This window comes from Melozone crissalis, unplaced genomic scaffold (assembly GCF_028551555.1).
Source record: "Melozone crissalis strain CALT ecotype California unplaced genomic scaffold, PUWL_Pcris_2 ptg000006l_1, whole genome shotgun sequence".
NCBI lineage: Eukaryota > Metazoa > Chordata > Aves > Passeriformes > Passerellidae > Melozone > Melozone crissalis.
Window position 1 is genome coordinate 54,521,013 of NW_026535784.1, and position 140,609 is coordinate 54,661,621.

General features: G+C 45.8%; 8 protein-coding genes and 1 long non-coding RNA gene across 11 annotated transcripts in view; 4 read left to right on the forward strand and 5 right to left on the reverse strand.

The window, feature by feature from the left end:
* Positions 1 to 3,970, reverse strand: part of MEPE (matrix extracellular phosphoglycoprotein) — a 3,989-nt gene extending 19 nt beyond the window's left edge. Inside the window, exons 1-4 of the mRNA XM_054295885.1 lie at positions 3,903 to 3,970; positions 2,362 to 2,415; positions 2,129 to 2,221; positions 1 to 2,028 (exon numbers count right to left, since the gene is read on the reverse strand). The exon at positions 1 to 2,028 is cut by the window's left edge and continues 19 nt beyond it. Of these exons, the coding sequence (XP_054151860.1) occupies positions 58 to 2,028; positions 2,129 to 2,221; positions 2,362 to 2,415; positions 3,903 to 3,962 (2,178 nt within the window). The 5' untranslated portion in view covers positions 3,963 to 3,970 and the 3' untranslated portion in view covers positions 1 to 57. The remainder of the gene's footprint in view (positions 2,029 to 2,128; positions 2,222 to 2,361; positions 2,416 to 3,902) is intronic.
* Positions 3,971 to 7,063: 3,093 nt separating this feature from the next.
* IBSP (integrin binding sialoprotein) lies at positions 7,064 to 10,599 on the reverse strand. The gene is made up of 6 exons (XM_054295972.1): positions 10,546 to 10,599; positions 10,417 to 10,467; positions 10,226 to 10,297; positions 9,988 to 10,041; positions 7,926 to 8,027; positions 7,064 to 7,630 (listed from the first exon to the last, which is right to left on the reverse strand). Exons 1-6 carry the CDS (start codon positions 10,597 to 10,599, stop codon positions 7,064 to 7,066), a joined length of 900 nt encoding a protein of 299 aa, XP_054151947.1.
* Positions 10,600 to 20,812: 10,213 nt separating this feature from the next.
* On the reverse strand, positions 20,813 to 23,112 carry LOC128950867 (dentin matrix acidic phosphoprotein 1-like). Its single transcript, XM_054295867.1, has 4 exons — positions 23,038 to 23,112; positions 22,897 to 22,938; positions 22,187 to 22,441; positions 20,813 to 22,060 (listed from the first exon to the last, which is right to left on the reverse strand). The coding sequence occupies exons 1-4, from the start codon at positions 23,089 to 23,091 to the stop codon at positions 20,813 to 20,815; spliced, it is 1,599 nt and encodes a 532-aa protein (XP_054151842.1). The 5' UTR covers positions 23,092 to 23,112.
* A 14,951-nt stretch (positions 23,113 to 38,063) lies between these two features.
* SPARCL1 (SPARC like 1) lies at positions 38,064 to 50,317 on the forward strand. The gene is made up of 10 exons (XM_054291825.1): positions 38,064 to 38,437; positions 41,535 to 41,652; positions 41,753 to 41,806; positions 44,283 to 45,425; positions 46,109 to 46,178; positions 46,845 to 46,972; positions 47,541 to 47,661; positions 48,422 to 48,558; positions 49,011 to 49,159; positions 50,083 to 50,317. The coding sequence occupies exons 2-10, from the start codon at positions 41,599 to 41,601 to the stop codon at positions 50,261 to 50,263; spliced, it is 2,037 nt and encodes a 678-aa protein (XP_054147800.1). The 5' UTR covers positions 38,064 to 38,437; positions 41,535 to 41,598; the 3' UTR covers positions 50,264 to 50,317.
* Positions 50,318 to 53,560: 3,243 nt separating this feature from the next.
* Positions 53,561 to 59,701, reverse strand: NUDT9 (nudix hydrolase 9). Of its 2 annotated transcripts, none has more exons than XM_054291846.1 (8): positions 59,648 to 59,701; positions 58,116 to 58,352; positions 57,012 to 57,107; positions 56,446 to 56,532; positions 55,428 to 55,539; positions 55,111 to 55,257; positions 54,779 to 54,863; positions 53,561 to 53,835 (listed from the first exon to the last, which is right to left on the reverse strand). In XM_054291846.1, exons 1-8 carry the CDS (start codon positions 59,677 to 59,679, stop codon positions 53,660 to 53,662), a joined length of 972 nt encoding a protein of 323 aa, XP_054147821.1. In that variant the 5' UTR covers positions 59,680 to 59,701; the 3' UTR covers positions 53,561 to 53,659. The 2 variants fall into 2 exon arrangements, with proteins under 2 accessions (XP_054147821.1, XP_054147813.1); XM_054291838.1 differs by lacking the exon at positions 59,648 to 59,701 and adding an exon at positions 58,970 to 59,108.
* Positions 59,702 to 59,835: 134 nt separating this feature from the next.
* On the forward strand, positions 59,836 to 71,271 carry LOC128947552 (17-beta-hydroxysteroid dehydrogenase 13-like). Its single transcript, XM_054291857.1, has 7 exons — positions 59,836 to 60,131; positions 61,957 to 62,064; positions 63,893 to 64,024; positions 64,660 to 64,766; positions 69,063 to 69,200; positions 69,463 to 69,579; positions 70,532 to 71,271. The coding sequence occupies exons 1-7, from the start codon at positions 59,922 to 59,924 to the stop codon at positions 70,617 to 70,619; spliced, it is 900 nt and encodes a 299-aa protein (XP_054147832.1). The 5' UTR covers positions 59,836 to 59,921; the 3' UTR covers positions 70,620 to 71,271.
* Positions 71,272 to 72,998: 1,727 nt separating this feature from the next.
* Positions 72,999 to 81,573, forward strand: LOC128950610 (estradiol 17-beta-dehydrogenase 11-like). Its single transcript, XM_054295476.1, is given in 8 exon segments — positions 72,999 to 73,025; positions 74,423 to 74,911; positions 77,112 to 77,219; positions 78,294 to 78,425; positions 79,061 to 79,167; positions 79,863 to 80,000; positions 80,263 to 80,379; positions 81,085 to 81,573. Coding segments are annotated over 8 exon segments (1,206 nt in total). The 3' UTR covers positions 81,173 to 81,573.
* Positions 81,574 to 98,199: 16,626 nt separating this feature from the next.
* KLHL8 (kelch like family member 8) lies at positions 98,200 to 119,133 on the forward strand. 2 transcript variants are annotated; one of them, XR_008484299.1, is made up of 10 exons: positions 98,200 to 98,498; positions 101,425 to 101,973; positions 104,129 to 104,315; positions 105,020 to 105,163; positions 106,297 to 106,408; positions 108,036 to 108,204; positions 108,711 to 108,870; positions 109,848 to 110,049; positions 110,440 to 110,639; positions 118,935 to 119,133. XR_008484299.1 is itself a non-coding variant. In XM_054294903.1 (9 exons), the coding sequence occupies exons 1-9, from the start codon at positions 98,298 to 98,300 to the stop codon at positions 110,561 to 110,563; spliced, it is 1,848 nt and encodes a 615-aa protein (XP_054150878.1). In that variant the 5' UTR covers positions 98,200 to 98,297; the 3' UTR covers positions 110,564 to 110,704. The 2 variants fall into 2 exon arrangements, 1 of the variants encoding a protein (XP_054150878.1); XM_054294903.1 differs by lacking the exon at positions 118,935 to 119,133 and having other exon boundaries at positions 110,440 to 110,704.
* A 7,429-nt stretch (positions 119,134 to 126,562) lies between these two features.
* LOC128950945 (uncharacterized) lies at positions 126,563 to 128,827 on the reverse strand. The gene is made up of 3 exons (XR_008484407.1): positions 128,729 to 128,827; positions 128,394 to 128,483; positions 126,563 to 126,805 (listed from the first exon to the last, which is right to left on the reverse strand). It is a non-coding gene; the product is annotated as an uncharacterized LOC128950945 (long non-coding RNA).
* Between the last annotated feature and the right edge of the window lie 11,782 nt (positions 128,828 to 140,609).

Here is a 140,609-nt window from a genome sequence, read left to right on the forward strand (position 1 = left end):
GCGAGTTACCCCCCAGCTCCACCGCTGGAGCCTACCGGGGTGGATACCGGCCACGCCTCAGAGGGGCCCCTGGATCCAGCGGCCTTGGGGGTACCCTGGGGATCCCCACCCTGAGGGCTGCAGTCCCGTCTGTGCACTCTCGCTGTGGCTGCCCCGGTCCCCCTCGGAGGACTGGCTGCTGTCGGCACTCCCGAGGCCGGGATAGGGGCCGTGGGGGCCGCCGCCCGCCCCGCCAAGGCTGTAAAAGGCCCGCTCACGGACGTGCAGCTCGTCAGCACGTTTCACCTGGTCCAGCTGCCGGCTGCGGCCTAGCGTCGCAATGGTGCCCGGCGCTCCAGCCCCCAGCCTCCTGCCATGGTGCCCAGGCAGGCGGCCGCCCCCGGCCCCCAGCCCTGCTGTCCCACTCTCTGCACCTCGCCCCTGCTCCCGGCCCCTGCCTGCTGCCATGCTGCCCGTGGCTTGCCCTGCCTGTGGAGCGGGGCTGGCTCCTGCTTTGGCAGCTTGAGATCTGCCCCCAGCATCGCCATCATAGCCGCCAACACTTTTCTGGCCCCCACTCGACACCCCGCCGCTGGGTTTCCCACTTGGGAATGGTGCTTTGTCCGTCCTGGGTGTCTTGTCCAGCCCTGCTCCCCCTGGACGGACCCTCATCCCTGCCCCGGGCCGTGCCTCCACACGGGCAGGAGTGGAGGTGGCTGTCCCCACTTCCCCACTACCAGTGCCCATGCCTGCCCTGTGACTGCCGGCTGTCACTGACCGGGTGGTGCGGAACCCCTCAGTAGGGGCTGGGCGGATGCTGGCCCCCTTGGCTGGGACTGTGATAGTGGCCTCCACGTCACCCCTGTGGTGGGGGGTCGTGGTAGCCACATGGTCTGGCTTCCCCTGGGACTTCTGCCCCTCTCCTCTCACCTCATCATCATCTTTCCCATGGATGCTAGCCACTGTGGGGCTGGTAATGTCACCACTAGTGACTCTCCAGGGAACAGGGGTTGTCAGTCCTCTATCAACACCGATGGTGGTGGCACCTTCCTCATCCTCTCCAGTGAGACGGCTGTCCCTGAGGCTGCTGGTAACGCTGTCCCCATGGGTTAGGGTGGCTGTGGTGGCCAGTCTTTCAGGCTGCTGGCGGGCAGGCATGCTGTCATCTTCACCTCCACTGGGTGCCACGGTGACGTCCAGCCTGAGGGGGGGCCTGCTGCTTCCCACAGAGGGGATGCCATCATTCTCCCTACTTGCTGTGACACCAGCCTGGGTGGTTACCTGCTCCCCCATATGGATGTTGGCCCTCCCAATGAATATGTTTACCTCATCATCCTGGCCTGGAGAGACCTGGGTGAAACCCTTGGCCCTGTCTGTGCTGCCCAGGCTCCCGTGGGTGATGGTTACACTGCCTGAATCGGGGATGTAAGCATATTCATCCACACCTGCAGCATCCACTTGGACATCCTCCATCTTCTCAGTGACAGAGGACAAAGCCGTGCCTCCTGTCCCTGTACCCTGCTTAACAATCTCCTGCCCTTGGCCAGAGACAGTGGCCTCTCCGCTGCCCTCATCCCCTGTCCCTCTGGTAGTAGGGGCCCTCCCCCTCCCTGCGGTCACGGCTCCGCCCTCCGGAACCACCCTCGGGGCACCATCATCCTTATTCTCACTCCTGACCCTGGACCTGTTCCCCACCACAACCTCACTGGGGCGTTCACCCTGAGGGAGAACGGGAACACCGCCATCACCTTCCACCACCAAATCCAGATCGCCACTGCCCTCTGAGCTGGATGGGGTGGGACCCATGCCACCCCCACTGCCACGTGCACGCATGCCAGTGCCAGGCTGAGGACTGGGACCATCCCTGCTGATGCCTGGTGTGCTGCGGTTTTCGGGACTGAAGACAATCCCATACTCAATTACTTCACTGCTGCTGTTGTCACTGTGCTCTGGGGCTGTCCCTGCTGACCCAGCTGGTGGCTCCCTCCTGGCATTGCCGTCATCCAGCCGGTGGCTGGGGATGATCCTCTGGTGGTCAGCCTCTTCTTTCTGTGTAGTACACACAAGGGAGAGGTCAGGGGGATGGATTGCTGCTGGGGGTACCCCAGGCAGGCCAGGGTCCCACAGTGTCCCCTGGCTACCTCCTTACCTTTATGTGCGTCTGGTTCCTCCGCGTTGAGAATGAGTAGACATATTTGAAAATGTAGAAGCCATGCTTGGCATTGCAGCTTTTCAGAAATATCTGGTAGGGAAGAAAATAACCAAAACCCACAATTTTCTTATTAATTGCATTGGCAGGAGTTTCCCTTTCTGCATCTGGCACTGCAGTAGAGTCCCACCAGTACCCACTGAGGCCCCAGGAGGTGGCAGAAGGATACATACCCGGTGTTGTCCCACACAGTTCCCAGCAGCTCTCTCAGGCAGCGGCAGTGGCACCTGTGGGCAGCAAAACACAGGGAAGAGCTGAGGCATCAAACACTGCCTCAGCACGCAGGCAGTGCCAACTGCTGACCACCCACCCTTTCCACCTTCAGGGAAGGGTGGGAAAACTGCATTGATTAGCCACCAAATTCCCAGGCACCAGCTGGGGTGCTGGCTTAGAGACAGCAGTAGTAGGAAAGTTCAAAATCCCATTTCCAGGATCAGAAAATTATTGTGAATTTTGCTCCAGCATGATTGTATTGCACGCTAGCTTTCATATGGTGTTGTTGATAAATAACAAATAACCTTTTCCTGGAGACTGCTGCAGAGGATTTTACCACAGAGCATTTTTAATACACAGCATCATTACTCACAAAAGAATGCTCCAGCTTACTGCTTGGATCTGCCTGTGATGAGTCTGGAGCTGGTTAACTGGTGGAGTTTCCAGTGTTTACTAAGCTACTGAGCAGCAACCTGTGTGTCCTCACAGCTGAGTTTCTCTATATGCTTGCAGGTTTCCAGCTCTCCCTGATTATCCTGGCATCTTTTGGTGGGTATTGGCTAGTGCATCCCTCAGAGTTGGGGAACTTACTAGTGGAAGCACCCTGTGAGCCCCACAAAGCCATTTCAGGCATCCCTTACATGCCAGAGTGAGAGACAGCCCCATGGAAGAGAGTCCTCTTTGATTTCAGAAAAATTAGTCCCTGAAACATCCCAAGCCCAACTGAAGGGGCAGAAACACACCCCAAAGTATTGAATATCCCCAGATTGTTTCATTGTTTGTGAACAGTGTGAAAGGACAGATTACAGCTCTGGTCACACAGAGCATTAACTCCCATTTTTCCTCTATCTGAAAAGCAAATCTGTGCTGATTTATTGCCTTCCCCTGGGCTGCTCTGCTACGGACTAGGGTTTAAGAGCTTGCTCTATGGGGTAAGAGACACATGGGAGGGGCCATCTCAGGGAAGATGGGATTTCCCTCCTCCTTACCCTGACAAAAAAGCAAGCCTTTTCTAGGAGCGGACTTTCACTCTAGCTGTGGATTTAGTAAGCTGAACAGCAGTTATGCAAGACAGAAATGGCTCCTATTATATTAATCTTAACTTGCCCTGGTTTTAGTTAAATCTCTCAATATTTCAAATTAGGAGAGCTGGAAAATAATTGCGGGTGCCCCTCTGACCACTGTTCCCCACACAGGTAAGATGAGCATCCTTCCCACACCTCCCTGCCTGTGACTTCATTCAGGCTGTTTGCAGGCCAGAAGCACCAGGCAGATCCCAGACCTACAGAAATCCAGGAGGTACAGCCACCCAGATGGACACTTGTGCAGTGCCCTGATTGCTAAGCTGAAGGAACATGCTATGCCACCCCAGTGCTAATATATATTTTGAGGTGGTGTACACAACTACAACCTATGTTTTCCCACTGCTGAAAGCAAGCCAGGATGCACTGGATAGCACATCTCACGCTTCCAGCAGGAACCCAGGAAAAGCCATACTCACAGGTGTGGCGAGGGCTGTGCTGAGCAGGCACAGGCACAGACAGGCAAGGGAAGTTTGCATCTTGGGCTGCTCCTGGAGGTACGAAGTGAAGCATAGCTGCAGTTAGTATTCCTGGGACTTGTGGTCCTCAATAATCCTGGTTAGCAGCAACCTAAAAGCTCCTGCTATCCCAAAGCTCCCATGGCAGCAGGGTTTTGCAGCGACCCTGGTTTTTCCCAGGCTTTGTGGTGGCCCTTGGCATTGTCCTGCCTCTTTGCATCCCTCACAACAAGGGCAATGCTCTCACCATGTGCTTAGGGCACAGCCAGCAGCTCCAAGTGGGAGCTCTGACACTGGCTATTAAAACTGCCTAACTTCCTCTGTCAAGACAGCTTGGGTGGATATTTGTAATAAATGATCCCCTAAAGTTGCTGCAAGTTAAGCTGTTCATAAATCCCAATTAAGAAAGCAGCAGGCTTTAGGCTTTCACAGCACTGATAAATGGCAGCAGGCAATATCTCCATTGGCCAATTCTCATTTCACCCAACCACCCTTGCCTGGGCTTGCAGGTCCATCCCAGAGACTGAAGCCATACCAGTATTGCTACAGGAAACACCAGAAGGAAATACATGCACAAAGATCAGCAGTACAAAAGCAATGTAAGCTCAAGAGATGTGCACAGCCAAGGATCAGGGTGTCCCCATCCCCACTGTGGCTTGCCCAGAGTGAAAGCAGAAGAGTCCCTGCTCAGGGACAGCAGAGCTGAAGGGCTAGGGAGAGACAGGGCAGGAAGCTAGGTGAGAAGATTACCTTTTCCTGTCGGAGGCAGGTCCCACAGGCAGACTGTGGAGCCTGTGCCCACTTTGCTGAAATTTAAAGTTGGCCCCGGGTGCACAGAGCCAATCAGCTCCTGCTCAGGGACATTTGTCAGCTCTGGCAGCACTCACAGATAACCAGGGGGAGTAATTTCCAGCTAAAAATGTGTTTGTGGTAAAAGACAGCTATCAAATGTTCCACCTGGCTGGATAAACAGAAAGCACAGTTTATAAATATCTGTTCTGAAGGCAAAATTGCTCAATGATTAGTGCAGATCTTAGTGTGGCACACATCCAGCTTGGTTATTGATAAGAGGGTGTGCAGTGGGTCTTGGCTTGCTCACTGTGACCAACATGGGAAAGCTGGCAGGGCTGCAGGAATGGAAGGGCAAGATCCAGAGCCAGGCCTGGTCCTGGCCCTTTGGCACAGAAGGGCAGTGTTGGCCAAACTGAGAGCCTCACCATGCTGTGTCTTCTGACACTTGCTTTTTGGGTTTCAGCCTCAACCGCTCTGAGTTAAACCTGTGCAAGCGCAAAAGAGAAGAAATATGTATGGCAAAAAAGAAAAAAATATGTATGTTTTTCCCTGCACTGCTTGCACAGGCCCCTTTGAGCCCTACTTCATTACAAAGAAGTGCTACAAGGGTGTGGACCATGTACAAACCCTCCTTCTCTCCATCTATACTTTGGGTGGCATTCCTGGTCACCTACATCCTTGCCAAGAAAGGCTCCCACTGCTGCAGCCAGCCTGGCTCAGACAGTCACTGTGGAGGTGGTGGCAGCAGCTCCCATCCCACTCTCCATTCTGCCCCAACCCAAACCCTGGGAGCTGGCATAACGCCCACGTTATCACCAGAAATGCTTAAACCATCAGCATCCAGCCTCAAGCAGGAACAAATCCTGGAGCCAGCGGGAAACTGGCCCTAGGCACTGGCCAGGGAGTGGCAGTCGGATGCCACCCCACAGGGCAGCCAGCCCACGTGCTTTGGCTCCTGGAGGAGAGCCTTTGCCAGGTGCCTGGGGGGCTGACGCACACAGGGCTGGGCTAAGCGCCCTGTAGGAGCAGGACCTGGCCCCTGGCAGTGCCAGGGCTCTTTGTCTGTGCCAGTTTCCTGACGCAGCGGAGCACCCCCCGGGGATGTGGATGATGGAGCTCTCGTGTCCCCGCACCAGCCATGAGTGCACGCAGGGCTCCTCAGTGCCACCATAGGGATTTGTCCCCAGGGGTGCCCATGCTGCAGGCAGCACCTACTGCCTCCCCAGAAGCTGCAGCCTGGCTTTGGCATACAGAAGCAGTTTTGTACAATGGCCAGTGACTTGCTGCTGCAGGAACAGACTAGTTCTGCAGTTGGACCTGCATCAGAAGCTGAACTCAGCTTTCCTTCCTAGGAGTGCAAGAGAAGCACGGTACCTGCCATAAACTGTGAATGAGGGCCATCACTATTCCCAGATGGTGGCATCTGCCTGGAACCCAGTGGGATTTGTTCTATCCCTATCCATAGTGCAGATCACCAGTTGGCCAGGGACATACTCCTGTTGGGAAGGGACCCTGAGCTGAGGACTCCCAGCTAGGTATCGCCATCGCTGATGAAGGAGGGGAGTGGATGCACCACTGTCACTGTGACAGCCCTGGGAATGAGGCTGTGTGACAGGGACATTTTGGGCTGCAGTACTGGTGTTCAAGACACACATCCAAGTTGCCCAGCCTCATACCCATATGCCTGATGCAGGGACAAAGCAAAGCCCTCATTACAGGGGTGTGCGTCTACAGCTAATGATGGACAGAAAGAGAAATTAGTGGTTTTGCCCTTATTAAAATTGCCTGATGTGTGGTCAGGCCATGGGAGGCACATTACCAAGGAATAGAAGACGTGATAAAGTTATCACTGCTCACGTATTGGAAATTCACATCAACTTTACGTAAAACAAGGCTGTAATCCCACCCTAGTGTCCCTAAGAGCACCCTTTCATTTTTCAGAGGGCACTCTACAGCAGCTTTCCAAGTTATCCTTGCTATTCCTCCCTCCTTTCATGTGCATCTGAGCTGGAATAACAAGATTCAGCCCTAAGCATCATGCAGCCCCTCAGCCCCTCCCCAAGCGCTGCGCTCTTCCACTGATCACAGAAAATTTGGCAGCAAACCTTTTGTCACCAACAAGCTCAGTTCAGTTGCTTTATTTCATTTCATTTCATTTCATTTCATTTCACTTTGCAAGATACAAAAAAAAAGCCTGGGATGGAGCCAGGGATGCAGCCTGTGCATGACAAGCTGCCTGGCATCCCCTCTGGCATGTGGTGGCTCCAGGGAGCCTTGGAATGCACCTTCCTGAGTGGCTGGGGCTGACAGGGACAGCACCAGGGCTGTGTTCACTGGCTGTAGTAGTAATCCTGGCCGTACACGTCGTACCCGTGCCCTTTGTAGTAGCCGTACTCATCCTCATAGGCGCGGTAGCTGTCCCCACGTGCGTACTCATCCTGTTCCTCGTACCCACCCTCAGTGGTGCCCTCGTCCCCCCGGCCGTGGTCCCTGGCTGTCACATCATACTCCCACAGCTCCCCAGCTGTGGTGGCATCTGTGGTGACATCTGTGGGTCCCACATCATCCATAGTGGTCGCCTGTATCAGACCCTCTTCGTTGGTGGTGCTTGCAATGGTGGTAGCTTCAGCTTCTTCCTCCTCCTCTTCTTCCTCTTCTTCTTCCTCCTCCTCTTCCTCCTCTTCCTCAGCTTCACCAGTGCCCTCCTCAGCCACCGCAGTGCCATTGCCATGAGGTCCAATACTCTCTGTGGTATTGGTGCTTGTGCCATTGACACCGTTCTCATTCTCATCTACTTCTTCTTCCTCCTCTTCCTCCTCATTCTCATCACTGTCTTCATTTTCAGAGTCTTCCCCCTTGCTGGCAGTTCTCTGCCTGATCCTTTGGCAGTCCTTGCCCTGGCAGAGGGAAGACAGCACAGCATAACTTGGATGTCAGGAGCTTGCACCTCCATGTGGAAAGGGGAAGGTATGGGCGCAGCTGAGCATTCCCCCACACCTTTCATGGCAGGGCTGTCTTTTTGGGGTACCCTTTCCAACCCCAAGTTAATGTCCAGAGCTTTGTCCAGTTATAGGTATTTCCACAGCAACCCCCCAAGCAGAAACAGGGTGCAGGGTATCCCATGGGTACAAGCAAACATGCAATGAACATCCCCCTCCCCGTGGGTGCTCCCTCTATCTCCCCAAACCGCACCTGCTGGGGGGATGGGATGTCTCCTCCCAGTGCAGCTTGACAGTCCTCAGGGGCTGCTCCAGCAGGGTGTCCAGCTGCCTTGGTTCCAGCATAAAATGGCCCCTGCAAGGACAGGGACAGGACAGGGCAGGGGTTCAGCAGCTGGAGTGGAGCGCAGGCCCCTCCGCAGCGAGGAGGATACAGTGCATCCACACAGAGCGTTTGGGCATCGCTCCGAGTTCCCTGCTTTCTCATGGCTCTTGTTCCAGGCTGAAATGTAGAGGCTGCAGCAGGGCAGATGGAGCTGTGCAATTACGCGGTGGTGGCTGGAGTCTGATGTTCCCATTCTGGCTCCAAGTTTTGCTTTGCAAAGCATCTAAAGGTTTTCTTCTGAAGTTACCTCCTCAGTTTCCAGTAAACAAAGAAAGCCACAGGCACACTACACGCGAACACACTGCATGCCATGTGTGGATGGTCAGTGAGAGTGTGATGGCTCAAAGCCAGGTGTGAGCCCAAACCCACCAGCAATCAGCCACCAGCAACACTCGGCCCCAGAGATCAGCAGCAGAGCGGGGCTCTCAGTGGGGTGCACGGCTGAAAAAAGGGTAAGGAATAACCCAAATGCAAACAGAGCCTAAGCAGACACTGAGGAACTGGTAGGGCAATTCACTCAGGGCCCAGCCTGGGAGGTGGAGCTGGTTGGCACCAGCACATGGGCCCAGCCATGGCAGGGAGACCTGAGGTCAGTGTCATCGCTGCCCTGGGCAATCTCTGCTGCTCACACGCCAAGACCAAGGACACCTACCCTGGCATTTTGGGCCATGTCAGACCTTGAAATACAGGTGCAGGTGCTGGCAGAGAAAATCCAGGCTGCTCTCCTCTCCAGCAGGAGAGCCATCAAATTGCACAGTGCAGCCAGCTGTGCCAGTGGAAGTGATGCTCCCTATATAGCAGCTTTTTGCAAACCGATATGCTTTATAATGCTTTTTACATAATTGACCTTGGGGCCTATCAGCATGATTCATCTTGCTGACCACCCTGCCAGTGAAGGCACATCCTTGCATGAGAGCAGCCACTGCTCTGGTGCCCTCAAAATGAAAAGGGCAGACCTAAAGAGCAGCCACATTCCTGCATACCAGTTACTTTCTTCCTGAGAAATGAAATTCCACCTTTTGCTGCCCATCCTACTGCTCAAATTTATCCTTAGAGATTGCAGTGGTAGGGGAGAGAAACAGCTAAAGTGGGGCAAATTGCAGGGAGGCGCCAGAGCTGGCACAGGGGCCACCCCATGCTATATCCCAAGCCCTGACAGGCCTCCAAGGCAGGGTTTAAAACCAGACTCCCTGCTTTCATTAAATAATTTTTTTAAAAAGGAAAAAATAAAAGACTTGATTAAGCATGACACACAGGATTCTAAGCATACCAGGTCCTTATTTCAAAGCACCTATGTGCCTGAGACCACTGAACTATTTTTGAGCATTTGCAACCCAATAAGGCACAAAAGATCTTTGTAATCCCTTACATTTAATTTTGGACCTGGGTTGCTCTCACAGCTCCAGAGGTGTCCAAGCTCACACTGATCCAGCAGACAGGAGCAGCTTTACCATCTGACTGATACAAATTTGACTTTCCCAATACAGCATCAGTTTGTGTCACTCCACAGACACACATGCAGAGCATAACTGGGTTTTCCATAGGGGTATTCTCAGTGTTACAGGGGTAACAGATCCTGAAGGACAAAGGTAAGAGGAGTTCCTAAGAGCACCCTCTTCCTTGTGTGAACCTCCCTGATTCTGTCCTTTGGCCTATCCTGCTCCTTTCTGATCCACTGGAAATGGAAACCCAGAGAATTTGTCTCAGGGTTGTTTGGTGCAACCCCTGCTCAGGAAGAAAAAGGAAAGCAAAAGGAAAATATCGACAAAAAAAGTAAAATAAGGTCCAGAGTAGAAAATCCAGTTGTATCCAGAGTGCAAGCCTGTGGGAAGTCAGTGACCACAAATGCTGATGAGCAGAGACTACAAAACCAAAGAAAGTTCCCAAATTCCCGTATTTGTTTTGCAGACTGCTGGTTTGCCATACTCACCCCCTCTTCCTCCTCCTCCGAGCCATCCCCCTCTTCCTCAGATGAGTCACTACCCTAAGAGGAAAAACCAAGTTGGAGGCCGGTGGGTGGGTTCCCAGTGGTGTCACAAGTACAATGTTCTGTGCCCAGGCCCGTAGACCATGCCAACAGGGCACAGACCATGCCCCCATCTCATTTGGGCCAAAATCTCTGCATTTGGAGGGCAGCAAAGCAGCAGCAACCCCTCGGAACCACCCACCTGGTACCGTCGCTGTGAGGGATACACGTAGATGTATCTGTACAGGTAATGCCGGTGCCGGCTCTTGAAAACCTACCAGGAGAAGGAGGGGCAAAATCCCATCAGTCTGGGGCCTTGGGTACAGGAGCCACCAAAATGTGCTCTTCCTCAAGATCAGCCCTGTGTGGGACTAGGCACAGGGGAGACCCTACCGCATTCTCTTCTGAGTCATCCAGCTTGGGTTGCCGCAGCCAGTTCTTGACCTGGGGGAAAGGGTGAGTTGGTACGTGCCCCACACCAGCCCTGGCAAGGCCAGGGGTCCCCTCTCAGCTGGCACTCACCGAGAAGGTGCACGCCATTCCCACCAGGCAGACAAACACCAGGACACTCCTCATGGCTGCTGTCTCTAGGAACACTGAAACACATTGAGGGCTTGCTTTTCAGCTAGAAAGCACCAACACCACTCCAAACCATCCACGTGTCTGTGTCCACATGGGTGACTTGGGAGAAAAAAGGCTGACCTCCAGCCTTCCTTGGTGAGGTCACCCAACCCCTCCATAGAGCCAATTCTTTCTTTTTCTTCTTTTTTTTTTTAAAGATCTGCCTCAACTTCCATTAATACATTTTGTTTTTTCTAGAAGCCACAATATACCAGAAAAGCAAGTTTCCCCATGTAGTGAACTCAAAGCTTTCCTGGAGAAGGATGACTTATTCCTGTTTGCCCATTGCCCTCAAGGGAGGGGAGAAAGCCAAGCCCCACTGGAGATGCAACAGGAGCAGCTGGGAGCACTGCCCACTGTGGCCGCCCTTCCACAGCTCCAAGACCTGCTTGGGCTTTGCCCAGGAAGCAGTTGCTCCTGGGAATTACACCACAGACAGTGTAACCTCACTGAGGAAAAACAAACAAGCAAACAAATAATGGAAGTAATTGGCTTCACAGGCTGCCATTGGTAAAAACAGCAGTGGCAAGGCACCAATGCAAAGAGCCCCCCACAGGCACAGCTGGAGGGGATTTAGCTCTAGGCAGGTCTGAGCTGCACACCCAAAGCACCAAAACACAGCCTGCCCTCGTGCATCAAGGAGAAAGGAGCACACCCAACCGTTTCCAGCATCACCCCAGCCTTCCCCCAGGGAACAATGCTTCCAGCATCCCCCTGAGCTCAGTCAGGCTTTCTCCTACCCTTCCTCTGCCTAAACCCAGTATCAGCTGTGCTTGTAGGGAATTGTTATTACATTTATCTGTGCTTGAAGTTTCCCTAGTTTTGCTTAATTCAGGCTATAAAACAGGTGTCCACAAGTTTCTCTGACCTTGCAGCAAGGCTCTGGATGCTCATCCCCTCTACCCAAGCACTTCATGAAGCCACAGATCCAGAAAAAGACTAAAAGCAGCACCCCAATCCTGCCAGCAAGCTGACCCTCCCATCTCCCTGCAAAAAGCAGACATCAATGCACAACCCAAGGGAGAAAAGCAGCAGCGAGCTTACCCTGCCCCAGCACTGAGAGCTAACCATGGAGTCAGCCGGCACAGATTTCCTCCCACTGCTGCCCTGCTGGGATATAAGGCCTGGCTTTGCCCCCCCCCAAGCCAGTCACCGCCCTGCCCAGAGTGACGCCAGCCCTCCAGCATGCACCAAAACCCCTCCAAAACTTCAACGCTGGCAGATTTGGTGCACAAACATAGCACCCCACGCCGCTGCCAAACCCAGAGAGGCTTGCACTGCGCCACTTAATTGAGGGTCTGGCCTCAGATGTGCGGCTGGGAGGCCGAGGGTATAATAACACTCTGGGTTTTAATTAAAATAAATATTGGGAAATATGTTGCTGGGGGGTGTCCACCTCCCTTTTTGAGAAATCCTGTCACTGTTTTTTCAAGTAGACAAAAAGACCAACCTCAAAAGCCCAGCCCCACAGCCACTTGTGCAGAGCTGTTAGACCAAAAAAAAGCTAAATAAAAAAAAAAAATCCCTCTCCAGGATGCCTGCAGAGGCCTTGGTAAGGGAAGGGAAAGAAAAGGGGACTCAGATACAGGTGTCACTCAGTGCCCCTTTGAGAGCCATTTCCACCACAGTGTGGCTACAAAATGCAGGTCTGCTTTGTTTCTAATGCCCTGCAAACTACGCAGACCCACACAGGGGCCAGCCAAGTCCCCTGCTCTCAAAAATCAGGCATTGCTCAGCTGAAATCTGTGTATGTCCCCAGCAAAGCAGAATAACTTCCTGGGAGTGGGGGGGAAATGAAAAAACCCCACCCACACGTGCCCTCAAATCACACTGTGGATCTTGGTGACAGGATACAGCAAGTGGATGCCACCCCCCACACCCACCTCTACAGGGATGTCTTCTCTCCTTTACCTATATTTATCATTTCCTGCTTGGATTTTATCCACCCAGCTCTCCAGTGCACCTCTGCTCCCTCTTTCCCAGATTTTTCTTGTACTCCTCAGCAAAGGCCCCTAAGCTCCTGCACATCTGGGCTGCAGCAGTTCAGGGATTGACTATTCACCAAGTGCAACTTTGCTTTCCACAGTGGCAAGGAGAGCTGCAACTCCCACTTGATGCTTTCAGACTGACAGCACCAGGAGAAGGAAGAGAGGTGCTGAAAAATAAATGCCTTCAGGCAGATCTGTAATGGTCAGCTTAGCCAGTGGTAAAACTATGGTTATTTAGGACAGAAAAATCCACTTTGCCATGAAATGCCTGAGTGTTTCTTCTCAAAACTAGGGGCAAAGCCAGCCTCAGCTACACGCAGGGGAGCCCATCATTGACAGGTTCATGGTGGGGAGTTGATAATTGCTGATGGAGCACTACACACATAAGTTGTTTCTGAGGAGGGAGAGGTCCCCCACAGCCCCCCAATGGTCCAACACCCCTGGCAGCAGACCATGCCACATGCCCACCATGCAACCCCCTGGGGCTGCAGGGCACAGCTGCCCCATGGGCTTCAAAGCCCCTTTTGTGACTGTGAAGAGTCCTAATTATAAGGCAGGCCTGTAGCTGGCTGTGGCTTTCAGCTGACGCCTTGTGCCAGGAAAAGCCACGCAAAAAAACCAACCCAAGAAGAACCTCAAACAAAACAAAATAAAACAACAAAACTAAACAAAACAAAACAAAAACCCATGAAAACACCTCAGCCATGTAGTTCTTCGGTGCCAATGCAGCAGCCTCTGACAAAAATAGAGATCAGCATTTGTGAGGATGAGGATTCCCATGTCCCCCCCAGCTCCATGGGGCTGCAGCAGCTGGAGGGGCTGCCCTGCTAGGCATTCAGGGCAGAGATAGATAGCCCTGCCTTCCATTGTCCCCTGCTGTCCTAAGCTGCCTGGCCTTGAGCTTAAAGGAAAGCAGTGAGCAAAGTGCCTGGCTTTGAGCTTAAAATTTCAGCAGGGCTTGGGAACAGGGAGTCCTGGTGGGAGGTGATTTTTAATGTAATTAAAGGGCTTCTACTCCAGGCTGCTTAAAAAAAATATGGAAAACTGACTATAAAAACACACGTTTCACCCAAGATCCCTAAAAAACACCAGGATAATTAACGTGTGCTGAAGTGCCTTGTGCAGCCAGCACCTATGTTTAGCTCCTGGAGCGAGTGCTGCCCAGGCAGGCTACCAGCAGCAGCAACCTCAATGGCACCATGGAGGAAAACCAGCCAGGAACTCAGCCAGCACATCCTAATGTTTCCATTTGAAATTTATTTTCTATTACTACTTTAAAATCACCACATGGCAGGTGTGGAGCATTGGTCTCAATGCTTTTGCAAGAACTCCGTCCCGCCAAGATGGCAGGGCTCGGAGTGATCACCCTTTTGTCTGAGAGGAATCTGTTATTAAAAGTGAATACAGGCTTTGAAAGCTTTATGAAATGATATCATCTTGCTGGAAACAAAACATAGAACAGCTTATCTGCCTCCAAAGGATGGGGTTTTAACCAAAGTGGTCCAGTGGAAGGCGGGATTTGCACCAGCCGCTGGCTGCAGCTTTGTGCTGCAGCTTGCACCCAGCAAGGGCACCCTGTACAGTTTGGGTGTACTTACTTGCCTGAGCCCCTGAGGATCTCAGGGTCAGAGTGTCCCTGTCTGGCTCAGGCTGACATGGCTCCTAAGTCCAAATTTAGTTATTATTTTTGCAGAGCGGTAAATGAGCAGAGCAGAGTGCTCCTGCCCTGCCCGGCACTGCAGGGCTGAGGCCACACCGTCCTATTTCCATGCCCTGAAGCTATTCTGAAAGGAAACCTCAGAGACAAAAATAAGTAAAGAAAACAAAACCAGAAGGACACTTTGAGCATGGTGGGAAGAGACAAAGGTGCTGCTGCTGCCAGGGTAAGGGGCACCCCTGTGTTGCCCTGATTTTTTAATATTTTCTAAGCCTTCTGATTTTTACATTCTTGTAGCAAACTTGCTCACACACTTTCTGTAAATAACTTATTGTTTTGCATTCTTTTATGGAAGAAGAGAAATTTGATAGACTGTTAGTTTGTCCAGTGTCATTGGGGGGGGGGGGGGGGGGGTGGCACTTTCACCCTCCAATCCACTGTCACTTTTAGAAACTGATAAATGCTAAAGTCAGAAAATAAACTTCCCTTTTGTTCACCTTGAGAGCAGCGGTGTGTGCGTTCATGTTGTTTCGTGTCCTACAGTGACACGCCTGCCCTGCAGCTCAGCGGCCAGGGCACCCCCAAAACCTGTATAGGAGGCACCTGAGAGCTTGCCCTGGCTTCCAGCTCTCCTCACATACTGTCAGGGACAGGAGTGTGTGTACCATGGTCACCAGCTGGGGAGAGAAGTGATGAGAAAGAAGAGGGAGCAACAGAATAAGAATAAAGAATGCCTCTCTTTCTCCTTACCTCTCAGAGCACAAACACAAATGCAAACCAGCATCAACTGCACACATAACTCATTATTCTTTTGCCAACAGCCAATTTTAGAATAAAAGCGTGAGGGAAGAATATCTAAAATGCGCCTTGTATCAGTCTCCATTATCAGTACGCAAACTTTATATATTGGCCTTCTGCAACTGAACATTTCACATGATTTTCCTTTTTCTCTGAGCAGAAAGCAGAAAAAGGAAATTAATTCTATTTTGTGGCAAAATGCAGGCCAGGAGTAGCTCTGTAATGTGAGCACTTTGAAGCACCCTGAGCTCTGGGAACCAACCCCAGCAAATCACTGAGGCTAGGTTGCAGCATTATCGCAAATCCCAGACTTGCCACCACCCAGGCCCTCACGTGTTTGAGCATTATCTGTGTATTGGATCTCCTCTCTTTGTTTGTTTTTCTTTTTTTCAGGAACAACAAACTCCTCATCAGCCAGAGCAAGTTACCAGGTCTGGTTCCCCCAGCTGTCTCTGCCTCCATCCATGTGAGAGCTCTCAAACACATTCTCAGGAGAAAAAGCCAAATAACCCTCCCAAAAACTCTTATTTTCAGAAGGCAAGCAGGAGGGTAGCCTCTGTTCATTGCAGAAGTAACAACCAACCCCCTGCACATTCAGCTCAGGAACTGAGCTCTCTAACAAAGTTAAATCAGCATCCCTGGACCTCCAGGCATCTGAAAGGCATGGAAGCACACTGCGTCTGTGCTGTGCTGGTGATGGCTCCTACCTCCCTGTCACTGCATACACTGCTCTAACTTGGTAAAACCCCTGAGTATGGCATTAAAAAGGCCCCACTTGCAGCAGAGGCAGTGTGCTGTGTGTATCAACAGGAACTGCTGCTCTTGAACTGGTTATTTGTTATTGTGTACACACATGAATTGCAGAAGAGTGATGTATGTCTCCACATATCACAGAATCACAGAATGCTCTGGATTGGAAGGGACCTTAAATCTCATCTAGTCCCAATCCCCTGCCATGGGCAGGGACATCTCCCACCAGACCAGGTTGCTTAAAACCCCATCCAAACTGGCCTAAATACATAGAGAAGTACATGCCTTCTGCAAAAAGTACCTTGACACTCAGGCACTCATTTCCCTTTTTTAAAAGCTGTCTTTACAAAGTTTTCACACTGTCATAAAACTGGTTTTTATTCTACAGGTGAAACAACATCAGGTCAAGGACAGAAAGGGCAGATCTTGCCTTGGCCCTCCAGGTGCAGTTGCAGCCCCTGTGTTCAGTAACCTGATGCCTTCTGCTAAAATACAACAGCTCTTTGCAGCTTTGCATTTCAGGAAGCAGGAAAAAACTGACCTGCAAACCACTTGCTCGCTCTGAAGGTTTCCATCGTGAATTTGAGGAGTGCAGTATGAGAGGATTTAAGGTTTCCATCATGAGCTGGGGGAATGCAATACAGGTGGATGCTAACACTTACGCTTTACTTGTACCATCCTGTGGTGCCTGGCTTCTTGGGGCAGTGCTGGGGGAACCACAAAATTCCCAAGACATGGCTAAGCCAGGGATGGGAAAGTTATTTGCCATCAAAGTGCATGGCAGTAAAGAGAGCTGGAAGAAAATTTTCCTTTGAGCATTCAAAAGGTTTGTAACATTTTGGGGTTTCACTGAGGTCAAAAGCTGTTTTCCCACGTCTGGCATATTTCTTTTGTTCAGATTGATGGCCTCAGTGATTCCGTCAGAGGTTTTTCCTCCCCATTGAAAAGGGCAGAGAAACGCAATCAAACTCTCCTGGCCGCACTGTGTGCTTGGAGAGGAGTGGTTCCCACAACAGAATTACATCCCAGGGGGCACGGACCAGACAACCCCATCAGACCTGAAGGGAGCCTACAAGGAAGAGGAAGAGAAGTTTCTTACAAGGGCATGTAGTGACAAGACAAGGAGAGGGTGACTTCAGACTGAGAAAGAGAAGGTTTAGATTCAATACTAGGAAGAAATTCTCTGCTGTGAGGGTGGGGAGGCCCTGGAACAGGTTTCTCAGAGAAGCAGTAGGTGCCCCGTCCCTGGAAGTGTTCAAGACCAGGTTGGATGGGGCTCTGAGAAACCTGGTCTAGTGTCCCTGCCCATGGCAGGGGGGTTGAATTGAGATGGTGTTTAAGGTCCCTTCCAACCAAGATCATTCTGTGATTCTATCAATATTTCTTTCACAGATATTCCCATTTTGCTAAACATAAACACAGGCCAAGAAAAAGCCTGCGGCCAGCTGTGGAACTCAGATCACCATGCGAAGCCCAGGAAATTTGTCTGCACTCTCAAAAAAGCCACTGCTGGATGGAGAGGTGGCCTGCAAGTGCATGGGTCTCTCTGTTTCTCCCATCAAATCCAGGAAAATAATGGGGTTGGATAAGTACAGCTTGTATGCCGTGGCTGCCCCAAGTTCAGCTGCCACAGCCAGGCTCAGCACTGCTGCCTCCCACCACTTCAGCCACCAGCTACTTATTTAAAATAGAATTTTTTCTTCTTAGAATTAAAAAAAAAAAAAAAAAACCAAAAAACTAAAAAAAACAAAAAAAAAAACAAGACAAGAAACCTTTATTTTAAGGTTATGCAAACTCATGTTTTCAAAAACCCAAATGGATCCAAAAATACCTGCTTTAACCCCCAATGCTGATTTCTGGGTAAATTGCTGCATTCAGCTCTGGAGGCCACCCCCACTGCACAAAGAACGTCATGTGGGTGGATAATAAAAGCATAGATTGACGTGGGCATTTTTTAGCCCTGCCTAACCCATCAGGAAAACTGAATCTGACAACTTCATCACATAATCATCCTGAAACTGGAGGCAGGAATATCTCCAGCGATGGCACAGCCTGTGGCTGACCTTCCCAGCTGCTTATCCTGGCAGCCCAGCAGCAAAGAGCAGGAGTTTCCCCCTGCAATGCTTACAGTGCACAGACACGCGGCACAAAAACCGAATACATAAACTCCTAAAAATCCCTTTAAATCCTCTCAAAGAGCATCTTTTGGTCACACTCCTTCCACCCATCCAAAACTTCACCCTGTGAAATCCTGCCCTTTCAGATGTCAAGCAGGGTGGTCCTGCTTATACACAGATGAACAGCATTTGATAGGGATAGTCCAATAACCCCAGTGTCCCCCAAAACCTTGCAGATGTCCTTGGCAGGTTCTGGGCAAATCCCTGCGTGAGCCCAACATGAGCCGCTCCTCCCTGAGGCCAAGTGGGAGGTTTTCCCAGAGAAGGGCAGTGCCCAGGAGGGATGGTCCCGTGGGAAGCTGTCCTGGCAGGACCAGCAGGCAGCAGTCAGCCCTGGCACCGGCTCCCTGGCTTTTGGGGAGCAGCCAGCCAGCGGGAGGCAAGTTTTGGGCGCTGCTGGCCAGGACACGGCTGTAGTGGCAGCATGTCCCCAGGAGCACACAGCCGGATACCCTGGGCCCTGTTGGCAAGGCACTCGTGCCTCCCGCCCACACTAAACCCAAATCAATCCAGTTTTTCTCTCCATGCATGAAGTGAGGAGGACAGGGACACGCAGTCCCCTGCCCCGCTGTGCCAGGCTGCTGTGCACCCCAGCACCACTCCCACAAGGATGAAGATGGACACAGGGTCATCGACAAATTTGCAAGAAGCGGTTTCACCCCTCTCCTGACACGTTTCCACTGTGCTTCTCGCAGGCTGAGCTCACTGCAGAGCTGCACGCCTCTTCCTGGAGGGATCCCAAAAAACCTGCTCCATCCCCACCGCCACCAGCTGTCGCTATGTGACCATCACCTCCGACGGCCCCGGGGTGTGACCCAGCCGTGTGACACAGGGGGCACCAGAGCGTGGCCCTGCCTGGACAGCAGCACCGCTTGCTGGCCGCGGGAGGGCTCCCAGCCCTGCCTGCCCCGCAGCAGCTGCAAACACTCATTGCTACAACTCTAAACTGCAGCGACAGGGATGTGACCCGCACCGAACACAAGATAGCCATTGCTGTCATTCACCCCAGTGGTGGAGCTGCACTCCGGAATTTTGGTGCTCATGACCCTGACAGGCATCACTGCCATCACAGTATCCCCAGCTATTCACACAACTGATGTGAGAGGTCCAAAAAATAAGGGCCAGGTCACAGCTGAGGTATTCACAGTGAAGTGGGGACTAGTGGGATGAAGGGTCAGGAAAGAGGCTCCTTCCCAAGACAGCAGCATGGGGAAGCCACAAGTTTCAGAGCTGATCTCATATAGAAGCAGAAAAAGGTTTTCACAGGGTGAATATTAAAACACAATTTCCATAAAAACCACTAGTTGTTCAGCTCCCAGCCTTCAAGTGGTGGAAACAGCCTACAAATTAAGTGTGGTTGTGCTATAAGTAGCAGAAAAAGATTTCAGTTTTTTACTGGTTCTTGAATTTGGTTCTGCAATGCTCAGACATGAGACCTGAGAGCTGAAGGGAATGTACCCACTCACCCTGGCCCCTTGGGGACTGTCCCCTGCAGAGCCACAACTCCATGCTGTAAAACTGCACAGTGACACAACGGCCGAGGCTTCAGTTTCAGCATCGAAACCCACATTGTACTGCTTGTCTTGCACATGTGAACAAGGAAGAAGAGCCTGGGTGGCATTTATAATAATGTGAGTTTAAATAACATGTTGTTTATTTGCTGATAGGAGGGAAAAACCAACCAAAGGTCACACAGGGTAAAACAGGCCTTACTCATGGTAACACCTTTACCTTGCTCACCTGCATCTCTGCTGCAGGGAACTGGTACCAGGCGCCACCATGGGCACACAAAGCCAGTGGACCAGAAGAGTCCTCACGGCCTGGGACCTTTCCAGCACCTCAGGAAGAGCAGCACAACCCTTGCTCACATTGCAGGAGGTGATGGCCCTAATACAGCAAAGCCTCAGGCCCAGCTCACTGGGGTCATCAGCCAGATTTTCCACTGCACTGCAGGTCCACCAAGGGGCAGGGGTGGCCTTTGGGGCACCTGGAAATAGAGGGAGTGGGAACACCCTCAGCTTTTGCTTTCCCCCTCCTCCCGGCATGCTGTGGCTCTCCACACAAATATCCTGCCCTTTGCTTCCCGCTCCTTCTGGTCCAGACCCAAACTGCAGACTCTGGCACACCCAGGAGAAAAAAAACAGCAACACCTCAAACCACACTACAGTGGAGTTTGGTGGTTTTAATAATGATTAAAGAAATCAACAGGGTATATTTCAGCTTTGAAATACAAGTGCAAAAAGGATACAGTATAATGTTTTCTGTACATTTCTTACAAAATAATAAAAATATTACATACATCCCATCCTGAAGTAGTACTTCACACCCTGCTGTGCCCATGCACCCCACGTGCACACCAGCTGTAGCTTTTCCTTTTTATGTGCTGGACATAGAGTTAATGGAAAGCGCCAACTGGAGTCTGGGTAGGTAAACACAAGGAGTGAACACAGGGACCTGCCCAGCATGCCCAGAAGTGCCAAGCCACCACTGTGCCCCTGGGGCAATTGGGCAGCATCACCCTGCTGACCCTCACAGCTCTCAGCTGCTCTCCAGTTTGATACAGAAAATACCCTTTCTTGCTGTGGTTCGGTGTTCTCCCTGTGCCTGGCAAGCCTTTCATTCATTCCCTGTGTAGCATGCCCAGGCCTAGCCCTGGCAAACCTGGCTCCATTTTAACCACAGCATTAACCAGTCCACTTTAACCACTTCTTGAGAAGAAGTCAACCAGGCTATATGGCAAATAAATTAACCCCTCCTCCCCCCACACCCCTGATGCCGCTGAGGTCCCGGGGCACAGGTCAGTACCCATCCTGGCAGTCATTGTCATCATAGTCAGCAGCAGGTCTGCGCCGGAGGGCGCCCAGCTGCTGCTTGTGGGCCCCGCTCTCCAGGCTCTGCAGGGAGCTGTCGTCCCCGTGGCTGCTGGACTCATGAGTGGCATCCTCCTGGGAGTGGCTCTCTCCCTCATCCTCATCTTCCTGGGACTCGCTGTTGTCGCTCTCTGCGGACCTGCTGTCCTCACCTGTGTTGTCCTCTGGGCTGCTGTTATCCTCTGGCACCTCTGGGCTCTCAGCTGATGTGCTTGGCACAGAGTCATTCTCATCCTCCTCCGACTCCTCCACAGTTTCCTCTGTGGAATGGCTCTGGTCATCATCATCTTCCCTGGACTTGCTCAGTTCAGTCTCTTCTTCCCTGGACTCACTGTCAGGTGTGGACAGCACACTCCTGTCCTCAGCAGAATCCCAGTCCTCCTCACCTTCCCAGGTTTGACTGTTGCTGTGCTCATTCAAGGTTCTCACCACCTCTGGGGTCTGCCCTGGCACTTCATCTGACTGCTCCGCCGTGGTCTCCCTGGACTCACTGTCCTCATCTTCCCTGGAGGGGCTGTCCTCCCCATCCCCATCCCCATCCTCCCTGGAGTGGCTGGAGCTTTTTTCCTCTGACTGGCTGTCAACAGGCTCTTCTGACTGACTGTTGTTCTCCACAGATGGGCTGTCTTCTTCAGAGTCCCCATCCTCCACCTCGGGGGATCTGCTGTCACCCTCCTCCCAGCGGTGGGAGCCAGCCCCCTGGGCACTCTCCCCACTGTTCCCCAGAGCGTGGGGGCCAGTGTGGCGCATCCTGTAGCTGCTGCCTGGGCTGTCAAAGACAGAGGGATCATCTCCCTGCATGGCTTCGTCCTGGAAGTCATAGCTCTCCTCCTGGCTGCTGCTGCTGGCCCCTCTGTGCCTGTAGGTGTGCCCATAGTTCCTGTAGCGTCGGTGGTCTGCCCCAGTGCTCTCGCTGCTGCTGCTGCTGCTGCTGTGCCCCACTCCAGCCCCGGCATCCCCACGGCCAGCATCGTGCTCGTGTTCCCCTGCCCCATCAGCGCCAGCCCCATAGGTAGGGCCTTCACCCCTCTCTTCTTGCCCATTGGCATCGAAGGTGTCGTCCCCACTGTCATCCTCCTCGTCCAGGAACCCGCCACCATGGGAGGGAAACGCGTTGGCTCTGGCACCGTAGTGGTCTCCGTTGTCAGCATCTTCAGTGTCACGGGCATCCACCTCCTATGGAGGTGACAAACAGATGAATGCAAAGCCAGGCACAGCCTTGACCGATGCCAGCTTTGGGGCCAAGGGAGCATTTCTGGCAGAACAAAACATTCCTCTCCACTCACTCACTCACTCACTCACCAGGAAACCAAGGTCATTCCCATTGTGGGCACTCATGTCTTCATGGTCCACCTGGTTCATGTGCTGAGCCTGCCCAACTTGGCCTCCCACATCTTGGCCACTGAGCTCATCCAGCTCCTCACGCACGGCATTCCCACCTGCCAGGTCCCTGGCAAGTGCATTTTCCCCTGTCTCTGGATTGGCAGGATGATGTCTGCCATCCCCACCATCTAGGCGGTTGCCCAGCTTGTCAATGTAATCTTCATTTGCGGTATCCTGGAGGCAAAACATGACATGGTGCTTTTGGTTTATTAAACACCAACCACAGTACTTTTACTGCTGCTGCTGCAGGGCCTCACTCCCAAGCCTTGCAAGAGCTCAAGTCTTTTCTATTACTTGCACCTCAGCCCTTTATTTATTTCTGCAGATACAAAATAAAATGCTAGCCACCAGCAAAAGGGCAGCCCAGAAAAGCCCAAGCTGGGCTATTTCAGGGCCAGCACAGCAAAAGGTGTCAGGTGAACTAGGAACTTTTACAGGGAGGCAAGTCAAAACAGGGTGAAACCAACCCAGCTTGAAAAGACTGAGCAGACAGACAAAGCTCAAAGACCCATAGAAGCAGCAGATCCCTCCTAGGTTCCTGGTGCCAGGACTGCCCAGAGCTGGCTCCCCATCCCAGACTTGCTCCCTGAGGGGCTGCTCCCTGTGGGACAGCAGCACCTGTGGCTTACCTCCTGCAGGGCGCTGGGGTGGGAGGGTTCATGGCCAGGCACCTAAACACATCCAGGAGACATTTGATCAGTGATCAGTGTGCCTTGGCCGGGCAAAACCAAGGGGTTTGGGGTGGGAGTGTCAGTCCAGGGTGTACTTACAGGGTAAGCACAGGCCACAGCCCATAGGAGCAGCACCAGGAATGCAGCCCTCATGTCAGTCGTGGTCCCTGCAGCTGCAACAAGGAATGAAATATTTGCAGGCTCGAGCAAAGCCTTTGCATGTGACTCTGGCTGGAATCTGGTCCCACAAAGCCCTCCCAAATCACAGTGCTCAGCCTGGCATGTCATCAAACAAGCCAGGGATTTGTTCTTGTGCCACCTCCTGGCACCTCCTGCGCAGAAAACTCCCTTTAGTTTGGGGTTTGAAATACCCAGCCATGTACTGGCAGATTTTTTGTCTGAGCATCATTAAGAAGCAGGAAAGCTCTCCTGAGTTTCCTGTTCCCATAGTAATGTCACCACCCAGCTGAGCTCAGTGGTTGTGACAGGAGCCTATGCCTCAGATGGGCAGCACTGTGAGACCATGGGCTGCAGACCTGCACCTCCCCCTGGAGTGGTCCCCACAGCCTCATAAAATCTCCTACTTCCAAAGTGGAGCATCCCAATGACATAATGCCACAGAGAGCTGCAGCCCCAGAGCCCTCTGGGTGGGCGCCCCAGCAGCACTGCTGCCTGGCAGGCAGATAAAGCAGTGGGGGCTTTCCTCCAGCTCTGCTCTCATTTTCCAAGCATTTTCTTTAAGCCCAGCCCAGCACCTCTTCCTTTGGGATACACTAACCACACTGAACATCACCCCGCACCCAAAACATGCTGGAAAGAGCACACTTCTGACTTCTTCCCTGACAAAGCAACACCTACATCCCAGATGATAATCCTCCTGCTTTCAACCAAAACTTGTGAGGAAATCTTCAACCCCCTTTTTCAAACATTGCCATTTTCCCTCCAGGCCATGCCAGATCAACCCAAAGAAACCAAGACCTTTACCTCAAGGTGTGATGCACGCGTCCGTCTGCTGTGGTGCTGGGGAAGGGATGAGCTGGCTGTCTGTGTTGGAATGCTCCAGGCTGTGTGTCCCAGTGTGCCAGGGCAGGCATTTAACTGCTGGTCAGTGCCAGCCCCGGGCCGGGGGCAGCCAATGGCACCAGCGGGCAGCGCTGCTGCGCCTGGAGGTGTCACCAGGAACTGGCCTCCCACACTTCCTCTGGCCTCTGCCATGACGCCGGCCCTAAAAAAGCTCCTTGTGGTTGCAGGATGATGGGATGGGAGGGCAGTTAATGACAGACTGTGCTGGCCCTGTGTTTTGACTGCTAAATTTATCCCATTCACACACTTCCCTCCATGACACACGCAAACAACTACAGCGTCACCCACGCCAAGCATTGGACCCCATCCCAGGGATGATGTCCTCCCAACCTGTGCAACCTAACCTTGGGAGCAGAGCTTGCCCTGTGCCATGGGCCAGGGTGCTGAAACACACAGGGACCATTTCCCTGCCAGGTCTCAGCCCTGTTCTGTACCTTGGGGCAGGAGCACAAAACCACCCTAGAAAGAGAGTACTCATCTTATTTTCATGCCCACACAGGTGCTTGTACCAGGGAGAAGGGAAATACTCAATAAGAAGAGTACAGGGAGCATCACTCACACTGCACTGAGTGTAGCATTCCAGGGCTCCTTCCAGCTGCTGGACAGGGAGGGGATGCTACCTCTGCTCTGGAAAACTCAGACCACAATATGTGCCATGGGGACATGGACAGGGTTGCAGCTTTGCTGACATTCACAGTAGATGCTGGCACTGTGAAATAAATGACTGAAGGAAACTTGGGCAGGGTTGGGATTAAGCCAGGGCTCTGTAAACTGCAGGTTATCTGAATTAGCTCAGGCTGTAGAAAACAGCATCCAGATGGCATGCCTCGTGCTGGACAGAGCATCTTGTGAAACCAGACATGTCAGTCTGCTGCTGGGTGTAATTTCATCCTCACAATCTCCTGCTGTTCTCCCCCTCATTAACAGCCCACAGTCCATGTGTGTCTGTCCTGTGAGGACTACAAGGTGCTGAATGTGATGAGTATAATTTTTCTTCTTCCTCCTGCGCCCCATGCAGGGAAGTGCCAGTGCCACTGTGGCCCCCCTGCTTTTCCCACAGTCCCTTGGCCTCAAGATGGTCACCATCAAGCCTCTCATTCCTGTGCCCATACCTTCAGCAGATGTTTTCCCTCTTCTTCCCCACCTGACCCCTGCTGCAGATACCATGGGATGTATTTTCCTTTTGACCTGTGTCAAAATTATACCCCTGTCCCCAGCCAGTTATGAGTTCATGTTACCAACCTTTTTTAAGCACGTCCAACAATTACCATGTTTTGTCTTTTTTTTTTTTTTTTATGCCAAACCTGCATTTAACTTAGCCCCCAAAGATCTGGTGGTGCCTCACATCCAGGTGCTGCAGTTTAAGAAAGAGATAAACACCAAGCTCTGCATGCCCGGATCTTTTATAGCACATGCCACCCATTGCCCCACCAGCCACTACCCCAAGGTCACTTCCCTCCTTTGCAAAGGCCCTGAAACACCAGCACACCCAACAATGCTCACTGACAGCACACTGACCCGACCCACACCCCTGTAATCTCCAATAGCCCTGGCTCCATCAATGAGGTGTGCACCCCAAATCCCTTCCAGAGATCATCCTACAGCATTAGCCAGATTGCCCAAGCAGACCTGCCTGTGTTTTTCAAGGAAAGGAAACCCCAGCCCACATATTGCAACCTTACCATTAACCTTATAAAGAAAAAATGATGTTAAGGATTATTATTGTTACATCAAAGGCGAGAGATGGATTGAGGAGGGGAGCAGCAGCTGTCTGTTGGGTGTTTTAAATGCCACTGGGCATTTCCACAAGCCCTACCCTACCAAGATGCTCAGGCCCTGGAAGGAAGATGGGGGAAGCCTGACCAGGCTACAGTTTGCACCCTCAGACTACCAGGGAGTATGTGGCCAAGTCAGAAACTAGAAAACTGGCAGGGCTGGTATGAAGATGCAGGAATATCACTCCTCTGTTTGAGAGTCTGGACTGTGTAGGGTTCATGAGAACAGAGGAAAGAAATGAGTGCAGACAGCAGGAGGAATAAGAGACACCAAAGCCAAAGGACTAGCTGGCACTACAGCCAGCCAGCTGGCAGAGGAAGAACAGAACAGCTGCTCTCCCCCACTGATCAGCTCAGCATCAAAACCTCAAGAACTAAATAGTGTTGAAAAAAACACTGTTTTCTCTTTTTTTTTTCCAGTCCAGGGTACTTTAATAATATTAATGTTGCTGGTGCACTTCTCTCCTGAGTAAACTTAAGGATTTTGACAGCAGCATCAAAAGGAAAAGGTTCAATGAATGAGGGGAGTAGGGAAGACTAGGATGAGAGCAGGACCCAAGACACATGTCCTCAGCACTCAACCAAACACTCAGCACCACCTCCTACCTTATGATCAGATCCAAATCCAAATCTCTTTCCCCCACACTTTCTGGTGACAGGTGTTATAACACAGTTTCATTTTGTTACCTGAGTAAACATTGTCTGCCATTCACAGCATTAGCATGACACAGAGCCCAGTAGCTAATGATGACATTTTAGGTGTTTGAAGAGCAACACTGATATTCCAACTCCTTCTGGGAGCAAGTCCCATAGCTGCAAATGCTGTGACTTGGAACTACCAGCATGTTTGTCACAACACAGAGCCATGCACAGGCTTGATTTCTTCTAAGCCTCTAAAATTTGCTACTTCTCCTTGCTGGAAAAGAACATCTCACAGGAGCCAGAGTCCAGGGGCCCTGAAATACAGACACACACAAGGCACCTGCTAATGCTAGACCTCTGCATAAAACCAACAGCCCTCTCCCCTGGTGTCCTATCAGCACAGGAGTAGGATCATTAACCCTATTCCATGTCCACCATGGAGTTTCCTCTACAGCCAGAGAAAAAAGGCACTTTAAAGGCACCAGTCATTTGCTCTATTTCAGGCACCTATTTCAGACATCATAGATTGTTTAAAGTCTCTGTGACACTGTCGAAGGGAGCTCCCAACCTTATCCTACTCACAAGATGCACCATGCCCTTTCCCAAAACCTATCCAACCTGTGCCAGCCTCACACTCTATATATGTCTATTTATAGCATTTTTCTACCATCCTGCTCTGAGCAATGACCTCCAGCAAAACCAGCCTATCGCCCCGATGGTCTGTTGGGACAAAGTCCCACAGGTGTTGTACCTGCTCTGTGCCACTTTTGCCAAAGCAAAACACGTGGAGCAATAACTGCTATCCACATCATGCCCACTGCAGCTGGAGCTCATGGCTGGACAAGTGCTTTGTGCCATCCCTCCCAGATGTGTGTGACTGGATTGTCAGGTTCTATAAATCTATATTCATCCATCAACTTGGCTGAATTCACTGATTTGAGGCTGTGACTTCATCAGGTGTGGATAAGGATGTCTCATTTCTGCCTGGCCACTTTCAGATCCAACACACCTTCCTGCACACAGGCACTGCTGCATCTTGCTGCCCTCAGTCAAAACAAGGGCAGGGACAGATGCTCAGCTCTGCCTCACAGCAGGGACCTGTTCTGACAGTGCTGGCACAGCCACCAGGTAGCTCCAGTGACACTGGGCTGTCAATAGCTCAGCACTGACAGCAGTAATCATAGAGACACTGGAAGGTAATTGCAACTCCTAACATCTCACTCAGAGTACAATATCTTTTACAATCACTTCCTGCTCACAATTCAACCCCTTGGGAGGTCGGAGCAGTAAGTGTTTGTCAATCACAAGCTGGAAGTGGAACAATAACGCAGCCTTAATATGAAAAGCTTTCTGCAGTTTTCACCCTGTGCTTGCTCCCATCCAACTGGAATTGCAAAGATCTGGAAAGCAGCATAGTGTCAGTGTTCTCAGGAAGGAAAACACAGCAGCAATCAGGGGCCAGCCTTGCCCCTGATCACATCAGGGTGACATAGGGGCAGTTGTGCTGTTTGTGCAGGTTGGGTATGTGTCTGCCTCCTGAGTCACAGCACCCTGATTCCTTGTTGGAGGGGAAAAAAACACCAGAAGGAAACGACCGGTGGAAATGACTGTACGACTGTAGGCACTGCAGGAGTGCAAACAGGTAATGTGGAGGCACAAGGTGCCCAGAGGGAGCAGAGAAGCCAGGACAGGGGGGCAGCTCGAGGGATGAAGATGTCTGTATGGAGAGCCAGACCCTCCTGGAGAGCAGTCAGGAGTCCTCTGATTCCTGTACTGTCATTATGGCTCACTCGGGCTAAATTTGTTGCTGCTCGGTGTAGCTGGACAGGCAGCGCTACCACAGTCCCCTGGGAGCCTGGAAAAACTGACACCATCAGTGCAGCTCTGAGCAGGAGATCATCAGCAATTTGGCTCATACCTTCAAGGACATTTGAATCCTCAAAATCCTAAAAACTTTAAAAAAATAATATAAGGAACCAAAAAAAAAAAAAAACCAAAGCCAACCAAACAAAAAAAGGCAAAAAAACCAAACACAAAAAAAAAAAACACCAAAACACCACCACCAAAAAATACCAAACCTGAAACACCTCACTACCGAAACCCAAGCAATGCCAAACAACTCACAGAGCCAGAGAAGTCTCAACTAATACAACCTCAGAAAATAAAAGCATAGCACATCACACATCTCGTGACTTTCATTTGGTTCACAATCTAACTTTTTATTAACTATTATTATGTGAGTGCTGTACTCACATCTTCCACAATATTCCATATTGCACAAAGGTCTATGCAACAAAAATCCCATAGAAGTTACTCTATACAGGAATCTACATGTTAATGATAAACTTCTTTTCAGCAAGGAACAAGTATTAAATCCAAGGAGATGTTTCTTGGTTTTCCGTGGTTCCTAAAAAGGTCATTAAATACTGTGGGGAGGGGCAGGCCAAGCTTAAGCAGTATAAGCATGTTCTGAATATGAGAGCAACAAAGAAAAATCTGGAATTGCTTACTGGATGTTGCTTTCCTGAAAACAGTATGTGGGATTGTTGGTGACAAACCTGTATCAGCATTCAGCCAGCAGCCAAAACGCTGGTGTGCATTTCCCAGTGAAGCTGGGCACAGCTGACTCCAGCACCTTAAAATACAGCAAAGGAACATCACCATGGCAACTGACAGCAGCCACCCCTGATCCTGAGGCAGGGATCTGCATTTCTGCTCCACTTTCACAGGGACTGCAGTAGGAATTGAAGCTGATTGCTTTTAACACCTACATTCATGAGATCTTCAACTTACTCTCTCAGTAGTCAATTCACCCAATTTAGATACCAGTCACAAAGGCTGGATCCAGCCTTCACTCTTCCATGATGACTTTAACACTCTTCATTGTTTGATTTACCAATAAATAAAACTTCCTAACCATTCCCCCAGCCCCCCAGGTTGTTCTTTGTAATTTCATACCAATCACCTTCAATGAGCAGCTGTAAATGACAGATGAATTCTTACACAACTCATTCACACTCTGTTAAACTTCCAGTAGAATTCAATGGTATACCTCAAAGCAGCTGCATATGTGTGATTGCACATGACAGTCAATACCTTTTGACTCAGTCTAGTTCCTCTTCACTATTTCTGCTGGAATACTCTCTCATTACTGGTAGTTTTTTTCTGAACACTGAATGCACAAAAGATTATTGCACAAGAGATTAGGAGCAGGAATCTTTAAAAAAAGCTTATAAGAAATGAATACTGGGTAAGCATTGACTCTCGTGCACAGAATTTGATTTTGCATAACCAGTCACAAACAAAAATATGTGAAAATATGTTTGATCTGCAAGCAGGGAAGACTGATGCAAACAAATGAGAGCAAGGTGCTGAATGGGGAAGCACGGTTGAGAACATGTGCTGCCTCTTCCCTACCTTCATGGTCCCACAGCAGGAGCAGGAACACAAAGCTCCCCTCCAACTTTTTTTAGTAACTTCAGGGCTTCAGTTATTGACAAAACCTTTCCTGAGGGTTTCTAGTATTTCTGACTCCTGACATATCTGCAAATTCCAGCACTGTCTGCTCCAGTCACGTACGTAACTCGTAACTGTGCTGTGGGGGCAGCCCTGCTCTGCCCAGATGTAATTACATGGTACACTTTGTGGCTTTCTACGAGGAAGTAGCATCACCACCTCTGTCTTCCACCAGGCTCCTCCCCAGAACCAACCCAAATGGGAATGCAAAGCCATGAAAGGACTTCCTTTGTCTGTCCAACCACACAGGACCGCTGGAAGTATCACCCCAGCTTATGTGCCAGGGCATCCTTTTACCTTCAGCAGGGTCCTGGCACTCCTTATTGAAGAAATCAGGCCAGAATCACAAAAGCTGATCCATCTCATCCATAATCCTCTCAACACTGTGGGCTTAAGCACTTCACTACCCAGCCCACACCCAAATCTTGCCCATGCCCACAGCCATCATCTCTTCACATGACTAATGTGCTCCAGCAGGTAAGCTCAAATCTTTCCGTTCCCTCCAACTGAAAAATAAATAGAATAAAGGGAGGTTTCAGTTTGATTCACTTCCCCCCTTTCTTTTTCCTTTCAACAAAACCAAAACCCAAAACAAAGCCGTGTGAGCTAGCTGAGCATTAGTGCACTCAAAGAGACATCATCAAACCCCACTCAGGTTGTGGTATTTTCCAGAAAAGCCACTTCCCATTAACAAACCCAGCCCTTGTTGTGCTGTACCAGGACAGACCCACCGCCAACACGGGGCTAATAGTCATGATTCCATCACAGTGGTGCAGCACAGGGAAATGCTCCATGGTGGAGGTGTGGGATGCAGCACAGGGGGGCTGACATGTGGGAGCAAGAGCTGGGCATGGGCTAGGCTCTGCAGACCCCAGAGTGATGCACAGCTCACCAGAACTTGGGTTGAAATTTCTGCCTTTAGGGGATAACAAAGAAACTGGAAAATATATAGTATTATGGAGAATTTTAAATGTAGAAATATTCCAAGTTATTATCCTTTCTTTCCTTTTCTGTAATGATTAGGTTCTGAAATGAAGTGGCCATGGAGATCTTGCTCTACATAATGTGGGGTGCTGCTGACAGGCTGTTCTTTAATGGCTGTGGACCTCAGGAGATGAATTTCTGGGGCAAAGCAGGCAACAGCCAGGGATCTCTATAAGGTGACACTTCCACACAAGTGCTTGGCCTGCTCCCAGTTTGGGTCCTGCTTCCTTCTGAGCACAGGGAGACAGGCACCCATGCCCACACATGGGGAGAAGGTACAGCATGCTTTTCCTTCCCACTACCTCATCCCATGGCAAAACTATAATTTGATTCCTCTCTCCTCAGCTATTTTTGGATTTCTCAGCACTGAAATTAGCATAACTCATACAGACAGGAAGTTGTTGCTACAGCACTAGAGAAGGGTGCTTGGAAATGAAAACCAGTCTTTGATCGCCCATCTCATTGCCCCTCTGCTCCCCTCTCCCCAGTACAAATCCCTGAGTGACCCCAAAAAGGCATTAGAACTGCAGTGAAAGCCACCAGCCACTCCACCACGGATATTTATCTCCCCTCAGTGTCCTGTTCCCTTCTTGTTTAGTAAATTTTGTTTTGATATAAACACCTCTTCAAATACCTTTCCCATCAGAAAACTGAAACGTGCTGGTTGTGGATTGCCTTCTAAAACTGCTCTCATCAGGTCATTCACAAGTGGTATTTTTAAACCCCTGGCTGGCTGAACAACAGACATTACAGACATTACAGACATTACACCCACTCACCCACAGCCCCGTTTCTGTCTTTCGAGAGGCTGTGAGACATCACACACGCAGATGGCAGGTTTGATAGCAGCCTGACCTTTGTGCTGGCATGAATAACACACTCTCCTCAGTATTTATTTCTATTTGAGGAACAGGCAGTTGCATGGAGTTGAGGATGCACGAAGCAAGGTGAAAAACCTGAGGGAAGAGGGGGGCAATCACCCAGAAACTGGGGACACAATGCCATGGGGAGGGTACCAAAAGTCTCCTGTGCCCTGAAAATCCTAAAAGCAGATTTCAGATTCAGGGAAATGCCTAGCTGCCTATAGCCAAGCCAAAATGCCCCAAGGGCTGCTGTCCCCAAGCTCCCAGGGGTGAGGGAAGCTCTCTGAAATGTTGACTTGGAAACAGGGTAAGAAAGGCCAAGGAGCAGGAAAGGCTCGTTTAGCTGTACAAAATCACACTTGGGTTTTTCTGATTCCTGAGGAAGACAGGCCCAGCATTAGAGCTGAAACAAGTCACACACTTTAAGGAATATCAGCAGAACCAGGACCATGACAGGAGAGGATGACACTCCACTAAGACCATGCTGTTCCTGAAATAACAAGGAACAGATTAATTGCAGTCTTTCACAATCCTTGTCTTCTTATGGCCCAAGGCTTTCTGCGTGTCACAGAATCACTAAGGTTGGAAAAGACCTCAGCAACCATCAAGTCCAACCCGTGACCAAATACCACCATGCCAACCAGACCATGGCACCAAGTGCCACACCCATTCCTTCCATAAACAGCTCCAGTGATGGTGACTCCACCATGTCCCTGGGCAGCCCACTCTAATGTCCAATCACCCTTTCTTGTGAATAAATTCTTCCTAATTTACAACCTAAACCTCCCCTGGCCCAGCTGGAGGCAGCTTCTTGTCCTGTCACTGGTTGCTGGGGAGAAGAGACTGCCCTCCACCTGGCTATACCCTCCTTTCAGGCAGTTGTTGAGACTGATAAGGTTTCCCTTGAGCCTCCTTTTGTCCAGGCTAAACACCCCCAGCTCCCTCAGCCATTCCTCAACAGACTTGTGCTCCAGACCCTTCACCAGATTCATTGCCTTTCTGTCACCACCAAAGATCACAGCACTCACTAAATAAACAACCTTGACAAACTCCTTTGTGCGTATTGACACTTTTTACATCAGATTCCCCATCACAAGTGGACTTGGCTTTTCCCCCCGCTTACATTTGCTTCATGGTGCTCCCAAACAGCTGCAGAATTGCTTCACAGGGCAGTCAGGTTGGAAATCCAATTAAATGGCACCCATGCATAATATAAAACTTGGTTTTTTCCCTATCCTAAGATCTAAACCCATCTACACGGGCAGTTTTAAGGAAAGGGCTCAGCAGAACATCAGAAACAAGGAAGATGAGCCACAATGAGCAGTCCTGGCTGTGTTACACTTCCCCAAAAGCTTCCAGCCATGCTGTGCATCTGAAATGATTGAGTGAAATAACCACCTGCTCATGAGACACATGTGGAGACTGCACAGCCTCCACAATGTGTTTTCAGCAGTATTGCTCTTAAAATCCTCACACTGAACTTAATCTGTTTGGCTCATTATTAAAGGAAATGCACACTACAACTATAAAAATAAAGCACATCTCTACAGCCCCAAAGAACAGAAGGGTATAGATAAGATCTTTTTAGGTTTGAGCCCTGTCTATCTCTTGCTGGCTTAAGGACTCTTCCTGCTCATTTTCATTCCTCTTTTTAAGAATTTGGTCAAGAAAATGGTTTGAACAATTTAGACCATTAGCTGAGTCTGTCTGGCTGAAGGGCAAAAATAGACATCTTTCAGTCTGAGCTTTAAAATAGCTCCTCCCCAACGGGACTCAAATGTTCCCCGGCTGGGCAAGATGTTTATTTCTCTCCCTCCTTTTTAAACATATAATTTCATCCTATGCAGGCACTGTGGTCAAGCATGACACAGTCCAGAGCAGCAGCTCTCAGGAGAGAGGGATGGGAGTCTCTAACACGCTGACTGCATCACAGACAGAGCCTGACATAGCAGCAGCACAGGGGCGGCCGTGCTGGAGCCTGGGCCCTGTTTGGAGCTGCTTTCAGCACACCAGGCAGCATGACTCATTCCATACATCCAGGGAACAGGAGCTCTGCCTGGCACTTCTTGTCTTCCCAGGCATCATGAAAATCACAGACAGAACTGCATCCCATACAGCATTTAACACAGGTAGAATAAGAAATAAAAAGCCGCCATGAGACTGCTGAAGGGTTGGAAAACTCAGTGCAATAAAGTAAAGAAATTGTAATGCGAAAGTAGGCAGAACTACTGCTGTATGGAATAAAACACTGGTGATGGAGGGCTCCTGGATTAGAGCAAAAGAGAAATTGCAACCACATCATCTGTATTCAAGAGAACCTGATTTTAGATGCAGAACTGACCAAGTAGCAGGCCACAAAAAGAACAAATAGGAAGACCTTTAACTTCACATCTCTGTGATTTTTTAAAAGCTTTTAATGATAAGCCACACTTTGTGAGATTTTCACTGTAAAGCTCTTAGGAGATAACTAAGTTTCAATACACTCATGAGCAGCTCATATGCAATTATTATTATGCTCCAGAGATGCTTGCTAATCTTAAAAGGACTCCAGGTATTGCCTTTGGAGACCAAAAAGGATGGTAGAGAAGGGAAGCCTTTAGAGTAAAAAAACCTGTGCCAATAATTCATTTCCCAGAATATAAAAAGCTTAATTCCAAATTCAGCACAAGAAGCCTCCAGAAGGAAGTCATTACTCCTTTTCTCTTTCCTCTCTTCTGAGGAAAGAGAAAAGGAGTAATGTACTAATATTACTTAGTCCAGGGGTTATAACTTATATTTGCCTCTGTGCACATCTATATATTATATTTACTATAATTATCAGTGATTTATTTTTGGTAGATAAGTTAATTTAGAAAGAAATGCATATACCTAAAGAGCCACAACTGATATTCTCCTGCCTCCCCAAAAATAAGGCACAGAAGGACCCCACCTCCAGTATTCCTTTGGTGTGGCACAACTGAACAGAACTGGTCAGAGGCATCAACTCCCTCCTACCCCCAGCACTGTCTCCAATCAATTTTTCTACCTTTCTCAAGAAAACTAAACTCCCCATGAAATGTCTCTATGGTCCACATGAACCCTATCAATTATTTCCAGTAGGAAAGGACAAGCAGTACCTGCCAACATTTCCAATGGGATCTGCTCCAGGCTGTGATCTTTTGAGAATCTAAATAATTCATACAGTTATCTAAATGAAGGCCATTTCATCAGCTCATGAAAGGCTTCAGATGCATCTTTTGTTAAGGAAGTTACACCGAGATTTCCTTAAGTTTCCTGATCACCTATTTAATGGCTAAGAGGCAACCAGGGATGTGCTCAGAGCCCTCTCAACACCACCTGGCAGACTGTGATCTTCGCCACCTGGAACTCCACAACACACATGCACCAGCACTGACTGCAATCAGACTCAACTGTTTCATGTCTGACTGTTGTATTGTGGCTCATTTTGCTGTTTTTTTCCTCTGTAGTAAAAAGAGAAAACACATAGACACACAGCTAGGTACTATATCGTTGATATAATAGCCAGTATATGTGCAGAATTTCTTTATCTACACTAAAACACTTGAGTTCCACCTTGCTTACACACCTTTTCATTTTGGGGTAAAGCATATTTGATGGAACAGCCAAACTTTATTTGTAGATCAGAATGAGCACTGATGTCGCAGACATCTTTTTATGAAAATCCTTTCTTAGGATTTTTTCTTCCTGAGAAGCTGAGAGGCTCCAGGAACAAAATGTAAACAATGGTTGTCTGCTGCTGTGGAATGCATCAGGTGCATCTGTGATTGACCCATCTTGGATGTTTACAATTAATGGCCAACCACAGCGCAGTTATCTTGGACTCTCTGTCCGAGACACAAACCTTTGTTTTTCATTCCTTTCTATTCTTAGCTTAGCCAGCCTTCTAAGATGAAACTTTTCCTTCTATTCTTTACTATAGTTATAATATATATTATAAAATAATACATCAAGCCTTCTGAAATATGGAGTCAGATCTACGTCTCTTCCCTCATCCTGAAAACCCCTGTGAACGCTGTCACACACTGATGTTAAAATTTACTTTTCTTTTTAAAAACCTGGAAGTTGAAGCCTGGTACGTGGTCTGGAAGTCAATAGCTCAACACCACTCTCTTGTGGGCAGAAATATGAACCCTCTGGCAGGAGTGAGCATACAAAAGGGCAGACAGCTCCAATAAAAACAAATGTCTTTTGAGCCTAATCCACAGTAAGTTTGTCCCACAGATCATTGCTGCCAGAGATAGGCACATTAATAAATATAACACAAAATCCTCTGAGGTTTTCCTCTTCTTCCTTTGTTTAAAGTGTCTGTCTAGCAGCTGCCACAGTGAGACAGATAAATCAAATTTTTTCACCTCCCTGTACTCCTCTGTTTTCTTTCTTCTATGTTTAATCTTTACTGTTTGCTGTATATCCTCCCTTTCACTTGGCTCAGCAACTGCTTGCCTCCCCTCTTCCCCCCATACTTCACCTCGATAGCACAGCACCTCTTTCTGGTTAGGGAATTACTAATCCACCACTGGAAAGGTTTCCAAAAAGCACACTGCCTGACACAGTGGGACTGGCTGAGGCCTGGAGCACTAGGACTGATGGCTCCAAGACAAGCCCAGACCTCTCAGCGACATCAGAAAACAACCAGAGATGTTCTCAACTGAAGCATTTTGTCATCAAAAGCAAAGATTGAAAATTTTGCCTAATGAAGTATTTCATAAATATGTAACAGCTCTGATAAGCAATAATTCCTCAATATCCTCAAAACCAAAATGTTTCCTCCCCACTGTCCTGCAAGTCCCAAGAAAGCTGTTTAAATGCAGAATCAGGCAAAGCCTACAAATCACATACAGTTTTCCAATAATAACCTTCAGACTCCTACAAATTCACACTTCAAGATTCTGCACAATTCTTCAGAGTCTGACACTTTTTTCTGTGAATTAAGAACTTCAAGGCAAGGTTAATAGCCATTATCAGAAAATCTTATGACAAAAAGAGTTAATATATTTAGTTACCATAAAATTAGCATTGCTGTACTTGTCCTAATTTCTGGGTTGCCACCTGAACAGTTTTCTTTTATCAGCTGAGAGTCCATCCATATCTCAAACACTGAAAAATCACAGCAAAGCCACTTATCTTTGATAACCCAGTAAAGCTAATCTGATGGTACAGCACGAAGAGTTTTGAATAGATAAAATCAATCATTTTTTCAGCATGCACAACAAAAGAAAAAACAAACGGGAAGTTCTGAAATAATGCCCACTCCTTTCAGGCACTGACTGGCTGACAGACAAGCAGAATTTCAACTCCAATAGGCATGGATTAGTTTCCAGGCAGAGTAGCAGAGATAAAAAGGAAAAGGATTTAAAGAATTTCTCATGGACTTTTGTCAAAGGGTTTTTTTTCTGCTTGGTGTACAGAGTGAGGGCTCAGCTCTGATTTCAGGCTCTTTTAGTTTTTTAAAAAAAAAATTTTATTAACTATAAACTTCACAGTTGGCCACATAAAACATAGTAAATTTTTGTACATTTCTCACTCTATTTTTTCTAATCAACACCCATTGTCTATTGCTATTTTGGATGAACAGAAGAGAAGCCAGTAAAACTGTAACTTTAAAAAGAACCAGTTAAAATATTATCTAAAGGGACTGAATTTTCAGCATTTGCATTACAGTTCTTACCATTCGCACACTTCATTCCATTTTGCTTCAACCTCTCTTCGAATCATGTCAACACAATATGTAAAGTGTCCTCCCTAGGAAGAGAGGACATTGGCAGAATGTGGAATTTGAGACTGGATTGCTGCCTTTATCACTGGAAGTGCTTTTGTCCAAAATAAGTGGTGCTTACCCTCCACTTATTTTGGACAACTTCCCAGAAAGCACTCCAGTTCAGGTGGAGCATTTTATGGAATAATAACCAGAAGCCTGCAGAGGCTCATGGAGGTCTCCACACTCCTCACCAGCTCGCTCTGCATTGTGGCTGTGGCAGACAGGCAGCACAGCCATAGCAACAGCTTCCAAACAGCAAACTCCTCAGAGTTATGCAAGAGCCTCCAACCAATTCTGGGTTTTACATACCTAATTTAGAATTTCTACCTTTTTGCAGGCTCACACGCACCATGTGCAGCATACTTAAACAGCACTGGGCAGTTCAGCAGGGGCTGGCATCCCCTATGTTCCACTTTTCCAGCCAACAGTGTGGCTGCCCCAGCAGATCCCTTGGTTCAGCGCTTCTGGGAGCAGCTGATGCAGCAGAAACTCTTGCACCCACTCCCTTTGGCTCCCCTCCCTGCAAATCACTAAATTTGTCCTTCCCACACAGCCGCTGAGCTCCCCTGGCCCAGAGCCCATGAGCACTGAATTGTCTTTCTGATTCAATAATCCACCAGAATTCCACCAGCCCACTGCCCCCACCTCGCCCCATGGAAGCCTAGGATTCCTTGTTCAACCAAGACCCACAGAGTACCATCCTCCTTCACTGACACTTGCAGCACAAGGCACATGGTGGGAAGGTCTGTTCCAGACACCAAAACACATCTCAGGAAAAGCAGCCACATTTTGCAAGGCTCAAGGATTTCTGGTACATCAGTGGCAGGCCAAGAAGGAGCACCTCTTCTACTGCTATGGTACTGTTTCTTCTTTATTCTTAATTAAAACTTTAGAATGCTTTATATCTAACCCTCTGCAATTTTTTTCCACTGACTACAAAAGAGTTGAAGCTTTCATAGAGTGTCATCTGTTTTAAGGATAACACACTTCAGATGTTTATGTCTAGAACAGAAAATTACCTTTGTAAGAGAAAATAATGTGTAGTTTCTGTGTTTAGGAATACAACCCTTATCTTACCACTGGAATAATTATTTTACCAGTGATCCTGCAAAGCAATAAAGCATTATGGCCAACAAGAGCCAAGAAAAGCACACTCCTCCTTTGGAACCGTACAGTGGTCCAGCTGAAAGCCACGGTGCGACCTAATTTCCCAACACTTCAACAGTCTCTTGAAATATCAGTTCAGGAACCTTAGTCCAATAGACAAGGCCAAAAAAACAGATTCATCTTCTTTTCTCATATTGGAAAGGAAAGAGAGAGAAATACTGGCTGGTCTTAGAGGAACCTTTCAAACACCTGTTGGTAGACCTAGTGAAAACATGTACCAAACAGGGAGACCTTGAAAGAAATGCAGGATCTGGGAGAAGACAAAACCTACCAACTAATATCAAAATAATTCTGCATAATAAGTAAGTCTTATTTTTGATCCTCCTCAAATTAAATCAAAGCAGCTCATTGTGACTTGATCTGGTCTTAAATTACAGACAGCTCTGGTTAAAAAATAAAAAATAAACAAAGAAAAAACCCAATTTAAAAAAAAAAAAAAAAAAACGAAAAACAAAAAACACCAAAACTCTAAAAACTAAAGATCTAACAAGATCTACACAAGCATTAAATAAAATGAAATGGTAGAAAGGAAACATAAGAGATTAAACAATTACAGTAAGTTAATGTGAATGGTTTGTTAAAAATTGTTTTAATTTGTCCTGAAATACTTTTGGTTTGGTTTTGATCTTATTGCAGCCAGCCATCAAGGACTTATGTCTGATGGCTTTTGCAGCTGTAAAACTGGCAGCATCAGAGGGATCAATTCTCACTATCAGCTATTTACTGGTACAGAATGAGTGAAATAGTTTTAATGCTTTAATTTTTTTTTACCTTTTTGTGATCTCTTCTTTTACTCAGATCAGAAATCTGCCTCAAAATCTGCCTATGAGTTTTATGTGTGTGCACACATGAACCAGCTTCTACATGTATAATGTGCTCATGCTCTCACAAGGGGCTTTTGAAACAGATCTGGAGACAGGAATGTGCTATATCAGTTGTAATTTAAAAATATCACACTTCTGCTTTTATTAAAAATTCATGTAATTGATTAGTATTTCAAGTGACTGCTGACTATTAGAATGGCAGCCTGTAGCCTCCATGCCATGCAAACCCAGCATCCCTTGTCAGCATTGCTTGCTCAATAACCCAAGATGAAGTATTGTTAAATTACTCATTTCTTGGTCAAAAACCCCATCGTACACAAGAAATTTTCCTATTCACCTTTTGGCTAGGTTTTGCTACAGATTCTCCTGCAGAGTATAATGATTTTACTTTCCCAGAGAGATGTCTCCCTGCTTATATTTTTTTTAAAAGTTTCTTGTGTAATTGTTCCTTTCTGACAGTTCTATTAAACTTATGTGTTACAAATGCTTGCTTTTAAAAATTCTTTCCTAGGACATATTTGGAAATTAAAGCAAGAATGAAGGGCCTTCCCACTTAGTGTAAAAAATATCATCTCACAATCCATCATAGGACACTCCAATCAGTGTGGTCAGGCTTCCCTAATAATTTAATACTTATTCAAGACCAAATACTTAATTCAAGCCTTATACTTCCTATGGGCTGCTGCAGGCTTGCTGTTAAAAAGAAAATACAGAAGCCCTGTCCTGCCACCTTAACTCAGATTTATTCCAACTAGTTTTTGATTATTTGAGCAAAGGTGGTAGAGGCAACATTTACAGATAGAGACAAGCCAAATTATAAAATTGCAATTATAAATAAAACACAACATGGAGAACTTTTCATTTATAACTCTCAAACTAGTTTACCAAAACAAATATGACAAATGAGAGTTTTATAAAAGGAAACTCAGTTAAGTGACATGCCCTGGTCTGTGTTCCTCACCAGCAACAGAAAGAAATGGAAATCAAGCCTACCTGACATTCAAATCCTTCTTTCCTCAGTAACTTGCAAGGCCTTCAAAAAGCACAGTATGCAGTTTTTAGGGCTTTACATGAAGCTGAATTATTGCCCTGAATTTCTGACAAGTTGCCTGCATAATCCTCAGTCTAACCACACTTGCCCTGATCTGAAGTGACTGCCCATATCCAGCCCAGTGAGGCATTTTGCATGTGCTCATTATTGGCTTTTGTTGTATTCTGCCTTCCCCTCTGAAAACATCTTAGACAACTAACTGTGAATGCCAAATAGATAATAGATAATTAGTCAAGAGGTAATTTGGAGACTAACTGCAAGGGAAAATGGACTGCATACAAGACATGCCCCACTAATGAGTATTTTGATCTTCATTAAGGAAAGATAATGACACTAAACACTGTTTAACAGAGGGATCTTCCAAAAGTGTACACTTTGGGTGACAATTTCCAAGAAAACACAGAAGCAGGACTGCACCCCTTCTTCCAGCAGCCTGGGCAGCACTTCTGAGCTTGGAGACCTGCGGAGCAGAATTTCACCACCTAATTCTTCCTACCAGACACAGAGGGGAGCAGCCAAGAGACACCTCAGCTGCAGAGGTGCCACAAGCAGGCACTGCCTCACTTTACTGCCTTCAATAAAAAGAGGCATTTTTCACAAAGTGGTATCTCAGGGGTGGATAAGTACTTACAACTATTTGTAAGTATTTAAATACTTAACCTATATCCGTTCACAGCTCTGCCTTTCAGGAACACCCACCTGGAATTTGTGAACACAGCCTGTAGCTTAATCACTGTCAAAGAACTGAGACTAAAGTGTCCTCTAGTTAATCTGAGTTTACAGGACACTGCACAACAATTTTGTGGGTCTCTAGCCTTAACAATTTACGGGAACAACTACATTGCTTCCATCAGACATTTCTGGGTGATTATACCCAAATCCTAACCTGTTTTGTTTTCATGTTTCTTGCAGAAAGGAAACCTCTAAGCTCTACCCCTGTACCATTAACTATTGTCCTCTACAAGATCTGGAAAACATGAAGACTGTAGCCCTCTTCATTTGCCTTGTAGGACCAGTTTTTGCTATTTTAGTAAGTCCTCACCATGCTATTATTAGCAGGCATAATTTCCTATTCTGAGAATATTCTATGCTTATGGATGTGCAGATATTCATATATTTGTCTTTTTTAGACCCATCCTGTAAACCACAAGCTCAGAACTCACAGACAGAAAACTCCAGAAAAGGTACTCTTCTTGTTCTTTAAACAATAGGAAGTAACTTACTTTATTAATCCTAAATATAAAAACACATTACCACATACATACTGCTTGGCAAATTGATTTATGTTAAAAAACTTTAGGCCTTCTCACCTCAAGAATTAGTGCCAAGTATCTCATGCCTTGCATATTAACAATTGCAAACAGGACAAAATCTAAAACTCAAAATGGAAGTTTTACTTATTGAGAATATTATCTTAAATGAATCCCCACATATCATCATTGCCCATATTTGCACAAATAATAAGCTCCAGTGACAAAATTGTTGTTATCACAGCTCCAGTATAGGAGGAGGATGAAATCCTCAATTTATCACACCAGGGGATCATATGCAGTCTCAAATATGTAAGAATTCTACCCACCATATGTTTCACTATTCATGGTGCAGAGCATTGGACACAGCTTGTCCTGGCAGAGTAATCTGTGGCTGACAGGCCAGATGCCCTGGTGGCAATGAGACAGAGGATTGCACCAGCCCTCCCTATGCCACATTTGTGTGCTAATGGTGAAGCCCATAGTTTTGCATTCATGGCTGACCCAAATAAAAATTCCTGTTTATTGCACAGCCTTTGTGACTCAGACACAATGGATCTTATCTCCAAGCCACTGAGTGTTCCAGAACTACTAAATTCATATTATGCTCTGTAGTAAGAGATTCAAAATCTCAACTCTTATGCTAACCATTTTAAAATTTTTTAATTATAAACTATATCCCACTCTATACAGCTTTCCAGATACATTTCATGTCAATCTGGATCATGTTCTACACTATGAAAACAAAAAAATTAACTTTTCCTAATGAAGCATCCAGCAGAGGAAATGGTACAAAGATTAGTTTGCAGCCTACAGCTCTCTACCAGAAATAATACACATAAGACACATCAAAGCAAAACCTTACAATAGCCAATGAATCATCAGTTCCAAGTGTGTGCATCATCTACCAAAAGCCAGCTCTCCCCCACAGTATCTAATCACAGATAGTGACTAAAATTTGCCCAAGTTCCTTCACGAGCACTTGAGTTCTAAGAGCTGATTTTACCCAGGGGACAAAGGTATAACAGAAAGCAGCACCTGGAAGCTGTATCCAGACACATCTCTGCAGAACTGGGGCAGGACAAGGCTCCCTGTCAAGACATGAGCCAAATCTTTCTCAAACTGCTACTTCAAGCACAGGTACCCACAACAGAAAATCTTATAAAGACTGTTTGGCCTTGTGTTTTCTGAACCTGTAGGACTTTGGAAAAGCTCCAGTGAATTTCTGTTATATTCTGTTAGACTCTGTTAGATTCTGTTAGACATACAGTCTTCCCCTGAAAAAGTTAGAGTTGGAATTGATACAGTGAATATGGTTCCCAGTACTATTTCCACATCAGCAAGGACACCAGGCAAAAGACAAAACAGTAAAACATTAAGATACCACTTTGACATTAGGAAATAGGATATAGCTGATCTACCAGAATCAAATTAATATTTTCAATCTTACCTTCAAAAATAAAATAAAGGCTTGTGAGTAGAGTGCTTTTTTCCAAGCAGTCAAACTAAAGGAAAAAAGCTATTCCAGCAACTTGGATGGACCAAGTGAGAAGGACCATTCTTCCCAAATTAAACCCCCCAAAAGCTTTAAGAAATATCAGCATCAGGTGCTACATTCTTGTAAGCAGTAGGCAACACTGAACATCCATAGGTGTTGTTCAGAAACACACACAGCAGCAGAAAGGCAATTGCTTCAGCAAGACCTGACAGTCATTTCAGTACCTGCTTTCTCCTCAGCATTTGAACCATTTCCACTGAAGATACCACTTCTGCTATTGTCTGGACAGAATAAGAAAAAAAAGGCACTCAAACATCTATTGTTGATTTTATATTTGTCACCACACACAATAGTTCTTGATGACTTCAGCCAGGAAGTAATGATAGATTGGACTCAAAGTAGATTTATGTGTGGATTATAAAATCATTGCATGGCACTTCTCAGGAATTACTACCATGACACCTTGTGAGAGGTATTCTCTCTTTGCCTGCTCCTCTTTTCCCAGGTCCCTTATTTTTCCCTTATCTGTGCAGGAAGTTATGTTTCACATCCCCCTTCTCTGAGCTAAGTGATAATTACTGCAGTCTACAAGTGCCTGTGGTTATGACTAAAATACTAATTAAGCATTCTGAGATTTCACAAGACACCCATATGCATCTCTCTCTGAAACAGAGTTGGATAGACCTCTCCAGAAACTCCATCAATAAAAGAAGGGACAGATAAACAGATTTTCTGAGAAAGAGAAGGCACATCAGCTGTGAATGTCGTGCCCTAGGCTAGTTTAAGAGGAGCACATACAAAGAAAACAAATAAAGCCAGTGCCATGCTTTGCAATACAAGGCAAAAATAACACTGCATCAGCTTCAAATAAATACTAAGGTTTATTAATCTGATATTTTAATTTTTTTTAAGAGTGAATATATTCATCCAGAAGCTTCAAAGGAAGAGAACACAGGGTATGTAGACGAGGGTGATTTGCTGCCCACTGCCAGAAACTTAAAACCAGGCTCTGAAGACAGGGATGGGCCCCAGACCATGAGGAAGCAAGAAAGAACTGGGAGCAAGCATCAAGTGAAAAACAGCCTGAAAAGCATCGATTTCCTTGCACTGCACAATAAACTAGGTTTGGCTTCAGATACCCAGGACAGTGACTCTGGGAGCAGCGGCAGAGAACAGTCCAGCTCTGAGCACGACCAGCTCAGGAACCATGAGAAACATGGGAACACAGCAAACCAACACCTTCCAGGCCACACAGAACACCCAGTGGGTGCTTTCAGCCTTGAGCATGAGCATAACATGTGGAAATATAACAAAAATGCTGTTGGCCTGTCTGAAAAACACAGTGAAAGCGATGATGAGGAAAGCATGGAAGAAGAGGACGAGAAATGGGGTGAAGAAACTGATTACAGAGACACAAAGCACAAAGACCATCAGACACATCAAGGTGACCAATACAAAAGGCAGGATCATGAGAACAGCATGCAATTAGATGATGAACTGAGAGATTCCAGACAACTAACCTGGAAAACCAAGAGACACAGCAAGAAATTTGACCTAGAGGAAGAAGAGAGGGAGAACAGGAAGAAGTCCTATAAAGAAGAAATCCCCGTCTCTCAAAAAACCCATAATGAATATCAGGATGGCAAACAGCAAGGTCAAGAGAGAAACTACCATATTCAAGTGAACTACCAGAGTGATCATGACACGGTGGGGAAAACACAAGATAGGGAAGACAGTAATGATGATGACAGTCATGACAGTGGTGGTGAGGAATATCTCAGCAATACCTGGAAAGAAACAGCCTATGAGGAAGAGGAGAGAATCCAGAGTAACGACCAGGAGAGCACCAGTACCGAGCCTGGAGGGGAAGGAACCACTGAAGATGACACTGCAGTTCACAGAGAGACTGAGGATTACCAAGTTGTCAAGATTAAAGACCTTGCTCACTCTGAACAAGATTACGATGCTCATGAGCCACCCAATTCTGACAACAAGCAGCAACTGAAAATTAGTAGCTCCATTCAGAACATGAATTCAATGGACAGTGAAGATAAGGTAAATTATCTTTAAAATAAAACTTGAGTACTACAAAAAAGGGGAGAGGGACCAGTTCTAAATTTAAATTCCTGATTATTGAAATGACCTGTTGGAGAAAAACAGGTGACTTATTAATATGCAGAAGTCTCATCTCCCCTTGTACTCCCTGTTCCTCTGGGTCATGCTGTGTCACTGCATCCAGAACACTTGGGTGAATTGGACTAGAAAGGAAGTGAACACCATTCACATAAGAGCTCCAGACCCAGTGGGGTGTGTAATGAAACACACAAATAAGTACAGATACACAGATGAAAAACCTGTAACCCAGTCTCCAGCTTACTGGACCAGCCTGTTCACTCATCTCTCACAAAGATTTTAAATGCTACTACACGAAAGTGAACAGCTTGAAAAGGCAGGACTAGAGTCAATAGAATAATTATAAGAAACTCAGGCCTTACTGAACTTCCATTTCTCTCTCTCTCTCTCTCTCTCCACCTCTTACTCTATTTTCCCCCAAATAACAAGAGCATGGTAATACTACCAGAGGCTTTATGCTCTTCTCACAGGTTTTGCATAGCAAAACAGAGAAAACTGTGCCTCAGTCAGCTCTGTATTTGGACCTGAAAAAAGATTAGGCCAAGTATTTTTTTTCTTCCCAAGATTTACCACAACTTTCTGCTTATGCCTCTGTGACTGTGCAGGTTAAGACTACAGACAGTTCCCATGGTGAGAGGGAAAGTGCCAGCAGCAGGAATGAGGAGGCTCTCCTTGGTAAGCCCCAAGCAAAGCTGTCATGTAACTCCCAACTCTCTGCCACTGGGGAACTTGCTGGTCTGTATTTCTTTCCTGCCTTTTGCATCACAGGATTTCACCTGACTGAACTGTGCTTGTGCCTAATCCTGTGTTCCCAGAGAATCCCTTCCACATTCCCTTGGATTCAGTAATTTGTTAGTGAAAAACATTTGTAGGCAGTGCACAAATTTTTGTGTCAGTGATACAGAAATGAGGCTTACCTTGTTCTGAGAGCTTTCAGTTTCAGAACAGTAGCTTGAATTCAAGTAGGAGTAGGACAAAGGCCAGTGCTTGATTCAGCAAAGACAGATGGGATATGTTTCACCAAAGGAAGCTGGTTGTCTGGAAGTGAATGTCTGAATGTCAGCCCCTACAGAACAAACAGCTTTTTCTAAAAAAAAATAATAATTTCCCCATCCAATTCAAATCTGGGACTGCTAGAAGTCTCACAAAAAATTCTCATTTGAAGTTTGGCTTGTTTTATTCAATACAAGATCCAGCTTCATAACAAACTTAAAAATGCAAAATTAAAAATGCATTTGAACTTCTTGGTGAATACTGGGCTGTTTTGCTTTGGCTCTCAGTAGTATCTGACAAACACTTGGCTTTATCCCATCACCTCTAATAGTCCCTCTTTCCTGCTAGGACTGCCAGACACATGTCGGAACTTCCACTGCAAAAGAGGCAAAGTCTGTCATGCAGACAAACAAGGGAAACCCCACTGCATTTGCCAAGATCCTGCTGCTTGCCCTCCCACCAAAGACTATGAGCATGTGAGTATTTCACCCAGTGCACAGGACTGGGAAAAGCCACCTAAAGGGTTCACAAGATAACATATTCCCCTGCTATTATTTAGCATGGTTCTACCCTAAAAAGCATGCAAGTGAGTTTGAGTGATTCTAGTAATTGAAAAATTAAGTATAGAGCACACAAACTCACTGGGTGTGGTTTGAGAGCAGTATGAACCCATGTAACTGCAGAGTGACTGACTTGCTTCACTCAGTCTCAGGGATTCTACCTTTTCCCTGTCACTAAAAATTCTATGTATCCATTTGGTATTTTAGAGCACATGCCTAGTTCACATCCAGTGAAATAATCCCACAGCATCTCAGAGGCTATGTTACAACCATAGAACTAAACCGAAGCGTTGCATAACTGGGCATGCAAGTACAGACAACTAGTCCTCATGAGGGCATCCAACTACTAATTCCAATACTACTGATCACATGCACTCCTGTTGGTATTCACCACATGTTAATGATGCTTTTATTACTGTAATGCCTCTGAGTGACAAGGATTTTTCTCAACACAGTGGTGGGGTGGTGGTTTTCCTTCCTCTAGGTTTGTGGTACGGATAACAAGACTTATGATGGCACATGTCAGCTCTTTGGCACCAAATGTCAACTGGAAGGGACAAAAATAGGACGCCAGCTGCACCTAGACTATATGGGCTCCTGCAAATGTAAGCGTCTTTTCCTTTGAAGAATTCAGCTCTGTACAGAGTGTCAGTAGCTTTAACACATCTGCCAGCCCTAAATTGCCCTTCTTCCTGTAATCTGCCATTTGTGCATCAATAATCTGCAAATTAAGGCCTTCAATGTTTAAAAATTATCTGAAACCTAGACATCTCTCCTGTGCTTACACCAATTTTTTGTTGACCTTACCTTCCCCCTGCACTGCCTTATATGTTCCTATTGCTATAGCCTTTGAAGTTTTTTTAAATCCTTGACCAGAAAAACAGTGTTTACAGAGAGTTAATAAATGAAAATTTATTAACTCTCAAACCCCCATGGAAAACAAAAAACTAAAAAACATCAACCAAACTTAGATGCGAAATGTAGAAGTCAGGATCTAAAAGCCAGAACTGATTTCCAACCTCTTTGACTGCTGCATATGGCAGGAGGAAAGTGCATTCCCAGCCAGAATATTCCTTTGCTGTCAAAAACTCTTCTTTCATGCAACTGACTGATTAGAGCTTCACTGCACAATTATGCTCAAAAGCTGCACAGATATATAAAGGTTGTGGTTTGCACAACTGGTTAAGCACGTGCACTAAAAAAATTGTAGATTTTTAATTGAACACATTAGGTACATTCAAAATTTTATGTATTAACAGCTCCATCAATTCTAATTTTTACTGGAAGTAGATCTCAAATCTCAGAAATGCTCGAATGGAGACTTAACAGATGACTTGTTAACAAAAGCTTTTCTCTTTGGCACAGACATCCCCCCCTGTACTGATTATGAAGTGGATCAGTTTCCCCTCCGGATGCGAGACTGGCTTAAGAACATCCTTATTCAATTTTATGAACGTGACCTGAACACTTCTGGGATTCTAACTGAAAAGCAAAGGAATAAGGTCAGCAATACTTGTCAAATAAGACCATGCAGTTATAGGGACTAGCCCAGAACATCTCATACAAAATGGCATGAATTAGATGACTTCTAAGATGGCTTATTTCCCCCAAAACATGTGTTGCTTGCCTCAGGCTAGAAGATGGGATAAAACTGGTTTAATCTCCTAACAAGCTGAGGCTACTACCCCCCTTAGCTGAGTTTGACAATTAAACCACAAGAATTTCACTTCCTTTCTAGTTACTGGCAAAGGTGACACAGACAGCAGCAAAAACGTCGTGGACTACTAAGGCAAGCTTTTCATGCTGCATATGGTCACCAACACTAAAACACATTTCCCTAGGGATATTTTATTATCAAGTTTCATTTCTCCAAAACACCTTCTTGCCAGATAGCTCTCTTCAAGACACATCTTCAACCTGAAACAAAAAATAACAATTTCTGTGTTGAGCTCAGGTAAAAAAGATCTATCAGAATGACAAGCGCCTTGGAGCCGGTGACCACCCGGTTGAGCTGCTCCTGCATGACTTTGAGAAAAATTACCAGATGTATGTGTATCCTGTGCACTGGCAGTTTCACCAGCTTGACCAGCATCCTGTTGACAGGTAAAAAAATATATGTGGTTCAGTTATGATCTGCTGATTAAACTCAGGCTAGTTTACTTTTCTACACACCTCAAGGGATTCTCTATACACAGAACCAGTCCCTTAGCTGTTAGAAGCCATTATCACCCCCCCTCTAACACAGAACTTTTTCTCTCATTGTTTTCTTGAGCATATCCTAGGTCAGAATCTGCTATCCTCTTGCCTTGCACAATCAAGTATTACACTCTAAGTTCTACAGTGTCTTAATACCTATTAATGCTCTCAGCCAGGAAGAAGTCTTGTCATACTGAAGCTAAGAGAAACAGGCTAAGTACAAAGGACAGAGCCCTGGCAGCAAAGATCCACTAGTGAGGTATCCATAATTTTCAGCTAACACTACAGAGATCTCTCAGTTTAAGGAGCAAATATAGTCACAGTCCAGAGGAAGCTTCTACCTTCTGAGAACATAACTCAGATTTCAAGGTTTTGGTCAAATCAACCAGTGATGGAATCTGTATTTCCAAGTTCAGACCTTCAATATCTCAGGACAACCACACTTACTGTTTTAGAACATTTAGAACACAGTTAAGCACTTTGCAAGCTTTATATACTGAGGATTAACAGCAAAACTCCACAAGCGATGAGTTGCGAGCAAGTTGCTCCTGTCAGTACCTGTAATTACTACAAAAGTAATACTTGTTGTAGGAAAAAACAAACTTGCTGTTGGCAAACAAACATTCAGTAAAAGCACTTAGCTCATCAGATATTAGACATCTTTATCATTACCTGGAATATAGTCACTACAGAAGCACTGCAACAAAATCCAGTGGGGCATCTCTGATAAAGCCATCATTGCTGTCTTGTAGCATCTTTGCAGATCAGCTCTGATAATCCTGCTGATTTATGAAGGAAATGCAGCTCTCCATACCTGCCCTTTCTTTCAGATTATTAACACACTCGGAGCTTGCACCCTTGAGAGCCTCCCTTGTTCCCATGGAACACTGCATAACCCGTTTCTTCCAAGAGTGCGATGGAGACAAGGACAAACTCATTGCTTTGAAGGAATGGTGCCACTGCTTTGGGATTAAGGAAGGTAAACCTAAAAGAATAGGCAGATGCACCTGACAGAATGTTCCTGCCAAGAACATTACTCTGACCTCAAAGTAAGGCAAAGAAATTGTGAGCAGAAGCCCATGGCTGCAGTGCCGAGAGGAATACAGAACACTAATAACAAGCCTGCAAAAGGTCAAGAGGGTTAACAACGCAGCACAGGTTAATCCCAGAAGAGTTATGGGACAGAGGGCATTTGGCCAAACAAGCACACTGAAGAAATGTGTTTAAAATCCTACTAGCAAGTCCCTAATTTAAGTGGAGGCTGATTCTGGTCAGAAGTCAGACACACGGAACCTTTACTTTTCCCAGAATTTTTCCAGCTCTTCTGATAACACTTTACCAGCCATGAAGGATGAAAGCTGCAAGGAGTTATCTTAGTACATGTATACTTGTGCCAGTGATTGCTCATTCATAGCATCAGTCACTTTATTGATAGTGATACAAGATAAAACTGTCCCTTCGGCATTAAATGTTAATAATGTTTTCTTCTTCTTTATTGCAGAAGACATAAGTGAAAATCTCCTTTTCTGAGCCCAGTGAGCAGACTCCCACTACTGTACTAAAATTGATGAATCCTGCTTACTTTTGTAATTAACAGTTTAACAGCCTTCAAGAAAATGGTGGAATGAGGTTCACTGAATTCTTATCAAACAACCCAAGTGCAGAAAATTCCTACACTCATTAACAGCAGAAAAATTTAACTACTTCATAGCTAAAAAAACAGTGTTGCCTCCCACATGTATCCATGATCTTTCTGAACCAATAAACAACTACTAACCTAATGACTAAGCTGTTCACAAAACTCTTCAGTAGAATTATAGAATGTAGATGTTATCACTCACTGAAATGGGATCTGTTTCCTTTATTTACTGTATTGTCAGCTTAACATGCTGCATAGAAGTCTCAAATAAAATAGAAGTCTATTGGAGATCTGGGTTTCCTCACAACTTTGTTGAAGAAAATTGTGTTTCTTTCATCTTTGCGCATCATTTGCTCTCCTCAAGAGAGGCACAATTTAAGCATAAAAAAACCCAGGATAGGATGAGATTATTCCTGAATCCCCATAAATTTGTGATTTTAAGGTAAGCACTTCACTGAAAACATTCCAGGCATATTCTGCTTTAAGGAAAAAGCCCCAAATGCTATTCCCACAAAGGATGATCAGCAAACATCTTTCACCTGAACCACGTCACCTCTCCAAAGAAAAGAAAATGGGAGTGAGAAATGCTATTTTGGTAGCTTAAATAGTGGAAGTCCCATCCCCCTCTGCTAACTTGCTCTTGAACCAGCAAAGGCTGATAATCATTGTCCAATGCCAGGCTGATGCCCTGGGATACAATGAATTAAGCTGTGATTATTTTCAACACAAGGACTTCTTACACAAACCAGAGATTACTTCCTAGCACTGCCACTTTTTTTCCATAATCCTGACTTGTTGCTCACTTCACATTCTGCAACATTACACAGCAGTGTAAATAACTCAGCCTGGATGGCATGTACAAAAGCACATTCTCTATGCTGGTTCCATTTGGAAAAGATCCTTTCTCTGGGACTTCAAATATCTTGGGAGAGAAAGTAATTTTGACAGCACTTTTCCAGCCTGGCTGCAGCCTATTGCTTATTTGCTCTGTCTTTTGCTTAACCCAGACAGAGTTGGGTGGCAGAAACACAGCTCTCAAACTGCAAGTACACTGCCAGTACACAGCTGGCCTCAAAAGGTAATGACTTTAACCCACAAATTCCCATTTCTTCAGGAAAAAGAATTTATGCTGTCTCTAGTTTGCAGCTTCAGTACTCTCAGTATTATCATCCGAGTACTCCTCCAGCATCGCTACAGTCAGAATATCTACAGTGAAAAAATAAACAACAAATACTCTTTTCATAACACATTTCCACTGCCAAGCCTGTCAATCCTCTAAGGATTAGTAGCGGTTGTTACAAAAAAAAAACCTGCAGTTTTTATCAGCTGAGAAGCAAACTAATAACCCAAAACATCTGAAGAAGTGATGATTCATAACATTTTGTGGTTTTCTGATGCAAGACAGAGTATTAAAAACTGTATATAGAGACTGCAGATCCACATCCCCTGACTGTCTAAGAAGGGTCTGCTCTTATGGATCATGCTTTCAAAATCCAGCTACACTGCTGGGAGTCTACTCTGCATAATGCAGCACATCACAGAAGAAAACAGATGGGCAGGAAGAGGTGAGCAAGGATTGAAAGAAAAATTAATACCTTTTGACACGACCTTTTCCTTTGAAAAGAACACTAATAACTCTGCAAGATTCCCAGGGTTTCCTGCATAAACACCCATAACTCCTCCAGGTTTCACTAGCTAATTGGGAGGCAGGGGTAGGGTTGAAAAGGAGAAAGTCCTAAACCCATTAATTAGTTAAGCAGGATGTGGATAAAGTCTCAACAGTGCATGACCGTGTCACAGTGCTGTTACACAAGGTAATTCCAGACCATGACATTTATCACCAACTCACTTCAACCCATGGATCAAAATTCCTGAAGTCCTCAGGTCTCAACATCAACTTTCAGCTGTCACTGTCACCAACTCCTGACACCAGTACACAATTAACAGCAATTGATTAAAAACACAGAGAGAAATGTCAGCAACTGCTGTGCAGCCCCTGTTAGCAGCACAAATGCTAAAGCCCCCATCAGCCTCCAGACTGCAAGTTATTCACATCACCCGTAGGGTAAGAAACCAGCACAATTTACAAGATTATATTTAAGGCTGCTCTTTCCAGTGATTCTGTTGATGATGCAGTCTCCACAACAGCTGTACTGTACCCCACAAGCCGTGGGAAGAGAAGGAACAACAAAATTCAGCTCCTCATATCAGTCGCAACTTCTTTGACACAGAGGCACAGTCACGCATTCAGATGTGAATCCCAGCCACACTGTAAACTAAAAAGTAATTGAATGTGAAAACTAATCACTCAAAGTACAAAATCCCTGCAAAGATATCTAAAGTGAAATGACTCAGAAAAGAAATTTCACTTTATTATGCAGCACTTAAGTCATTATTCAGGTTATCCTACAAGTCTCTCATTCCTTAGGGATCCATATTCCTGGAAAGGAATCAGTGCAAAAATAAAGAGCCTGTGAACTACTACCAGTCAGAATGCCAGTGCTGCCATGCAGATCTGCAGGCATTATGAAACAGCTGCAAATAATGAAGCCAAGAAAGCAAAACAAGAGCCCCACATTCTTCTCATTTCACACTAGCTAAGAAATCAAAAGAAGCAATCTGAAGTCTCTGAAAAAGCCTCTGTTTATCACTGTCCAGTGTTTCTCCCAGCTGAATTTCACAGAATTTTCACTGAGGATGACGAGGACATCTGTTTCAAGGCTGGAAAACATACTCTCCTTTCAGAGTCTGTCAGTTCCCAGTTCCCATCACTCGTGGCACTCAGAGCCAGGATCCTCACTCCAGTGGGCTCCCTGTTTCTCAGTCACCAGCTTGATGAAGTAGCTGTGACTCGCATACAGCTCAAGCTTCTCACTGATGTCGACCCACTTCACCACTCCAGCATCATCACCTGCTTCCAGAGGCAAGTTATCCATTGTCTCACCTGTTCACAAAACGAGAGTTAGAACACGCTATTGCACCTCTTCTTCCTGCTTTTTCCCCTCTCACATCCTATTAGTTCTGCCTTTCCACAATGCTCCTTCACAGGCTGCAACCCTCAAAGGCTTCTCAGAGAAAAAACAACTAAATCTCTCACTGAATCTCTGCCAGATTCTTTTTCAGACTTGCACTATTTTAAGGCAAATCTGAACAGCAGAAATGGTGTTAACACCCTGTCATCGTTGCTAGGATATCACCAGCAGCATGAAAAGTTACTGGAAACCATCATGACAACATGTACTTATCACCCCAAGTTTAGCCAATACATCTGCCTGGATTTTTGCTTGTTTGCTTAATATTTGACTGCTCCTTTTCTCACATACTATTCTACAGGACAAACTGAATTCTGAAACTTATATACGCTAATGAAAAAAAATTAAAATTTTACTGGAGGCCCCAAAATAAAAAATACTAGTTTTTAAGAGGGGATGCCTTTGCTTCTGAATTGCTTTTTTTCTCCAAGTTTTCACTCTGTTTTTAAAAAGGATCTCAGGACTTCATAAACAACAACCAAGGAAATGCTCTTCTCTTCTGTATTGGAAACAGAGGCCAAAGATACACTATCTCCACTATTTCGGGGGACAAATAAATCTGGGACCAGTGACATGTGAAACTTCACCACTGGCACCCACTATCCCAAATTCAGTGGAAATGTCATTGCATGAAGTCTCTGGCTTGAACACATCAGAAACATCTAGGTAGCTTGATTTATCTTACGGGTGAAAAATGGGAGTCCGAGGTAACAGGCCAATTTAAGAATCTAGTCCCATATTTTACACCTTTCATGCTCCCCTGATTTCACTGCCATTCTCAGCTCAACAGCAGCCCCAATTTCAAACCAACATATGGAGTAAAAGGCAACTAAGAGCGTGCCTGGAGATATTTACCTGTTTCATCATGATAGTTCACAGCCTCTGTCTCCATCCAGGCATTATCAGTGTTACGAGGGTCATCCACATATCCTCTGTACACCTATAAGGGCCCGAACAAACCAGAACCAGCTCAGTGTCAAAACAAACAAGGTGGAATCAGTCATACTTTTTTCTTTCCTTCTGAGACATTTGCCCTTACAGAGTTTTCAACAGTCCCTTCAATTTCCTACACCCCAAGAAGATGAGCATCACAACATATTTTCATTTCACTGCACTTCCTCAGGTTTTATACAGCTATGAGTTACATGCACAGCTCAAAAGGCTACCACAAGAGACACAGAGCTCACCACAAAGTGTTCCTGGCTGAACAGCTTCTGGAGCTGCTTCTCCAATTTTGCTTTCTCCTCAGGGGATTTCTGCAGGGAATTCAAGGCCTCCTCCTCAAATTCTCTCTTCAGAGTAGCAGTGATCTTTTCCCCTGGGTCCACCATTCCCTTGGAGGGGGGGGAAAAAAACAAACAAAAATATGCTATCCCTCAGATTCTACATATTTTAACTCCTAGCTCTTAGTATATTACATCCACTTGCATCACACATGTGCCATATCTGTCTCATGGCTTCACCAGCAGGGAAATGCCAGCTGCCTCTGAAGCTTTGTCCTTACCCCAGGAATGGCCCACTCCCCACAGTCTCTCCTCTTGATGGCTACAAACTGCAAGATGTTCTTGCCAGAAACTGGATGAGCAACTTTATTGCCACTTCCATCCCTTTTCCACCTGCAGAAAATGATAAACAAGAATATGTTTTGCTGCTTCCTGACACCTGGGCCTGAGAGAGGAAGAGCAAGGCACTGCAACCTGTGTGAGGACAAACAAAGCAGAGAATGAACAGCTGAGGCAACCAACAAATGCCATCCAGCAGGATCGCAACCAAGGACGGAACAATGAGGGTTTTCCTCAGTCAAAAGGGCAGAAAATGCCCATGAGGCATGTTTCTGCAGCCAGGCTGGTGGCAGCAGCTCCTCTGAAAGCTCTCCAAGCTGCACTTGTCATAATTCATACTAAGAGGATGAGAATGTTTCTACTGGAACAAAATGGTCACACAAACTGCAGCAGTACCAGGACAAAGCCACAAGCAGTCACCATCACCTTCAGCAAAGAACTAAGAACTACCAATAGGCAGAGCAAAAAGCTGTCTAAAAAAAAATTTAAATAAATAAATAAATAAATAAATAATAAAAAAATTCCAGCATTCACTTTCAAGGAAGCAATTCAGTAGCATTGGCATCCTTCAGGAAAGGGGAAGAAGTGAAATGCATCAGGATGATTTTCCACAATGTTTCTGTCTTCGGCATGGCACTTTCTAACTCACACTTCTGTTAACCACACAATCTTTTCTGAATGCTTTGTGTAAAATGCATGTACACACACATCCTGCTGGAACAGCACATCAAAACAAAGCATACAGTGACAAAAAGAGCATCCTAATCCTACCTCCTCCTGTCATAGACTAAGTCAAGTAAGTGTTTCTTACATTAACAAAAGCAAAATGGGCTTACAAACAGAAACCAAACAGAGAAAATGGCCATGAAAACTAATACCTTGCTCAGAGAAGCAGAAAAGAAGCAAAATGCATGGGTTTTTTCTCTAGTGCAGGGTACCTTGCAGTTACCTGCCCCTTACCTGGTTACAACAGGATCAGCAGCATGGTTTGGTCCCCAGCGCCCTAACAATCCTCGGCCAGTGAGGCCAGTCCTTCCCACTGGATTGCTGAAACAAATGCCACAGTACATCACTCATGTAGTCCTGAACTGGCTCCAACTGGAAATTAAGCCCAGCCACACCCAGCTCCTCTGATCTCTGAGGACCAGCTGAAACAAAAAGGAGTTTATTTTCTGCTAAATTTCCAATTAAATGTGTTTATTCCCCACATTCAAAACATTCTACAAAAAAAAGAAAAGCCAAACAAAAAACCCAACTAAAACGAACTCAAAAAACCACACATCAAGATTAAATAACAAAAAAGGGAAGGACAGCAACACATATTTTGTGTTAAAGCACATACATGCTTTAAAGGGTGAGAGACACAACACGTTCTTCTCATTCACCAACTCAGATTCTCAAACTAGATTCCATTTTTCTCTCTTGGCTTTGTCCTAGTAGGTACCATGTATTGGAACTGACAGACCTGTAAGAGCACTGAAACTACACCACTGAAATGAATACACAAACAAAAACCCCACACTCACCGGGGTCTCCCATTTTCGACCACATACAAGCCATTCAGACTCTTCCTCTCCACTTCTCCATCTCTCTCATTGAACTTGGGAGAAAAACCTTCATCGCTGCGTGGCAAATAAATATTTAACAGAGACAAATTACAAAACACAAAAGCTTGTATGCCATCCATCAGACCACCAGCACCCCTTTGTGTGTGGATGAGCAGTTTTTACTAGAACTGGAGTTGCAGGCCCTCCCTTTTCTAAAGGGGGCTATGAAGTCCTAAGCTTTTCTGATCACAGACCCTCTGTATTTGAACTAAAGTATTTAATATTGCATGTCTCTCAATCTTCACTTAGACAAAGTGTTTCAAAAGTATTTTTGTTAAGATTAGAGGTGTAGAATCACAGAATCCTTTTGGTTGGAAAAGACACCTAAAATCACCAAGTAAAATGCAGCACTGTCAAGCCCACTACTAAACCATGCCCCCATGTGCCACATCCAAATATCTTTTAAATGCCTCCAGGGAAAGTGATTCCACCAGTTCCCGAGGCAACCTGTTCCAGGGCCTGATAAACTTCTTGGTGAAGAAATTTTTCATAATATCCAATCTAAACCTCCCCTGGCACAACATGAGGCTACTTCCTCTTGTCTTATCCCTTGTTACACAAGACAGAAGAACTGACACCCACATTGTTACACAGTCACAACAAAAATCTGTGTGTCACAACCTTTCACATTTCCTGAGTCAGAGAGCTCCCTTCAAAAACTATAATTACACTTTCTCTTTTCATATTGCATCCCAACCATGAATAAACAAACAAGTGTATCACTAAAATGTTCTTTCTGAAGGAGAATTAGATTTTTATTTGGCTCACAACACAGAGAAACATATGCACAGCATCAACAGCTGCCCATTATTCCAATCACAATCATCAGCTCAGTAAAATCATGCATCAAAAACCTTCACAACAATCCAAAGTACTCAGTTCTCTAACTACTACTTTCCTAAATCTTAATTTTCACACATCACTGTAGAATTACACATCACTTAAGATGATCTTGTTAACTCAATTCTTTATTATTTCCTGCTTTCAGGTTCTCAGGGGAAAAGAGCCACCATTTCTACTCACTTGATTTGGGGATCTGCCCAATTGGGTCTGGCCAAAACAGACTTTGCAGTGTACTCCACAGGATTATAATCTTCCCACTCAGTCAGCCAGCCCACTTTATCTTCAGGAACTTGGCTACGCTCAATGTGTGATCCTGGATATGGGGAGGTGAGAGCTTTTGTGTGGTGGAACTTCACATTATAGCTGTTGAACATGCTTGCAGGATGAAGACGGGACCAACAGCTTGCAGATAAATTACTAAAAGAAAAAAATAAAAATAACATCTCATTCATTACATTTTAACATGCTCTTTAATCTTTAAAGTACAATACAGCAAGTGGAATAGACTCAGCTCCACAGAATCAATTAGGTTGGAAAAGGCCTTTGAGATCACTACAGCCAAACTATGAATAAATACCATCGTGTCACCTCGACCATGGTACAAGAACCACATCCAGTCTTTCCCTGAACACCTCTGGGGATGGTGATTCCACCACCTCCCTGCGCAGCCCACTCCAACGTCTAATGAAATTAGAAGAAATTCCTCCTAATATTCAACTCACGAAATGCCTGAATTTCACAACAAAAACCTTTAACAGAGACGTGGGAAAGGGCAAACCCGCTCTTGTACTTTCCAATAATGACATCACTTTAAGGGACAGTTCCGCTTGCCTTTCCCCCAAAGGGACACCCTGAGGGACACCGCACACTCCAGCCAAGCTGCCCCTCGGCGGGCAGGGGGTGTGCGGCAGCCCCGGGATCTCGGCCGAGCCATGAGCGGCGACTCCCGGCGGAACGGGCCGCCGACCGTGGGCAGGGACACCGGGACGCGATCCGGGCTCCCACGGCTCCGCCACCGCCACAGCCCGCCGTACCTGTGGGCGGGGCGGCGCTGGGCAGCGCCCCGGGCCCTCAGCAGGACGGAGAACGAGAGCACGACCACCACCCGAGGCAGAGCTCCGGCCGGCAGCGGCATCGGCCCCACCGCGCCCGCACCGCCAGCGATCCCGCCTCCGCCTCCGCCTCAGCGCCGGGGCCGGGGCCGGGGCGCTGGGCCTGCGAGGCGAGGCAGCCTGCTGCAGGATGCCGCCCCTTGATCCCGCCCCTTGGTCCCGCTTCGTGCCGCCCCGCGCTTGTACAAGCTGGCCCCGCATTGGCGGGAGCGGCATCAGGGGCAGCGCCCGGTGCCTGCTCTGGCTGGGGCGGAGCTCCGTGCCCAGGGCAGCCCCGCAGTGCCGGGACGGGCACTGGCACTCAGGAGAGGGTCGGTGACACAGCCGTGTTTGGCTGCCGCTGGCAGCGCTCCCACAGCATCACTGCTGTGTCCCCAGCATTCCCAGCCATACCAGTGAGCAAGATCCTGGACGGGAGCACAACCAGGCCAGCTGACCCAAACCTCAGACATAATAAAAGATAAGGAAGGAAATGGAGGGCATTCGTTATTTACAGTGCTTGCCTTCCGGAGCGACCGATGTGCGTGAGGAAGCCCTGCTTCCCGCGGGGAAGTAGAAAATAATCTTTTCTCTTTTATATCTTTTACTTTAATCAACTACCTTATGCCAAGGTACGAGTATCCATTTCCCATGTTATTGTCCCTCCCCTGTGGAACCCGGAAGAGGAACCGACAGCACGGTTCAGGTTGCGCCCAGTCCCGCGCGTCCGGGCCCCCACACGCCCACAGCCTTGCACCGCCCACAGACACGCCCCCGCGCTCAGCCACTCTCTGATTGGGCAGCGAACGCCGGGGCGTGGCCTCGGCAGGCTGTGGGGCGGGCGGCGCTGCCGGCTCCAGCGCAGTTCGGTCCTCGAAAGAGCCCCAGTAAAGCAATGAATCTGTTTCTGGAGCTTCTCCTGTTCCTGGCCACGCTCCTCTATTCCTACCTGGAGGCTTTTGTGAAGCTGTTCGTGCCTGTGAGGAGAAAGTCTCTCGCCGGGGAGCTGGTGCTCATCACGGGCGCTGGCCATGGCGTCGGGCGAGCGACCGCCTTGGAGTTCGCCAAGCGCCAGAGCAGGCTGGTCCTGTGGGACATCAACAAGGTAATGGACACACTCATGTCCTCGCTCCGTGTGACCTCCGAGTCCGCGGGGCATTTAGGGGCGTAAGAAGGGCAGCACCACATTGCGCCCTCGTCGCCCAGCCCCTTCCAGCCCGCTCCCATCGGCTCCCGCTCGGCTCCTCCGGCTGGGATGCCGAGCGCCAGGAGAGGATTTGGCCCCGCTTGCAGCAGAGCATGTGGGGCTCTGGTCCCACAGTCCCTCGGTGCCACTCGGGAGGGAGCAGGCAACAGCCGGCAGAGCCCCTGCGACAGGGAAAGCAGTGCTCGGGAAGCTGCTGGTGCAGCTGCTGCCTGGGCTGGCAGAGAAAGCCCGCTGATACCAGAAGGCTGTTTGCAAAGAGCAGCAGGTCTGCCTTCGTTTGCTCTCTCTGTAGCCTCGGGTGTTTTGTGTGCAATGCTGGGAGATGTGTTTTCCCTGCACTCTCAGCAGCAGCATCCCTGTGCCGGGCTGTATGTGGGCCCGGCTGCCCTCTGGGCAGCTACACGCGTAGGTGGCATCTCTCTAAATGTTTACACCGGCCCAAGCTCTTTATTTCAGATTATTTGAATGGAATGGAAAAACTGTGGCAGGTGGAAGATGGGCAGATACAAACATGCAGCCTGGCATTCTGAAGGACTCCAGGCCAAGTGCTGGCTGTAGGTGCAGCAGGGTGGGTGAGAGGCTGAGCTTTCTGTTTCTGACACGCTGGGTCAGCAAAGGAGTTCATCATGAAGCTGCAAAACAGAACCTATCCTTCCACAAACAAAAATAGATCAAACCTGAGACAAGCTGTGTGAGAGGATGGATAAACAGGGAAGATAGTGTTGAACATTTTCAGTGTCTGTTAATGGCACCCATTATGCCTGAGACCAGACTTTGGAGGGGTGGGAGGAGGCATGGCACCGCTGCAGTGCATGCAGGGCTGCAATGAAACAGAAAATTGTTTATGTTCACTGGATGGAATGGGGAGATCTAGGTATAAATTTAGTAGCGAGCGACACCTGGCTTTAGAGTTGGGAAGTAGATTGTAAGCGTGGGTGTCAGCACGAACTGAAACACAATATCAAGGGAGGCTGTGGATTCCAGAGGATTTAGGAGTATGCTCCTCCAACCCAAGTGCCTTGACAAGGGCTCCTTCTTGGGGGCTCTCAGCATTAAACAGCAGCTGGTGCTGAGGACAGCTGCCCAGTCACCCAACAGAGGCACTGCTGACCCAGGCTATTTATGACCTAGAGCTTTTCACTGCACGGGTTCCACTGGCATGGCCTTCTGGCACCTGGGAATAGGGATACAAAAAGTCACTTCTGCTTTGGCTTAACGAGTTGATGCAATGACTTTAGGGAGCTTCTGACCTGTGTGTATCAAAGGTCATTCAGAAATTAAAATTTTTGTACATTGTGAACTGTGGAGGGCACCTCTCTTCTCACACCCAGCATGTAAATACAGAAACACATAGAGCCAGTGTGTCAGGGTGCCAGCCAGGCCTGTATTTTACAAGCTGTTTACGTTCACAGTGCTGTCTGCTGTGCTGTGATAGGCAGCCTGTGCCCCCTTTCTGCAGCCTTGCTCTGTCTGCCTTACCAAGCCAAACTCACTCTTGTTGCCACCCTACCTTTCTGGCTGTCACTACATGCGGATCCTAAATTTCCAGCTGGAATGCCTGTCCTCTCAGCAAAACCATCTACAGCTCTTTCCCTGGGTAGCTAGGAACTGTTCAGGGGCTGGGCAGTGGTTGCTCAATCCAGGAACATCTTCAGCCTCTGCTGCTCAGCCGTGCTGAGGGGACAGCTGTGCACAGCTGTGTCTTTCTCTTTGCCTCTTCCAGCACGGCGTTGAGGAGACAGCAGCAGAATGCCAGAAGCTGGGAGCCACTGTTCAAACCTTTGTGGTGGACTGCAGCAAACGGGAGGAGATCTACAGCGCTGCAGACAAGGTGGGGCAGTCTCCTTGTGACAGGCCCCCAGCCGGGTAATAATTAGCATTGACTCCATGATTCACAGAAGGCTGATCAATCTCTTTATTATATTATTATAATTATTAAGAAACCCATTGCTTTTATAGACAGTTATGATTCAGTTAGACCTAATTTGTCCTCCAATGTGATGGTGTTCACAGGGGTTTTTGGATGAGGGAAGAGACAAGGATCTGACTTTGTTTCAGAAGGCTTGATTTATTATTTTATGATATATATTACATTAAAACTATACTAAAAGAGTAGAAGAAAGGATTTAATCAGAAGGCTAGCTAAGAATAGGGAAAGAATGATAACAAAGACTTCGTCTTGGACTCTCTTTCCGAGCCAGCTGGGCTGTGATTGGCCATTAATTAGAAACAACCACCATGGACCAATCAAAGATCCACCTGTTGCATTCCACAGAAGCAGATAATCAATGTTTGTATTTTGTTCCTGAGGCTTCTCAGCTTCTCAGGAGGAAAAATCATAAGGAAAGGATTTTTCATAAAAGACGTCTGCGACACTCCAATCCAAACACCATCACTATTAGCTAATTAAGGCACCACCCTTTGGTAAACAAATCTCAGTAACACATTCCACATGTTCACAATACCAGGTCCAGCAAGTGAAGATAAGAATTGTTTCTCATTCTTTTCTCGCATCTTCTCACAGTCTTCCCCAGAAAGGGATGGGAAAGTTATTTGTTGCTCTCTGTGGCCCGAGAACTGCTGCCACAGGGCAGCAGGGGCATGGCCAAAGGCTTTCCCAACCATGCTTGGTTTCCAGAGAAGGCAGGAAAACCAGAGAAGATGTGTTGCACACAAATCCTGCAAGCCCCTGGAAGCTCTCCATTCCTCACTGCTCTCTGGACACAGAGTGCTGTAGCATTTCCAAAATCACAGCCAGTCTCATCCTGTTTGGGAGGCTCCAGCACATCGCATCCTCTTGCCAAGTTTGCTCTCTAGGGTTGCAGCCTCTGAAGGAACATAGCACTGAGAACATATGAAACACTTTATTGGAATGGCTGTGGTCCAGCTGCCTCAAAACAGTCTGTACCTCTGTGGTCCCAAGTGTTGGACAATACTCTTTTCCTGACCCACAGATGGGGCAACTGAGAGGCATTTTAAAAACTTTTATTCCATTTTCAGTCTGATGAGAAGGGTGAGACAATACAGATGTTATAATTCACACCATCACAATCAGAAGCCAACTATTTCCTAATTACAATAAGCGTTTCTTGACCTATCAGCTTTTTGCCACACCATGCTGTAGATGCCTTAAAGTCACTCATCTAAAACTACTCCTCGTGGATCCCAATACAATGCAACATTCATAGTTCTATTTCTCTGAAGTATCTAGTCTTATTTGCAATGCCATCTTTTGAAACTTCTTTCTAGCTCCATTTCTCTCTCAACAATATCTGTCCTATCCCATGGCGTTTCTAAGTCAGCATTTCTTGTCTCGATTTGCATACAGATCCATACTGTGAGCACCTTCTGTCAGGCCCTGAGAACTCTCTACAAATCCATTTCCCACACCAGTTGTGACTACATGGTCCAAACTGTGCACAGTTTGTGGAACACAATAAATACTGACATTAATGAATGGGGAAGAATCAGATCTAAACCAGATTCCATGGCTCTTGTGCAAAGTCCCTGCCACATCTGGAAATGTGGCATGATCTCCCTCTCCCTTGAAGATGCAATGTTAAGAATTTAACCATGGTTCATCTTCCCCACCCTTACTTTTATTTTTTCCTCTCCTGAGTGACAGACACAATTTTGGGCTTTTGTTTTCTCTCTAAAAGGTGAAGAAGGATATTGGGGATGTGACTGTCCTGGTGAACAATGTTGGTGTGATTACAGCTGCTGACTTTCTCTCGACTCAGGACCACCAGATAGAAAGGATGTTTGAAGTCAACATTCTGGGCCACATGTGGGTAAGGGCCACCACCATCTATATACACACTTGTTTGGGAGTGTCAATGAGGATGCATGTTTAGACCAACCATCATTAGCAGTGAAATTACCAAATGAACTGTTACAGCACAGGGCACCCAAGCAGGCTGTGTGCTGGGAAACTGGAGTGGCTTCTTGCTGATGTGAGCTGGCTGCTGACAGCCTCACCTGCAGCATGCACAGAAGGCCTCTGTCAGAGGTGTCGTGGGGCTGACAGGGTGGGAGGGCTTCAGCAGGACTTGTTTGTGGCAGAAGGAAAGAGAAGCCACAGATTGACAAGTGGTTTATTGTGTGTGCTGGGGTGAGACCCTGCCAGCATTTCTGCTGACACCTGAAACCTTAAAAGCAGCAAAGGAAAGCTGTGAAAACCATTTCCTGTTTATGGCCAACTGCTGCAGCCTTTGGAGAGCAGGTTGCCAGCTGCACCACTGGTCAGAGAGCAGGTATCCCTGTGGCTCTGGAATCTGAGGTGCTGTGCAGATCAAAGCTTTAGGGAGAGCTTTGGCCACCTGGTGAATAACACTGAGAGTCAGTGCTGAGTGTGCCTAAGAAAACCATGTTCTTTTCCTCCTTCCTGTCCCCTGCATTTTGCCTCTTGGTTTAAATGACTTCCAAGACCACGAGAGCTTTCCTGCCAGTCATGATGAACAACAACTATGGGCACATTGTCACGGTGGCTTCAGCAGCAGGTCATTTTGTGACTCCTTTCATGGTGGCATATTGGTAAGTCATTTTGTAATCAGCTTGCTTCATTTTTAAAAATTTTAATTGCATCTTTTCTATCAGGAAGTACCAAGTAATTGGCTCTGACTGAATTGTTAGCAATGTCTGTATGAAAGAATAGTCATGTAACACATCTACTAATGAAAGACTCTCCTGTTTTCTCTCCCCACCAATGCAGACTTTTGCTAAATAAAAAAGGTATCCTCTTCCCTTCTCCTTCTTAGAATGTATTTATTCTGTGATTTCTTGTAGTGTTGTCAAGTACTGAGGAGCTTTTGATCTTTTTACCATTGTGGCATTGACTGTAGAATGTAAAATAGTATCATAGAATCATCAGGGTTGGAAGAGACCTTTAAGATCATCCAGGCAATACTGCCACTGTAACCCCTGAACCACATCATTCAGTAAAAAAGCAGGTGTTGAATGGTGGGTGCTGCTGCCTATTATCTCTTCCCAACAAACCTCTCCTGTAGAAAAGCAGGTTGGGTTAACGTTCAGGCAGTGCAATCAGATCCCTACACAACACTCACCACAGCTGGCTCAGTGAGAGAGGCAAAAAAGGCTCTTTTTTGCAAGGTTTTATTCCAGCGGAGCATGGCTGAAGGGCACCCAGTGAGAGAGCACAACCACACGATCTTTCTCCACCTGGTGCAGCAGCTTAAGAAGGGAAAGGGGTGGGGGCAGAGCTGAAGGCAGGGCAAAGGGGATCGGTCTCTAGAGGAGGGGGGGTGGCCACCAGTGGTAGCAAGCCAGTGAGGGGACAGGGAAAGGGGAAACCAGGGGAGGTCCATGTGGGAGTCTGTCTTTTCCCAGCAGGAGGATTACTCTGTGGTAGCTAGTCACCGCCGTTGCCAGGGCAGAGGACTTGGGAATTGACTGAGAGGAGAGAGTTCATGGGATGCTACAACCCAGTGCCAGATCCAAATGCCTCTTAAACATCTGCAGGATGGTGACTGCCCCACCTGCCTGAGGAACCTATTCCAATGCCTAATCACTCTAATAGTGAGAAGATTTTTTTTCTAATATCTCATCTGAATTTTGCCTGTCTCAGTTTAAGACCATTTCCTCTATTCCTCTTACTGTGGGCATGGCAGAGGAGAGTGACCCCACCTCCATCCAACCTTCTTTCAGGGAGTTGTAGACAGCCATGAGGCCTGAGCCTGCTCTTGTCCTGACTAAACAAACGCAGCTCCCTCAGCCATTCCCCTAAGACATGTTTTACAGACCCTTCATGAGCCTTGTTTCTCTGCTCTGGACACACTGCAGCTCCTCAATGTCCTTTTTGAAGTGAGAGGCCCAGAACTGGACACAGCGCTCGAGGTGTGGCCTCACCAGTGCCCAGTGCAGGAACAGCCACTTCTCTGTCCTGCTGGCTGGCCCAGGCCAGGGTGCCATCAGCCCTCTTGGCCACAGGGGCACGCTGGCTCAGGTTCAGCTGCTGTCAGCCAGCACCCCAGGTGTCCCTTTCTGTCCCCAGCCATTCCTCATCCAGCCTGTATCACTGCATGGCTCAGGTGCAGAACCTGACACCTCACCTTCTTGAGCTTCCTGCAGCCGTGTCCTCAGCCCACTGATGGAGTCTGTCCAGGTCTCCACCAGAGCCTTCCATCCCCTGAGCACATCAGCTCAGTGTCTTCTGCACAGTTACTGAGGTGCACTTGATCCCCGTGCCCAGACCATCCACAAAGATGTTAAACAGGACCAGCCCCAGGTGGAGCCCTGGGGACACCACTGGTGACCAACTGCCCGATGGATTTATCTCCATTCTCCACAGCACTCTGGGCCCAGCCATCCAGCCAGATTTTTACCCATTGAAGAATCCACCCACCCAAGCTGCAAGCACTCAGTTTTTCTCGGAGGATGCTGTGGCAGATGGTGTCAAACACTTCACTGAAGTCTAGATAGACCCTGGACAGACATCCACAGCCTTCCCCTCATCTACTAGGTGGGCCACTTTTTCATACAAGGAGATCAGGTTGGTCAAGCAGAAGCCTTCCTTTCAAAAATCCATGTTGGCTGGGCTTGATCCCCTGGTTGTCCTGTGTGTGCCTTGTAATGGTACTCAAGATGATCTCTTCCATAACCTTGCCCACAACCAAGGTTAAGCTTACAGGCCTGCAATTCTCTGGACAATCCTTCCAACCTTTTTTGTAGACGGGTGTTACATTTGCTAACTGCCAGACAGATGAAACTTGTCCAGTTAATTAGGACTGCTGGTAGGTGATTGAAAGTGGTTTGGCAAGTTCTTTCAACAGTTCCCTCATTACTCTGGCATGGATCCCATCAAAGGTCATAGATTTTTGAGTGTCGAGTTGGTACAGCAGATCACTAACCATCTCCTCCTGGGTTATGAGCCCTTCCCTCAGCTCTCTGTCACTAACTCCCAGCTCTGGGAGCTGAGAATCCTGAGGGACAACTGGACAATATTAAAGACTGAGACAAAGAACGTATGAAGTTCCTCTGCCTTTTCCTCATCCGTTGTTGTTACACTACTTTCTGCATTCAACAAATGATGGAGACATTCCTTGACCCTCCTTTTGCTGTATTTATAGAAAACTTTTTTGTTGTCTCTAAGGCCAGGTTCTAGTTGGGCTTTGGTCCTTCTGATCTTCTCCCTATATGACCTTGCAACATCTTTATAGTCCTCTCAAGTTATCTGACCCTCCATCTGGAAAGAATACATTGGTTTTTTTTCCCCAGAGTTCCAGCCTAAGTTCTCTGTTTAACCAGGCTGGGCTTTTTCCCTGACCACTTGTCTTTCAACTACATGGAGATGGGCTGCTCTTGAATATTTCACAATTCCTTTTTAAAGTGTATCCAGCTTTCCTGGACCCCTTTACCCTCCAGGGCTGACTCTGTCAATCAGTGTCCTAAACAAGGCCAAGATCTGCCCACCAGAATCCAAGGTGGAAGTTCTGGTGCCCCTCTTTGCTTCACCCACTATTGAAAACTCTGACATTTCGTGGTCCCTTTGCCCAAGACTGCCACCAACCACCACATCACCCACCAGTCCTTTGTTCACAAACAGGTCTACCAGGGCACCTCTTCCAGTAGGTTCTCTTACCAGCTATGTTAGGAGCTTGTCTTCCAAACACTCCAGGAACCTCCTAGGCTGCTTCCTCTCTGCTGTGTTGTATTTCCAGCAGACATTTGGCAAGTTGAAGGGCTGGAAACCATGAGGCTTCTGCCAGCTGCTTGCAGAGCACCTCATCTGCCTGTTTGTCCTGGCTGGGTGTCCTATAACAGCCTCCCACCATGAGGTCCTCCTTGCTAACCTTCCCCCCAGCCTTCTGCCATCATGACATCAAATTGCTTTTCTACTTGAAAGGTGTCAGGAAAATCACAGTGCAGGCACCAAAAACCTGTTAGTCTGTGTGTTGCCATCCTGCATCACATCCAGTCTTCCATAATGGCAGCTCCAGCTGCAGCAGTCTTCCCTGGGAACACTCCTTCTTAGAACAATCTTTTCCCAGGAATACTCCTTCTTAGAGAGTCACTCACTGTCAGCAATGTGAGAACTCTTCAGCCAGGGATTTTACTGGGATTACGCTGCAAAATCCACAGCAATCAATAAACTGATTCTGTGGTTTTCCTTTTTTGGAGTTGATTTAAACCTCAGGCCCATACCTATTTCCACAGCAGGTTGTTCCTCAGTTCTGCTTGCATAATGCTTCTCTATTTCAAAAGTCACATAAAATTGTTACAAGATGCTCCTGTGTGGTACAATAAACAGTAGCAGGTTAATCTCCATTTCTACCCTGCTCATCTTTCCTAATTTTAGAGATTCAGGCTGCATTCCTTTTAGGAATCTTCTCTCATGTGAAAGAACAAGATGTCCATGGATTGATGTGCTTCAGTTGCAGTTTTCTAGGGATTCCTAACATTTGTCTGTCTGTTTGCAACTAAAGTGCCTTTTTTTTGAGATACCTGCTATGCATTGCACAATTAATCCACAAGTTACAATATCTAATCCACCACTACACTCTGGCACAGACAAAGTTAGAATAGTCCCTGCCTTGTCTCTCAGATGAATTTTAATATTTGGAGGGTTTTGTCTCCACATAGCAAGGAGCAGAAAGAGGGGTAGAGGGATAGAGAGCACATAGTGAAAATAAGGGGTATGGGTTAGGATACAAGGTAGAGCAGAGGTGCACCAGCCCTCACCCCTCCCCTAGCCATTACCTTAAACAGCACCTGAGCAACTAAGAGGCAGATGACGGTTTAGGCCATTTGCAGTGGTAGAAAGTTGGAAATAGGATTTGTGCCTTCTCATTTGTACTTTCTCCCTTTCTGCAGCTCAAGCAAGTTCGCTGCAGTTGGATTTCATAAAGCTCTGACAGAGGAGCTCTCTGCCCTTGGAAAGGATGGAATCAAAACAACGTGCCTTTGTCCTGTTTTTATAAACACTGGATTTGTCAAAAACCCCAGTACAAGGTAACTCTCAATACCCTGCATTCCTGCCTTTCCTTCTTTGCATTAAGGCACTGCATATTATCCCCAGCTTTAGGCCTCTGTTCCAGCTGGCTGTATAACAGCAGTTTGTATCATTGACTAAAGAAAATCTGCAATGTGATTTTAACCCATGTAATTGTTGCATTTGAATGACCTGAGTTTGTACATTTGTGAAGCCTCCTAGATCACCTGGTACCACTCCTTTTTATCACTGCAGCTCTTATGTGTTTGCTTTCCTGTGTAGGCTGGGAAAGATTTTGGAGATTGAAGAAGTCGTACAGGCTTTGATTGAAGGAATAGTGACCAACCAGAAAATGGTTTTCGTTCCACCACAGCTAAACATTGCTTTGCTTTCTGAAATGTAAGTACAAAGCAAAATTAAACAATGGATGTGGAAACAACAATACTACCTGAGTATACAAGGTTCAAACTTGTAACCTCTGAGTCAGCAGAAGTTCCAGAAAGAGCTGAGGACCTGCTGCTTAGTAGTGTTTGTTTCTTTATGTCAGCACTGAGGGCACAGAGGCTGAGAACATTGCTTCAAAAGGACTGTACTCTCTCTGTATGTAAAGCAAGATTTATCCTCCCACGCAACTTAATTATCCAGTGCAGCTGCTCTTTTGAGGAGGTGTTTTTACCAGAGCTCCAGTTCCAAATCTGGAATTTCCATCCTAACAACTAAGTTAGATTCTCCGTTAAATCCTATAGTATCTCATGAAATACTTGGTAGTTTCTTGTTTGCTAAACCAAACACCAGACAGCGGTAAAAATATTTTAAATCCTTTTGCAACTCCAAGAACTGCTTGTTGAGAGTGCAAGTCTGCAGAAGCATAGGCGAGTCAAAACTGATGCTGTCAAAGCACTTAGGATAACTTTGCTTTTTTGATCATAATTTAGGACAGGGAAATAAAGAGACAAAGCTCTTTAAAAGGAGGAATCTTAGGAGTGAAAACTGCACTTCAGTTTTAAAATCTCATCCTTCCACAGGCCTACTGCTTTTCAGAGCATGAGATGTAATACTTATCTACATCTGTACAATATTAAAACTTCCTGGTTCCTGCAGCAATACTGCAGTTCACATACTGCCCACAGATACCTGGCATTGGAACTGTCCTAAAAGGCCAAGAATGGATTTAATTAGTCAGAGATTGGTGGGAGCTATGGAAGTAATGCCCAGTTTAACACATTGTCTCAGTTCTTATGTGTGCATGCATTCTGCTGCCAGACCAGCTCTTCCCTCACCTGCAGTGACACTTTTTCCCATGATTTAAGTTTCTATCCCACTTTTAATTTCATGTTACTGTCTCTTGCAGGGTGTTTCCAGAGCGTGCCCTGAACGTTCTGAAGAAGATGACCACTCCAAAGTTTGATGCAGTCATTGGGCAGAGAAGCACACAGTGAAAAGCAAGAATTGATTCTCATTTCCCAGAGGCACCAGTGAAAAGAGAACATGTGCTGAGCGTAGTTCAGCTGCCTGGATTCAAAACAGAGTTCAGGCAGGGGCTTCCAGGCCACCATTCCCAGGCACACCTAAGGGCTTATCCCACACCTGCAGCTGGAACACAGCTGCATAACAGGGTGTAATAATAGCAGGCTGCATAATAGCAAAGCAGTGATGCAGCTCTAGAAGGGCTGCTTTGAATGTACATCCCATCACCTTTGTCTCATTGTGCTGGGGCAGGCAGGATGCCCACAAAGCCTGTATTTGGGACAACACAGCACCTTAGTTGAGTGCAAAGGGATTGCCTGAGAACATGTTAATCTGGACTCATCCCTGAGCAAAAGCATCTTGCAAGAAGCAATTTATAGAGGAGGTGGGTGGCCTGTTTCATCTCTCTTAATAATTTTAAGTTTAAAAAATGTGCTCTTATGAACACTTAGAGTTTCGTGTGCGTTTATAATGAGCATTATTGAATTAATTATTTGTATTACTGAAATAATACAGCCTTATTTGTAATCTAATGCCTAATTACAACATTTATCAATTATGCATTAGCACCACCAAAACTCCATATTGCAAATAAATACATTTTTCTAACCCAAAGGTGTCTCCCAGCAATGGAAGTGGTATCCATGTGCAGTACCAGTGGAGCACATGCTGCAGTGCTGAAAGGATCAGCCAGAGTCTGCCAAACACCAGCCCAGCTGCAGGGATGAGGCAGTCCCCAGGCACACAGGGAAGCCACATCAGGACCAGTGAGGTACAGGGCCAGGCAGTGAAACCCATGCAGGGGCCAGGGCTTAAAGGTGGTGCCAGGGCAGGGGGTGCAGGGGGAGGCTCCAGATGAGCCTTCACACAGCTCCTTATCACAAGCCAGGGGCCTGCTCTGATGGCACAGGAAGTGAAATCCCTGAAGGTCTTTGGCCTGGGGTCCAAGAGAGCAGCAGCTGTCAAAGACCTCTCCAGAGCACAGAGGATCTGTGCACCCACTTGTGCAATTCCTGCTGCAGGCACTGCTGGCCCACAGCCATCCCAGGCAGGCCTGAATGTGCTGCCACCTTCAGCACAGTTGGAATCTGTCCTGTTCACCTGAGCCTTTCAAGCTGTTCTGTAAACAACTTCTTCAGAAAAGGGAGAGCCCTCACCACCCAGCCCCTCCTGCTCTTAGCTGGCAACAGGTAGAAGCACTGTTGACAGCTTAAATAGCACACAACTGTTTTCCTTTTGGCTCATGGAATATTCATGTAACAGGACACTTCCCAGCTTCAGTTCTTGTGATTCACAGTGCAAGATTCCCGTAGCTGAGACAGGAATGGAAAAAAGGAGGTTTAAAAAATTCAGGACATTAAAAAAAAAGGTTATAAGCAAATCAAAGAATACTTAGGCATGGTTTCCATTTAAAAACCAAGCCAAAAAGAAGTAGGGCTGCATCCTTGCTTCTTTTTGAGGTGCATATTGCCCTCTTGCTACTATGAGAGTCCTGTAGCATGTGAGACACTTGAAGTCACATCTGTGTAGCTTTTTAATTATGTTCACTTTTGCCTACTCTTACCTAGTGAGGAGTCAAAAAGTCTAAAACTACAGATGCTTCAAAAGTTCAACAGATCTGTCAGAGCAAGCAGCATACCAGCCAAAATGTTTGCACTTAGCACTCACTGGAACATAGGAGCTAAATCAGTACTTCACAGATTTGCAGGTACTTACCAGTTGTCTCTTGTATGGCTGGCAAGCATTCTTAACTTCCCACCCAACTTAGTCTCTCTTTCTACCCACCTTCCACATTTCTTCTGTTTCATGACTTGAATTCTTGCTCAAAGGAGTCACAGTCCAGTGACTCCACAGAAAAAAGCTTAGAAAGACCCTGGAGAAAAGTCAACATTGAATGATTTGGCCCTTTTCTTAGACTAGGGAAGGACTGGCTTCAGTAGGAGACATCAGACAAGATGCTTGGCTTCTCCTAGAAGCCAAAAATTGGAACAAAAGTCTATCCAGGGGGTGACAGTGTTCTTCTGCAGAGTCTGTTTCTTAGCACACTTGCTCCTAAGGAAGGGGAGACTGTAGTGATTCCTGCTTTGCCAGAAGTAGTCCAGGGTCTCAGAGCCCAGAGGAATTACTGGTCAAGGCAACTTGTGCAGTACTCTGTGTGTGGCTGTGGTTCTGTTCTGTGTCTTCTATGGCTGCAAATCTCGTGCTTGGCATAAGGAAACATATGCAAAAGCAAGGATTTTGGCCTTCATCTCCTGAACACCAGTGACAGAATGGAGGCACCAAGCCTCCCAGGCTCCTCAGTTCCCTTTCTGGCCACAACACTCGACTGGAGCTTAGCCCAAACTCTGGTCATGCATGGGTGCCCAGCAGGAGTCCATGTGAGTGTGTCTCATGCAGCCACCTACAGCTAAGTCCCAAATTTGAAGAGTGGTACCTCACACCCTGGCCTAAGGACTCCTTAGGAGTCAGGTTAGTGACTCTGGCCCCGTGCTTTGCCTCCTGCTGCGATGTCTCTTGTGCTTCCATGCCCTCCCTGCCTCCTCTTCCTTGGCCCCAGCACTGACTGGAGCCCTGTGCCAGGAAAAGGACAGCACCACTGAGCTGTGCAATTGGAGTCTGGCCCAAATGCTGATGTGTTAATTAAGCAGAGAACTAGGTTCCAAGAGAAAAATAGGATGCACCTAGCTCAAAATCTCTCTGCTGGAACTGACCCAGTCTCCCGCAGACAAGGTGAGCTGCAGCCAAACCACCCGGGCAAAAAAAATACTTTTTTAAAACTGTGGTATTAACTGGACGCGATTTTTGTCAGTTGTTAGATATTTGTGAACCCTTCACTCTTCCCCAAGCAGCTCAAAAACATCCTTAAATAAAATGATGAACATAACTGTGATACATCAGATGTTCTAACTGAAAATAAAGGACTAAGGTTAGCAATCTTTTTCAGGAAAGGCCATGAGTTACATTGATAGAGCTGGAAGAAACACCTGAAAATATTTTTCTCCTATTTCCTATAAGCATTCCTGTTCTGCTTAAGGCTCTGGATACTCCATTATATACAAGTGAGCCCAAGTGTGAGTTGTGTGATTTAGACTAAATAAAAATATTCCAATTCATGCAATTTTATGCCATTTTTCAAAGGACTTATGGAAACTAAGCAGCTGCAGCATAAGATGGAAGGTCTCAGTATGGATAACTAAATAAAAGACACAGTAAGACAAACAGCTAGGCAAGAGCTCACCTGTGGAGTTCCAGAAGTTGAAAGAAACTTGTCTCATTCAGCTTTCCTTGAGGGACCTGGCAGAGGATGGTGGGGGACAAAGCCTGCTGACCAGGCAGGCTTTGCAGAGATGCAATGGAAAGAAGGACCATGAAGAAAACTGCTCAAGGACCTTATGGCACTGAGGGCCTTGACAGGTGCAAAGCACAAAAACTGAAAAGAATTACAATACATACTTCAAGATGCTTCTGTCAGTAAACTGGATGAGCAATTTTATTGCCCCTTCCGTCCATTTTCCACCTGCAGCAAATGACAAACAAGAACATGTTTTGCTGCTTCCTTGATACAGGGGCCTGAGAGCGGAACAGGAAGGCACTGCCACCTGTGTGGGGACAAACAAAGCAGAGAATGAACAGTTGGGACAACTGACAGATCAAAACCAAGGGCAGAACACAGAGGGGCTCGCACTCCTCTATCGTCTCTGTTTTCCTTAGCCAAGAGGACAGAAAACGCCCTAAAAGCCACATTTCTTTATCCACGTCCGGTACGTCCTGTTAGCCGCAGGGCGGCCGTGGTTCTGCGAGGGCAGGTTGGGGCGCAGACTGCAGCTCCTCTGCACCGCTCACCCAGCGCCACCGCAGGGCCACCAGCACAGGGACACCGGGAGCTCAGCCTGGGAGAGCGGGGCGGAGCAGCCGCCGGTGCTGGGGTGGATCTTGCGGGAGTGACGGGACCCGCGGCGCGCCCGGAGCCGGCAGCGGGTAAATCAACAACCCGCGGGCCCCTACAAAAGAGATTAAAGTTCAGTTCGGTCCTCGAAAGAGCTCCAGTAAAGCAATGAATCTGTTTCTGGAGCTTCTCCTGTTCCTGGCCACGCTCCTCTATTCCTACCTGGAGGCTTTTGTGAAGCTGTTCGTGCCTGTGAGGAGAAAGTCTCTCGCCGGGGAGCTGGTGCTCATCACGGGCGCTGGCCATGGCGTCGGGCGAGCGACCGCCTTGGAGTTCGCCAAGCGCCAGAGCAGGCTGGTCCTGTGGGACATCAACAAGGTAATGGACACACTCATGTCCTCGCTCCGTGTGACCTCCGAGTCCGCGGGGCATTTAGGGGCGTAAGAAGGGCAGCACCACATTGCGCCCTCGTCGCCCAGCCCCTTCCAGCCCGCTCCCATCGGCTCCCGCTCGGCTCCTCCGGCTGGGATGCCGAGCGCCAGGAGAGGATTTGGCCCCGCTTGCAGCAGAGCATGTGGGGCTCTGGTCCCACAGTCCCTCGGTGCCACTCGGGAGGGAGCAGGCAACAGCCGGCAGAGCCCCTGCGACAGGGAAAGCAGTGCTCGGGAAGCTGCTGGTGCAGCTGCTGCCTGGGCTGGCAGAGAAAGCCCGCTGATACCAGAAGGCTGTTTGCAAAGAGCAGCAGGTCTGCCTTCGTTTGCTCTCTCTGTAGCCTCGGGTGTTTTGTGTGCAATGCTGGGAGATGTGTTTTCCCTGCACTCTCAGCAGCAGCATCCCTGTGCCGGGCTGTATGTGAGCCCGGCTGCCCTCTGGGCAGCTACACGCGTAAAGGACCTTGGCAAGTGGAGGATGGGACACAAACATGCAGCATGGTATTCAGAAGGGATCAAGGTAAACTGCTGGGTGTAGGCGCAACAGGGTGCATGAAAGGCTGGGCTTTCTGTTTCTGACGCATTGGGTCAGCAAAGAAGCTAATTGTGTTATCCTGAAGCTGCAAAACAGACCCCAGCACAGGGCCCCACTGGCATGGCCTTCTGGCACCTGGGGACAAGACAACAGCAAAATAATTTCTGCTCTGGTTAGTAAGCTGATACAATAACAGAAGGAAGCTTCTCTTCTGTGTGTGTCAAGTGCAATCCTGTAAGGAAAGTGTCTTTGCACTGTGAACAGTTGTGGTGCATTGACCTTGGCTGCATGTCAGGTGCCCACCAAGCTGCTCTATCATCCCCTCTTCTCAGCTGGATGGGGTAGAGGAAATAACATGGGAAATGATGACTTGTAGGATGAAATAAAGCAATTTGCTAAAGCAAAGCTGAAAGGCTGTGTGCAGAGAAGCAAAGAGAAAAAAAATATTATTCTCTACTTCCTGTCAGCAAGAGATGATCACCCACATCCTGGCGAGTGCTTACTCTGGAAGGCAAACATTGTAAATAACAGATGCCCCTCCTCTTCTTCCTCTTTTTCTTAGCTTTTATATCTGAGCTGTCATATGATATGGAATTTCTCTTTGGTCAGTTTTGCTCTGCTTTCCTGCTTGTGTCCCCTCCCAGGCTCTACTGATGGGGCGGGGAATGTTGGGAACACAGCCATGATGCTGCATCAGCACTGCTCAGCAGCAACTAAAAAACGGGTGTGTTATCAACCCCTTCCTAGCAACTAGTGCAAAGTACAGCACTGGGAGGATGCTATGGGGAAATGAATTCTATCTCAGCCAGACCCAATACAAGTGTGGCTCTTCTCACACCCAGCACGTGAATATAGAAATGCATAGAGCCACCTTGAGGTGTCAGCCAGGCCTGTGTTGCAAGAGCTCTGTTTACACTCACAGTGCTGCCTGCTGTGCTGTGATAGGCACTGCGTGTCCTCTTTTTGCTGCTACGTGTGCCTCACCAAGCCAAATTCACTCTTGAGGCCACATTCCTAAGGCTAAGAGAATTGGGATTGTTCAGCCTGGAAAACAGATGGCTTTGGAATGACTTAACCTTCCAGTATGTGAAGGGGGCTTACAAAAAGATTGATAGAGAGTATATCCAAGAGCATGTAGTGACAGGACAGAGAGAAATGGCTTCAAACTGAAAGAGATGAGGATAGATTGGATATTAGGAAAAAATTCTTTACTGTGAGGATGGTAAGGTACTAAAACAGGTTGCCCAGAGAATTTAGAGATGCCTCATCCCTTGAAATATTCAAGGCCAGATTGAATAGAGAATGTGATCTACTGTCCTGCCCATTGCAAGGGAAGGTTGGAACTATATAGTCTTTAAGACCCTTTCCAACACAAACCATTTCAATATTCTGTGATTTCCTTTCTGGTAGTCACTCTACAAAGGTCCAAAATTTCCAACTGGAATGCCTATTCTTTCAACAACCCCACCTGTAGCTCTTTCCCTGGGTAGCTATGAACTGTTCAGGGGCTGGGCAGTGGTTGCTCAATCCAGGAACATCTTCAGCCTCTGCTGCTCAGCCGTGCTGAGGGGACAGCTGTGCACAGCTGTGTCTTTCTCTTTGCCTCTTCCAGCACGGCGTTGAGGAGACGGCAGCAGAATGCCAGAAGCTGGGAGCCACTGTTCAAACCTTCGTGGTGGACTGCAGCAAACGGGAGGAGATCTACAGCGCTGCAGACAAGGTGGGGCAGCAGGGCATGGCCAAAGGCTGTCCCAGCCATGCTTGATTTCCAGAGAAGGCAGGAAATCTGTTTGTTGCACACAAATCCTGCAAACCCCTGGAAGCTCTCCATTCCTCACTGCTCTCTGGACACAGAGTGCTGTAGCATTTCCAAAATCACAGCCAATCTCATCCTGTTTGGGAGGCTCCAGCACATCGCATCCTCTTGCCAAGTTTGCTCTCTAGGGTTGCAGCCTCTGAAGGAACATAGCACTGAGAACATATGAAACACTTTATTGGAATGGCTGTGGTCCAGCTGCCTCAAAACAGTCTGTACCTCTGTGGTCCCAAGTGTTGGACAATACTCGTTTCCTGACCCAGAGATGGGGCAACTGAAAGGCATTTTAAAAACTTTTATTCCATTTTTTATTCCATTTTCAGTCTGATGAGAAGGGTGAGACAATACAGATGTTATAATTCACACCATCACAATCAGAAGCCAACTATTTCCTAATTACAATACACTATAAGCCTTTCTTGACCTATCAGCTTTTTGCCACACCATGCTGTAGATGCCTTAAAGTCACTCATCTAAAACTACTCCTCGTGGATCCCAATACAATGCAAGATTCATAGTTCTGTTTCTCCAAAGTATCTAGTCTTATTTGCAAGGCCATTTTTTAAGCTTTTTTCTAGCACCATTTCTCTCTCAACCATATCTGTCCTATCCCATGGCGTTTCTAAGTCAGCATTTCTTGTCTCGATTTGCATACAGATCCATACTGTGAGCACCTTCTGTCAGGCCCTGAGAACTCTCTACAAATCCATTTCCCACACCAAATGGTCCAAACTGTGCACAGTTTGTGGAACACAATAAATACTGACATTAATGAATGGGGAAGAATCAGATCTAAACCAGATTCCATGGCTCTTGTGCAAAGTCCCTGCCACATCTGGAAATGTGGCATGATCTCCCTCTCCCTTGAAGATGCAATGTTAAGAATTTAACCATGGTTCATCTTCCCCACCTTTACTTTTATTTTTTCCTCTCCTGAGTGACAGACACAATTTTGGGCTTTTGTTTTCTCTCTAAAAGGTGAAGAAGGATATTGGGGATGTGACTGTCCTGGTGAACAATGCTGGCGTGATTACAGCTGCTGACTTTCTCTCGACTCAGGACCACCAGATAGAAAGGATGTTTGAAGTCAACATTCTGGGCCACATGTGGGTAAGGGCCACCACCATCTATATACACACTTGTTTGGGAGTGTCAATGAGGATGCATGTTTAGACCAACCATCATTAGCAGTGAAATTACCAAATGAACTGTTACAGCACAGGGCACCCAAGCAGGCTGTGTGCTGGGAAACTGGAGTGGCTTCTTGCTGATGTGAGCTGGCTGCTGACAGCCTCACCTGCAGCATGCACAGAAGGCCTCTGTCAGAGGTGTCGTGGGGCTGACAGGGTGGGAGGGCTTCAGCAGGACTTGTTTGTGGCAGAAGGAAAGAGAAGCCACAGATTGACAAGTGGTTTATTGTGTGTGCTGGGGTGAGACCCTGCCAGCATTTCTGCTGACACCTGAAACCTTAAAAGCAGCAAAGGAAAGCTGTGAAAACCATTTCCTGTTTATGGCCAACTGCTGCAGCCTTTGGAGAGCAGGTTGCCAGCTGCACCACTGGTCAGAGAGCAGGTATCCCTGTGGCTCTGGAATCTGAGGTGCTGTGCAGATCAAAGCTTTAGGGAGAGCTTTGGCCACCTGGTGAATAACACTGAGAGTCAGTGCTGAGTGTGCCTAAGAAAACCATGTTCTTTTCCTCCTTCCTGTCCCCTGCATTTTGCCTCTTGGTTTAAATGACTTCCAAGACCACGAGAGCTTTCCTGCCAGTCATGATGAACAACAATTATGGGCACATTGTCACGGTGGCTTCAGCAGCAGGTCATTTTGTGGTTCCTTTCATGGTGACATATTGGTAAGTCATTTTGTAATCAGCTTGCTTCATTTTTAAAATTTCTAATTGCATCTTTTCTATCAGGAAGTACCAAGTAATTGGCTCTGACTGAATTGTTAGCAATATTTGTATGAAAGAATAGTCATGTGATATCTATTTTATTTGTAATTCATTGAAACTTAAGGCCCACACCTATTTCCATGGCAGGTCGTTCCTCCTCTACTTTTTTCTTGCATGATATCCCACTATTTCAAAGCACACACAGTTGATTTGAGATGCTCCTGTGTGATACAATAAGTAGTCAGAGGTTAATCTCCATTTCTACCCTGCCCATCCTTCCTAATTTCAGACATTCAGGATGCAGTCCTTCCAAGAATCTTCTCTCATGGGAAAAATTTGATGTGCATCAATTGACACACGCTAGTTAATGTTTTCTAAGATCTCCTGATGTTTTCATCTCAGCTTTGTTTGCCTGTTCATACCCTGTCTGCTTTCCACAATTACTCCACAAGTTTCAATATCTTATCCAGCACTACAGTCTGGCACACAGAAAGTTAATATAATCCTTGCTCTGCCTCTCAGCTGGATTATATTATTTGGAGCTTTTTGCATCCTACCCTGTACTGTATGTGTATGATTCTTTAAGCCATTTGCAGTGGTAGAAAGGTGGAAATAGGATTTCTGCCTTCTCATTTGTACTTTCTCCCTTTCTGCAGCTCAAGCAAGTTCGCTGCAGTTGGATTTCATAAAGCTCTGACAGAGGAGCTCTCTGCCCTTGGAAAGGATGGAATCAAAACAACGTGCCTTTGTCCTGTTTTTATAAACACTGGATTTGTCAAAAACCCCAGTACAAGGTAACTCTCAATACCCTGCATTCCTGTCTTTCCTTCTTTGCATTAAGGCACTGCATATTATCCCCAGCTTTAGGCCTCTGTTCCAGCTGGCTGTATAACAGCAGTTTGTATCATTGACTAAAGAAAATCTGCAATGTCCTTTAACCCATGTAATTGTTGCATTTGAATGACCTGAGTTTGTACATTTGTACAAGCCTCCTAGATCACCTGGTACCACTCCTTTTTATCACTGCAGCTCTTATGTGTTTGCTTTCCTGTGTAGGCTCGGAAAGATTTTGGAGATTGAAGAAGTCGTACAGGCTTTGATGGAAGGAATAGTGACCAACCAGAAAATGGTTTTTGTTCCCTCAAATCAGAGCATAGCCTTACTGCTTGAAAGGTGAGTAGGGCAAAAAATGTATCAACTGTAACCTGCTGAGTGTACCCTCAAACTTGTAAAATCTGATTCAAGATAAAGTTGTATTTTAGAACATATCACAAGGTAGTTAATAATGCAGTGGTTCTTTCCAGTGACAACGGCAGACATCATCTTGAGATTTTGCTGAGCCCTCTCACAGGCCTTTGCATTGAACCACTTGCTGCAGCTGACTGGTGTCAGTGCAGATGTTCACTGCTCTACAGGCCACTACATTCTCTAGAACAGCAGCCCCAGCATAGCCCCAGAATGAGATGAGAACCTGTGTGTTTGTTTCTCCATGTCAACACCAAAAATTCTGGGCACTGAGGCAGGAAAATTTGCTTTTAAAGGGCTCTGTTGCAAAGAGAAAGCAAATACTTGTGTCTCTGTTCAGTATGAAAACTTTCTGGATTCTGCAGAAATATTGCAGCCTGAATCATGGTTGGTACATACCTGTCCTGGAATTGTCATTAAAAATGATGGGTGGGATTTTGAGTTAAAACTTGTCAGAGATTGACAAGTTCTACATGTCCTTAAGAAATAATGCCCAGTTTAATACATAGTCTCAGTTCATGTGTGTGCATGCATTCTCCTGCCAGACCAGCTCTTCCCTTACCTGCAGTGACACTTTTCCCCATAATTTAAGTTTCCATCCCACTTCTATTTTCGTGTTACTGTCTCTTCCAGGGTGTTTCCAGAACGTGCCCTGAACCTTCTGAAGAAGATGTCTGAAGTCAAGTTTGATGCAATCATTGGGCAGAGAAGCACACAGTGAAAAGCAAGAATTGATTCTCATTTCCCAGAGGCGCCAGTGAAAAGAGGACATGTGCTGAGCGTAGTTCAGCTGCCTGGATTCAAAACAGTTCAGGCAGGGGCTTCCAGGCCACCATTCCCAGGCACACCTAAGGGCTTATCCCACACCTGCAGCTGGAACACAGCTGCATAACAGGGTGTAATAATAGCAGGCTGCATAATAGCAAAGCAGTGATGCAGCTCTAGAAGGGCTGCTTTGAATGTACATCCCATCACCTTTGTCTCATTGTGCTGAGGTAGGCAGGAATTCCCTCAAAGGTGGGTAGTCTGTTTTCACCTCAGTTTATAATGTTGAATTATAAAATGCTCTAAAGAACATTGAATTTCCCATATTTTTGTAGGAAATACCTGGAATAATACAGATCTATATGTAATATACCTAATTACATTGATTATCAATTATGCATTTGCATCATCAATATGCCTTTATATGAATAAATGCATTTAAGTTCTTTAACACAACGACCACAGTGTCTCCTGGCAGTGAAAGTCATAATCACATCCTAGAGATGCATTTAAGGTACAGTATCAAGGAATACAGAATACACCTTTCCCTGTATCATTGCTCACACTGCTCCTCTGCACTTTCCAGACATCTTTAAAACACCTTCTCATGAAAACAGTGCAGTATTTCTCTGCAAATGACTGGGTGCCACAAGTGCAGCCCACACAGGTGCCAGGGCCAAGGCTAGGGCAGGGGGTGCAGGGGGAGGCTCCAGATGAGCCTTCACACAGCTCCTTATCACAAGCCAGGGGCCTGCTCTGATGGCACAGGAGGTGAAATCCCTGAAGGTCTTTGGCCTGGGCTCCAAGAGAGCAGCAGCTGCTGGCACATGGGTCAAAGACCTCTCCAGAGCACAGAGGATCTGTGCACCCACTTGTGCAATTCCTGCTGCAGGCACTGCTGGCCCACAGCCATCCCAGGCAGGCCTGAATGTGCTGCCACCTTCAGCACAGTTGGAATCTGTCCTGTTCACCTGAGCCTTTCAAGCTGTTCTGTAAAGCAAAGTTCTTTTTCTTCGGAAAAGGGAGAGCCCTCACCACCCAGCCCCTCCTGCTCTTAGCGGGCAACAGGTAAATGTTTTGTTGCCATCAGCACAAATAGTTGCTAGATAAGCTAAATGACACAAAAATAGTTTCCTTTTTGCTCATGGAACATTCATGTAATGTGACACTCAGCGTGAGTGAAGCTCAAGTTCCCAGCTTTGGATATTTTGCTTCATAGAGAAAGCGAAAATAAAAGAAAGAAAAGGTAAGCAAATTTCTGAGAGTGTTAGATGTGGTTATTATTTAAAACCAGGACCCTCCAACCCCCAAAGCATTTGAGAGAAGCACGCTTTGAGTCCTGAAGGATAAAGGAGTACAATTTCCATGCATTTTCAGTAAGGTATTTTGTAAGTTTGTTTTCCCTGCCTCAGTGGCATCCCCCAAATCTGAGTAGAGTGACTTAGTGACTTTTGTCTACTCTGAAAGAAGTTTATTTTTCCTTCCTTCTATTTGAGCTACATACTCAGCTCTTTCTGAGAAGACAGGTCTGTCACAAATGAGAGCTACTTGCTCTTCTCCATGTTGCTTGAGTTTCCAAGTCTTGTACTTGGCATAAAGAAGCATCTGCAAAAGCAAGGATTTCAGCCTTCATCTCCTGAACACCAGTGACAGAATGGAGGCACCAAGCCTCCCAGGCTCCTCAGTTCTCTTTCTGGCCACAACACTCAACTGGAGCTTAGCCCAAACTCTGGTCATGCATGGGTGCCCAGCAGGAGTCCATGTGAGTGTGTCTCATGCAGCCACCTACAGCTAAGTCCCAAATTTGAAGAGTGGTACCTCACACCCTGGCCTAAGGACTCCTTAGGAGTCAGGTTAGTGACTCTGGCCCCGTGCTTTGCCTCCTGCTGTGATGTCTCTTGTGCTTCCATGCCCTCCCTGCCTCCTCTTCCTTGGCCCCAGCACTGACTGGAGCCCTGTGCCAGGAAAAGGACAGCACCACTGAGCTGTGCAATTGGAGTCTGGCCCAAATGCTGATGTGTTAATTAAGCAGAGAACTAAGTTCCAAGTGAAAAGTAGGAAGAGCCTAGTTCTTAATCTTTGTGCTGGAGTCAGTGTAGTCTCCCTCAGACATAATGAGCAACAGCTCAGTTAAAAGCCCCATGATGTTGGCTAGAGGTCTATGGAGCACCTTCCTCAGCTCTTCCAGCTGTTCTGCTTTTAAAAAGCACAGGAGAGTGAGGGTCCCAGAGGGATTTCATGTGCCAGGTGCACTGTGTACTCCCTGAGGGGCTGCTGCCAGCAGGGTGGGACTGCCCTGCCAGGTGACAGGGGCTCTGGTCCCCAAAGCAAAAGGCATAAAGGTGAACTGCTTACAGAATTTCTAATGGCATGGACTACAGGTCCCCACAGCACTGCCACCTGGACTGTCTCCTTAGCAGGGTCTCAGGGTACTTCTTTGGAGACTGGCTCTGCCACATTTTTCCAAAGTCCTTGAATCCTGCTCAGAATGTTAGGAGAATCAGCCCAGCCTGTGTTTCTTGGCACAAACCTAGGCCACTTAGAAGAGAAAATCAGGGCTCTACTTCTCAGTGCCACTGTCTGCTAGCACCAAGGCCCCAGTGTCATGACTAGGACACTACTTTTTAATGCTTGCAGGTAGTAACAGTATGCATAAAAATCCAGGCAATTTTAGGCAGCAATTCAGAACATGGATTTCTAAATGCACAGAATCTCCTGAACCCAGCAGTTCAGGGTGGGATTTTGTATTGTTTTGTGGTTTTTTACTACTTCTCCACTGAAATTAAGCATCTGAGGTCACTGATGGTTTAGAGTGTTGCAAAACTGTCTGCAAAAATTCTGACTCAACTTTTTGGTACCTTCAATCTCTCAGATTCTTTCATTCTGCATCTATTATCTGACCATGCATTTTTTCCTTTTTCCAAGCAGGTCCCTTGCTTTGTTTGAGCTCATCATCAAGAGAATTGTAGGATTGTAGCTTTACTGCAAAACTTCTACCAGAGTATGAACAAGCTTACATTTATCCAAGAAGACAGGTGCTTCTAGGATTAAACTTGTTCTTGTGCAAACTATTTTCTCTCTGTGTTCTCAGCCTTTTAATGTTCATAGCTGGTAGCTGATCATTTTCTAAATCATCACATTCAAAATGATTTTCAAGAAACATTCTAGTTAAACTGGTGCTGCAACAGGAAGATACAGTCAGTGCTCAAAAATAATCTGGTGACAATAGTTGTCGGCGATGGAGAGAGACGGGGAGACTGATTCAGTGATCAGAATCTGATTTTATTGTGGGATATATATGCTTATACACTATTTTAGGGAGACTAGTAATGTGTACTACAATGATTAGGTTAAAATCACATACACAAATTTATGCATATAGCAATGTCTCTTGTTGGCAGAGTTTAGTGAGATTTTCTTTTTCTGGTTAACCTGTCTGATTTAATCTTCTTGCAATCTAGGTCTCATTTTCAAAGTTCTGTTTGCTTTTGCCAGGGCATCCTGTTATCAAATCTCTTATGTTAACCAGGTCCAAAGTCCATCATCTGTCTTGTGTCCCCCCCAAACACTGCCAAATAGTGGCAGTTATTTTTATTTAAAGGAGTTCCAGACACTCACGTTCACCAGTGCCTCCCAGCTTGCTAATAATGAGGTAATCTCTAATGGGAGAAAAACTCAAAACCTGAGCAGGAGCTTGCACTAATCCTTTGATGGCCACATTGCTTTTCCATAATGAGGTGCTGATGCTTCCCTCTGCAGTGCTGACCTGGAATACAGTACGTAAGGACTTTTTTGAGCCTTATAGAACCGATACCTGCATTCTAAGAGAGGTGAAAAATTGAAAATCATGTAATAGCTGACTTTAATATTATGCAGATGTGGTGGTCTGCATTTATTTTCTTTCAGTGATTTCTGTGTAGTTACACTGGAATTGTACTGGCAAAAGACAAGATTCAAGTTTCTCTGGTATGAAAAACAAGGAAGGGGAAAAAGCAAGTATTTATGTGTAGTTCAGTTCTCTAAATTCTCAAAGGATGCATGTGCTGTTAACACCAGTTCTGGCTGCACAGCCTAATCATTAATGTTACCTTCCCAGCTGAATATCTGCTCATGTGGCACATTTCCACTTCCATCCTCCTCTCTCTCTTAGACATTAAATTGTACCAAAAGCCCTTTTAAACACAAGTACAATTTTAAGGGGATTTTAATGAACTTGTCTGGAAGGAGGTTACATCATGATTTAGAGCAAGCAATGTAGTATGGGCCAGAAAAAGCTAAAAAAATTAGATTAATTAGTTATGATATAAAATTTTGTTGCCAAACCAAAATTATTTCTATATCTTTTATTTTAAAGACAGCAAGCAAGCAGCACTGGGTGGCCAGGGAGTCACCACTCCACTCCACTCACAGCACACCCAGTGCTGCTTGCTTGCTTTCTTTAAAATAAAAGATATAGAAATAAAATTCCGTTTGGCTATTGAAATATTATATCAGTTATTTCCTTAGAAGTACCCTTTTAGGTCACTCAGAGCTATGGTCAGTTCTGGTGCAAAAAAAACCAAACCCAACCAACAAAAATCAATCAGGATACTGATTAACAGAGACACAGTTACAGCTTACAGCTTCTGAGATACTGAGATTTTCTGCACAGGACTATGGAGACACCTTGGAAGGGAGACTCCTTTTACATGGACATGACACTAGGAATGGGTGACTGAGAATCATTAAAATGCGTCATTTTATGAACACAGTTTATACTCACAGTTCACATGTTCATTTTCTAGATAAAGAAATCCTGACTCACAAGGATTTTTGCCTAATCCATATGGTTAATCAGTAACCAATTTAGGGGCAGGAGAGTTTGTAGTTCATTTAATGCTCTCTCTCCTTAGGAGCAGGGAAGAGAGAAAAGGGAAGAAACATGCCACACAGAGGTGTACTCTCCTTCAGCAGGATGACAAAAGTTGATGTAAGCCTCAGGCCTATAGATAAGGAAGTGGCAGCACAGATTTTTCAGATAGTTGTTTTTCAAGACATGGATTATTTCAGTTTTGCCCTTTCACACACAAAACATCTGATGCCTTGGAAGTTATGAAACCTGGGACTCTCTATGCACAGTTACATTAAACACTGAGCTTCCCAAGTGCTTACAAACATAATATGGATCACAAGCAGAAAAATCCTAAAGCATGATCCTCAATACTCTAAAGGCCATTTTAGATAGTGCCTGTGCTGTGCAGTGCTGAGCTACCTCAGTGCTAGCTCAAAGGCACTAAGAGATGTTTTGCTTGTATGTGTAGCCCCATGATTACCTGCTACCTTGGAGCCTGGCAGTGGGTATGGCTGTGTTAGTGCAGTTGTGGATTAAGAAGTTTGGGGAAAGGACTGTTCTTCATCCAGCAGCTACCACAGGATCTCTGGAAGATTCAAGTGCAAAGCTATACCCAGTGCATGACACCTTCTTGGCAAGACACAGCTACCTGGCACGGATTTTCTCTTCGAAGCCTCCTCAAGGAAGGTGTTGATGCTCCTGTGGGTTTTCACCTTGTAGATATATCTGTCTCATGCTGATGTAGCTGATATTAGCACACAAAGCCACAGTCACTCAACACCTAAAGATCTTTTTCACTCAAGGTTATGTCCTGTCCCTCAGCTGCCAAGTTATGATTTATCTTTTGGACCAAGTGAACTTCCTTTTTGTCCCTCTGAAACAGCTGAAAAAAACAAAACAAAACCACACACACACAAAAATCCAGCTATTTAAGTTGTATCTTTTTATTTTCTTTTGAAAATTGTTACTATCAGGGAATAGCAATATTTTAAAATTTGTTACCTTTAGAGCAGGAAGACAAACTACTGAAGTTTTACAGGTCTCTACAATTGCTAATCCAAAAAGCTTCTACAATTTTAACCTCAAGGCTTTAAGAGAATCCAGACAAATACTTATTTTACATTTACTAAGAGAACAGAGGTAAAGCATTTACCAGAACAGTCACAATAGATCACCAGAAATTCATCCTCAAAGTCTGCTGACATCCAGGAAAATGCAACCTATTTCTGTCATCAGAGATTATATCTTGCCCCTGTAAAGCACTGCTTGTGAGGAGTTAGTAGATGCATGTATCTGAATCTATGTGTGAGCAGGAGCAGCACTATGCCAAGCACCACAATGGCAGTAAAACCAAACAATCACACCTTTGTGGGTTGAAGGCCTGATCAAACTATGATTGAAGTCAATCAGAGCCTTTTTGGTGGTTTCCAGGAGCATTGGATGAGAGACACAATATATTAGAAGCAGTATCACTAACTCTCAAAGCCAGAAATAAGAACAGCAGTCTGCCCACTGATGACTTCTACCTTTTCACAGACCTTGCTTCAATCCCCAACACTTGTCTGAGAAAGCTGGAAGATAATATTTCCTCCCTTGGCACTTCTTAGATGTCAGGCTTTCATCTTGAAGGCAACTAGTCTGGGGAAGCAAAGCAGCTGCCAGGCTGGACACTGTGGGTGTATGATGTAGAAACTCTCGGGAATATAAGCGTACACTGTGATAGAAGGGGAGGAGAAATCTGCAAAACACAAGTCTGTACAGGTCACTTTGTCTGATTCCAGCCTTCTGGAAACTCTACATGGACAGCAACATCTCTGCCACATACATTCAGATTGGTACCTTTCAAAAACATGGATGAACTTAAGGAGGATTGCTTGAAATTTTTATGTTCAGAAAAAAAAACCAATCCAAAAACCAAACAAACAAACCAGAAAAAATACATTGCTGAACAGAAATTTTCTGAGATTTATGCAAAACCTAAATGTGCTGGGTTGATCACAACTAGTGCAATTTTTTGATAAGCACATCATATAATCAATTCAGCTGTTTGCCACTGAATTTTCACTGCCTCTGACCTTTATGGAATAAAAGGCACAGGGGTGTGGAATAACAACCCGAACCCATCAGATATATCTGAGAAAATAACAATGATCCCCATATTTTCATGGACAGGGTTTTGTCTCTTTGTCAAATAGACCACCTCAAACAGAAGTGTTATTTAGTTGGACATTTTTGCCTTTAAAGATTCCTAAATAGATGTATATCTCCTCCTAAAAACAGTATATGTGTTCTCGGTGTGGAACTGCAAAGCTCCAGCCACTCATTCTCAGATAAATAGGGATTTATAAAACACCTTCCTGCCTTTCAGCAGAATTGTGTTGGATTCAGGAAAAAAGGAAATCCTAGAATTATTATGCACATTTGGCATCCAGTGGGAGTCCAGCTTTCAGCTCTGCAGTATGGAATTGGGAAATCTATTGGGCTCCTAATCTGTGGGGCTGGAGGTGACTGGCATTTTCACTTGGCAAGCTGTGCTTGTTTTTATGCAAGGAAGACTCCATAACCCCTCAGGGCATCTATTTCTTTCTTACGGCCTTTCTTTGGTTCTAACAGCCTGCGAAACTTTCCTGGCCAATTCTTTTCAAGTTCTGAAGTCAAGTTTTGACCAAATGGGACCAAGGCTTACACTTATTACTCCACAGGCAGAGAAAGATACTACTAACAAAGAGACTAAATCAAACCAGGGGGAAAGTGTGCATTGGGGAAATGTATTCCTGTACTGGAGGGGCTGTATGTATCTCTCTGCATGATATAGATATAGATATAGATATAGATATAGATATAGATATATAGATATAGATAGATATATAGATATAATATGCACTTGTAGAGACCAGAGCTGGTGGACAGGTGAAAAGGAAGGAGCTGCTACAGCCTTTCCTACTCTGTATAACATCCTTCACTCACTGGACTCATGGAAAACAGTTCCTTTTAAATCTGAAGCAGGATCACTCTGATCTTTTTATTAAAGAATCAAAGAATCACAGAACACACTGATGTGGAAGGGACCCACAAGGATCATTGAGTCCAAATCCTGGCCCTGCACAGGACATCACCAAGAGTCACACCCTGTGCCCTACAGCATTGTCCAAATGCTTCTTGGAACTCTGTCGGGCTTGGTGCTGTGACCAGTTTTCTGGGGAACCTGTTCCAGTGCCCAAACACCCTGTGGGTGGTTGACCAACCACCCCTTTTCCTGATATCCAACCTAAACCTCCCCTGACACAGCTTCAGGCTGTTTCCTCGGGTCCTGTCACTGTCAGGAGAGTGAAGAGCTCAGTGTATGCCCCCTCGCTTCTGTTCCCGAGGAAGCTGTAACTGCAATGGGGTCCCTCCTCAGTTTCGTCTTTTCCAGGCTGAACAGACCAAGTGACCTCAGCCACCTCCTCACGGCTTCCCCTCAAGGGGGAAGATTATTCCAGTGGAGATTGCACTAACTGGAGGGACAGGGACATGGTATTTCTCAGGAGCTGCTCTGCCTGTTTCTGTTTCCCGCTGAAGGGCAACCCTTTTTTGCGTCAAGAACCGGGAAAGTCTATTTCCCACACACCCCACCGAGCGAAAACACAGAACAGTCTTCCCCCGCGAATCTGAAGGGGCGGGAGCGCGGGAAGCGCCGCCAGGCTCCGGCCTTGCCCCCGCCCCTCGACGCATGCGCACGGGGCGCCCCCTGGCGTGCGGCGGGCGCTCCGCCGGACCCGCCGCGGCGGCAGGGGCAGCGCAGGTGAGCGGGGCGGGCACCGGGCGGGTACCGCGGGGCTCACCCGGCTCTCACCGCACGCCTCCCCTTCCCCCGCACCCGGAGAGCTCCATCCCACCCCGCGCCCTTCCCCCGCCGTCCCACGCCCTCGTACCGCGCTCGTGCCGCCATGGCGGCTCCCCCCCCCCCCCTTATGTAACGCTCCCCCTGCCCTCAGGTTCCTCTCAGTGTCCCGGAAGCGGGCTCGGCGTGGCGGGCGCTGCCGCGATCTCCCCCTCCTCGCAGCAGCGCCGAGGGCTCCGGCCCCCGGGGCACCCCCGCTAGGGCGGGGACGGCCCGGAGCCGTTCCCGGGAGGGCTGCGGGGCTGGCCCGGCTCCGTCCTCTCGCCGCGATCGGGGCCAGAGCGGGCGCCGGTGTGGGGGGAATTAAGGTGGAATCGGTGCAAATGGTTAGCAGGGCGGGACTGTGCTTGGGGAGCGCAGAGGCAGCGCCGCGCCCGGGCTCGGCATCAGGGGACTTGTGCTGCGGGGGCATTCACAGAGAGAGCCCCGGCAGCCGTACCGTCCGAGAAGGAGATAAATGTTAATTAAAAATTAACTGAGCCGGGATTCCTCGCGTTTCAGGCTGCTCCATGTGGAGACCACAGCCAAAGATAGTGCCTCAGTCAGCTCGCTATTGGTATCTTGTAAAGGATAAAGAGTAGTCACTTAGCTTAGCCCTTAACAAATTTAAAAAAAAACAAAACAAAAAAAACAAAACAAAACAAAAAAAACAGCAAGAAATTGTCCATTGTTACTGGAGAGGGCCTCAGGAGTTCCTAGCTTCTTCTTTCTCAAATAAATAAGAATTTGAGAGGTTCAAGCTCCCCCAGCTCTTGGAACTGCCTGTTGCTTGACTTCCTCCTTTGGTAGGTTCCCCATTTCCATCTGCACTCAAGACAATTGCTTACTGGCCACTGGGAAGTGTATCTGTGTTTCCTCCTGTGCCTTAGTCATTCCTGTGTGACCTACACTTGTCAGACTTACAAAACTCGGAGAAACCTGGCTTTCTGCAGTGTTTGCAAAGGCTTCTGCAAGGATAATCTAGAAACAAATCACACTCTGGAGAAGTACCACAACAAGTAAAATAGCTCATCAAGTGTTGTCAGATTAAAACCACAACAGACGTGTCTCACATGTCTTTGCTGGAGGTGGAGGTTAAGTTGCAAAAGGTTCAGCCACCTTCAAGCAATGTCGTCTGAGGTTTTTGAGTTAGTTTGGGCTGAGTCCGCTGTAGTCTGTGCACTCTTGTGCTGTGAAAGAAGTGTGACTGCATTGTTACCTGGCAAGGTTGTGCATGGGGCTTCTGTGCAGTGTGCTCATAACCTCATTTATTTTTTTAATTGTTAGTGGAATGCCAGTAGCCTGGCATCCAGTTTTCCAGTTGGCTGTTTATTTGTAGAGGCAAATGTAATCAGTGTGGTCACACAAAGACAGGATCCTTGTGTAATGGCTGCCGGTAATTTGATGCAAGGCAGCACAGCACCACCTTAGCCAGTGCTTTAGTTCTTCCCCAGCATGTTTCACCAAACAGATTTTTGTAATAATAATTTCCTGCAATGGTTGCAGCATCTTGGGTTGTGAAGCTGTTTGTCTTGTATTACCTCTGCCACCTCTGGATTTCAGATTTTGAAGGAGCCTTGCAGCTCTGGGACAAAAGGAAGGTGATACTGCTTTATGGTTTGAGCTGTTTATCTTGTGAATATCTATCTCAGCTCTAAATGAGAGCATGTGATGGTGGTTGGCAGCTGAGGCAGAGAGTCCTGGGAGGAAGGGACTGGTGTGTGCATGGGAAGTATTGTTTGGCTACATTGCTGGAATGCTCTAGTGGATACCATGCCTTGATTTACATGTTGAGGATAAAGTTGAATCATTAAAACCAAAAATCACAGACAAAGACTCTGACTAGTTAAAGTTAGAAAGTTTATTTTGCTGGGCAGGTGACATGGATGGGATCATCCCTGAAATGTGTGACTGCATCACACAACGAATTTTGCCTTCTGTTTATTTCCCAGAATAATACATATGCATAACCCCAGCACCTCCCATCCCCACTTTGTATTAAAATGAGGTTATTAGTGCTTCATGTGTGTGCAGTTCTTCTCTTGAATTGGGTCGGTGGTCCCAAGGAGGAAGTCCAGAAGGTCTTCATCAGGTCTGTGTGTCCCTCTGGCATGATCCAGGCCCCCTGCTTCATGATGGATTAACACAGAGTCCAGGTGCTGGGCATTGCTCTACTGGTTTCGGTATGTTCCATAATGGTTCGCTTGCTCCACTTCCTTCTGTAAATAAGCTCTAATATAACAATTAGCTTTAGCTTAAGCATCTAATAGTCATTAACTTAGTGTATCTAAATTCAATATGAATTGGTTCTTACCCCTCAGCTAGAATCTTAAATTTTTAAAATCATAATTCAAAGGAAGCTGCCAAATGACTTAGAAATAATTTTACTCTCTGTTAATACTTCCTGGGAATGGCTGAACTAAATGCTGCTGTGGAGACTATTAAACTATTTTAATACGGTCTATCATAGTGCCTTCCTTGGTAAGGGACTGTTTCGTGTTCTTGTGAATGTAGTAGGCTAGTTAAGTTTTGTATCTATCCATCAGCACTTCACTGTGCTCCCATTGCACTGATTTTCAGTGGTTTTTATTTTGTGGTCTACTTTTCAGGCCTTCCAGAGTTTACATAGTGTAAATAACCCATGCCTTAGTTACCCCTGTATCTGGAAAGCAGAATCCTGCTTTGCTGTTTTGTGACTTGTGAGCGATTTTGCTGGTTGTTCACAAGTAAAAGTGAAGCATAAATAAATCATGGCATATGAGGGTTTTGTTTGTTTTTTTTATGATGCAAAACTGAAAAAAATTGTCAACCTGTCATTCTATAAATCCCCAGAGACAGGTGGCCTTTCTGGTGTTTCATGGAGGCTGGGATTAAACCTCAGGAGAACTTCACTGAGCACTGAATCAAAGCGAGCTGGGAAGAAGCTGTCTCAAAACAGCCTGAAGAGACTGCCAGGAAGAATTATTTCCAAAATGTAATTTTATCTGACTATGCTTTTCATGCTATACAAAACACCTTTTTTGTTGCATTTTTCCAAGGAAGGGCAGTCCTCATTCATGGCTTGTGTGTCTGCAGCACTGATGGGATTTTCATTATACAAACTTATGAGAGATGGTGCTAGCTGTACCCATTTCACTGTTGCTGACCAGTCTGTGTGAAACAAAAGTAAAACAAAACAATAATGTCACTTTTTGCTGCAAAGAACCTTTGAAATGCTGAAAGGATTTAGAAACTGTAAATTAGTGTTGTCTAAGAAACTTTTCTATGTGTTTCTACAAAAGCAATCCTGGTGGTTTTAAAGAAGCTAAACCAGTTAGATGGGTGGTTTCTGACTTGTTTTTTCTTTCTTAAATAACTTTCTGCTGAAAAGTGCAGTAGGCTTAGGGTTGTAATACAGTTTGTAGTTTGAACGTTCCCATGTTTTCCAGCCTTGTCTAATTTGACCTAATTAGTGTGGGCATCTGAACAGTTTTGCATAATGTTTCCACACCATTTTTAATAGAATTAAAGATGAGAAAGGAGAATGGGAGAGAACTGAGGATTTGCTACACTATTTTATCATTATCAGCTTTTCCCCCATGTTCCTTCTCGAAGGTGCAGCTGTGGCCAGCCTGGGCAGTGAAACAGCTGCGGGCACAGTCCCTGCCAAAGCTGCTGCTTGTCTGCAGTTTGCACTGCAGCTGCCTCCTGCCCTTCCCACTTCTCTCCCTCCCTGAGGGGTCTTCCTTAGCTCTGCCAGCTGTCCTCTCTCCAAACATTCAAGTTTTCTTAGCCCACACAAGGCAACAACTCCAATTTCTCTGTTAGCTGGATTAAACTGGGGGAGATCTTGTTGCTGCCTCTGCTGTTCTGATTTTGTGGGCAGCAGTGAGAGCATTTCCTTACCCACAGAGACTCACCAGGCTCTTTGTTAGACAAGTTAGTTCTACACAGCCACACATACAAAGGCAAATTTCTTGTTTCCTTCAATTAAAAGGCCTTTTTGGTTTTTGAGGGAGGCTCACCACCCTTCTTTGCACAGATGGTGATGCAATTTTAGTTCATCTTGGGGGTAGGTAGTCAAAATTACATACAGGATATTTGGGGAAACTTCATCTATATCTTTATTTTTCCTGCACTTCTGCCACCTTTTTTCCAGCTTCTGTACCACTGATCATAAGCACTGTTGGATTTACAGGAATCATAATACCTCTTATCTGAACACTGCCTAATTTTTGTTACAGCAGCAGTCATGGTTTTGCTTGTTTTATATCACTGAAGGACCTTCCTCCCATGTGTCACACAAAGAATAAGGATGATGCCTTCTTTCTGGGACACTGCCTCTGGAGGTGCTCCACAGGGGAAAGGAGGCCATGTACTCCAATGGCTAGCTTGTGTGAGAAAGAGCTACTCCCTTCTCATGGTTTAGGAAGGTTTATGAAACCTTATAAAAATACAACAAAAGGCTGAATAGAGAAAAAAGGTTACGACGCCAGGAGCAAAAGATTTTCTCAGCCATGTGCTCAGCCCCCTCACAAGGGAGGTTTCCCCTTTTTAACCCTTTAACCCCTCTTGAAGTTCTGTCCATCAACCCGTTCTTCACTGTCCAGTGGTGAAAATCTTTTCCTCAAATCCTGGTTGGAGGTCAGATGTCGCCATAGTGACAAGCCAGCCCTGCCAGATGTCCCAAATCCAGCTGTCCCTTGATAACCACGTGAGGGGGTAAAATATAGCTATAAATCTATAAAACTTTTTAACCTGTGTACATGATATTTGTCTGTTAATTGTGAGAGTCAGTCATTGTATTACTCATCTATCACAATTGGCTTGTCCACCAGGATTCCTGGGATTTAATTTCATAATGGGGGAAAACAGAGTGATGTTATTCCTGTCCTATCACTGCCTATTGTTTTAATTTCTTTTTGCTTCAAAATTGAGGTATTTTATCTCTACTGAACACAAGTACTCAGTGTGACTTGAGAAATTTTACACTTCAGTTTAAGATTTAGCTAGAATGTCTGAATCAAAATCATGTTACAGAATTCAGATGTTATCTGAATTAGAGCAGTTGTAAGATAGCTTTTTGTGGTCTGAGCTCCCATCCTTTCTTGCTTTTATAAGTTAGAGGAGCAGCTAGGAGGAGATCCTCAGTCCCTTGCCTGGGGGCCAGCGCTCAGACTTTGGGGTCTGGAGCAGCTGCCCTCTTGAGAATAGCAGACATCATCAACTTCTAAATATTTAACTTGAACAAGGAAATTGCTGACTGGCTCTCAGCAAATGATGGTGAGCTGTAAAGATGTGTGAGATTTGCTTGTTTTGTTTGTTTTTCTTTTTTATTGAGACAGCTACTTCTTCATGGAAAGTGTCAAGTAGCTGTTCACAAGGATTGATAGATGATGTTATGAATGAGGCACTTCCTTTAGTTTCCTTGGAATCAGTCACTTGCTGTGAGGGTCACTTATGCCCTTAATGTCATCAGAATATGTATACAGAAGACTTAATTGTCAAGGTGAAAAAGGGGATGTTGCTTTGAAGTTCTGAATGGCCGTGGCAGTGTCTTGTTCTAGAAAGGAAAGACTCTGTGTGTGTGTGGCATTCACCCAGGTTGAAACTAACCTCAGGTAGTTGGATGTTATTGTTGAATTACTGTTGGTTTGGGGAGTAAATCTGTAAAAGCTCTTCTCTTAGTTTGTGGAGTTGAAATATACTAACCTTCATAAATTTGGTGTGATCTTCAGATTTTCAGAATTTAGTATCTTGAGTCAAGTGCTACTAAAATTAATTTCTTTTTTGTTTGAAAGCTGAGAACAGAAAAGGCTTATGGCTAAAGATGAGCCCAAGCCAGTATTTTCTTGCAAATGAAGTATGGCTACAGCTGGTACTTTCCATAGCAGATGATTTGTTTGAACACTCAAATTGTGAGCTTCTGTAATTAAGACCAGTGGAAGATTTGGGGACAGATGTCTAAAAAGATTTGCATGACCTAGGTGTATGACAGAAACAAGATGCTGAATTGGTGACTTGGGGGAAGAATAAAAATCTACCTGCCACCAAGTCTCATCAGAAAAAAGCTGCAGTATGTCAGTCAACTGCTGTCTGAACATTTCTGAAGGTTATATTACATTTGTTAATTTTTAACATGTTGCAGAAACCTCTCTTTACCTGAGGAACAGTAACTGACTTGTTCTCATGTTCCCATACACACATTTGATATCATAATACTCTCTCATAGATGGGATTTTCTTATCTATGGCTGTGTGCCTGAGTAATGCCATTGGTTTCCTCTAGGGTAATTTCTAGTTTCTTCCTTTATGATATCAAGTGGGTACTTAGTATGTATCAAATATATAAATCCAAGTATGCACTGAAGTTCTTTTCTTACAGGCAAGAGCTCAGAGCATCTCCAAGACCTTTTTTTGCTATGAGCATGAGATATTGATGAAGAGCATTGCTTAAAATCAGTTATGTCTGGCTTTTGTACTATTGCTTAGTTCATTTGTAGCATAAGAAATTCACCCCAACAGCACTGATTTCTTTCTTAAACATGGGTTTTATGTTGGTGTTTACAGTGGCATATCCAGAATAGGTAAAATGTGCACATCAGCCTTTTTTACCTGGAGACACAGAACAGATGACCAAAGTCTGCATGCAGCTGCAGTTAAAGCAGGAAGGTAAATGTAGCATTTGTGTCAGATGGAAAAACCTCATGGCTTGGGAGCTGTGAACTCTCATTTAGCAGTCTGGCAGTTCTGTCTGAAAGCAGTGTCTTCAGTCACTGTAGCAATGGTTGGATGTGAGTGAGCAGGGAGTGGTGAAGCAAAAGTGTCCATCAAAGACCAAAATAAGAATGAGTTCCCTACAAGTGTTGGCTAGAGGTGCTGTATTTTACCTACATTATAGTGTTGAATGAATAATGATGCCTTTCAGCATCTCTGTACAGCATTTCAACGTCAGTCTTTTCCCTCTTGTTTGTTTGTGTTAATTTTTATAACCTCAGGAGATTGTGTCTGAAGCTCTGTGTCAGCTTCAGATCTCAGTGCTGTAGTGGCCTCTTTGAAGGGCATTTTAAACATGAGTACCAGTCATGGAGAATTAATTTGAGAACCAAAATATCACAATGAACTAGAAAAATACCTTAGTAATTTGTCAAATCTGGTCTAATGAAGCTAGGTTTTCAGCAGAAAAAAGTATTCATTGCTATGAAATGTGTAAAGATCCCATGACCAATAATATCTTTGAGCTAATTTGTAGTTTTGGGAGAAGTAAGGTCTTTCTCTTAAATATCTTTTAAAGGAAGAATACCTACCTCACTTAAAGCACCACAGGCAAATATTGCATGTTTGATCTCACTTGAACCTGCCTGGCCCAGTGCAGCCACCAGCTCTATCACCACACAGGATGCTGCTAGCAGCAACCCTGTGACCTACAGCAGGAGCAAGTGCAGTTGCCTCAGGTCACTTCCTGCTTTTTCTCCAGTACTGATGCATGAAGAGCTATACATTTAGTAAGAGACATGGACACTTCCAAAATCTCACAAAGGAAAAAAATCAGTTGTGCTCCCAGACATGTGACTTAAATTTTTATAGCAGAAGAATTTTTTCTTCTTTTGGCCAGTCCACTTCCTCCAACACCGGAGTCCACGAGCAGAAATCCCTGAAAAACAGCAGTCAACTCTTAGCATAGAATGAAGAATGAATGCATCATAAATTAAGTAGGAAGCCATGAAACCAAAGGTGGTCTGTGTAAGAGGAACATGCTTCTCAGTATACTCTGGAGAACCTTCCAGCAATTAAAGGTGGCTTATGAAAGACAGGGAGAGTTACTTTTTAGACAGGCAGGTGGTCATAGGACAAATGGGAACAGTTCCAATGAAAAGAGGAGAGATTTAGATTAGACGTTAGGCAGAAGTTCTTTGTTGTGAGAGTGGTGAGACACTGGAAAATGTTTTCCAAAAACACTGCAGATACCCCATCCCTGAAGTGTTCAAGGCCAGGGTGGATGGGGCTCTGAGCAACCTGGTCTAATGGAAGGTTGGAACTGTATAATCTTTTAAGTTCCTTCCCAACCCAAACAATTGTATGATTCTGTGGTACATATTTACCTTTTTTTTTCATGTCTTTATCAAGAAGTGTGGACAACAAGTTCATAAATAATGGCTTTTCCTAAAGGTGCCTACATAGGATTCTTAGCTGTGGGTCTCTTTTTTTGGTCCCTTCACCTCTAACCTTCCATAGGTAGTATTATAATGTAATTGAAGTGTTATGTACTAGCATTACCTAATGTCTCGTTTTCTTTTTTTGTGTGTTTTTTAAACAGGAAGATGAACAGAACTGAATTTTAGGACCTAACTCCTGATGAGCTGGACTTTATCTTGGCAGGAGTTTTTGGAGACTGATGCAGTGACAGCCAATGGCTTCAGAATCCATGGTCCCTGAGCAGTCAAAACAACAGCTGATAAAGGGAAAAAGGTGGCAGCAGCAGCAGCAAACTCAGCCTTCCATCAGTGATGAGGATGTCTTCGTGTTTGAGGCCAACGAGGCTTGGAAGGATTTTCACAGCTCTCTTCTTCACTTCTTTGAAGCTGGAGAGCTCTGTGATGTTACACTGAAGGTGATACTTGCCACATATCCTTTGCATGTATCAGTCTGAAGATTCAGCTGCAGATAGGTGTGTTGGGAGTTGGCTGTGAATATTGGCAAGGGTGTGGAAACCACAGAATACCTCTTGGATCTGAGACATTTCTAGAGATTCTAGAGGTTTTTTCCTTATTTAGGAAGTTTACAGCTGAAATGAAAACACCTAAAATATTGATAATCTGAGAGTGGAAGTACATGACTTTGAGTTTATCCGACTTGCCTTCTCAGAAGTTACCACAGTTGATCACTATTTATTGTGCAGTTCCAGCTACTTGTAGCCTCTTTTTTCTCAATATACTTTCATCCCCAATTTTACCTCCATGTCTGCATTTTGTGTTGTATTGCTAGATTCTTCTCAGCAAACAGGATTTCTGGAACAAATCTAACTTCCATCATTCTTCAATAAAGAAGGAAAAAAAACCCAGATGGTTGTGTTCTACAGCTGATCAAAGAGTAAAGAAAGAGAGGGATGAAGCAAATTTTATGATTCTTGCATAGCATTGCTTTAAGGCATTATTTTAAACACAGCTGTATATTACTTATATCTTGATTACAATAAACTTGTATTTAGCATGCATAGAAGTGGGTGTCAGCACCTTTGAATATTAAGTATTGCTTAGCTAAACAACTTACTAGTTCAAGATAATTATTTAAGGAATGAAGCACAGTTCCTAAACCAAGAACAAATGACACATGCCTTTAGGAGAAGTTGTTAGCCTGCTACTTGTACTGTTAGATATGAACAGGGATAATGTTTGACAGATGCAGGTCCCTGGTGTTATCAACCCTCCTCATCCCTTTTCTTGTTGACCTCATTCTTACCTTCCTTCCTTTCCACCTACCCTTGCAAAAAAAAAGGCAGAAAGTCTTATTTTGTAAGTAGAGTTCAATGTATGTTCCTGCTATGGAAACTTGCCTTGGAAAAAACACTTTACTGGGGCTGCAGTTTAACTTTCCCTAAGTTAGACTTGTATTAATGTTCACCTGTATGATCTGTGTGGAGCTGTTTTGGTAACTTAAGAATGTTAGGTGACATGACTTGGCTTCTAGTGAAGGCTAGAGCAACCTGTGGACATACATCTTACTGTATGGCTTCCCAAATGAGGGATTTCCAAGCAACTGTGAACTGTGTACTTAAATTAGAATTTTCAGGGGGGCGCAGTTTTTCTTCCCATAGTGCTCAGGTCTCTCTCATGTTGTAAGAATAATCAGATCTCTACTGAACTTTCTGCTTTTTTGTGTGTGACCTGAGTTAGTGAGCAATTCTAGCGTTGCTTTTGTCAGACCAATTATTGTTTTAACTGCTGCTCTTAAAATATGATAGTAACTGGAGGGGAACTCTGATTTCCAGATAGCAAGAACATGCTATATCAGGTCTCCCTGCCCTTGGCAGGGGGTAGAATGAGATAACCTTTAAGGTCTCTTCCAACCCAAACCATTCTATAATTTAAAATTAAGCAGATTTGGGTAACATAGTAAAGCCACTGAATTCAAAAGCAAGGTTTAGAGAGTGGGATGATGGGGAGAATTAAAGTGTCTGAAGGTAAGAATGGCCTGAGAGCTTTCCCTGGTACAGCAGACCACTGGTAGCATCTTTCTGTATCAGTGTGGTAGTTAGTTGGAGTGCTGATGGTGTAACAATGATAAGCTGTGGGAGCACTCCGGAAGACTCCCTCTGCTCCAAAAGTTAAATTCTGGAATTTCACCTACTCTCCTGCTGCTGTCAGATGAACAGTCTTAGAAAGCTGTTAGAAGGTGAAGAATGGCAGATGAATACCATCTGCTTTTCTCCTGGTGGTTTGCTTTTTGTTCATTTGGTCGGTCTGAATTGTTCTTTCTGGGGTGATCTCACACTGAAGAATCCATCTTTTCCTCTTTTTTAATCTGCATACTCTTTCTTGTGCGTTTGCTTTCTGTAGTCAGCTCACTGCTCACTGGGTAGGTTGCACTTGTGTTGATCATGCTTTTTAAAAAGGTAAGAGCAAGTGAGTATTGAATCACAGCTAGAAAAAAACCAAAATATCCTTTATAATTTAGCATCTTTTCTCAAATGCACAACAGCTCTCTGTAACGCCTTCGTCTGGAAGTGAACATGAAATTTGAGTCTGTCAGGGAAACTTGTTGCTTATGTCAGCCAGCTATCCTTTATGTTAGTGCAGAGTGACAAAGGCTGTAAGAAAGCACTCCTGGAACACATATAAGAAGTAGATTGTTCATTTATTTTCAATACTTAGATTCTTTTTTAACATAGTGGAATTACAGAATTTTGTACACAAACAGCTTATTTTACATTTTCTGATCAGAATTTTGAGAAATACCTTTTTTTTTTATGGGGAGTACACTGTCTTTTCTGGGTAAACATTCTAAAAATATTGAAGTGATCGGTAACTTTCAATAACCCCTGAAACAGCTGTTATTCCATGCTATTCCTGTGTTTTTAGATGAATTTGCTTCTATAAACATCAGTTCTTCAACAGTAGTTGAAGTCTAGAAGTCCAGAAATCTAAATTAAGTAGTCTAAAAATGTCCCTTTCTAATTTGCCCCCCTTAAAGTCTCTGAGTACATATAAGTGTCTAGCAGTCTTCTCCTGTCCCCAGGATGCATCTAGAATATTTCTAAGGATATTTCATGAGGCTTTTAAAGAAAGGAAAGTTCAGTGCATCACTGCTATTGCTTACCTGAGTTACAGCTTTGCTCTACTCTCATGGCCAAGCTACAACTTAGAATTTTTTGGGATACTTGGATGTAATGTCAGAAATACAGCACAAATTGGGTTAATTTGAGAGGACAAAATACATGGAGTCCAGAATTCTTATTTCAGTTTCACTGTTCCTGCTTTCACCGCCAAAACTGACGTTCCAGTAAAGCATTGAGGGTTTTTTGTTCTTTTCTCTTTCAGGTTGGTTCAAAGCTAATCTCCTGCCACAAACTGGTGCTGGCTTGCGTTATCCCGTACTTCCGAGCCATGTTTCTTTCGGAAATGGCTGAAGCCAAGCAGAAGCTGATTGAGATCAGGGACTTTGACGGCGATGCCATCGAGGACCTGGTGAAGTTCGCGTACTCCTCGCGGCTCACGCTGACGGTGGACAACGTGCAGCCCCTGCTGTACGCCGCCTGCATCCTGCAGGTAGAGCTGGTGGCCAAGGCCTGCTGTGAGTACATGAAGCTGCACTTCCACCCCTCCAACTGCCTGGCAGTCAGGGTGTTTGCCGAGAGCCACAACCGTGTCGACCTGATGAACATGGCCGATCAGTTTGCTTGTGAGCATTTCACAGAAGTGGTGGAGTGCGAGGACTTTGTGAGTGTGTCACCACAGCACCTCCATAAACTCCTGTCCTCCAGTGACCTGAATATTGAAAATGAAAAGCAAGTTTACAATGCTGCTATCAAGTGGCTGCTGGCCAATCCACAACATCATGCTACGTGGCTGGATGAGATCCTTGCACAGGTAGGGCAGACCAAGGCACCAAGTTTCTGTGTCATCACTGGTTTAGTTGTGTAATCACCTTTTTGTACTTGGGTAGATCTCAAGGGGAAAATGTTCTTAGGTTTTGGTGCCTCATCCGGTATTCAGGGTTGGGAGTTGACAGTGGAAGCAAGTTAGAGTTCTTGAATACTGGAGGGAAGTGATATTCTCCTGCTTCTGTAGGGGGAAGAGTACTCAGTTTATGCTCATGGCTGGGAGGTGGGGAACCAACAAAAAGCTACATCTGTGGTTGAGCAGAAATGTTTTATACTGACACAAAACAGAGTATAAATCCATCACTTCACTTGGCTTGCCACTCCTACAGCCTGATATGCTCGCTGTCCTTCCTGTTATGTATTTGTACTTAAGAAAGGAGGCAAAGCTGTTACGTTTTCTTACATGGCTGGGAAAGGAAACTAAGAGAGATGTGTCACATCAAGTTGTGTCACAGTATTTGAGACAGATGTGAAGAGCCTGCACTGGGAAAAATTTGCGTACCATGTGCTGCAAAACATTCCATGTGTCTTAGCAGGTAGGATTGCCTGGGCAGTTTTAGTTGTCTCTGAACTCTAACTTGATTATTTTGCATTTGGCTGAATTGGTAATGGCATTATGTGAGTAAGGAGAGGTCCACTGAGATGCTGCTGTCATTGTCTTCATTAATCATTTTTCACATTTCCTAGGGAAAGATCACAATGGTTTATTAGCTGTCTTCCGAAAACCTTCAGTTTAATCTAGACCAGCATGAGGTTTTTGGTACAAAATCCCCTTCTTTATTATGCTGTACTGAAACTTACAGACAATACAATTAAAGATTTTTTAAAAGAAATTTATATTTATTGCCCAGTTATGCTCGCAGATGAGATTAACAGTTGTATTCTGTTGATGGAAAGCAGAGACTAGATTCAAGCCAAGAAAAAGTAAACCCCTTCTTGTAAATATGGGCTGTTTGCCAGAGCATATGGAGACATTGGTTGACTTGGACATTACTGCCAGCAAAAGACATGCCTGGGCTTCTAGACAGTGATTATATATGTCATATTTAGCCTTATGGGTTTCACTGTTATAATGAGGTTCTGAATTTAACAGCCTGGAGTTCTTACCATGTCACTAACCTTAGGAGCCTGTCAGCAGGGCTACAGTGGTGCTTTAAAGTTGCCTCAAATAAGCTGGGCCAAAATAAAGGAAAAAGTGGGACTGGAAGCAAGGAGGTGAGGAAGAACAGGTAGTGACACATGCCTGCTTCAAGACAAAGATGCTTGTCAGTGCTGTAACAGCCCCATCCTGCTGCTCTGAGAAGCACTGGAGGTACTGGACATCTGCACCATTGCTCTTGAGCCACCTGAGAGCTGCTTGACAGTGTTGACTCCAAACCTTAGGAGGTCAGGTGGAGATTTGCTTCAGTTCCCCCCACTAACATCTGTCCCACCTTTGCCTCTGATTGTACTTTGTATTCTGCACTGTTTGTCTTAAAAAGAAGGATGAAAGGTTTGCTAAAATAAATGGCAGGAAGGATTTAGAGAAGGAAACAATTATTACTTTTTTAAAGTAATATTTATTACTCTCAATTATTACTTTCTCAATATTTATTACTTTTTTTTAAGCTTAAAGTCTTCCAAGTCTGCCTTAAAGAAAGGTGTTACTGCACTAGCAATACCTCCTTTATAGACACTTAGTTCATGGTGACTAAGTGTTTCCTTTTTGACTTGCCACCCAAAGAAAATGAGCCATTTTCCAATGAACAAGCCCTCTTATACTGGCATGGCAGTGAGCTGAAGATTCATACCCAACAGCGGACTAATCTGACAGAACCCTGGTAAAGCTGCAGGTGCTGCCTGCATCACACTGGGCGGGTGCAGGTGCAGCATGGGCGGCAGCTCGTCTCTTTCCTCAGCACAGCTGAGCCAAGGGACACTTCTCTACTGTGGCTGAAATGCTAATGGTTGTAGCAAACATTATCACCAAAAAGAAGTGTTCATATCACTGTTGTGTGGAGCAACTCTGAGAGCTGCTCTCCTTATTGAGAAGCATGGGGCTGCCGACTGGCTCACTCCGGAGTTGCCGGCTGCTGCATGTGCAGCCCTGCATGGTGACAGCAGCTCAGCCATTTCTCCAACTGTGTTCATTTTTATGTCAGGTACGGCTGCCTCTCTTGCCCATTTCTTTCCTTATGGGTGTTGTGGCAAAGGAAGAGATTGTCAAGCAGAATCTAAAATGTAGGGATTTGCTGGATGAAGCAAGGAACTACCACCTTCACCTGAGCAGCAGGGCAGTGCCTGACTTTGAGTACTCCATTCGCACAACACCAAGGAAGCAGACTGCTGGTAATTAAATGTGTGTCTGGTTACCCACTAGGGAGTGGTGTGGAGAAAAAGCAGCACATCTGTGCAGGTGTCTTGATATCAAAGCAGGTTTAGCTTGATATCGAGGGTTGTTAATGACTTAATGCAAAATTGGGAAAGCCATTATGTACCTCTTTGGTATTTTGGTAATGTGCTGCATTTTCCTAGCAGAACTTTAGGAGTCATTTTCTTTCTTTAAGCATTAATAATTTATCTGGATTAGCTCTATCTTTGTTAAAGCTAGAGCTGTTATGTATGTTATATGTATGTTATGACCAGGCAATCTGTTCAAAGCTGTACCGAAAACAGTGGACAGTTATCTTTTGGTGTTGAAGGTTGAGCTAACTTCTTTGGCTAACTTACACCAAAAGTGAGTGATGAATATTGACTGCAGATCATAATTTCTATATCATTATATTTAACAAACAATTTACCTCCTTAAGCCAAACCACAAAAAGTGTATTTAAAATAGGCATTGTTTTTACAAGAGCATAGATAGCTAATTGCCATAGTAGTATGTCAAGCAAAGGCCAAAATCCAGTACCCAGTTATGAAGTGCAATGACTGTGCTCCTTGAAGTGAAGTACAGCTTCCCCCAAACTACATAATTTCAGTTTGCTCTGCTGTACAATTGTTTTTGCCCATCCTCCTGCTAGTTCTCTGTAAGCCTGTTTTGTGTTCTCCAGGTGTGCTGTTCTGTGTGGGAGGCAGAGGTGGATCAGGTGACCCCTTCCGCAGCATTGAGTGTTACTCCATCAGTAAGAACAGCTGGTTCTTCGGCCCAGAAATGAACAGCAGGAGGAGGCATGTGGGTGTGATCTCTGTGGGAGGTCAGTAAGCCTATTCAAGCAACCCCAGGCAAAAGGGACTTGTTTGCTCCTTTTGCAGAGTTGGTGCTTTTTACTAGCTGTACAAGAAGCAGACTAATTGTTTAATTGTTGGATAGTCTTCAGTTTAGTAAAGCTACTCCCCCTTTGAAAGAATGTTTGGTCCAGAGCCAATCTGAGACTGTGCTTATGGGAAAAACATTACTGGGAACTGACAGAGTAGGGCTGTTCAGACTTGGGAAGAGACCTTATTGTGGCCTTTCTGTACTTTACAGTCTTTTTAGTGGGGTCTCTTGTAATAGGACAAGAGGTAATGGTTTTAAACTAAGAGAGCGTAGATTTAAACTAGATATCAAGCAGAAGTTTTTTACAGTGAGGTTGGTGAAAACCTGGAACAGGTTGCCCAGAGAGGTGGTAAATGTCCCATCTCTGGAAGTGCTCAAGGTCAGACTGGATAGTGCTATAAACAATCTGAAAATGAAAATGTCCCTGCTCATTGCAGAGGGGCTGGACTAGGTGACCTTTAAAGGTTCCTCCAAGCCCAACTGAGCTGTATATAGCTTCTGGCCTTAAGTAAATGATTTTTTAAATCCATTTACAAAGAAATTGCCTTACACAGCAGTCGCCCAGAATTTGCTAGTACTCATACTAGCTCCCTTCCTGCTTAAATCCATCCTGGAAAGTTACTAAGACCATAGCTCTTCCAAGAGCAGACCTAGCTTCATTTTTGGGTCTCCATCTTCTGAAAACAGATCTGTGCAGTCCAGAGCAGCTTAGCACCAATAATGCAGCTTTCTCTTGTACTTAGCAGCCCCTCTGTTGCTGCAGCAGAACAGAGATAATTTTTCTTCATATAAAATCTGGAGAGACTGGTACATGTGTCCAAACTGATTTGACCTGCAGTACTTAAATTATGGGAAGGTTTTTTGTTTACATAATCTCAAGCTTTGTATAAAAGTTCTCATTGGAATAGATTCCTGGTTATAAATATAGCATATGAAACTCTGATACTGAAAACATTTTAAAACTTGAACCTTTATTTGACCTCTTGGTCTCCACATAGGCAGGGATATTATATAAATGAAACCGAGATGTTGCCAAGCAATGTCTGTTTTAAAAGATGTCTGTGTGTTCAGGTAAAGTCTACGCAGTAGGTGGACATGATGGAAATGAGCACTTAGGAAGCATGGAAGTATTTGATCCTCTCACAAACAAGTGGATGATGAAGGCATCAATGAACACAAAGAGGTACATGTTTCCCACACTCCAAGTCCTAGTCTGTGGTGTACCATTTCTTGCTGATGCTGAAAAACATCCTGTCTGTCCTGCTTTTTTTTGGTGTTTCCAAACTGTTCGATTTATAGGAATTTCTTTCCCCTATTTTGGAGCTTTATGCTATGAATGTATCACCCTTCTCTTTTTTTGGAGGAGGAGCTGGCTTCTGGACCACGGACATCTTCTGCAAGCTGTGCTTACACTCTGGTGTCCAGGGCCTTTCTGCTGTGCCCAGTAAACAACTTGGAACCAATGAATTGGTTCTGTGCAGTTTTTGCTCATTTTAGGAATGAGTGAGATAACCGCCAGCATAACATGAGAAGTGAAATACTGCACAGTGAAAATGAAAAAAGTTAAATACTACAGCAGGAAAAAAAGCTGCCTATGTTTTTCACACAAAAGGCCAGAAACATGCAATCTGAAAGTCAGATTGAGGACTGTTTTTTGTCTTGACATTTAAGTTTCTTACAAGGAGTTACTGGACTCACAGATCTGTATTTTTTTTCTGCTGTTATTGAAATCAATGTCCCTAATTCTGCATTCTGTTGTGTTGTTTTTTGTTTTTCAAAGCATCATGTGCAAGTAGGAGTGAAATAATAACTATGGCTTAAGTCTGAAAGCTATTTGTAGCTGTGACCTAGTTAAAGTAGAAGGCCCAGACTCCTAGAAGTGGCTTGCTCTACTTCTTCCATCCTGCCTCTACCCCAGGGCATAATCTCAGGAACAATCAGCCCTAGATTTCTGTGACATTTATTATTGAGTACCCAGGTAAATGAAAGGGCTGCTGTGCCTTGGCTACCTCCCAACTCCACTCCTCCCATTCATGGAAGGCTTGGAATAGTTAGTGGAGAAAAATGCCACCATGAAGTGGTGTCTGTGTTACCTGCTGAGGCAAAAGGTAGGGCCAGGATATCGCCACAGTGTTTGTTCTGTAGAAGGATCGTGCCTTCCTTGCTCCTGCCTCAGTATCTCTGAACCTTCCCTCTTTAATGAGACAACAATGTTGTCAGTAACATGGTAGTTCACCTCACTTGGTGGTTGAAGCAGAAACTTAATGCTTTTATTCTAGACCTACTTTCAATTTTATAATACTGATTGTACTCTAATATTAGTAGATTTATTAGAAAAAAATCTGGCAACCATTTTAACACTCAATTAAAAAACACCAGAATGGAAGAAACCACAATTAAATCTTGCTAGAGTTCAGCTATTTAATATCCAGCACAGGTTTGCCTTTTAATGTGTATTAGTATCACCCCCAATCATTCTCAAATGATAGCAGCCAGCTATAGCAACGAAGTTAACCCAGTAGGTTTTGCTTCATCTTCAGACTTAATAAAATAGAGAAATCGTACCTAAGACATTGTCATGTATCCAAATATGTGAGCAGAGGGCTTGGCCTCAGAGTTGACGTTCAGTGAAAAGGACACACGTGTGCAGTGGGTCAGCAACATGATTTTCTGTAAACGTCACTTTTAAAATTTCCATTGCTCTTTTCCCCCTGGTTTGAAGCAGGTGCCATTCATGCACCATAGCAGCGGCTGTGTGGCTCCCTCTGGCTGAGGCCTTGCACTGAGGTGTTGTTGCTGTGCTTTCCTAGGAGAGGCATCGCCCTGGCATCCCTGGGCGGCCCCATTTATGCCATTGGGGGCCTGGATGACAACACGTGCTTCGGCGACGTGGAGCGCTACGACATCGACTCGGACTGCTGGAGCACCGTGGCCTCCATGAACACTCCCCGCGGGGGCGTCGGCTCCGTGGCGCTGGTGGTGAGTCACTGCTGGGCAGCCCCGCTGCTTTTCTAAGCTGCAGCACCAGGCAGAGCACAAGGTCTGAAACTAAATGCAGCTGGTGGGTCTGAGCACTTCTAGTCATCAAAATCCTGTGCAAAAAGTGAGGATACTTGAGATAATACTCACAGCAAATTGAACTGTTTCAGCAGTTTTTGAGGTACTGGGAGGAGTACTGTTCTAATGATATGGATAGTGCTTCCTATCTCACTCAGCTGACAGGATTGTCATGGTCATTATGTTTAAAGGTACCAAATGCATGCTCTACTTTAATCCCCCGTGCTCTGAAAAATAGCTGCAACACTACAAAACTGTTGCACTTGTTTCATTGGAAGAGATAGAATTTATGTTAGATAATTAAACCTGTTGTTGGAATTCTTAAATGAAATGGATATACCACATTTCCATATAATTTTAACACTGCTTATGAAAAGCTGAGTAAAGGCAACTACATCACAAATAATCTTTGTACAACTGTTTTCCAGAACCATGTTTACGCCGTGGGTGGCAATGATGGTGTAGCATCTCTTTCCAGTGTGGAGAAATATGATCCCCACTTGGATAAGTGGATAGAAGTGAAAGAGATGGGTCAGCGAAGGGCTGGGAACGGTGTTAGTGAGCTCCACGGCTGCTTGTATGTTGTTGGTGAGTAGGGATGTGGCATTTTGTAGTGCTGCTGCTGCTGCTGCCAAGTGCTGGGCTTTGGAAGAGGCTGTTGTTGCTAGAGGGACTGGGAACAGATAGAGCTGACCTGTACTTGGTGTTCTTAGGCAGGAGAAGAATGCAAGCACAACCAGGTCATGCTTAAACGAAGGTACATTAGCAAGGAAATGAAAAGCAGCTCCTAACCCACATTTCAGGAGGGCTGATCTGTTCAGGACAATACAACTTTATTAGAAAATCCTCTCAAGACTCACCATTCTTGAGTTTTCTTTTAGGAAATGGTTCTTGAATTCACGTGCTTTCAAACATAACTCCAGTTGTGATCTGAGTGTAGACAGCAGTACCTTTTTTGCACTTACTCCACAGCTTCTTGTCTTGTGTGCTGGCTGTATTTACCTGCTTTCCTGAGAGAGGAAGATGCCAAGTAGGTGTACCACAGTGATAATTTAAAAAGCTCTGATTTGTGTATTATTGTAAGTGCTTAAATAGAATTTGAACAAAATGCTTCTCTGCCAGCTTCCCCAGCAAGAGGAATGCATCACTTAGTCTTATATGAAATTTTTTCCCCTACTCAAATATTTGCCAATGCTGTAATTTGAGAACACTGCTAGAGTATGTTTTGCATGAAGTAAAATAAGTTTGAGACCATCCTTTTACTGGTGTTAGGTTTCTTTCTCTTCCAAATGGGAAGCTGTTTCATTATAAATATGATGAATTCAGAGGGAAAAATAATAAAATTAGAATCCTTGCTACTTGAGTAGAAGAAAGTTATTGCTCAGCTGATGCTTGAGCAGTGAGAAGAGCGTGAGCTGTTGGATTAATTTTTAGGAGCTTGTAAAGTTCTGGTAAGTAGAGTGCCGGACAGGGCCCCCAAATGCTGAGAATGACCTGATAATGCCAGTCTTGGATATTCCCTGCACAGCAGTGCCAGAAGCTGACCCTGTGGTGGTTGTTTGCAGGTGGGTTTGATGACAACTCGCCCCTGAGCTCGGTGGAGCGGTTTGACCCACGCTGTAACAAATGGGAATACGTGGCAGAGCTCACGACTCCAAGGGGTGGTGTTGGCATAGCAACACTGATGGGAAAAATTTTTGCAGTTGGAGGTCATAATGGCAACGTGTACCTGAATACAGTGGAAGCATTTGATCCCATAGTGAACAGGTAATTTCAAATGTTTTGTTTGTCTTAATAAGACAAGGAAATCTGCCTGTATGAAAACATAGCAGTATAGAAGCAGTGTGCAGGAGGAGCCTAGCTGTTGTTTCCTGGTAATAACTGAGTCATATCCATGGCTATCAGTGCAGGACTGGTGCTTATATCACGTGGGCAGTCTTGTAAATATTTAAGCACCTCCCCTTCCTCTGCTCCTCTCTAATCCTTGTTGTCGCCCTTTCATTCAGTAACAATCTTTATTCTTCTACTTCTTTCAGTCTGATTTTGCACTGATTGTGCAGAGTGAAGAGCTAGGCAGTGTAATAGAATTTCAGGCACAGAAAATACTTTCAGGTTGCTCAGAAAGGGCAGGAACTTATTTTTCTTTTTCCCCTGCAGGTGGGAGCTCGTGGGCTCGGTGTCGCACTGCAGGGCAGGGGCAGGCGTGGCCGTGTGCTCCTGTCTCAGCAGCCAGATCCGGGACATGGGCCAGGGATCCAGCAACGTTGTGGATTGCATGTGAGCTCTGCCACCTCCAAATTCCAAAGGAATGCTGCAAGGGAGGCACCACAGAGCTTCTAAACACTGTGTTTTGTATGGTAGGTTGAGGAATAAATCCAGTATATTTTATTTGTGAAAATGGTATTTTCTGCAACTGTAAAGCTGTGGGATCTCAGCCTCTCAGGACTGAGGTGCAGAGTGACCGAGACCACCCTTGAGGGGCTCGGGAGTCCTGGAATGTTGCCAGAAATGTCTGGTGGCTGGACTTTGATCCTACACGGGAGACGACATCAGTATGAGGATAGGAGGATTTCACTGGGGTTAATGGTGAAGGGATAAGTTAATTGGAGTGTGAGACACAGGGTTTAAGATTTCTGTACAGGGGGGTCTAAAGAAGTAAGATGGAGGAATTGGGGCGTGCCCCTCTCCTTCTTCTTCTTCTTCTTGGCCTCCATCTTCTGTGGTGATGTTGGCACTTTGGGATTGGCTATTACTAGAAGTGCACTGGTTAATAAGGGTAGAGGGTATTGGAGAAAAATGATAAATATTGTATACGTAACTCCGAGTATAAAGATAAGTGACCGCCCAGGGGGCTCTCAGTGTGTGCCCATGGCTGACAGCTGAGCAGAACTCTGTCAGGCCAAGAGAAAATCTTTTAGATAAGCAATTAATAAACACCGAGACCGAGAAAAGATCTGAAGTCCCTTCTCGTCCTTTGGAGCGCGGGCTGCCCAAGGCCACCCAGGGCCTTTCCAGACCATCTTAACAGCCGAGAATCTGACAAGTGGCGTTCGCTGCGTGGGCTACTTCCCACCAAACCTTTCGGGGGGGGAAAAGCCCTGAAGAGCTGAAGAGCCAAGAGGACAGCTCCGACCTAGGACGAATTCCCAGGAGAACACTGATAACTCCTGAGAAGAGAAGAAGAAAAAAAAAACGGCCAGGAGAGTCTGCAAAAAACAGCAGTCACTGAGAATTCCATCTCTCAGCTTCTGCCGAAGACAGTTTGTAGCAGAGCGGCCTGGACCGGGACCAGAAAGGCGCCTCTGGACCCATCCCTCGTGACCCGCTGGACGGAGATCGGAAGCCTTCGGACCGCTCTGACGACAAATTCGGTAAGAAGGCCAAAAATAAGAATATGGGGGGCACACTCTCCCAGGAACAACGGGAAATCTTGTCCGCCTTACAAGGCGTGGCCGAATCATATACAGAAGGGATCCCAAAGAAAGAATTAAAACAGTTATTGTTGTGGGCAAGGCTCAACTACCCACTTGCAGAAACATGCCTGCTATTCGAAGTGGGGTTTTGGCAAGAAATTAACAGACATTTATATTTCTTAGCAACGAAAAAAGATGAGACAGCGTTAAAGCTGCTCTCGCCGGCAAGAATTATGCTAGAAGGCATTTCAGTGCAGTCGAAAAGACTGGAAAAACAGCGAAAAGCTGTGGCACCCTCAGAAAGAGGGGGGAAGCAAAGCTCCGGGAAAAAATTAGCTCTGGCCTCAAGAAGCCAGGGGGAAAGGGCTCTCGAGAAAAGAGAGCAGGAAATAATATCAAAACCCCCGGTCCAAGAACCCATAAACCCCAAGAAACCCCAAAAGTGTCCTGAAACCCCAGAGAGTATAGAGGAGTCAGGAACGGAAGGGGGGGAGCAGGGGGAAGACAAGGGATCGGGGGGGGCGCTTTCTCACGAAGGGCACGGCGGCGCAGCGGCGGCAGAGCAAGGCGGCGGCGCGGCGGCGGCGGTGCAGGCGGGCAGCGCGGGTGAAGACGAGGAGACGCGCGCGGCGGGCAAAACTCGCAAGAACCCGGGGGGGGAGTCACATACCAGCGCGGGGGCAGCAAATGCGGGCGGCGAATTGGGGGAAACCGCACAGCCCCAGAGGGCCACCGTAGTGAGACGCAGGAGGCGCGCGGTTGTGACGTCAGACCCAGTGCGGAGGTCGGCCAGAATCACGGGGCGGGCCCGGGTGCCGGCGGGAGGCGGGCTGTACACACCGGTGGGAGGAGTGAACACAGCATCAGAGGAGGAGGAGACAGAGTCAGGGACAGACCTCGGGGAAGAGACCTCGGGGGTGGAACGAGTGGGAGAGGATGACGTCAGCTCGGGAGAGACATGGAGCGGCTCGGAGAGCACGCACGCGCAGAGAGTAGGGCGCGGGTGGCGGCGGGCCCGATCTCCTGTGACGTCTCGGGCGAGGAGGGGCCGTGCTAGGGGCCCCACACCCTCTTCAGACTCGGTGCCTCTGGTTGAAACTCTCGGAGTCCCAGTCCCTTCCCTTCAAGGGAGACGTTTTGGTGTTCAAGCCCCATTTTCAGCTGAATTAAAAGCCAAGCAAACACGGTCTCAAATGAGATCGCCGACACGTCGGACCGGAAGAGGAAATGGGGCAGTTGAGCTCACTCTGTCATCCGAGCTAGGGAGGCCGGTGACAGCGCCACCTAGTGGCAGGAGGACAAAAGTGCACATGCCGGATCGGTTCGGCGGAGCCACAGCGCCATCTCATGGCGAGACTGCAACAATGCAGCAATTTTTTCCAACAATGTATAAAAAGAAAAGCATTTCAAAGAAGACAATGTTAACACAACAAAGGGATTATCCATCGACTCCGGGATTTCATGAAGATGATGAAAGCTCAGATGAAGAACAGCTACAAGGAGAAGATGTCATAAGGATCACAGCATCGGAAGGTGTTCCGACATGGATGCTGTCAGCAGCAGAAGCAGCAAAAAGCTTCTTGCATTCATTTGATACAGCAAAAAAGAAATATCAACAGGATCCTCGAGTTTCCTTTTCGGATTTAGGAGCAAGGCCAAAGACCTCAAGGCGAAAAATGAGACACGATGAATCACCGATGACGTCCACAACACCATTATTCATGCAAATCCCAATGGGGTCTCAAGAAGAGGAATTTCAAGAGCCGGTGAAGACGATGGATTGGAAGCGAATCAGAAAAGCGTTGGCAAAGGAAAAGCATTTATTCCTGGGATCAGGAGATTTGACAATGCCAGTGACATATGATGCCCAGGGACAGAATCCAAGGTGGGAAAGGATGGGTCATGAGACACTCAAAGACTTAGGGAAGGCGGCTCAAACTTTTGGGCTGAACTCACAATACTTCAAACAGCTACTAAGAGGGACATTCACTATGTATGATCTCACACCATATGATATTCGAAGTATTGTGGCAATGATCCTCACTGACACGCAGAATCTTATTTGGGAAAAAAGGTGGAGAAAATATCTTGCTGAGTTGCGGAACAGATATCAAGGTGGGCCAAATGCGAACCTCACAGAAGGGCAGTTAGCAGGGGATCCTCCAGATGACAACCCAGGGGAACAAGCAGCGCGGCTTCCACGAAGAGTGTTAAACGACATCAAAGAAGCAGCGCGATTGGCAATCATACAAATTACACCGACAGGAGCTCCGGATGTTCCGTTCTCTTGCATCAGGCAAGGTCCCGCAGAGCCATTCATGTCGTTCATCGACCGACTCACGCAAGCCGTGGATCGACAGGTGACGATAGAAGAAGCGAAGAGGCCTCTCTTGGAGAGTTTAGCTTTCGGCAACGCCAGCCCGGATTGTCAATGGGTGATTAGCACCATGCCAGGACGGCCATCCTTGGCAGAGATGGTGGAGGCATGCAGCAAGGTGGGGACACCTCAGCACGTCGCAGCGATTGTGAAGAATGAATTAAAAGAGGAATGGGAAGAACAGCTAAAGGGACACTCAGAAGGGCAACCAGAGGACAAGACATTGGAGAAGATGTTCGAGAAAATACTCCATCAACAGAACGAGAACGTCAACAAAGTTCTTGCAACGATGCAGAAGAAGAACAATCCCCAAGGAGGACGGTGCTACAAATGTGGGGAGTTTGGGCACCTGAAAAGGAATTGCCCACGGACACATATACCAACACCAGCACAGAAAGCAGAAAGGCCAATTTGTGCACGGTGCGGAAGAGGAAGACACTCTGTGAAAGAATGTTATTCCCGGACAGATGTGGAAGGAAATCCGTTACCGCATACGCGAAACGGGAAACGCAGCGCGGGAAATCGCCAGCGCGCTCAGACACAAGTGCTGGCGGTGTCACAAGAACAGACAGGGCAGTCATCAGTGAGCGACAAGCAGATACCCTCAGCAAAACCCTCAGTCGATTCCACAGTGACCCAGACCTCCTCCCACCAGGGGCACAGTGTGCATTGGCAGCTTCAAAACTAGTATGCTTTCTAGATGAAAGTCATGCGGAGATACCAACGGGTATCCGCGGAGACTCATACAAGAAACAAGATTTCTTGATAATTGGACAAGACAAGTGCAGTATTCTTGGACTCATTGTTTATCCAACAGTTGTCTCAGCGGACAAAAATACAGAGTTAACAGTTTTGGCAAGAGCGCTTCGTCCACCATTGACTGTACCGGAAAATACTGTGGTTGCGAGAGCCTTCGCATTGCCGCCACACGCAGTTGGAGAGGTCATGTCAATCTTCGACGAAGAAGGTCTCCCTATGAAAGAGCATGTTGAAGTACATACAACATGGGTGAAGCACATAGGTCGAGACCGACCCACGCTCACGTGCCAATTGACATGTGGGGACAGGACAATATCGATCAGAGGTATGCTCGACACAGGGGCGGATGTAACAGTAATATCGTACATCTCTTGGCCACGCAATTGGAGCTTGGTCGCGCCATTGGGCTCTCTCTCAGGCATCGGGGGAGCATCTCTGTGTCTGCAAAGTGAGAATTCCGTCGTTGTCACGGGACCAGGAGATAAGACGGCGATCATTCGTCCTTTTGTCGTCCAAAAGCCGATCACAGTCTGGGGTCGGGACCTTTTGGCACAATGGGGCGCGAAGATCGAAGTGGATTTTTAATAGGGGTCACTGCAGCACTCGCCACACTGAAGCTGACATGGAAAACAGATGATCCAGTTTGGGTGGATCAGTGGCCCCTTGAGCGGAAAAAATTGAGCACTCTGAAAGACCTGGTCCAAGAACAATTGCAGAAGGGACACATCAAGCCAACAGACAGCCCTTGGAATTCTCCGGTGTTTGTCATCAAGAAAAAGCTATCGGGCAAATGGAGGTTGTTACACGATCTCAGGAAGATCAACGAAGTCATAGAAGACATGGGACCACTTCAGCTGGGACTTCCATCTGTCTCAATGATTCCCAGAGATTGGCAGCTTGTGGTCATTGACCTCAAGGATTGTTTTTTCAGTATCCCACTCCATCCAGATGATGCTCCGAGATTTGCCTTTTCAGTCCCGAGTATCAACAGGGAAACGCCTCTGCAGCGGTACCATTGGGTCGTTCTTCCACAAGGCCTCAAAAATTCTCCGACGATCTGTCAATGGTACGTGGCGCGAGCTTTGGCACCAGCACGAAAGAAATTTCCGAAGGCGAAGATCATTCATTACATGGATGATTTGCTCATTGCAGCATCAACACGACAGGAGCTGCAAGAAGCTCGCGACTGTGTGATTGCAGAGGTGCAAAAGGCAGGTCTGGAAATCAGCATTTCGAAGATTCAAGAGGTTGCACCTTGGAAATATCTAGGGTGGAAAATTTCAGAGAAAACCATAAGGCCTCAAAAAGTGGAGATCAACACTAAGATCAGCAATTTGCATGATTTACAACAGCTTTTGGGAGAAATCAACTGGATGAGACCAGTTTTGGGAATCACAAACAGCGACATTCCAGCACTGCTCGATCTCTTGAGAGGAGACACAGACATTTGTTCTCCCAGGACACTCACGCCAGAAGCGAGAAAAGAGTTGGAGAAAATCACGAACGCGATACAGAAAAGGCAGGCACATCGATTTGTTGCAACGTTGCCTTTTCAGTTGGCAGTGCTGGGGAAGAAAACGCAGTTCCATGGTTTGATCTTCCAATGGGATGAATCACAAAAGGACTCTTTGATAATCATAGAGTGGATTTTCCTACCACACAGGCCCGCAAAAACGATTCTCACAGATTTGGAGATGGCAGCACAAATCATCATAAAGGCGAGAACAAGGTTGCTGACAATGGCAGGAAGAGAATTCTCAGTCATTAGATTACGTCTGAAACGAGACTATTTCGATTGGGCGATGCAACAATCGAAAGACCTGTTAATCGCATTGTTAGCGTTCCCAGGAACTTGCACAGTCCACTTTCCACAGCATAGAATACTGCAATCGCAAATATGCTATAGAGCAAAACCACGAATAAGTGAAGAACCTTTGGATGGGATCACCGTGTTCACGGATGGCTCAGGGAAGACACACAAGTCAGTGATCACATGGAGAGACTCAACGACAGGGGATTGGGAATCAGACGTGAGGATGGTTCAGGGCTCTCCACAAATTGTGGAGTTGTCAGCCGTTGTCTGAGCATTTCAGTTGTTCAAACAGCCTCTCAATCTGGTGACAGATTCCGCATATGTTGCGGGTGTGGTCAAGAGATTGGAGGGTTCGCTCTTGAAAGAAGTCAGTAATGAGGTTTTATACTCATACCTGACAAGCTTGAAAACACTGCTAGAGAGCAGGGAAAGAGAGTATTTTATCACACACATTAGAGCGCACACAACACTTCCGGGGTTTTTAGCAGAAGGAAATGCTCGGGCGGACAGGTTGACAATGCCCATTTTGCAAACACTGCCGGACATTTTTGAGCAGGCAAGGTTGAGTCATGCGTTCTTTCATCAGAAAGCGCAAGCGCTAATGGAGTCCTTTCGTCTCACAAAGAGTCAGGCGAGGGAGATCATTAGTGCTTGTCCAGACTGTCAGCTTGTGCAGCCACCTTCTTCTACCGGGGCCATCAATCCGCGGGGGCTGCAAAGTCTTCAATTGTGGCAAGCTGATGTCACGAAATATCCATCTTTTGGGAGGCTCAAAAATGTTCATGTTTCTGTAGATACATTCTCAGGTGCAGTCTTTGCTTCAGCACATGCTGGGGAAACAGCAGACCATGCTTGCCAACGTTTTCTGCAGGCATTTGCAGCATTAGGTGTGCCTCAGGAGATAAAAACAGATAATGGTCCAACGTATACAGGCAGGGTGCTTGACAGATTCCTGAAGAGATGGGGTGTCAGACACACGTTTGGTATTCCGCATTCACCCACAGGTCAGGCGATCATTGAAAGAACACATCACACCCTGAAATCCCTTCTGGACAGACAGAGAAGGGGTGAGCCAGAGGCAACACCTTACATGAAATTAAATAAGGCACTGTACGTGCTGAATTTCCTAAATAGCTCATCCTCAGAACCTAATCCACCAATTGTGAGACATTTTCTAAACAACACACAGGCAAAGCTAAGGGAAAATGTTTAGTTTTGATCAGAAACCCAGATACAGGACAAATAGAGGGTCCTTTCAAACTAATCACTTGGGGCAAGGGTTTCACTTGTATCTCCACAGATCGAGGTCTGAAGTGGGTGTCGGCGCGGCACGTGAAGCCATTCCGAACGCGAGAGCATGAGAACGCTGATCCAAGAAACAAAGAGACGAGTACTCAGATAGAAGTCGAGACTCAGACTGCGAAAAGCGACCCGGAAGAGAAATAAAAAGAAACTAAGGACTTTGGGGATTTTCACATAAAAGCGAAGTAATGAGTTTCATGATGCTTATGTGCATCATTCTTTCATTCATTGCAGTAAGCAATGGGGGAAATTTACCTGTTAGTCAACCAAGGCAAAATGTATGGGAGACTTTAGCTCGGATAGCGAAAGAGATCTTCTTGGTGCAAACAGAAGGGGGAGATGTGGGATCTCAGCCTCTCAGGACTGAGGTGCAGAGTGACCGAGACCACCCCTGGGGGGCTCGAGAGTTCTGGAATGTTGCCAGAAATGTCTGGTGGCTGGACTTTGATCCTACACGGGAGACGACATCAGTATGAGGATAGGAGGATTTCACTGGGGTGAATGGTGAAGGGACAAGTTAATTGGAGTGTGAGACACAGGGTTTAAGATTTCTGTACAGGGGGGTCTAAAGAAGTAAGATGGAGGAATTGGGGCGTGTCCTGTCCTTCTTCTTCTTCTTCTTGGCCTCCATCTTCTGTGGTGATGTTGGCACTTTGGGATTGGCTATTACTAGAAGTGCACTGGTTAATAAGGGTAGAGGGTATTGGAGAAAAATGATAAATATTGTATACGTAACTCCGAGTATAAAGATAAGTGACCGCCCCAGGGGCTTTCAGTGTGTGCCCATGGCTGACAGCTGAGCAGAACTCTGTCAGGCCAAGAGAAAATCTTTTAGATAAGCATTTAATAAACACCGAGACCGAGAAAAGATCTGAAGTCCCTTCTCGTCCTTTGGAGCGCGGGCTGCCCAAGGCCACCCCGGGCCTTTCCAGACCATCTAAACAGCCGAGAATCCGACATAAAGCTTTTGGTGGCTTTCCATCAATAGTGATACAGAAAAGCCTGTGAGAACATGGAATAAAAGTGTGACCCACAAGAAGAAACCTGCCAAGAACTGCAATCATCCCATTTCTGAGAAGCTACGATTTCAAAATCATTTGAGGCAGCTGTTGCAAGGACTCAATATTGAGCTGTAAATCAGGCATGTGCTAAGGAGAGCAGCAGCAGCTACTGCTACATGTTCTCTCAAGGACTCAAGTGCCATTTCATTTAACTTATTTTCTGGAATGGAGTCTTAAATGTTTCCCAGTTGTACAAGAGCTTTGTAACAGAAGATGTCTCTAGTTTTAGAGGTAACGACATCTCTGATGTACCCTGAGATAATTGAGGCAGAGAAGTTCACTGCTTATCTCCTAAGGGAATGCTGGCAGCAGTGGAAATTGCAGGGATTCTGTCTGAAAACTGTCTTTCCAAGTACTTTCTCAAGCTAATAAACTTGTTAGAAAGCTGGAAAGATTCTTGACCTGAGTTTAGCCACTGGAATACTGCCGTTCTCTAGTCTTCCATAAAATTGGTAGTTACTACCCCCTTTCCAAAGGAGAGTTTCTGTTGAGGGGTCCTGAAGTAACCAGTATAATTTGTACTATTTTGGGATGATAGTGTGTAAAAATGTAGGCTTCAGTGGTGTTTTGAATCACCATTTTTATTGAAAATGGAAATGCATAATAAAATTTGTGGTATTCTGTAAAACTTTTTCAGTGCAATGCTGGAAGACTCGACTGATTTCAGTATCCAGTAGCAACTCTGGTAACATTTTTGAGTTACTTGCTCTTTTAAGGGAGCAGATAAATAACCTCAAAACCTTAAATGAATCAAAGTGAGTCAGCAAGAAAGATAGTTGGGAATAAACCAGTACTTCTATCAAAAATTGAGATAGCAGCATAACAGCCCTGCATACAAAGATGTCTTGTTACCCCATTACAAACCCTGAATCCCAAGTGAAGTCCTGCAGGAAAGACTGCAGATTCCTGTTCCTGCATCACCTTGAACAGACTGACAATCCTTTGTGACCAAAGTTCCACAATTGCCAGGTTGTTCTAAATGCCCAGGAAGAGCAGCAAACTTCTCTGTATTCAGGACCTGGAGGAAGCAGGACAGCCAGAGTGAGGAGGCACAGTTGTGTTTTTCTGCTAAGTTACCATCATTTGGCTTTCCTGCCCAAAATAACTTTGCACTTTGGTGTACTTTTTGCACCCAAAGGGAATGGTACTGTAAATAATGAAATATTGCAATAAAACATTTTTACTTCAAAGCACCTCATTTGTTGTATGTCTGTAGCATGCTGGTGCTGAGAAACAGCATTGAGTATTCTTTGGTTTCTGCAGTGAACATTTCTCTACAGGAAGCTTCTTTTAGCAGAGAGAATCCTGCACTACCGCCATGGGCTGCACCACCCTGCTGCCCTCCTCACAAGGATGTGGTTACCCTTGTGGCTCTTCACCTGACTCTGACGTGTGAAAAGGAGGGATAAAAGTTTCCTCTCTGGGACCAAATGGATGTCCTGGCTAACATAAGCCCTGAGTTTACCAAATGGCTCTGACTGTGTAGTGGTTTTGCATGGGGGGCACTCACAGAAGTGATGCAAAGAGAAAGCTGATACACCTCTGTGAGCACTCATGTGAAAAAAGGAAAACTCATGGGAAGTCTCTTCTTTTCTGGTTGAAAAGAGGAAACAGTGGCTGGGCCGGGTGCCCCTGCTGCGGGCCAGGCCCCCTTCTAAACCAAAACCACTCTGCTGTGAAACCAGGAAGCCTGGCAGTGCAGGTTGCCAGCTGATGCACTTCTCTTCTTGCTAGGGAAGTGTGGCACCCGTGGGTGCAGCCTGTGGGTGACACATGCATGTGAACCACACTGAGCACATGCCAGGCACCAAAGGGAGAAGCAGCAGGGAAATCAGGTAACAGCACGAGCTCTGGGATCCTCTGCTGTGTGGGAGGAGCTGGAAGTCACATGGTACTAGCTCTGAACAGGATCCTAAAACAGGCATCTCATTTGTATTTCAATGTACACCCCCGCCCCAACACTCTTGTCAGGGCTCTGGAGGTGTATCCCTAAGGACTGGCAAGAAAACTGCAAAGCAGGTTTATAAGGAACAGCCTGTTCCCAGAACGGTGGTGTCCCACATTGTTAATCTTGGATGGCACCACAGCTAAATAAATACATTTTGTGCAGAGCTGGTTTTAGAATCGCTATTGCTGGAAGTGTGCTAATGACGACAAAGTATAACAAGAAATAAAAATACAGGGTTACTGTGGTGACAAACTGCAGGGACCTGCCTGCACACAAAGCTGTTGTGATTTGACACCTGTCCTGGCAAGGGGACCGTAATGACAAAAGAATTTCCCCTCCATCCCATGCTGAGGGACAGAGCAGCCACGGTGGTAGAAGGCCCTACCCCCCACACCTTATTTATTTATGTTCAAAGGGGATTGTGGTCCATGTGGTTTTACTATCCCACCTTCAAATACTGTTTAATACTCCTCTTTCCCTATGGAATTTCATTCCTAATAGAGCCATTGGGACGGCAAAACTCTTTGCTTTTGACATCCTGCTAAAATACTCAGCTAAGAACAGAAAGTTTTAAAAGGCAAAGCATATGATACTTGTATTTTTTAAAATATAAACCAAAAACGTGTCCACTTCTATCAGAAAGACTGCAGACTTCCCTCCTGTTTGAACACCGGCTGTGTGACAGTGGTCACAGGGTCTGAGGATGAGGGAAGAGACGAGGATCTGACTCCATGTTTCAGAAGGCTTGATTTATTATTTTATATATATATTATATTAAAACTACACTAAATGAATAGAAGAAAGGATTTCATGAGAAGGCTGGCTAAGAATAGCAAAAGAAAGAATGAATAACAAAGGCTTGTGTCTTGGACAGAGAGTCTGAGCCAGCTGACTGTGATTGGCCATTAATTAGAAACAACTGCATGAGACCAATCACAGATCCACCTATTCCATTCCACAGCAGCAGAATATCATTGTTTACGTTTTGTTTCTGAGTCCTCTCAGCTTCTCAGGAAAAATCCTAAGGAAAGGATATTTCAGAAAATATCATGGCTACACTTCACCCTTTTTATTCTAATTAAATTAAAAAGAAAAGTGTTTGTAATTTTGTCTGCTGTGCCCATGCAGAGGAAAGAACAAACACCCACTGATTTCCAGAGGACATGAGCTACCAGATCTTTTCTGTGGGATCACCATTTCATCTGGACTGTTACCACCACCCTGACTAGCAGGGTGTCAGGTTGTATTCTGACTGTGTCAGTGGTTTTTCTTTTGCATTATTACATGTATTTTGAGTTTTTTTCCCTTTTTCTAATAAATTGTGTTTCTGACTTGGAGTCTCTCACTGGTTTTGCTTTCAAACTAGAACAAACAGTCATCTTGTTCATGTCCTGGAATAGCCCCAAGTGAAAACAATGAGCATCTTTCCTAACCTATTGCAGGCCCCTCACCTGGCTCAAGGTTGAAATACAATGGATTTTTTAAAATTTTCTGTTATTTCATAGAATCATAGAATGGCATGGGTTGAAAGGGACATTAAAGATGGTTTAGTTCCAACCTTCCTGCTATGGGCAGGGACAACTCCAGGGACAAGGAATAAATAAGGTTTGATAGGCAAAATGGGGAGGGGGAATATGGACCTTCCTTCCACCCATTAGAGCAGCTTATCCCTGAAATGATAAGAATTTTAATAAAGTGAACATAAAAGGCCAATCCCTTGAAGATGCAGAAAGACCCAGCCTTAATCCCAGTGGTCCTGCAGGGCCGGAAGGCAGAATGACTCCAGGCAGGAGCACTCTCTGCAGGAACTCCTTTTGGAAATGTGGGCATTTTGCTGGTGTCCTGGGGTGACGTTATGATGCTTGTATCCCCATTCATATGTTCTGTGCCTTTAAGACCAGCTCTGAAGAGTGAAAGTTCTGTTTGGGTGTCTCTTGTCAGGGACACAGAGATGGGCAGTACTTAGGGCTGTTTTCGCTTTTTGCTTTTGGCTTGCTGCTTTGCTTGCTCTCTTTCTGCTCTCGCTTCTGCTCTGCTTTGGCCTCTGCTTATTAGCTAGTTTAGCTAAACAGTCCACATCCCTTCCTGGACTGTTTCTCCTCTTCTTTTCTGTGACCATCTGAACCTGCTCTGGACTGGGACTGGGAACACCGAGGGTTTGCACCGTTCGGCTGCAGCAGCTGCCCCAGCGCCGGAGGGACTGAGAACAGAGCGACCACCCCGAAAGAGACTTTCTGATTTTGCCATCTTTCTCAGAGCGGTGTCATCGGGTATTGTTCATTTTGTGTGCTGGGGGTGCTGTGCCTGTCAAATAAACAGGTTCTTTCCACCTCTCTCCGAGGAATTTTTTCCTGAACCGGTTGGGGGGAGGGGCCGTGTGGGTTTTGCTTTTTGGAGGGGCCCTCCTTTGCAGATTCTTTAACAAATTTGCCCTAAACCAGGACACTGGTATTTATTGTTCATTTTCTTGAGCCTCAACCCCACAAACAGGCATTTTACAAAAGGGGTACTCCTAAATCTGTGCAGACCTGTTCCTACATCATAAAATGATGTTGAAAAGGGAGATAATTGTTTCTTGTAATCACAATTATTCTGGGATACCATCCTTCCCTCCACATTATCACAGGTGTGTCAGAGGTAGGGAGGGCATGTGACAGCAGCAGAGGGCTAAGGCAGACACACCATTGGGTATGAGGATGGCCGGATGCTGCTGTCACACACCAGGAAATCTTTGTGTAGACAAGGGTGTCAACACACTGGACTAGCAGGTGATAAATCAAGATTCCAGAATCTCTCACTGATATCAAGCGTCTGTGTTTTATTGACTGTCTTATGACCATTACCAATAATTTGCTTTCATATTGCAATACTGTGACTTGAGCAGGTAGATGGGGGAATATGACTGTAAAAAGGAACCTGTTCATCTGTGTTTGAGGCACAATGAAACTACTTATGCAAGTAAAATTTCTTGTTTAACAGTTTTTGAACTTGATTCTAAATATCTTGGATAAATAACATTGATCCAAAGTCAACTGAAAGGTGACTGAAATACTTGAAGGGTTTTGGGCTTTCCTTTTTTTTTTCACAGAAGTGTGATTTCTCTGAAAAAATAGCTCCTTGAGCCATACTGCAAGAATAATTCCCAGGAAATCTTTGGGTAGAGAAGGGTGTGAACTGAACACACTGGTGCTGTGGATGCTGCCTCCACTGTTAGCATGGCAGGGGAGAAATGCTTGCAAACAGCTCATTTTTCCCTTTTGGATTCCCTTGGCAGGTTTCTAAGTCACTGGGCCTATCCTAGGGTGTGGCTGAGAGGGAGCCTGAGTCCTCTCCCACAGGAAGGACACCCTACTTTGGTACCAAATTCTGCTCTTGGACACTCACTGAGACCACCAGTGCTTGCAGGCAAATATCCAAATAAAAATATGACTTATGTTCCCCATTCAGCCATTTATTTCCTCCTTTGTCAGAAGAGATTCCTTTCCCTGGAGCCTCTCAGACTCACAACAATGTCCAAGCAATCTCAAGGACCCGTTGCAGTTTTGTATCTCCACCAAACCAAATGCCAAAAAGCAGCCCAAGGAGGAATCCCCCCCATCAGTCCTATCCCTCCAGCACAGGAGACAGACAGAGCTGTTTCCAGCCACACTTTGGGTGTCATTGTGCCACCCAAACTTGGGTCTGACAAGGCTGAAACTGAGCAAGACCCTTGGTAACACAGTCTGAGTGCAGATTTCCTTGGCAGCAATAGGTGGGACAATGGTCCTGTCAGTTATTCATAATAGAGACATTTATAGACCATCATGACATGGGCCCATTCTGTAAATTCATTGCACAATTCATTGCACTAGGTCATTTCATAGGCAGGTATCTGCCTCATCCCTTCTTTTGCAAGCTAGAAAAGCATTACCTTCAAAAACCACACGCTTTCCAAAAGTAACCAAAAGAACTTACAAATGTATTTAAAACAAAACAATGCAGGTGCTTTGCATTGAACAATAAATAAAACCAAAACAAAACTCTTTGTAAAGTTTCAATGGAACGGAGAACTTGGAACTATTTACATCCTGGAGACCAATCAAGGCACTTGGTTCCAGTCTGGGTCACTGTCAATTCTGTCTCATTCTGTGTATGAGGTCAGGCCAGCTCTTGGTCATGTCACTTGGCTTTGTTCAGCAGAAAACTCTGGAACAAAAGGAGGGAAAGAGAAAATATTTGGTTGGATTAATCCAACAAGCACACCTGGCAGAACACAATCAATGACTGCAGGGACTTTACTACAAGAGGACCTGCAAAACTTTTTGACTTTCAGCAGCTGCCTCTTTCTAGAGAGGATTTTTACAGCCTCCCAGCCACTCAGCCAGGTACATCATGTTTATATTCTTTTGCAAGTTTGCCAGCAGATCATGGCAATGCATCCCTTTGCCCAGAGAAGCCCATAAGACTTGGTGTTTTATGGAAAATGACACTGCAAAGGCCCCATGGGATGGCAGGTTACAGTTTTCAGTATTCCCCACTGCTTGCACCACAGGACAATGCAACACTTGTAATGACTAAAATGTGCAAGAAAAGATGTATCAGCAGCTATAGGAATTTCTGTTGGCCAATACTGATTAAAGACACAGCAAGGATTCAAAAATTCAAGTGCTGTTCAGCTGTAGCCAAGGGCAGCTCTCCCATCCCTCCCTCTCTCTTTGCTCCCAAAAGAAGTGCTCGTGAGGAAGCAGAAGTCTGGCTGCAGGGCCAACCCTGTCTGGTGTCTTCAGAAACTCCATGCAGGGCTGTAAAACAAACACTTACTGTTCTAACTTCAGGTCTTCTTGTCTTGTCTTCATGTGTCAGAGAAATCACTGGAAGAGGATTCTTCTCATCCCCTGCTGATCCCTGAAAAACCACAGAGAGAAAGCTGGTCAGAGAGAGATGCCTAAAGCAATTCCAAAGCCAAGTTTTCCTACATTTCCAGAGAAAATGTTCATTTCTCCCAGGCATAGTCTATGCACCGGGCTCTCCCATTCTTGCCTTCTCTCCCAGCAATCCCTCCAATAAGTGAAATGGAACCTTGGCTTCTCACCTGGTAGCTCACAGTGCTTTGTACCAATAAACTTTTCCCAAGCACGGAGAAATTCAACAGCAGGTTTCCTTGCTTAATGGCTGGGAGCACAGTGAGCACTGGAAGCAGGAAAATTATTGGGAAAAAGCAAGTAATTAGAAGGCAGCTAATACACTATGCACAGTGTGGCCTAACACTCATAATAGTGTGCAGGCTAACGCACAGCCCTTGCTCCCCCTAGACCCTATACCCTGAGCCATCAGTAAACAGCCAAATTTGTATAAAGAGCCAGTAAAATCTAATTTTTTAACCCATAAATGCAACAATTTTGTCCACATGATATAAAACTTTAGGCCCAGGTTGGGGTCACACCCACAGGTTATTTTTAAGTAAACCACAATTTCTTTTTATAAACCTGCTCCTTTTTATAAATACACTCATTTTATCTGCAGTTGCCTACAGTCAGAGATGGCCACTCATCTGACAGGATGTTTCTGAATCACACAGCATGTGAGGGTTGCAGGAATACTCCCACCAGCTCTCCTGCATACCGATGTTGATGCCCTGGGATTCCTCCTTGTGGTCTTCCTCCACTTTCCTGTGCTGGCAAACAAAGGATCCTGGTTTCTGGCAGGGTTATCCACGTCAGGCAGGTCTAGGTTGTCCGTCTCAGTTCTGGGTCTCTTTTGGGTCATTGTCTCATTTGGGTCAAACTTGGTGCACGTTGTGCATCAGTCATAGCCGGCAGTGGTCACAGCAGTGCATTTTTCCTCTCAGTTTGGAATTAATCTTCTGATGCTCTGGACAAGAGAGGCAAATTCATGACTATGATGTACATATAATGTAGGCATTTCTTAAAAGCTTGGCTACATCCTGCCATTCATGCCATTGTCTCAACAAGGCAACACTTTCAAAGGTGAGAGGCTTCAAATAAGAAGGAGTTTGAATTGGCAGAGACTTTCACATTCAATAACAGAGTGGCCTAGCACATCTCTGATCATCTGAAATCAGGATGTCCATGGAATTCTGGCAACAAGAAGCAGCACCAAATAGCTCTCAACTTTGTTTCAAGACTGCTCATTTCCACCATTTTTAGTCAGCTTCACAAAATTTCCAAGAACACACCAAGCAGCGAATCCCAGCTCACTGCAGCATCAGAAGAGCAGGAAATTAAGCTAAACCCAGTGAGAAGGCTCAGGTGTAAGACTACACTTCTTGCCTGACTCTGCTGTGCATGGGACAGCCCTCTCACCTCTTTCAGCACTCACTTTCCCCATGCTTTGGTCCCTGCTCACTGCACACAGGCTCCCCAGCTGCTCTGCCCTGGCTCAGCTGATGCTGCACCAAGGACGATTTGACACAGAGCACAGCACCAGCCCTGACGCGATCCAGAGTCCTCTCTGCTCAAAACTACCTCCTACCCTTCCCACTCCAAAAGCCAGCATGTGACTAAGACAGCTGCTCATTTTCCCTGAGGGAAAGGGAGGAATTTCAGAATTAAAGTTCTTCCATTCCTAATGCAATTGGAACATCCCTTCCCCCAGCCAATCATCAGCCCTAACATCTCTGTGCTTTCAGAGGATGTCAGAAGGGAAAGGCTCCCTACCCTTACCCACCTACACCTTCAGAGCTGCTTTCTGCACTGGCAGCTTCTGTGGAAATTCTTAAAATCAGAGAGTTTTAGGAAAGTTACAAAAAGCAAACCTCAGAGACAACAAAACTACAATTAGAGCTAAGCAATGGCTGTAAGATTTATCAACAGAAAGATTATATGAGAAGTAGAAAAATAAGGAAAAATAAAACAATAGTCTGTATATTAACACTTCTCTCAATAACTCCCTGAGCTACAGAAAAGTTTATCTAGCAAGATATTAAGAAGTCCTAAGCTTAATAATAGAGCTCTGTGCATTGTGTTTTAAAGCTTACAAACAAGTATTACATTCAAAATAAGCAAACATCATTTTAACAAAAAATACTTGTACTTACAGTAGTTAGATAGAACTACTGTCAATATGCTTTTGCTTTGTGTGATTGGTCAAAAAACTTTTAAAGCAAGTTGTAACATTAAGCTCTTTGCTACCAAAAATGCAAACTACTAACATCTTCTCATTGTCATAACCATGTAATAATACTAATGCTAAAAAATAAACAACTCAAGACATGTTCCACAACAATCCCATCCCATTCATAATTTGTACATAAACCCCCAACCAACAATATCTTCCAGCATGGAAAGGCCAATCTGCAGCAGCTGTAGTTGCAGAAGGCACACCATGTCAGAAGCAAACTCTTGAGTGTCTGGACAGGAGATACAGTTCTTCATCCTACCCTTCTGAAGAGAGACTTAGATTTACACATCTTTCTGACATCCCATCACGGCATACTCACTTCAGTTTATTGAAGCCTTTGTTTGCTGAAAGCTGAAATCATTTTGTCTCATTCCTTTTTCTTCCTGGGAGTGTCTCCCTTGTCTTCCCTCTAGCAGGAAGAATATAAACAGAGAGAAAAATTCACTCAGGTCTTAAAAGTTCATGTAAAGTACAGACCAATACAGCTCTGTTTGATAGATTCTGGTTGAAAACATTAAAAATAACACACTGGAACTCCCTTTAGAGGAGAAGCACCATGGCTCTACTGCCAACCTATGAATCAGGAACTCCACATGGGTTTTCGAAACACCACCTTGGTCATTGTCCAAACCCACCTCCCCCGGACCCTCTCACCTTCTTCTTTCCAGGGAACTCCTCAGGACTCATCATGGCTTTCCTCTTCAAGCCTGCCTCCCTTGCAGGCGAGAACAACCTCTTGTCCCCAGGAGACCAGGGCACTTTCTCCTTGTGCAAATCCTTGGGCCTGTGGCCACTGGGGATGAGGGCATCCTGAGTGGGTTCCTGAGCATGTGTCTGGAGCCTGGGCTCCAAAAAGCCTTTGGCATTGGCTTGGCGGGAGACCTTGTTCTTCCTCTTCTCACAGAGCTTCTGAAGTGCTTCTCTTCTCAGAACCTTCAGGTCTTTTTTGATGGCTTTTGGCTTCATTATTTTCTTGACTTTGGGCTGGTCCTTGCAAGACTGGTCTGTGGCCTGCAAAAGACCAGGCTTCCTCTCTGCCTTCCAGACTCTCTCAGATTCATCGTGTGCCCAGGACATACTGGGCCTTTTGATACCCAGAGTATTCCTGAGCAAGGCCTCCTTGGTGCACACAGGAGGCTTCAGAAAGCTGTGTTTGGGCCTAACATCAGATTCACGACGAGCCTTGGCCACTTGGCTCCAACTCTGGTCAGGAGCCTTGGGCACGCGGGCACAGCTCTTGTCAGAGTCCTGGCACTTCCTCTTCTCAAAGTGTTTTTGCACTCCCAGCGTCAGGCCACTTCTGAAAGCAGGTTTTGGTTTCTCTGCTTCTTGGACTTTCAGCTTGCCTTTGGAGGAGTGGTCTCTGACCTCCAAAGGACCAGGCTTACTCTCCAGCTTCAGGACTTTCCTGGGTTTGTCATGCACCAGGGGCTCGCTGGGCCTTTTGACACCCACAATCTTTGATACCCGCAATGGCTCCTTGGTGTGCACAGGAGGCTTCAGAGAGCTGTGTGTGCTCATAACATGAGATTTCTGAGGAGCCTTAGCCACTTGGCCAGAGGTCTTGTGAAAATGCTTGGTCATTTGGCCAGAGATCTTGTGAGTGTCCTTGGCCCCTTGGGCAAAGGTCTTGTGGAAATCCGTGGCCACTTGGCCAAAGCTCTTGTGAGGAGGCTTCCTTGCCTTGGAGTGCTGCTGGCAGGAGCTGCTGCTGATGCCCTGCTTCTGCTTCACACCCTCCTCATGTCCATTCCCACGGGCAATTTCCCTGACACCCTTTCTTGGCACTGCTCCTTGCTTTTTCTGGGTCACCCGGTTGTCAAGGCACCGCTTTTTAGCAGTTGATGGCCCAGGCTGCCAAAAAAAGAGAAAAGAAGTATTCAAGACTGGTGCCTTCTTTAACTCTTTCTGTCCTGGCACAGCTCACCAGAGCCCAGGACTCTTGCCCAGAGGTCATAAAGTCTGACCTTTGGCCTGTGAAATAATGACTCTAACAGGCCACAGGCACTAACTTGCTCCTTGAGCACCATGGATGGATATGTGAGGAATAAAACTCATAAACCAGTCAGTGCAAATACCTAAGCTTTCATTGCAGTGAGAGGGGTCTTACAAATCAGTATTTCCAGAACAAACTAGGCAGAATTTGGTAACAGAGTACAACATCTGCTTCCTTCCTAAGACACCACACTGCAGTGGGAAAGGGGCTGTGGAAGCAGCCTCTCCATGGTCTCTGTACTCACCTGACGTGGTGGCAGGTCCAGCACCCTTGGAAGGCTCTCCTCACTGTCACTGGAGCTGAGGTTTATGTCCCAGATTGAGGGGGTGGGGCAGTCCCTGGTGCTCCCTGGCTCCGAGTTGCTGGGCTGTGCTGGTGCCACCCTCTTGTGCTGGGACTGGAAAACTCTGCAAGGCCACAAGGTGACAAAATTAGGAAGCAGCGGGGGGGAAGGTTACTTACTTATTCCACTGACATGGCAGCATTCAAAACTAAAACTGAGCCCTGAGTTTGGGCACTGAGAGCAGAGGGGAGAAGGCCAGAGGAAGACATTGCCATACTCAAAGTACAAAGCACCAGAATAAAAAAATGCTTGGAAATTATCAAACCTCCAACTCACACCCATCCAGACAAACATACACAATTCCCATAAGTATAGAAATTTTGGCTTCATCCCACTCTGCATCTAGCTATATTATTAGCATATAAAGTAAGGTTCTTAAAAAGTCCATGCTAAATACTATATTTCTTTGTTTCTTTATGTTTCTTTTTAAATAAAATAACTACAACACTTTTTTGAAAACTTCTACTTGGGCAATTGAAGAAAGTTTTACAACAAAATAACTTTAAAATGTCATCAGTAGATCTATACAGTTTAGGTAGCTGTAGCATTACTTGTCCTGCCAGGCATCAAAACCATATGCAGGAATTATCAGATTCAGCTGGTATCCCTTAGCATTTATGTCAGCCTAATGCATTATCAGGTTGACAAGTACGAAGTGTGACAAGATGTTAAGCACCACAGATTATAAAAGATGACAAAATCTTTAGTCTGCTACATGAAGACTTAAGATTTTTTTCTTTACTTTTATTTTGTTTTGGTTTTAATCACAGTCATTGTAGTCATGACATGGTTTAGTGCACTTGGCATTGCTGGATTAACAACAGGACTTGATGATCTTCAAGTCCTTTTCAAGCCTAAACAATTTAGTGAGTCCATCATAAAACAACAATTTTTCTGTTGGTGAAAATTCCCTGCAATGATGTTTTCTGAGAAGAAATTACTAATAACCCAATTTTTTGTGCATTCCAGGTTCTTTTAAGTAACTTCCCAGCAGAGATGAGAGCAGAGTCTGGTTACTTACGATTTTCTTGGCTGAGAACTTGGCAACGTTTCTGAAGCTGTGCTAGCCTGCTCTGGAAAGCAAAAATGAAAAGGTTGCCTTTATATGCCTCCCTTGTAGCATATTTTACCCTGTGGTCTCTCAGCACCAGATTAGAGAGTCACTTTCTTCTAGGGAGGGGTCTGCCACCAAGATTTTCCATCACTCCAGATGGGAGTTTCCTAACTAAATACTGCTTGTCCTCTGCTGAAGTGCTGCCTTGAGGTCTAGGTAATGATTGGTTACAGTTTCTTAAGCCATTCCTAAATTCATCTCTGTTCAGCAAAGCAGAGGAAATCATGCTGCTTAACCAGTGTGAACACTTGATGGCCTCTGCTACATATAACACACAAAATTGCCTGTCAGCACACAAAGAATTGTGTTTTCTTTGCATTTCTACTTACTCTGCTTCTGTGCTGCAGATCCGTCAGGGTGGGATTCCTAGAATAAAAGGACAAAGCAGCTTAGCATGTAGCTAAACATCTGCTGACATCAAAACTGTGTTAATGGCATGTTATAGGCATGTGCATTTTTGAGTAAATATTTTTCAAACACTCCAAGAGCTGCCAAATAGCCGAGCTGGATTTCTGCTAAGCAGAAAGATCTCATAATTTATCAGAAGCCCTGGCATAAATGAACTGGGTCACCTTTGTTGCCAATGGAAGTTGGGAAGTCTCTGCTCTTGTAGGCGTCTGGACACGTGACAGGAGAGATGGCTTTGAGCTGCTCGTTTCCTGGAAAGAGAGGGAGAGAAGCAGCTCTCAAAATGTATTTTGTCCCCACTTATTTCCTTAATGTATGCAAAACATAAGCATACACAGAGATCTTCTATTTAAGACCACTTACCTTCAAAATTTCTCCAGTCAATGGCACATCAGAGGGCTTCTTTTTCTGAAACAAGAACGAGGGAAACAGAAGGAGTTTGTTTGGGTTTTTTAATAATTGGCAGGAACTCAGCAAACCTTTGCTTACCAACAGCTCCATAAATGTATTGCAGATGTAAAAACAATAAAAAGAGAGTAAGAATGAAAAAGCTCATCTGAAGGGGAGTTAATAATGGAAACCAGGCATGCAGAGAGCTGAACCCAGCAATGTCAACTCCCCCTCCTCCTCTCAGATGTCTGTCTTCCCTTTGGAATCTGGTGGTCAGGGAGCACTGTTTCCATTTCTAAACTACTGCTCCTACTTCTCTTTATTACTATTACTATATTTATTTATTTATCACTATTTTATTATTATTATCATCATTATCATATAGTTGTTATCACTATTTTTTAAATAAGGTATGTTTTCATGGTCTGCTCCCTTTATGAAACTGCACTTTCCCTGAGTTGCTGTTGAAGCAGTTGAGCCTTGCTTGCAAAGACACAGACTGCCTCTGCATGTAAAAGTTGTGCATAAAGCCTCAGTAGTTTAAAAAAATCCCAAAACAGTTAGAAATAATAGTTCCCATCTAAGACAGTTTCATCTAATAATAATAATAGTTTCATCTAATAGTTTCATCTAAGACAGTTCACAAGAATTTTTGTCATTTAGACAAATAAAATCAGACTCTTTCTTGTACTGAAGTGAAAAAAAAAAAAACAACAAAAACACCTGGGTATAATGCAACCCCACATAAGATGCAGTTTCTGCTTGGTTTCTAACTCCCATCACTGTTTAGGGTCAGGGAACTCAGGCAGGTCTCCAGGCAGGCTCCTTCTGCCAACACTGAGCTTTTGCTCAGCAGAAAGATCTCTTGTAATTTATCAGAAGCCCTGAAAAAAGTGGGCATAGGAATGTGCTCCTTGTTGATAGAGTGACAAAGCTGTGCTTTGTCTCCTTAAGAAAGAAAAAAGCCTAGAAGTTTCTCTTCTCTATTAGGTAAAAAGACACCTGATAGGACTTGAGAGACTTCACCTCAAACTTAAGGATAGCCAATTGGACAGAAGCCAAAAAGTCCAGCCTAAGCAATTCACTAGAAAAAGAAGACAACAAAGAAACCAACCACTTTTGTGAGGTGTTTTACCTGGGGCAAGAACCTCTTGCACCTGGCTCAGTTTTTCTTTGTAAAGAGTTTTGTTATTTTGCCTTTTATTAAAACTTTTCTGTTTCCAACACTACCACAGAAGCCATCCTGCTGATTTTATGCCATCTGAGGTAGCTGAGCTATCTTGGGTGTGATCTAAATCTCCGAGAGCTTATAAGACCTGGCTCGAGGAGACCATAAATCAAGTGGGCTGGGTTACCTTTGCCTGCAATGGAAATTTGTAAGTCTCTCTTCTCACAGGTGACTGAAGGGTTAGCAGGAGAGGTGACATGGGGGTGCTCATATTCTGGAAAGAGAGGGAGAGAAGCAGCTCTCAGGAGTTTTCCTGATGACACAGAGAGAGTTTCACCTTTCCCAGAGTCAGAGGGATCCACTTCCCCATGGATTTGTACAGGCTTTCTCATGGAGATCTGGTATTGAGGACTACCCACCTTCAATATTCCTTCAATGAACGGCACATCAGTGTCCACAGTGGGCTGAAACAAGAAAGAGGGAAGCACTGTGAATTTGTTTGGGTATTTTACTCATTGATAGCAAACAACATGCACTCAGTAAACATGAGCTCCTGACAGCAGCTCCAAAAATGTCACGCAAGTCCATTCATAATGGAATGCTAGTAAGGAATAACAGTTTCATCTGAAGGGCAGTAAGGAACAGAGACCGAGCAGAGCAAGAGCTGAAACCACCAGTCACCTCCTGCAAGATCAATGTCTGGCTTCCCTGGCAGTCAGGAAACAGTTTCCATTGCTGACTCTTTATTCCTCTTATTAAGAAAGTATTTCTCCACAGTCTCCTCCCTTTATTGAACATCACTTCCTTTAGTTGCTATTGTAGCAGCTAAGCTTTGCCTGCAAAGGCATAGCAACCTCTGCATGTGAAAGAATTGAGCAAAGTTTCATTAGTTAAGAAAAAACAGAAATAAAAGTTTCCAATTCTAGAGAAATTCCCAATTCCGTTCTAGAGAAGGAGTAATATTTGTCCTTCACCCAAATAATATCAGACTAATTTTTCTGAAGTAAGAAAAAAAACAAAACAAAACAAAACAACCTTGTTTTAACTGCAACTCTTGCAAGGTGCAGTTGGTACTTGGCTTCCAGCTCAGAACACTGTTCCTACTCAGGTAACTCGGGCTGGCTCCAGGCTGGGTCCTCCTGCCAAGACTGAGCCTTTGCTTGGGAAAGCACTTAACCATCATCACTTGGGCTCCTGGAAAGACATCCTACTGCTTATTACAAACAGCACTTGAACACAGAAAAAGGTTCAGGCTTTCAGGCACAGGAGCTTTTCTGAAGGACTAAAGCAGAGATCACAAACTTCAAACTAAGCCCAGGTAATGGACCAGCTCTGCAAGGTTGCTTTGATTCTGGTGAGCGTTTCTGGCACAAGAAAAGCACCCACGCATGGACCTCATGCAGGACAGAGCAGACTCTTCATCTGTTTTCAGTGAACTTCAAGGAAGACCTCTTCCTTCTACCTGAGAATAGCAGTGATCTTGAGTTGTCCTCAAATTCTTCTTCTTGGCTCCAGACTTGGTAAACTGCAGAGGAACACAGCTTGACTTGCCCTTTTTTCTTCTTTTTTTTTTTTTTTTCATTTGGTTGGGATTTTTTTTGACTCTTCTTTTTAAATGCACTCCAAGGAAGATGCCACATTCCTGTTCTTTTCTGCACCCTGACACTTCCTAACTCTTGGCCCTGCCATGAAGCCTCTCACACACCCCAGTCTGTCAGGGCAGGCAATACAAGGCTGTCTGCTGGGCTGAGGGGCTCCTAAAGACATGAACAAGGAGGCTGGCTTTACAAACAGCTTTGTTCAGGTGCTCAGAGAAGAGGTAAAACCTGGCACAGGAGGACAAGAGATACATCTAAGCTTCATTGATGCACTACTTTTAAGGCATCTCACAGCTCATTTGGAAAGATGCTTTAAAGAGACCAGGGTGACAGAGGAGAGCAAAGGTTCTGCTTTGGGGAAGAGGGGAAAGAGCTGTTCAGTGTCTCTGTGAAGGCAAAATGAGTCCCTGCACAGTTATCCCCTGTGGATTAATTCACTCTGCACTGGATTGTGCTTGCCTGTTCCAGCTGGAAGCCTCAAGTATTTAGTGCTGCCAGGAAAAGAAGCCATCAATAAGGAATTCCCAGCTCCAGGTGACATGTGCCTTAGACATTGAATGAGCCAAACTCCTGGCCTGGAAGAAGTGGCTGTCCTAGGGGATGTCCAGGGAGGTCCCAGGAAGAATCCTGTTTGGCGTGTGGCTGTTTAGCATAACTGAGGCCAAACACTTTAATTCAGATGGGAATTCAAAGCAGGAGGAGGGAAGAACATCAGAGTTTCTTCTGCTCTAGACCTCCTCACTGTCAGGGTCCCTGCAGGGCAGGGGTCTCCCCATAGCTCTTGTTTCACCCAAAACAGGAGGGAGGGGTGAGATTTCAGCCAAAGGCCCCCCTTGGTCAGCCTTCCCAAGATCCTTTCTCAGGCTGAATTTTTCTCCTCCATGCAGCACGGCTCGCTTGATATTTCCTCAGAGCCAAGGAGCCCAGCCCTGTGGCCCAACCACCTCTCCCATGCTGAACATCCAGCACACAGGCTAGAGATCTAGGGCTGCAGGACTGTGTTAGCAAAGGCAGGTTCACCTTTCAGAGCAAGAAGAAGGAAGACTATATGACATCAACAGAACTGAAATGAGGAGAAAATGAAAAAAGGGATTTTTCGCTCACAGAGCCAATGTCCAAAACACCCATGGAAAGAAACCAGTCACTCAGGAGCCAGTCCAGAGATCCCTACTGCAGAGGAGGATCATTCAGCACATTCACTCAAAGTTTCATCCCTCAGCTTCAAAATGGACTAATCCTGGAGTGAAAACTCCAGAAGGGCTGGACAATGATGCCAAAGGACAAGTGGCAACACTGCCAGGTTTGGAACCAGAAGTCCAGGAAGGGTTTATTAATGACAAAACCCAGAAAGGAAGCAGAGGGCAAGAAATGCCTGATGCTGCTGCAGAGGTCTCAAGGGGACACCTGAACAGTGACAGTAATTAAGGTCTCCTGTCCTCACTGCCCTCAGACAGCAGAGTGTGAGGCAAGGGGCTGTGGGAGCAGCCTCTGCATTTGATTTGCACTCACCTTAGGTGCTGGTGCTCTTGGACGTGCAGACACTGAGGAGCTGGGGCAGTCCCTGGTGCTCCCTGGCTCCGAGTTGCTGGGCTGTGCTGGTGCCACCCTCTTGTGCTGGGACTGGAAAACTCTGCAAGGCCACAAGGTGACAAAATTAGGAAGCAGCAGGGGGGAAGGTTACTTACTTATTCCACTGACATGGCAGCATTCAAAACTAAAACTGAGCCCTGAGTTTGGGCACTGAGAGCAGAGGGGAGAAGGCCAGAGGAATACATTGCTGTGCTCCAAAAATAAAACACCATATGAAAAAACACTCTGGGAATAATCAAACATTTAATTCATACACAGCCAGACAAGAATGGAGACAGGATCTCACTGCTACATTGTAAAGCTGCATTCAGCTGACTAAAGTTGAAAAAAATACCAAAACGGCCCAGTGTGTTTCTGAAAGCCCCAACCCCCAAAAGAAACACTTCCAGTAAAGGGTAACAAGTTTCAGGATGGATTCTTGGTCAATACAAAAACATAGAATCTACAGACCCACTGGGGGAGAGGAAGAGAAAAAAATGAACACCTGGGGAAATACAAGTCTGGTTCTTAGGCAAACTCCAGCATGCCTAGATTATTCATTTCTAATGGGAGCTTTCCTGTAACCCCCCCCAAAATAAAACCAATTTTCAACAGCAGCCCTCAGCAGCATCAAACCAAAGCCTGCAGCTTCAAGGGAAACCAGGAACCCCTTCCCCTCTCTCCCTCAAAGGAAAAGCAGTTTTGTCTGGCCTAGAGGGTAGTTTGGGAACACAACTGTACCTTCGTGGACCAAGTGAAGAAGTTGTCTTTTCCACGACCTGTTTTGTTCACAAAAACAGAGAGGAGAGGGGAGGCAAGGTTAGCTCAGGGAACTCAGCACAATGCAACCAGTGGGGATGATTTAAAGGCATGTCTGTGTGCCTGGTGCAGGCAACACCTAAAACTGACTTGGTCGGCAGCACTCTCACACTCCCACTCCTGTCTAACACTCTCAGATAATGCTTTTGCTGACAATCAAGATAAAATGGGGTTTGTGCTTCCACACAGATGACATGCTTCAAGTGTTCATGAAAAACATCACATTGTAGATCAGAACTGAAGCAAAAGTATGAGTCCCTGAAGCATTTTCCATTCATCTACCTCCTCTGGCTCAAACATGCTACAGCTCTACAGATACAGAGCCTGCTGAAAACAACGGAAAAGAGGGAAGAGAGGTTTGCTGCCACATTGCCCACTCAGAAACGCTCCAAGGCACAATGGCATCTGGTTCTCAGTAACGCATGGGGCTGGCTTCCCTTTGCTTCCCAAATGGAAATTTAGAAGCCCAGACATGAGGCAGCAGGTCCAGAGCCTTTGGATGAGGGGAGCTCAGGAAAGGCAACCCCCAGCTTGAGGGAGGAGCAGCTCTGGCTGCCTGGCATGAGTGTTCAGTCTGGTTCTTGAACTGCTCTAGACAGTGTTATGCTCACAGACTGAGAGGAAGGCTGATCTTACAACTCCAGCTTTTATCCCTACTTCTCAGCCCACCCCAGAATATACTTTTAGGGCAAGCAATGTCTGCTGAGTGAACAGGAGCTGAGCCATGTATTTTCCCCCAGCCATTTCTTTAATGTATGCAAAGCATAAGCAAATACAGGGATCTATTATGGAAGAGCACCAACCTTCACAGTTTTTTCAGTGGATGACACATCAATGGGTTTCTTTTTCTGAAACAAGAATGAGGGAGGCAGAACAAGTTTGTTTTGGTTTTTTACTAATTGACATACCCACAGCAGCATTTGGTTACCAACAACTCTAGAAATGTCATGCAATTCCATTAATAATAAAATGCTACAAAGAATCAAAAGGCCCATCTGAAGGGGAATTGATAATGGAGGCCAAGTGGAAAACCAGTGGAAATTCCCAAAGTCATCTCTTCTGCCTCTGAGAAAAAGAGGAAATCCCTTTGGAACCTGGCAGTCTGGAAATATTGCTTCCATTCTTAAACCACTACTACTGCTATTTATCATTACTGTTATTATTATTATATAAGTATGTCTGTGCAGTCTTCTCCCTTTATGGAATTACACTATTATACTATGAAGAAGCTAAACTTTGTCTTCTAAGGCAGAGGCTGCCTCTGCATTTAAAAAGTTGTGCAAAAATCTTCCTTAGTTAAAAGAAAAACAGTCAGAAATAATAGTTCCCAATTCTTCTAAGGCAGTTCTAGAGAGAGAGGAATATTTCTCATTCATCCAAATAAAATAAGACTCCTTATTCTTCTGAAGACAACAGCAGTCTGGACAAGACACTGACTTCTGACACTTCTGGAAAGATGCACCACAGTTTGTGCAAATTTTGGCTGACTTTAGGCATCCTCTTTTTGCCCCTGCAGGATTTGCAAATCCCATACTACCATTTCTCACTCTCCCACTGGTTGACAAAGTGATGGATTTAGCAGCCAAATTTGGACCAGTGGAGGTTCTCCAGGGGTGCCCAGAGACACACTATGGAGAGAAGTTGGCTTTGGGCTACCCCAAAGAGCTGAGTCCACTCTCAGCTGGTGGCAGAAGCTGGCAAGGACTCCACCCCTCTCTCAGAAACACTTTTTCTGGGCACCCACTCCTTCCCCTCCCTCACCACACTCTTCAAGGAAGATGCAGCATCCCTGCTCCTTTCTGCACACTGATACTCCCTCAGCTGCTCCCTCCCAAGCAGCAAGGACGAACACTGCCCATTGCTGGTAGCCCGAGGCTGATTGCAGTACTCTGCACTTTCAAGAGCTTGAGATCCAGAATGGTGCTTTGTCTTTCTGGCATGAAGAATGGCTCCTGCAGAAGGCAAGGCCCTGCAGTGCTCTACTTCTCTCAGCTTCCTCTTATTTTCCACAAGATGTCACCTTCAGTCCTTTGCAGCTGATAGACACCCTTTTCCAGGAAAAGCTGACTGCAGCCTCCAGCTCTTCCTTCTCCTTCCAAAGGCCAAACACAATTTGAAAACCATCTCCATGGCCCTCCTGAACCAGCTGCCATGGCTCAGCACTGTGGGCTCCTACATTCTATAGGGCACAGCAACATCCCAGTGGTGATGGAGGAGCCTGGCAAAACCCCAAAACGCACCTGGGAACCAAGTGCCTTTGACCTGAGGAGGCAGGGCCTGTGTGCTGGTCCCTTGGCCTTGAGGGATTGCCAATAACAGAGGACCCCAACAATTGAACTCACCTTGACAAGCTCAGGAAGAATTTTGGATTGTGGAGCTTTGGCTTCTGACCTCCGATTTGAGAGACCTTCATTGCTGTCATTGTAGTAGTCCTGGTCAGGGTAAAGTCTGATGCCCAGTGATTCTGGTGAGGGTTCTCTCCATATGTCCGCATATGGATTTGTCTTACTGGAGGCTGGCCTGCGACTGGGGGCCCGGGACCTGGGTTTGGGCTTTCTTGGAATCCATATGGGAGTCAGAGGGGACTCATGGCCCAGGGACACCTTGGGGTCCCATTCGCCCAGCAATTTCTTAATGCGCCTTGACAGCTCATCTTCTTTATTGGTCTGCAACACAAGAATAGAGGGGGAAATGTCAGAAACATCCCAAGCAAGAGATCCAGCTCAGCAAGAGACATTGCTCAGCATCTTCGTGGCATCACCATGCATCCCCACAAGGATGTTCAGTGCAGCGGATGGGAAGATGCTGTGTTTGCAGGGATGAGACTCAAGTATGCTACAGCCCATGCAGAAGATACAGCTCTCCTCTCCCACCCCAAGCCTCCTTCCTTCTCTCCTTCCAGCCTGCACTCCACTCCCATTACCTTGTAGGGCCTGGGAAAGAGGGGAGTCTTCTCCTCTGGAGCTACCTTCCTCTTCCGCCTCTCTTGCTCCAGAATATGGAGCAATTCTCTGTTGTTGTTCCAGCTTTCAGACAGAGACAAAGAAAATATACTTAACACTCAAACCCCTGTTTATACTCCATGCAGAAACGGGGGCTTTCCCACAAGGGCACATGTCCAGCAGCAAAG

Excerpts from the sequence above, each read along its gene's own strand:
- NUDT9 (XM_054291838.1), bottom strand. The coding sequence starts at position 59,070 with ATGCCGCTGCCGGCCGGAGCTCTGCCTCGGGTGGTGGTCGTGCTCTCG. Across the intron at positions 57,108-58,115 it reads TGGGCAGATCCCCAAATCAA|CGATGAAGGTTTTTCTCCCA; the intron begins GTGAGTAGAAAT and ends TTTGCCACGCAG. Across the intron at positions 53,836-54,778 it reads GAACTATCATGATGAAACAG|GTGAGACAATGGATAACTTG; the intron begins GTAAATATCTCC and ends TTTTGTGAACAG.
- KLHL8 (XM_054294903.1), top strand. The coding sequence starts at position 98,298 with ATGGCTTCAGAATCCATGGTCCCTGAGCAGTCAAAACAACAGCTGATA. Across the intron at positions 101,974-104,128 it reads TGGATGAGATCCTTGCACAG|GTACGGCTGCCTCTCTTGCC; the intron begins GTAGGGCAGACC and ends TTTTTATGTCAG. Across the intron at positions 105,164-106,296 it reads GGGTGTGATCTCTGTGGGAG|GTAAAGTCTACGCAGTAGGT; the intron begins GTCAGTAAGCCT and ends CTGTGTGTTCAG.
- SPARCL1 (XM_054291825.1), top strand. The coding sequence starts at position 41,599 with ATGAAGACTGTAGCCCTCTTCATTTGCCTTGTAGGACCAGTTTTTGCT. Across the intron at positions 46,973-47,540 it reads CCACCAAAGACTATGAGCAT|GTTTGTGGTACGGATAACAA; the intron begins GTGAGTATTTCA and ends TCCTTCCTCTAG. Across the intron at positions 47,662-48,421 it reads CTATATGGGCTCCTGCAAAT|ACATCCCCCCCTGTACTGAT; the intron begins GTAAGCGTCTTT and ends TCTTTGGCACAG.
- IBSP (XM_054295972.1), bottom strand. The coding sequence starts at position 10,599 with ATGAGGAGTGTCCTGGTGTTTGTCTGCCTGGTGGGAATGGCGTGCACC. Across the intron at positions 10,468-10,545 it reads GAATGGCGTGCACCTTCTCG|GTCAAGAACTGGCTGCGGCA; the intron begins GTGAGTGCCAGC and ends CCTTTCCCCCAG. Across the intron at positions 10,298-10,416 it reads ATGACTCAGAAGAGAATGCG|GTTTTCAAGAGCCGGCACCG; the intron begins GTAGGGTCTCCC and ends TTCTCCTGGTAG.
- LOC128950867 (XM_054295867.1), bottom strand. The coding sequence starts at position 23,091 with ATGAGGGCTGCATTCCTGGTGCTGCTCCTATGGGCTGTGGCCTGTGCT. Across the intron at positions 22,442-22,896 it reads ACCCCAGCGCCCTGCAGGAG|GATACCGCAAATGAAGATTA; the intron begins GTAAGCCACAGG and ends TTTTGCCTCCAG. Across the intron at positions 22,061-22,186 it reads GGAATGACCTTGGTTTCCTG|GAGGTGGATGCCCGTGACAC; the intron begins GTGAGTGAGTGA and ends TCACCTCCATAG.
- LOC128947552 (XM_054291857.1), top strand. The coding sequence starts at position 59,922 with ATGAATCTGTTTCTGGAGCTTCTCCTGTTCCTGGCCACGCTCCTCTAT. Across the intron at positions 62,065-63,892 it reads TCTACAGCGCTGCAGACAAG|GTGAAGAAGGATATTGGGGA; the intron begins GTGGGGCAGTCT and ends TCTCTCTAAAAG. Across the intron at positions 64,767-69,062 it reads CCTTTCATGGTGGCATATTG|CTCAAGCAAGTTCGCTGCAG; the intron begins GTAAGTCATTTT and ends CCCTTTCTGCAG.